This window comes from Tenrec ecaudatus, chromosome 3, assembly GCF_050624435.1.
Source record: "Tenrec ecaudatus isolate mTenEca1 chromosome 3, mTenEca1.hap1, whole genome shotgun sequence".
NCBI lineage: Eukaryota > Metazoa > Chordata > Mammalia > Afrosoricida > Tenrecidae > Tenrec > Tenrec ecaudatus.
Window position 1 is genome coordinate 220001903 of NC_134532.1, and position 140293 is coordinate 220142195.

Below are 140293 nucleotides of genomic sequence, written 5' to 3' on the forward strand. Positions count from 1 at the left end.
GTAGCCCATCCTGGACGTCGCAGTGGGCACCTCCAGCCCCCCTACCCACCTGCCACTCAGGGCCCAGATGCAGCAGCAGGACTGTCCAGAGGCCTCCACCTGTACCTGGGGAGGAGCAGGCGGTCTGGGCTCTCGGGGACCCCCCTGGCCTCTGAGCGTTCACACACCAAGGCCAGGTCCCCACACCGTCCTGGGCAAGTGGTGGGCAGCCAGGCATGGGCTGCGTGTATTCCTCTGAACCGTTCTGATCCAATCACACCCCGGCAAGGTGGAGAGACAGTGGGCAGCTCTGGGTCAGGCAAGCCAGGACTCCAATCCAGGTCTAGGGCCTTGGGCCAAAGGGCTGAACCACCTGTGCCTCAGTTTCCCCCACAACTCTGAGCCAGCAGTTTGTGGTGAGGCCCAGTGGGAGATGTGGGATATGGTGGGGTCAGATGGACCAGGCTGTGCCAGCAAAGGGCAGCCACTGGGAAGCCTTTCACTTCCCACTCTGTCTCCTAGGGTTCTGGGCCCCTCAGTGACCCCACGTTCTGAGCCTGGCGCTCTGCCCTCACTTTGGGACTTGTGAGGATTAGGGGCTTGGGTCAGACGGGGGTCCTGGGTTAGGAGGGGGTTCTAGGTCAGGCAGGGTGTAGAGTCAGGTGAAGGTGTTGGATCAGGTGCGGTCCTGGGTCAGATGGGGGTCCTGGGTCAGATGGGGGTCCTGGGTCAGGTCGGTGTCCTGGGTCAGGTGGGGGTCATGGGTCAGGTGGGGGTCGTGGGTCAGATTGGGGTCCTGGGTCAGGTGGGTGTCCTGGGTCAGATGGGTGTCCTGGGTCAGGTGGGGGTAGTGGATCAGGTGGAGGTCCTGGGTCAGGCAGGGGTCATGGGAGAGATGGGTGTCCTGGGTCAGTGGGGGTCCTGGGTCAGGTGGGGATAGTGGATCAGGTGGAGGTCCTGGGTCAGGCAGGGGTCACGAGACAGATGGAGGTCCTGGGTCAGGCGGGGGTCCTGGGTCAGATGGGGGTCCTGGGTCAGGTGGCGGTTGTGGGTCAGATTGGGGTCCTGGGTTAGGTGGGGGTTGTGGGTCAGGTGGGGGTCCTGGGTCAGGTGGGGGTAGTGGGTCAGGTGGAGGTCCTGGGTCAGGCAGGGGTCATGGGACAGATGGAGGTCCTAGGTCAGTGGGGGTCCTGGGTCAGGTGGGGGTCCTGGGTCGGGTGAAGTGAAAAGCTAATATTAGGGAGCTGGAATGAGTGAGACCTAGTCCACACCCACCCGCCTCCCGGGGTACTGAGGCCTGGAGCAGATAGCCAGGCCAGGAGCGGTGGAGTCAAGGTAGAACCAGCCATTTCCTGAGGTTTCTAGTGAATTGGGGTCCCAGCGTTTGGGGCAGAGACCCTGGGGGTAGGGCAGAGATGAGCCAGCATTACTGGTCGCAGAGGACAGAGACTCGTCCACACGCGCCCAGAGGCTGGGAAAGGTCTCTCTGCTCTGTGCCAGGGACTATTCAGGGGCCCGGTAGCATAGTAGATTAAGTGTCAGGCTGCTAGTCCAAAGGTTGGCCGTTCAAGCCCACCAGCTGTTCGTGGGAGAGAGATGGGCTGTGTCTCTGTGAGGATGGGCAGCCTGTGGCAATGTGGGGCGCAGGGCCTTCTGTCCTGTAGGGCGCTACAGGTCAGAATGAATGTGAGTGAGGGCAGGGGACTTGGGGGGCTGAACCAGTGACATGATACACTTCCACGTTTTGCTACTGCCCTTGGACATTGCAATGTTCATTCATTCTTTCAACGCACATCACCTCCAGCCCAGAGGTCCCTGGGTGTCTTCAGTGCCAGTGGGTCCGGTTGGGTGGGGTACGGTCCTTCTGTGACACGCGTGGGTCACCTTGAGTCAAGGTGACGTGGTAGCAGCTGGCCTGGTACTTTGTGCCCAGCTGACATCCAGAAGTGACAAGCAATGAACAAAGCTGCCTGTCCTCCCGAAGTGAATTGTCCATCCCGGTCTGCCTGCGGGGGGCCAATTTCTGTCAGGTGGGGGACATTTGGATGATGAGTCTTGCTTACGACGGGCCTGGGGAGAAAGTGACCTCCGATGTGATGGACTCACCTCCGCTAAGATGACCAGAAAGGGGATGCCCCCAGAATGTCCCCGTGGCCGCCCGGCCATGGTGGGAGGAGAGAGGAGGGCCCTCTCCTGCAGGAGACGAGACGGTCAGCAAGGGTGGGTGTGATTGGGATGCTGGGACGGTCATGGGAGGGCTGAACAGCAGGACACCTGCAATTGCTGCTGCTCAGCCACACACAAGCCATCCCATGAGCACCTGACCCAAGCCGTGGGACCTTCCCTCACCTCCTGCGAGCGTGAAGCGGGTGATGGACAAGGAGGACCGTAGAGGAGTCATGCCTTTAAGATTGGGCAAAGACCAGTGAACGTGCCCTGGACGGCCAAGGAGCAAGCCCTCCATCCTTAGAGGCAAGGGTGGTAAGCCTTGGTCTTCCATACTTTGGACATGTTGTCAGGAGAGACCAGTCATTGGAGAAGGGCACCATGCACAGTCAAGTGGAGGGGCGGGGTGAGAGAGGAAGGCCCTCAGTGAGATGGACGGACACAGTGGCTGCACCAGGGGCTCAGACCTCACAGCAGAGGACCAGACAGTGCAGGGATGGGGGAGGCTTCATCCTGCTGCAGACAGGACTTCAGTGACTCAGAATGGACTCACGCTTTCCACAGCAGCGGCTGGACCTTGAAGAGTTCAAGGGTGCGATGTCTTCTGACCTGTGTGTCTATCGTCACAGCAAGAAGGAAGGGAGCATCCTGGCCAGCCCCAAGGAGGGGTCCTGGCATGGTGGGAAGTCCAGATGGACCAGACCAGACCTGAGCCCCTGGGCCAGCCCCTTCTTTGTGACCCGGGACTCTGTCATCATGGGCATGACCCCCTCTGACCCATGTCCCCTGCCCAGACCCCCAGGTATTTCTACTCCACGGTATGCCCTCTAACACTGGGGACTCATCTCCCAGCCCTGTGCCAGGCCGTGTACTGAGCCAGACACTGCTGCTACCAGGCCTTTCTTCCTAGTCTGTCTTAGTCTGGGAGACCCGGCTGGCTGGCATTTTAAGCGTCAGTGGCAGGGTTGCCTGCCTGGTAGTCTTGCAGGGGTGTGTGGTGTGGGTAGGGGGGATGCTGACTTCTCTCTGTCTGAGTCGACGGCATCTTTGCTAGGACCCAGTGTCTGGGCTTGGCGGTCTGTCAGGAAGTCCAGTCCTACTGTCTGCAGAGAGAGTGAGACAGGCCTTTGGGGGCATCTTCTGGCCAAGGCCCTGGTGTCCCAGTGCCTGAGGATGGGGCGGGGAGAGCCTGGAGAGGAGGTGGCATTCCAGGGAGGAAGGGGCCCCAAGGAAGAACTGTCCTGTCTTTGGCTTTTCAAATGGGGGCCTTCTGGACCCAGTGCCAGGCCCACTGTTGCTGACACCAGCAGCTGCTCTGGCCATGGCTGGGGCTGCTGGCTGAATGGCCAGCCTGGAGCCTGCATTCCTTGGCCCCTTGCTGCCCCCCACCCCCACCCCGGGGCCTGCCTTGCTCAAATCCCAGCTCCACCAGGTCAGCAGGGCGACTCAGGACCCTTCGGCCATGTGGGTGTGGGTTCTGAGCCCCCCGGGAAGGCACCCCCAGTGATTGTCCTGAGCAGGGTGCTTTCCAAGCCTTTCCCCAAGGATGGGCTAAAGATTCACGGAGATGAGCATCTTCTTACATGGAGCAGTCTGGATACTTGTAGGACCAGCCCCCTGATTACAGTCCCCTCCTGTTATGTCCTTCCTCGCTATGCTGACCTTTGGCCTCAGAGGGCAGGTGGCTCTCAGGAGGGGCCCTCCCCGGTGCTGCTGCTGTGGCCCTCACCGGCCTGCCTCAGGCCAGGTTGGCTGTAGACTTGCGTGTGTGCAGTGTTTCCTGGGGCTCCCTCACGAACCCCGACAGCAGCAGGTGGCCAGGCCTTTCCCCATGACACCCAGGGACAGGTTCCTACCTCCTAGCTTTTGGTCAGCAAACCCAGAGAACCCAAACGGAGGGCCACTGAGTGGGTCCTTTCTGACTCAGTGACCCTGCAGGACAGGACAGAGAGGCCCCTGTGGGTTTCCAAGGTGCTCACTCTGTGGGAGCAGAGAACCCCATCTTTCTCCAGTGGAGTGGCCTGTGGTTTAGAACTGCAGACCTTGGGGCAAGCGACCCATCACTAGGGCACCTCTTTGAGCCCCTGGGGACCAGCGGGGGGTGGAGGCTTGCAGAAGGAGGGTGACAGAGCCCGTGTGGAGGTGGCAGGGACTGGTCCTGGAGGAGGGCAGGTGCGTGTCCAGGCTGGGTCTCTGGGCAACCTGAGCCGCGCACTCTTGTTTATGCGGGGAGTTTTCCGTCCCTGGCTGCTGGTGTCTAGGGTGTCAGGAGGCTCAGGTGTCTCGGCAGCAGGCTGAGGCACTCCCCAGGGCAGAGCAGGGACGGGAGCCTCGGGGCCCTCATTGCTCTAGGTGTCCCTCGCTGGCATGGTGGATGCTCTGCATGGAGGAAACCCTTCCTAGAGGCGGACTGAGCCCACAGTGAATGCCTGTGTGGGACATGTGCCTCAGAAGAGAAGCCGGGCAATCTGCTCTGGAAGCATCCTGTGGTCCCTGGAGAGCAGGGCCCCTCAGCATACAAGGCCACCAGTGTCACGGGCTCCCTGGCCTCTGGCTGCTGTGCCTGTCCCCTCCACCCCAGTCACTGCAGCCAGCTCCCTGCACAGTGCGGTCCGTGGTCAGGAGGAGGAGGGCAGCTCTGTGATCCATGGTATCTGCCTGTTTTCTCACCCTTGCTGGGACTGTCTCCTGCCTCAGGCCCAGCTCTGTCTGGCTCCAGGGTGCAGCCATGCATCCTGCTGCCCCATGGGGGTTCCCCAATGGGTCACAGAAAGACAGTTGCATGCCATCCCGAGGGGGCCCTGATGGCATGGATGGTTAAGCACCCCACAATAACCAGAAAAGTGGTAGCTTGCACCCACCCAGAGCCCCTCAGGAGAATCTGTCTCCAGAAGGTCACAGCCCTGGAGTCCTCAGGCCTACCTGCACCTTGGGGTTGCCACGGGCCCACTCCTCCCCACCTGAGGCTGCCCTGGGCCCTGGCCCTGGCCCACCTCCTCTCGGTGCCTTGGGGACAAAAGAGCCAGCTGAGTTGGTGACCCAGGGTGGCCCTGAGGGTGGCGGTGAGACCCAGGAGGGCTTCAGGGCGGGTGGTCACTCAGAGTCCACCAGGTCTTTCTCTGGGCCGTCTGTGGGTGGACACGAGCCACGAGCCTTTCTGTCAGCTACCGTGAGATGCCTGTGCCTCCAGGTGCCCCTCCTGGAGACACCACCACGGACCCATCTCCAGGGCTCCCAGGTTCTCACTGGGCCCTGAACTTTCCCCCACTTCTGGGATGCAACAGCCATGCCTACGGTCCCTAGTGTGGTGGTTAGGGGCCGTGTGTCCCCCCACCCAACCCACTCGCTCATGATTCTCAGCAGGCCGTTATGTAATGATGTGATCATTTTCCAAGACTCGGCCTGATCCCGTCTCAGACCAGAGCCCAGCGATTGAAAGGCCTTTCTTTGGGGGTGTGGCCTACTGTGAAGGGGCAATGCTGAGGCTCTTTGGGTCTTTGCTCCACCTGAATCCACTCGGTCTTTCATCACCTGGCCTCTGGTTCTTGAGACAGGAGCCAATGGCTTGCCCTGCTGCCTGCCTGCTGTCTGACCTGCTGGTCTTGGTCTATCAGCTCCTGCAGCTATGTCCATCGGGAGAAGCCTCTAGCCCAGTGGTTCTCAACCTTCCTCATGCCACGACCCTTTAGTACAGTTCATCATGTTGTGGTGATCCCCCAACCATAAAATTGTTTTCACTGCTACTTCATAACTGTTGTTTTGCTACTGTTATGAATCGGGCAACCTCCCTGAAAGGGTCATTCGATTCCCCTGAAGGTGTTGCGACCCACAGGTTGAGAACTGCCACTCTAGCCTGATGCCTGCCCGCAGACTTGCTACGTGCCACCCTCTGCCACTGTGTGGTCATAAGAGTCAGCTGAGAGACCACGCACTGCCTTAGGGAAGCACCGCACCAGTTCTATTCACAGAGCTGAAGAATGGAAACGTTTCTTTGAGGACCAAGGTGTCCCTGACCCAAGCCAGGGTGTTCTCTGCTGTGTCCTGTGCACATCAAAGGTAGACACTGAATGAGGCAGACCGAGGGAGGAGTGACGCCTTTGAACCGTGGGGCCGGAGCAAACAGTGGTAGGGGCGACGGAGCTGAAGGGCAAATTGACCTGTCCTGGAGGCTGTGTGGCCAGAGCACTCCTTAGAGGCCAGGTGATGAGTATGTCTCAGATTCTGGCTGTGGTGCTGGGAGAGACCAGTCTCTGGAGAAGGACATCACATTTGACCAAGGGGAGGGGCAGCGAGGGAGAGGAAGGTCCGCGATGAGACGGGCGGACACATTGGCTGCAGCAATGGACGCAGGTACAGGGACAGCTGTGAGGGTGGTGCAGGACCAGGCGGGGTTCTGTTCCTTTGTGCACGGGAGTCATCATGAGTTGGAACTGACCATGGCAGCGGCAGCAACTGTGTGTGTGGCCATTCCCTCAGGCTGGGTCTCTCTCTGCCTACACGACGCAGCAGCACCTCCTGCCACACTTCTCTGGAGAACCCAACCTAGCAGGTTTGGTCCAAAGGTGCTCCGCTTGTTAAGGGGTTAACTGCAGGCTAGATCCCAGAGGAAAGAGAATGCACCAGGGCCCTGCGCCTGGCATCACCCTGCTGGGGACACCGGGGCTGGGACATCAACATGCGGTGCACTCGGGGACCTAATATGACCCTTCTCGCACAGCCCCTCCTGTGAGGGAGCCCTCTGTGCCTGGGGTTGTCAGCTGGTGGTGGGTGGAGCTTCCTGCTATGCTAATGGACATGATTGAGGTGAGATTACTAAAGTTTCTACCTTACCGAGGGTGTACGCGAAGTCGCCACCCTTTGCTTCTCAGGGGGTGGGGTGGGGAGTGGGGGCTGCTGAAAGACAAAGCCCACACTTCCATCAGAGCGGTGCCTCTGTGCGTAGGAGCCTGCTCAGACACAGGAATCCAGAGGGGGTATCCCGGGAGCACGTTGGGGGGTTTCCATCTGAAGCAGCAGCAGCTGAGAGCACAGACACCAGAGGCTGCAGCACAGAGACCATGAGACAAAGCAGAGGACACCCCCCACCCCACCCCGCCGCGCACAAGACTGGGATGTGAGGTCGAGCCACAGATGGGCGTCCAGGTTTGTGGAGGCCAGAGACCAAGGGAGCACGTGGCTGAGAGACTGAGTCTGAGGGGGCACTGCCTTGGATCAATGACTTGTTCAGTCCGCGCCGAGCGATTCCATGAAGACGAGTGTGGCGTCGTGATTGGAGGAAGACTTGTTAACAACCTGCGCTAGGCAGGTGACGCAGCCTTGCTCACTGACAATGAGGAGGACTTGAAGCACCTGCTGATGAAGATCAAGGATGCAGCCCCAGTGTGGATGACGACTCAAGGCCGAGAAGAATCCAGTCCTCCCCACTGGACCAGTAGGTCGCATCGTGATCAGTGGAGAAAAGGTTGAAATTGTCAAGGATGTTGTCTTGCTCAGATCTACAACCAATGTTCGTGATACAGCCGTCAGGCAATCACAAGAAGAGTCGTGCTGGGTCAGTTTGCTGCATGAGACCTCTTGAGAGTATTGAAGAACAAGGCTGTGACTTTGAAGACTGAGGGGCCCCGGACCAAGGGACCCCAGCCTTGGTGTTCTCAGTCCCCCTATGTGTGTGTGAAAGTTGGATGTTGAACACGGGAGGGGGAAGAAGAATGGACGCATGTGAACTTAGCAGCGTGGCCAGTGAGGCATCCGCTTGCTTACTGTGGATGTGCCGGCAGGAAAGGCCAGGCACTGGGGAAGGACATGGGGTCAGTGCAAGAGGGAGCCCCTCCTCAGAGTGGATTGAGACAGCAGCCTGGACAATGGGCTTACACATCCCCATGTTCAGGGGGAGAATGGAGGGTGGGGGCTGGGCAAGAGCACTGTGAGTCAGAGGCCACAGTTAACTGCAACACTGCATCAGAAATGAGAATACAGGCATAAAGAATGTATCAGTTCAATGGAGGGTAATACACTACCCACATGTGCTCACACACAGAGCCCTGTGGCATTTAGGATTGGGATGCAGGGTAGCTAACCACCAGGTTGACAGTTCAGATCCACCAGCTGCTCCTTGAGAGAAAGATGAGGCTGTCTGCTCCCGTAAAGACTGACAGTGGGGAAGTCCTATCCAGGGGTGCAGTGAGTTGGAATCGACTCATTGGCAGTGGGTTTGACTTGGGGTCTGTGTCCACATAGCAGGGCTCTTAAGGGACAGGGTGGCATTGATTTACATCTCACAGGGCCATTCTGGTGAACTCTGGCCCACCCTCTGTGGGGTTCATGCCATGTACTCCCAAAGCACACTGCTGCCTGCACCTGGAGACACTGGGACGGGGAGTCACATTCAGGTCTGTGGTGAACATAATTTAGACTCTATCAGCCCTAGCTATGGTCTCAGGGACCCCAGACCACACTTGGAGAACTTCCAGGGTGGGATGTGAAGCAGCCGCTGACTGGCTCTGAAGGATTTGGGGGAGGGGTGGGGGATGGCACCAGGTTTGCACACAGGTGAAAATACAGCAGAGGGTGTGTGTGACTATTTTTGCTTTCCCCTTAATCCTTTTGGCTGTAGTAAAAGATAGAGACGTGGGTGGGGGGGCTTCAAAACATTGTGGGGAAATGGAATTAAAAACAGTGGAATTTTCCCATGAACCTTTGAAGCCCCCTGGTGGGTGGGTGTGACTGTGTGTGTGGAAGTGTATGCGTGTCTGTGTGTGCACGAGAATGTAAGTGTGTGAGAGTGTTTGTGTATGTGTGTGTGCGTGCACACACGTACAAGGTGTGAGTGTGTGTGTGTGTATGTGTGTATGTGAGTGAGTGTGGGCACCATGGTGATCTGCACCCTCTGGCTCCCGTGAGCAGTGTGGCTGTGGACACTGGGCGCCAGGTCTCTGTAGCCTCTCAACGAGTCTCCCTTGGAGCCTGCGCGCTTCCCTTGTCTGCTCGAAGGCGTGGCTGTGGCCAATGGTGTGCGTGCTCCCTGGGGTGCGGGCTTCCGCCTTGGGAGGGGCTAGGGTGCCCTCGCATGGTCACCGGGGCCGTGGGCAGCTCTGCCCAGGAGCAGATGGAGCGGTCCGAAGCTCGTTCGGGGCAGGCTGCCCTCAGCAGGGTTCTCCAGCAGGGGCTCAGTGTAGCTCTGGGACCTCCCCTGGACCCGAGCGCAGACCTGGCTCTTGGGTGGCGGTGTGTGTGTGTGTGTGTGTGTGTGTGTGTGTGTGTGTGTGTGTGTGTAATAATGTGCAAAGGCTGGTACGCGGGGCGGCTCCCGACTGTGGGGCACTAGTGAGGCGCCGGGCTGCCCCCCAGGACCACTCAGACACAGGCAGGCTGCAGAGGACGACCCGGGCTTCCAGTCCCAGGTGGGCGTAACTGCGGCTTCTGTGCCTGTACCAGAGTCCTGGTCATGGGTGGGGGCGGTCTTGGGGTGCGAATTGAGGTGCTGCATGGGAAGAAAGATCTGGCGGTCTGATGACCAGGTTGGGAGCTACCTGGAGTAAGCTCCGGGTCGGTGAGTGGGTGGGGCGGCAGGCAGCTCTGTCCCCCCTCCCCCCAGTCAGGCCACCCCCAGCCCTTCCAGCGGTGAACACCTCCCCCAGCAGATGATGGGCCAGGAGATAGTGGTCACCTCATGTGAGACTTTGATCTGTTTTGGCAAATTTGGGGGTTCTGGGATGGGGAGGGTGCCCCTAGAGGTGGGCAGGGATGTGTTCCCTCTGCCCCCTTGGAGGCCCAGGGGCCCCTCCACACAGCTGGCTGAGGGTCACTCCATCGGCCCGGAGTGGGACCCTGCGGGGCAAGGCAGGTATAGGGTCAGACAGGGACCACACAGGGCACTGGGCTGGTACAGGAACCCCGGAGCAGCCTGGCTCCCTTCTGCCCTAGTTCTGGAAGAAGGCTTTTCCGGAATAGAACCTGTCCTTCCCCAGGGCCAGTGGAGCTCTCAGCTCCGAGAGGCACAGGAATCCGGAGCGGGGCGGGGCGGGCACCCAGGACCATAGTACTCCTGCCGTGCCACCACGCCCCTGCGCTCTGACCTGCCTGCTCAGAGCCAAGGCCCTTGGTGATAGTGAGTGAGGAGGACAGGCAGACCGAGAAGGATGGACAGATGGCAGCTGCAGCAGTGGGTGCCTAAGGCCGGGTGGTGTCTCCCGGGTGCTATGTGTCTCAACCACCGCACCCAGCAGAGGAAAATCCTGGCCTCTGCTTCCACGAAGACCAGAAGACCACAGCCCAGCAAGTCCCAGAGCCGCTCCAGTCTTTCCTGGTGGGGGGCATCCCATGAGGGATGCCTGGAGGTCAGGGGAGTGTCCCCAATGTGTCCTCGGGACAATCCTGGCCGGTCAAGAGTGGGTGGGGGAAGCCAAGGTCCCAGCCAGGGACAAAGGCAAGACCGAGATTGAGGCCCAAGGCTGCCTGCCCCTCACCCCCAGGCTCTCTTCCACACCTAGATGGTGCATGACTGGGCGGTGCATGCAGATGGGGCTGGGGGGAGGGGGGAGGGCTGCAGAGCTGACCACAGGGGGCATGTCTCTATCTCTGGCTGGGGGTGTCACAGAATGTCACACACGGGTCCTGTTTCTCAAGGTTAGGAGGCTCGAAGTTAGGCTGGCATCCACAAGGTCGGTTCAAACCCACCAGCTGCTCCTCGGGTGAAACTGGAAGCCAACTGCTATCAGAAAGAGCCGCCGTCTGCCGTCTCAGAAACCCATGGGAGGAGCTCAACCCTGCCCACGGGGTCTTGGTGCGTGGAAGTTGGCTTAATGGCTGTGGTTTGGAAAGTCACAATGCGGGGCGTGGCTTTCAGGGTGACCCATGCTGGTCTGCCTTGTGCTAGGGCAGTCCTTGCTGTAGCTGCCCCAGTCCCCAGCTGGGCTCTGTCCCTGTGCCAGGAGGGTGCTCAGACATGCGTGTGCATGGGTGTGGCAGGGGTGTGTGTGTGTGCCCAGGTGGACTAGATGTGCATTGATATGCATGTACATATATGTGGATGTACACATACATGTGTGTGAGCATGTGTCTTGATATGCATGTACTTGTGTGTTGATATGCACATACATATGTCTGTGTGCATGTGGGTTTCTGTATACTGATGTGTGTGTCCTGTATGTACATGCATGTGTTTTTGCGTGTGTGGGCACAGGTGTGTCTCTGTGTGTGCATGGTTCTGGATGTGTGTATGTGGGGGAACCAGCATGGTGCTCCAGAGAGACCGAGGCTGCAGATCAACACCGTCAGACTCTGTCCTATTCTTAGCCGCTCTGCACGGGGTTTCTGAGGCTGGAAATCCTCAGTGGGGAGGCAGACAGGCTTGTCTTTCTGCTGCTTGTGGGTCTTGAACTGCTGACCTTGTGGTTAGCAGCCCCACATACCCCCTTCCCCCTTCTCACTCGCGAGCACACATACCAGAATGAAGGAATGGATTCATGTGATTATGGGGCTTGAGACACAGTCAAGAAATGTCCTGCTGGAACCTTCTGCTAGAGGTGTGTCCGTCAAGAAGCAGAATTCCTCTCCTGGGAAACTTCACTGTGTGTTCTTAAAGCTGCCACCTGATTGGGTGCTGTCACTCTTCAGCTTCTGTGTGGGTCCCTCTGAGAGTGCTACCCGCACCTGGGCCTGCTGTCAGGGCCTCAGGTGGTTCTGATTCACAGCGCCGCCGCCCTGTCCTGCGCCCGCCTGTGATGTCTGAGCTCAGGGTTGTAGCCCCGGTATCGACCCATCCTGCTATCCCTCGACCTCACCAAGCATTATGATCCCCCTCTCGGGCTGGTCTTTCCTGCTGTCCACGGAACATGAGACTGAGTCTTGCCAACCTGGCCTCTGGGGAGTGCTCTGGCCTTGCTACTTCCAAGGCAGATCTGTCTGGCCTTTGGGTGTTCTTCCCCAGCCCATAGTTCAAACGCATCCACTCTTCCTCTGGCTTCCTTACCCAGTGTCCACCTTCCACGTGTGTAGAAAGCAGAGGAGCACTCCATGAGATGTGTACTGGGGTCTCACTGCAGGGGTCAGACACCCCTCAGTCCTCAAAGTGAGATCCTCGCTCCTCAGCACCCTGAAGAGGTGGTCTTGTGCAGCAGGGCTGCCCATTGCAATTTGGCGGCCTTTAACTTCACCCAGACAAGGGGGATTTTGTCAGTCCATTAGCCTGGCACCTGGCATGTGTGGGGTGTGTGTGTGTGTGCATGCGCTGGTGGTGGCAGTGAGTGGTGCCCCCATGCTGTGCCCTGAGTCCCCTTCCTGGAAAACAGGTGGCCTGGGGAGTCTATTTTGGAGTGCCGGGAAGGGGCCAGCCCTGCATGAAGTGCCAGCAGTCATGTGACCATCTTGCCGTTTGGACCTGCAGCTGCACCAGCCTGTGCTGCCCGGGGTCCGGGGCCAGCCCGAGGGTCCTACACCATGGGGGTGCCTGGGGAGACAGGTAGTCTGCTTGACTCTGAGCTCAGATCTGGCTTGTGGGGCTGGAGTCCTGGGTGGTTGCCAACCTTGGGTGAGGACAGGCAGCCTTGGGAGTGGCCATACCATCGTGAGCCCACTGTGGGCACAGCTTCAGGGGCTGCCTCTTGGGGACTGTGCCACAGTTCTGTGGGCGAGAATGGGGACAGGCTGGCATCTCTGGAACCTAGCACTGGAAGGTGACTGTCATTCAGCAGGGGTGGGGGTGGGTGTGCGGGGGCTGCTCCTCTGAGTCTGCAGGTCTCAGTCTGGGGTGGATTTGTCCCCCGGGGACCTCCTGTCTGGATCTGGATGCTTGCTGGGTTGTCACAGTGGGGTGGACACTCCCAACATCAGGTGGGTGTCATGGAGCGATATCACTTCCTGCTGAGTGAGGGCGCTGTGGGAAGCCTGGCCTGAGCAGCAAAGGGCAGGGGACTTGAGAGAGGGGCCCCGAGGAGCTGTCTGGTAGGTGGGGCCTGCTCAATGCTATGTTGGGGGTTCACACCCACCAGTCATTCTGAGGTGGGGTGAGAGACAGGCCATTACTGTGAAAGCTGACAGTCTGGGAGACCCTCTGCAAGGTGACGGCCGTGGGCTTGCGGGTCTGTCGTGGTGTTTCTTTTGGGGGGGGGGGCTCTCTCTGGGGTGCAGTCCTGCTCTGTCTGGCGGGATCACTATGAGGCATTGGAACCTGTACAGTGTTTTACCTTTCACTGTGCTATGGGAGCCTGGGGAGGGTGATGTGTGGATGATTTATGTGCTGGATGGCTCACCCAAATGTGGGGGTGGTTCAAGCCACCCAGGGTGCCTTAGAAGAAAGGCCTGGCATAGAGGGGTCCCAGGGGTGGCTTTAACTTGAAATCACCTGACTCTGTGCTACAGAGAGCAGGAGGCAGGTGCATGGGGAATCTCACTACAGGGTGTGCTCTGGGGGTTCTCATGCAGGGGTGAGTGTGCACCGGGGGTCCCCCTGTAGGGGTGAGTGTATGCAGGGGTCTCCCTTTGGGGGTGAGTGTATGCAGGGGTCCCCCTGCAGGGGCGAGTGTGCTCTGTGCTGTCTGTTGCTCTGCTCCTCCCTGTGCTGCTTTCTGCATCCGTCGGCGTGGGTGATTCTGGGTCCCTTTTCTCCAGATGAGTCTTATCTACATTCCTCCGCCATCCCCTTCGGCCCTGGCTTCTCCGTAGCCCTCAGGGTCCGCTTCCTCTGGGGTGGAGCTGGAAGTCGTTCTTTCTGGACCTTTGATTTGGCAGCCGTGGTCTCAGGCAGTGACTGACTCTATGGGATGCACGAATGTGGCTCCGTGGGATCCTCCCAGGCCCGTCCGCCTCAGGAGGGGTTTGGAGCTCGCCCTTGTTCTTCAGGGGCCCAGGTCCTGGTGACAGTGGGGCCAAATCTCATGCTCCCATTCCTCTGCTGATGGGCATGTAGGGGGTTCATCCCTAATCCCAGGCATCTGGGGGGCACCGGGTCCCTCCCTCGGGGGTACACATTCTTCCAGACCTGCTGCGGGCAGCGTGTGGGCTCTGTCTCTCTATGTTCTCGCTGGCCTCTGTTACTGTCTTTCTTCTTACCTGGGCCGTCGGTGCCGAGGGAGGGCCAGGCGGTATCTCAGGTCTCTGATTTGCACCTTTCAAATGACCAGCCACCTCCCTGTGGTCGGGCACACAGATGCCATTTGGAGAATCATCTATTCATGCCTCCGCCCATTCGTGGACTGGGTTGTCCGTCCTTCTCTTGCCGAGGTCTTTGGTTTTCTAGAGGCTTGTTTTGGATTGCCCTTTACCCGATAGACCATTCGACACCCCCCACCCCCAGTCTGAGGGTATGGGCTTCTGTTTACTATTGGATGAGGCCCTTTGGCATACTGAAACCTCATCTCCTTGAGGCCCCAGCCCTTCACACGGTCTCTCCCTGTGTGGGACTCTTTCAGGGTGTTTGGTGATGGTGTGCGCCTTGTCTGAGGGCCCTTGCTTCTGTCATGGTGCTTCTCATGGGGTTGGCGTTTAGGGCTTCCGTCCATCGGGAGTTCGTTTGGAAGGTGGTGCCAGGCCTGGGTCTTGTTCCGCTCTCCTGCTGTCATCAATCCAATTGTGTCAGCACCAGAGACGGCGGTCTCCTGCCCATGGAATGTGCTTGTCAAAATCCAGGTGCCTGTAGGTGTGTGGTGGTGTTTCTGGCCCTACCAGCCTACCCTGGTTCTGTACCGGGCTGTGTTGACCATGGAGGCTGTGAGAGAGGGTTTGAGGGGGGGACGTGGCTGGCCTCCTACTTGGTTCTTCTGTTTAGAGGGCATGGGTTACACTTTCCACGTGACGTCAGTGGTTCTATTTGTGGGTATCTGGGCAGTATTGATGTGCTCACCACATTAAGTCTTCCTATCCATGAGCATGGACCATTCAACATTGGACTCGAGTTTCCTGTGCTGCAGGGGGAAGACGGGGCTTTCTATGCCCCTAAAGACACACACACACACACACACACACACCACACCACCCCACCCCACCCCATCCCCCGGGGCAGTTCTGCCTTGTCCTGTAGGCTTGCAGCAAGTCAGAATTGACTCGTGGCAGTGAACCAAGCCTTTGTTCTGGTGGTCATGACCTGTGTGTGGTCTTCTTGGCACAAGGCTTCTGTTTCTGGATGCCCAGGAGTTTTCATTGGCTGGTTTTCTGAAGATGGGCACTAGGCCTTTCTTCTCAGTCCATATCCACAGGACACTCACTTCTATGGACAGGTGGGGGCGCCAGCTGGGAACCAGCCTGAACAGAGTCGGAGAGTTGCCTGTGGGTTTCTGAGGCTGCAAGTCCCCACAGAACCAGAAGGCCTCGTCTTTCTCCCTCGGAGTGGCTGGTGGGTTTGAGCCACTCACCTGGGGTTGGTAGCGAGTGACTAACCACTGAGCCAACAGGGCTTCTTTGGCCCATGGCTGACCACCCCTCCCTGTCTGTCTTTTGAGGCATTTCTTTGGTACATCCTGGGGTACAATGATCTCTGGTTTATTCTGCTTTGCAAGAAGTTCTTGAGCCTTTGGATGGAGAAGGTGGAGGTAAGGGGACCCGTTTCCTCAGGTGTGGTCTCAGGGACTGTCCGTGTCTTATCTGGGCCCCTTTCCATGGATGGTGTGGTCATCTGGTAGGCCTTGGAGCGGACTCCCAGGGTCCTGTCAGACAGAGGGCAGCCACGGTGTCTGCAGCTGGCTGCTCTTGGGCAGCAGGCGGCCTCCTCTTTCTCCTGCAGGTGCCTGGTGGGCTGGAACCACTGGTCTTGGTTAGCAGGCAAGTGCTTTAACCACTGTGCCACCAGGGGTCCCAACCAGGGCGACCTCATGCCCCACAGACTAAAGCCCTGCCCTGCCCTGTGCCCTTGCTGCTGCCACTGGGCCCATCCGTTTCACTTAAGGCCACCCTCTCTTTCGACCCCCACTCCATGTGATCCAGCACCATGCTAGGGGAGGTCCGGGTAAGGGGCAGGCCTCTCCTGCCCCACTGGGTCTGAGTAGTGTGTGGGGGGAGGCTCTGTCAGGGGGTGGTGGGAGTGCCAGCAGTGTGTGCCCACTCTGCCTGTCCCCCCTCCTCGCCGCCTGCTCATCTTGGGGTGGGGGAGATGGACACCTGGCCCCACTCTCTCCGGGGATGGATGATACCCCTGCTGCCAGCAGGGTCACTAATTGCCCCTCCCCCGCACACATGGCTCCGAGGGACTCAGCCGCTTCCTGTTTTCCACTGGACTGAGGGACACACAGGCCGATCAGACGAGGTCACTTGTGGGGCAGGCGGGTCCACCCTGGCCAGAGGCAGTGTCACATTGGCATCGCCTGGGAGCCAGGGAGCCTGGCTACAGACCCACTACCCAGGAACTGCAGCTTCCTGTGGAGGGGGGGGGGGATGTGGATGCCACCACTGAGTGTCCCTGGATGCCCCTATTAGCAAGGGCTGGTGATAGGGGTCCCCAGAGCTAGTGCTGATGTGGGGCAAGCGGCGGGGAGCAGGCCCTGCTGTGGGTGGGGGTGGGGCACCCGGACAGTGCTGACTGGCATTGTGCCACAGGGTGGTGGGGAGCATGGGACCCTGCCTCTTGGTGCCCAGCAGGGGCATTCACTATGGCCTCCTGGTGGCCTGTGAGCTTGGCCCCTCAGGGGAGGTGGAAGGTTCAAATTTCCAACAGGCACTTCAGCCGGAAGGCCAGCCATCAAGCCCCTCTGGGTCCAGAGGGCCATCAGACTTTTGGCCCGAGTGAGCATGGGAGTCTTTGGGTCGTGTGTGTGTGTGTGTGTGTGTGTGTGTGTGTGTGTGTGTGTGTTAGTGAATGGGGGGTACTCTGTGGGCAGCCTGCGTCTGAGGGAAGGAGTCTCAGCTCGGCCCCTCCTGGCCTGAGGACACTGCCCCCCCAGACCTGGAAGGGTACAGGCATTGCCCAGCCTGTCAGGGTACCAGGAGTCCTTTCTGGGAGAAGTCCCTCCCCACCCTGTCCATGCCGAGTGAGAGGGACAGAAGGGAGGTCCTGCGGGGAACCTGATTCCAGAATTAGACTGGGATCCGTGATGGACTTAGTATTTCTCCTAGTTCTAGGGGCTCAGAGCCCCATCCGGGGGGCAGTGATCACTGTGGGTCCCAGGGAGCCCCATTTCCACCCCCTTTCCAAGGTCCAGAATATAGGCAGACTCCCCAGAGGATGTCAGGGTGTTTATGTGCATCAGGACGATTCAGCAATGCACCAGCCCCTGGCTCAGGGGTCCAGACCCCCAGAGACCCCGGGTGGCAGGACAGATGCTTCCAGGCCTGGAGGGCTATTGGAAGCAGCCTGCCTCACTCTCTTCCCCCAGAGGCAGTGCTGGATTTGAACCACTGACCTTCTGGGAGCAGCTGAGCACGTAACCCACTACGCCCCCTGCTCCTGGGTGCCCCTCATACCAGCAGGTGGATGTCCTATTTAGACCACCCTCGGGCACCACAGATGAAGGCAGAGCCACAGTCTCAGATCACATAGATGCTTGCAGGTGCTCCCCAGTGCCTTTCTGTCTCAGACTCCCCGGGGACAGAGACATGCCCAGGGGGGACAGAGATGTGCCCGGGGGGGGGGACAGAGATGTGCCCATGGGGCACAGAGGAGCCCACCCACAGGCTCTGGAGGCTGCAGTCTTCATGGGAGCAGACACCTTTGGGTGGGCATCCAAGTACTCAACCCCAGCACCACCACACCAGGCCGATGCTGGCTCACGGCCACCCAGCAGGGCTGGGTAGAGCTGCCGCATTGTTCCCCACACTGCCAAGTTCTGTGGGTGCAGACGGGCATACCTTTCTCCTGGAGACCACTGGGCTTTGAACCAGTGTGGGCAGATTCTCTGGACCTTAGTGGGCAGTGAATTTGCAGGCTCTGTTTAGGAACCCAGAGGCCCTGGAGGCATTGTGGTCACCCGTGGGCTGCTAACAGCCAGGTCAGCAGTTTGAGGCCCCTGACTGCTCCTCAGGAGAAAGAGAAGGCTTTTCTGCTCCTATACAGAGTCCCAGTCTCAGAACCCCAGGGGCCATCCACTTTAGGGACTCAGCCCCCCAGTGGAGGTGGGGCCACTGGATGGGGTCACTTGAGTCCTCATGAAACCCAGTGGGGCAGCAGAGGTGGGGCTGTGGTAGGAGCAGCAGGAGAGGAAGGGGTGGGCTTCTGTAGGAGGGTCCAGGAGCCCAGGGAGGTGGATGCACAGAACATGCAAAGTGGTCTTCAGGTGACAGCCAGGGTCCTCAGGGTGGCCTTCCAGACTTCCCTGGCTGGGTGACCAGCCACCCAGGGCTTCCTGGTACCAAACGGCAGTGCTTCTCAGCTCAGGGTCTCTGCGGGTCCACAGGTCAGAGAGGTCATAGCGGGGAAGGCTGGTCTCTGCCCCATAGTGTCTTCAGGGCCACATCAGGGTGATATGGAGCTGGGCTGGGGTCACCAGAGCTGGCCTGAGTCTGTTTGGCCATCAGTCATCAGAGGTGTCCTGGGTCTGTCTGGTCATCAGAACTGTCCTGGGTCTGTGTCTGGTCATGAGCCATGCATGCTCAGAGGCCGTGAGTCAGAGCTGACGGCACAGCTGCTGATCACAACATGAAGTGCCTGGTGCAGGCTGGGGGCTGGGTCTTGTGGGTCACTAGTGGGGGGGGGCACACTCTTGTGAGCCATTCCCTCTCCCCTCTGGCCAGTGGGCCTCGGGGGCTCAAGGAGGGGTGACTATCCCTGGAGGTTGTCTGAGGGGGTACATGTACCCACTCCTGCCCTACAGTCCTTGGGGGCTGTCCAGTCTGCTCACAGGCTGGGGACAGGATGCAGAGACCCCCAGCTGGGATGGACAGAGGGTCCCTACAGGTCCAAGCGTGCGGTTGTTGGGGCGGGGATGGGGCAGAGCTGACCTGTGGGTGCTGGTATCCACATCTGTCCCCCGCCCTGACCTCAGCCAAGAGGTCTTTGGCACTGCACCAGCCTCATGCTGGCCGGAGCTAGCCCAGCACCCAGCACACAGCACGCCCACTGTCCTCGGGCTGAATGGTGGGCACAGCGTTCAGGACATCCAGGTCTGGAGTGAGGGGACAGCCAGGCCACAGAGTCCACTCTGCCTGTGACTGAGGCCAGCCCGGCCCCTCTGAGAGCAGCAGCTGGGGCTCTGGGCTATAATTAGCTGGAAGCCCTTAAGTAGGTTAGGGCGGAAGCAGGCCTGCCCACGGAATTTTCTCTGTCTCTCCTACAAGTGACACTGGGGTGGGGTGGGGTGGGGTGGGTGCAGGGCTCTGAAGCCCAGATTCATCTAGAAACAGGGTGTCCCTGGACAGGGGCCATGCCTGGTGGGCAGGGTACAAGGGGGCACATCCCATGAGACTAGGTGGATGCCCAGGGCTTCTGGCATGGCAGCAGGACTGGGGTACTTTTGAAGGGTGGCAGTAAGTTAAGAAGACAAAAGCCCCCTGGCCCAGGGGCTGACTTTTATCACAGAAACAGATACACATTTCCACGACATGCTGTGTGCTCCCCCCACCCCACTCCCCGTGTGTGCGGTGGACGCAGGCCCCGAACAGCCCCCCTGGAATTGGGGTCTGCATTGGCCAGCAGAAATATGAGCAGCACGGAGCCCATTTTAAGACACCCCCCCAAAATATAAGGGAGCTTCATGGAGATTGGAACAAGATAATGGTCTATTCCTACAGACTTTCTGAAGACACCCCTCCTCCCCATCAAGGCTGAGTGGCTGAGGGTGGCCCCTCTCTGGGGCTCCGGGTGGTGTCACTGGTGAGCTCGCTCGGCTGAATGTGACCCACTTTGAAGAGAGGCTCTTTGCAGGTGTGATTAGTGAGGGTCCCGAGACAAGTTTATTGTGGGTCACTCAGGGATCTGTGTCTAGCACCTATGTCTGCTGGGTGAGGTGTTCTGACTGTGTTGAAACCTGTTTGTAACACGATGTTACAATGCTGCAATGACGTTAGAATGCTACACTGTTACACTGCTATGATGTTGGAATGCTACATTGTTACAATGGCACAGCATTACAATGCTACATTGTTAGAATGGTACCATGTTACAATGATACACTGCTGCAGGGTCAGTGTCACCTGTAGCGGGAGCATGGCTGTATCCAAGCCAGTGAGAATGAGAGAGGACACACACCTGTGGCTTCCTGCCTCCCCGGTCCCTCTGCACAGTGTGTCCTGTCCTGTCCCCGGACTTGCTGCCACCACCAGGATATTTGGGCCAGGAGATGGCACCCCTGGGCTGTGGGAACTGAATCCCACATTGGTTTGTGGGGTTGTGCCCTCTTTGGGTTAAGGGGCACAACCCTGAGCAGTGTGGACTCGCTGCTTCAGGGTCCTACAACTGCGAAGCCCAGCGTGGCACTGCCGGCTTGCAGGAGCCCCTCTGCCGGCGCTTTCTCCACACACATCCATCCACAGCTGCATCTGCAGGCCTGTCGGGGGCAGTGTGCAGAGGTCAGTCCACCTGTCCCAGGTGAGGCCTAGAGACCCTGAGACAGACAGACACACACACACACGTCTGGGTGTTAAGCCAAGTAGTGCCCTTTGCTCTGTTGGAATGACTGTGTCATTGATGGAATGGGGCTGGGGGACTTGAGGGATGAGGGGAGGAAGACTGGATTCACAAACTTGGGGTGACTCACCACCACCTGGGACACCTGCCACAGGCCTTACCTGTCTGAACCCTAGCGCTGCACCTTAGTCATGCCTGCAATTGCTGCTTCCTGCCACCAGAGGGCAGCAGCCTCATGGTTCGCAGCTGGCTTTGGCTCCCAGGGTGGGGAGGAGGGCAGGTGGGCCACGTCTCAGACTCCTGGCAGCCCCTCCTGTGTCCCAGCAAAATGGCTGCAGTCTTCAGGACAGCAGGAAGCCAGGCCTTCTTTGGCCGCATCACTGTGGTTGATGTGAGGCGTCATCAAGTCAGCTCTGTGCACAGCAGAACCAAACACGGCCCAGTCGTGCTTCGTCCTCACAGTTGTCCCTGTGCCCCAGGCCACTGATGCAGCCATGGTGTCCACCCACCTCATCCGGGGCCTCCCTCTCTCGCTGCCCCTCTGCCTTACCAAGCATGGCGTCCTCCTCCAGGGACTGGCTTCTCCTGACGACCCATCCACAGTACTCACCACCCTGGCCTCGAAGCAAGGAGCCCTCTGATCATCCTTCTTCCGGGACTCTCAATGTTCTCCAGCACCACAATCCCAAAGCATCGATTCTTCTGTGGTCCTCCTCACTGAGTGTCCACCTTCCACGTGCATCTGAGGCGATGGTGAAGACCATGGCAGGGGTCAGGGGCGCCTTGGTCCTCAGAGTTAACCCCTTGCTCTTCAGAACTCCAGGAAAGCCTCCTGCATAGCCTCAGCCACTTTGGCTGATAGCTGAGGGCTAACGGCTTGGGCCACCCAGGGAGCTCAGGACTTGCCTAAGAGCCGAACCTGGTGGTAAGCCGGTCCTCTGAGCAGAGAGAAGTGCCTAAGCCTGGAGCACACAGTGTGCACATCCTGAGCAGTTGCTGGGTAACCTGCCTGCTCATTCTCAGAGCATGGGAGCCAGGCTGTGACCCTACAGGTCACCGGAAGCTCTGGGTCTCCCCACCCTGACTCCGGGACATGGTGACTGCACCCCTGCCCCACCCTCCAGGACCCGTGGGAGGGGTGGCAGGGCCAGGGCAGCTCTGAGGAACTACCCTACCCCAGCCTGCTCAGATTCCCACCGGGTGTGGGCGGGCGCTGCCTGGGCCCTCAGTGGAAGGGCTAGCCCTCCCTTGGCAGTCTCTCCTATGAGGCCTGGCTCCAGGGGGCACCTCAGCTCGCTTCGACCAGACGGGGAACTGGCTTTCTGAGGGGTCTGTGTGCACTCTGTTGGTTTTCAGCACCAGACATCTGAGCCAGCGCATGGAGACTGTAGTCTTGGGGCATACCGCCTCTGGGACCCACGCTGTGTCCTGTAGGTCACTGGCACAGAGGCGGCGGTCCTGGGGCATGAGGCACCTGGGTCCCCCATGGAGGTGGTGGTGCTGGGTGCACAGTGCCTGGGTCCCCTATGGAGGCGGCAGTTCTGGGTGCGCAGTGTCTGGTCCCCCATGGAGACGGGGGTCCTGCGTGTGCGTACCTGGGTCTCCCATGGAGGTGGCGGTCCTGCATGCATGGTGCCTGTGTCCTGCAGCTGGAAGAGTGGGCACCAAGAGTCTGCAGTGACCGTTGTTGCGACAGGGATGCTGCTGTGGCTGAAACCACCCCGGGTGACTTGCACGGGTTCTGGAGATGGGCTGGGCCCATGGGCTATCGCTCAGGCCCCAACTTGGTCTTTCCCACAGTGTCGCAGCCTCAGGCGGCCCCCGGCGCCCTGGACAAGCCGCCCAGCACAGCCGTCCTATGCAGCACGTGCGGTAATGTGTGCAGGGGCGAGGTGCTGCGGGTGCAGAACAAGTACTTCCACCTCAAGTGCTTCGTCTGCAAGGGTGAGTGTCTTGGCAGGCTGAAGGGGTGGGAGTTGGTGGGGGGGTGGGGCTTGGACCTTTGCACTTGTCCTGTGAACCTGGCTCAATGTTGTATATCTTGGAAGGGGTTGCCAGGATCACTAATCCCAGGACTCAGAGGCTCGCTAGGCTTCCCGAGGTCACACAGAAAGGGGTGGCCCGTTAGGAAGCCAGGCCTCTCAGGTTTCCTGCTCACACTTCAGTGGGAGCTGAGCAGAGACTGCTAGTGCAGGTCACCACACTGCCCATAGCTGCCTGCCCTTCTCTGGCAGCCTGGTCAACCTCCACCACCTCACACTTTTGGACATGGCCACCTTCTGCGGACACCACTTGTGGGGGCAATTGGCTTTGGAGTGGTGTTGGTGTGGTACTGAATGCTAGTCCCTCTGCGGTCTGCCTGTAGTCACACTGTAGGCTCATCCTAGAGACCAGGTCAGCCATACTCACACTGTCCCTGTTACTTGTGGTAATGCGCATGACAGTCATGAATACTCAGAGCCACTGTGGCCCCAGGAGCAGTCACACAACCAGGACCACGTGTAGCTGCATCTTTGCCACGAGGAGGTGGCAGGTTATGGCGAGGACTCTGGGCACAGAGTTCAGGGGACCTGAAACCCAAAGGAGCTTTCCAAGACAGAGAAAGGTTGGCTGAGATTCCCCAGGGTAGGGCCTAGGGCTTGGGCTTGCCTTTGGTCAGTGCTGTAGATGTGCTGGGTGCCCGGGTGGTAGACACTTTGACTGACCGGAATTCTGCCATCTGTTTGCATAGGAACAGGGAGGGGACTAAAGGGGGTGGGGCCCAGGGGTCATTCGCACAAAGCCCCACAGACACATGCCCTCACCCTGGGCAGGCACCCTTGGGTTCAGACTAATGTGGGCCTTTTGGTGGGTTGAGTGATCTGAGCAGGAGGGCCACCTGGGAATGGGGTGAAGACTGGTAAGCAAATGTGCTGGTGTCACCCAGGCCCTGTGTGTGGGACAATAAGACAGAGCCTGTATTCTCTGTGGGGGTGGGCTGGTGAGGTCCTAGCATGTGAGGCAGGCAGGCATGGACCTGGCACTTGCAGCTCTGGTTCTTTATTATTATTATTTAATCATTTGATTAGGGGCTAATACAACTCTTATCACAATCCATACATACATCAATTATAGAAAGCACATTTGCACATTCATTGCCCTCATCATTCCCAAAACACCTGCTCTCCACTTAAGCCCCTGGCATCAGGTCCTCATTTTTTCCCTTCCTTCCCTGATCTCCCCTCCCTCATGAACCCCAGCTAATTTATAAATTATTATTTTGTCATATTTGCCCTGTCCGACATCTCCCTTTACCCACTTCTCCTCTGTCCATCCCCCAGAGAGGAGATCACATGTAGATCCTTGTAATTGGTTCCCCCTTTCCAACCCACCCTCCCTCTACCCTCCCAGTACTGCACTCACACCACTGGTCCTGAGGGGATCATCCGCCCTGGATTCCCTGTGTTTCCAGTTCCTATCTGTACCAGTGCACATCCTCTGGTCTAGCCAGATTTGCAAGGTAGAATTGGGATCATAATAGTGGGGGTGGGGTGGGGAGTAGGCATTTAGGAACTAGAGGAAAATTGTATTTTTCATCTTTGCTACATCGCACCCTGACGGACCTCATCTCCTCCCCGAGATCCTTCTGTAAGGGGATGTCCAGTGGCCTAGGCTTTGGGTCTCCACTCTGCACTCCCCCCACCCCCCTCATTCACTAGCAACTCCGGTTCTCAGTGACAGCCCTCCACTTCCTGGGACGGATTTCTCTGGGACGTGACACCGTGCTGACCCAGGGCAGGGCACGCTGGCTGAGGCGAGCCTGGTGGGGGTGCGCGTGGAGAGTCCGCACATGCTGAACCCCCACCACACACACACACAACCCCTCCCCCCTATGCTGTCCGTGGTCTGCAGTGTGCGGCCGCGACCTGGCCGAGGGCGGGTTCTTCGTGCGGCAGGGCGAGTACGTCTGCACGCAGGACTACCAGAGTCTCTACGGGACCCGCTGCTTCAGCTGCGACCGCTTCATCGAAGGCGAGGTGGTGTCCGCGCTCGGCAAGACCTACCACCCCGACTGCTTCGTGTGCGCCTCCTGCCGGTGAGTGCCCCGCCCCGCACGCACGCAACCACACTGCCTCCGGCAGCCCCGCCCCTCCCGCGGCCTCGCCCCCCATGCGACTCCTCCCCCTTCCACGGCTCCACCCTCCCTCAGCTCCTCCCCCTCCCTCAGCACCTCCCCCTCCCACACAGCTCCTCCTCTCTCTTGCCCTTTCCCCGACCTGGCCCCTCACCTTCCCCTCCCTTATCTCACCCCTCCCCTCCCATGACTGCTCCCCTCCCCAGCCCCTCCCCCTTCCACGTCCCATCTCCTTTCCTCCCCTGGCTCCTCCCCCTACCAAACACCTTCCCTGGCTTCTCCAGGTCCAATGGCTCCTACCACCACCTCCTCCAGCTCGTCCCTCTTCAAGATCATCCCATTACTTGCCCCAAGAAGATCCCTCCTTTTACCCCAACTCGTCCTCCCTCTTTCCTAGGATCTTCCCTTTCCCAAGCTCCTCCCATCTCCTCTCAGCCCCTTCCCTTCATCTCCCAGCTCCTCCCCCTCCCCAATTCCATTCCTCCTCCCCAAGCCCCTCCTACCACCCCCCAACTCCTCTCTCCTCCCCCTGATCCTCCCTCCTCCTTTCTCAGTTTCTTCCCCTTCCCCAGCTCCTCTCCACCCCAAGCTCCTCTCCTCCCCTCCCTCCTCCCCAAGCACCTCCCCCAGTTCCACCCTCCGCCCCAAACTCCATCCCCCCCCTGCTCCTCCCCCTCTCCCCCAGCTCTTCCCCCTGGGCTCCTAACCCTCAGCAGCCCCTGTGTGTGCCTGAGCAGGGACTCCTCCTCCTGACCAGGCCTGGCCCTCACTGAGCACTTAGTGCTGGGGACAGCTGGCCGTGGGGTGCACATGGACAGACTCCATGCCCCTCAGCTGTCCAGGCTACAACCAGCTCTCAGCTATCCGTCTACCCAGCCGTACCCTCTCTGGGGCCCTGCCTCCCCTCTGACTGACCACTGTGCCCCGCTGAAAGGGTTGCTCACTGGTCCACCCTCTCACACATTCACTCACCAGGCTTGACTACAGCCCTCTGTGTGCCCAGCCCAGGACTGTGCTGAGATGGGGGCAGCTCAGACTCCACGTGGCACCCTCTCCCTCCCCAGGGCCTCCCCAAACCCTCAGCCCACCTCTGTCCTGTGCACCCACAGGATGGGGAGCCCCCTGAGGGCACCTGGTACAGAGCACGCATCACCCTGCCCCTGGTGTGTGGCCAGAGCTGCCTCTCTGTGTCTTTACCTCATGGGGCTTAGCCTGGCAGCCAGCAAGAGGGTCCCCATGGACATCCTCCCTCCATGGACACTGCCCTCTGAGGGGCATATTCTATCTCAAGAGAAACAAGGGTTTGATCCAAAACACACCCTTTATGCCTGGTCTGCGCTGGTGTCCCACCACCCCCTGGCCAGGGGTACTTCCTGCTGTGTCTGCAGCAGAGCCTGTGCACAGGCATCAAGGGAGCCTTTGTGGTGCGGGGGGAGCAGCACGGCAAGCTGCAGAGACAGAGATCTCCAAGGAGGGCCTGGGTCTGTTTGCCAGTTCTTCCCAGGCTCCCACGGACACTTGATTTCCATGGGTGTGCCTTAGGGACAGGTTTGGCAGTCACAGGCCACCCCTGAGGCCACTGTTTGTACAGTGAAGAACAGACAGACAGCTACTGATCACGGACACCCACCCACCTGCGACCTGGGCAGGGTATACCAGAAATCTGCTTTCAAGGACCAAGGGCCAGTCAGCAATGGGAGGGAAGTACACAGAGTGGGCCTAGGAATCTTCCTGGGGACAGTGCCAGCCTCAGCACAGCTGGGACACGCCTGAACAGAACAAGACCTTCTCAAGGCGTTCAGGAGGCAGTGCCCGGACAGGCAGGGGTGGCTAGAATGTTGGGCTGAGAACAGGGAAAAGAGAGTGAGGCCAAGAGGGGACCGACTGGGGTGGGGCACAGAGCAGAATTGCTCTGCTACCAACAGCAAGGCTGGGGTGCAGTTCCACCCAGAGGTACCATGGAAGAAAGGCTGGGGGACAGGATCCTGCAAATGTTCTACTGTCACCCCGGGGGCCTTGTCCGGCTCTGGTGCATGCTGGTTGCCATGAGAACTCAGACACTCAAGCCTGCTGTCACGGAGTGGATTCCAGCTTACAGCCTCCCCGAAAGACAGGGTCGCACTGCCTCTGGGGGTCTACAAGGCTGTAACTCTTTGTGGGAGTGGAAAGCCTCCCCTGTAACTGCCAGTCCTGTGGTAAGCAGCCCCCCACATTACTAGGAGGCCACTAGGGCTTGTCTCGGCAGAGAAAGAGCCCCGGGAATCTGTACAGGGGGTCTCTGGCTTTTGATCGGCATGGAAGATGTAGAAGCTGTTTTCCAGGGGGAAGCCAAGGAAGGCCAGGCTGCCATGAGCTGAATGCTTCCCAAAGCTGGGGACACTGACGTTCTAAGAGTGGCAACAGGTACATCTTTCTCCTGGGGAGCGGCAGGTGGGTCAGAAACACCAACCTCCTTGTTGGCAGCCGAGTCCATAAGCAGGGCCTCAACAGGACTCTTGAGGAGAATGCATGCTGTTGGGTGGTATTGAGCCGATGCTGACTCACAGGGCCCTGCGGACAAGAGACGGGTACAGTACCCTGTCTGTGCCACCCTCACAGCTGTCTGAAGCTCCTCCCTGCCCAGGGATGTATCCATCCATCTCGATGAGGGCGTTCCTCTTTGTCACTGCCCTTCTGTCTCACAAAGCCTGACATCCTTCTCTAGGGCCGGGTCTGGCCAGACACCGTGTCCAAAGTACATGAGATGAAGTCTTTCCAGCCTTGTCTCCAAGGAGCACTCTGGCTGGACTTCTTCCAGGGAGGAGCCATGTGTTTTTTTGGCCAGCCGTGGGACTTGCGATGTTGGTCACCAGCACCACCATTCCGATGCATTGAGAAAGCAGCAGGGACCCCCAAACATCCATGCCTTACTGATAGGACTTCTCTAGCCCTAAAGTGAAAGCTACCATTCACCTCCTCCACCCGAGGGTACAGGGGCCCAGTATACCCCTCCTCTACACCAGGGTACAGGGGCCCAGTATACCCCTCCTCTACCCGAGGGTACAGGGGCCCAGTATACCCCTCCTCTACCCGAGGGTACAGGGACCCAGTATACCCCTCCTCTAACTGAGGGTACAGGGGCCCAGTATACCCCTCCTCTAACTGAGGGTACAGGAGCCCAGTATACCCCTCCTCTAACTGGGGGTACAGGGGCCCAGTATACCCCTCCTCTAACTGAGGGTACAGGGCCCCAGTGACTCAGTGGGTCAGGCATTGTGTTGCTAACCACAGGTCACAATTCAGAACCCCCAGCTGCTCCGCATGAGAAAGACAGGGCTTTCTACTCCTGTCAAGAGTTACAGTCCCCAAGGCCAAGTAGGAAGAAAATGTTTTGAAAAGGATGATGGAAGCATATGTACCAATGTGCTTGACACAACGGATGTACAGATGTTATAAGAGCTGTAAAAGCCCCTGTGTTAGTCTGGGTGGACTAGAGAAACAAATTCATAGACACTCATATGTGTATAAGAAAGAGCTTGATATACAAGAACATTTGAATATTGAGAAAACATCCCAGCCCAGTCCAGATCAAGTCCAGAAGTCCGACATTAGCCCATATGTCTGATACCAGTCTATAAAGTCCTCTTCAGACTCACAAAACACATGCAATGACACCGAATGCAGGAGGATCACAGGGCAGTGGGTGGAAGGGCTTGTGGATCCAGTGTCATTGTAAGCATCTCAGCACTGGCAGGGGTCTCCACAGGCTCCTTCAGCTCAGAGCTCTAGTGTAGCACCATGTGCCTTGTCAACAGGAATGTCTCACAGGGAGTGAGCCTGAGTCCTGCCTCCAGAGAGCTCTTTATCTCCTTAGAGCCTCCAAATGAGGTCTTCAAGCTGTGACCTGACTGACAGGCTAGACTCCACCCCTTCACTCTGAAGTCTCAAATGGACAACAGATGATGTAACAACGGATGATGTACTCCTTTCCAGAGCTACAGTCTCTGCACCCACGGGGGTTTCTGCTCTGTTCTGCTGGGTTACTGTGGGCCAGCACCAACCCACTGCAGCGCGTCAGCCCCTGGCTTGGCTGAAAGGTGTTCCCCGGGGTGGGCTGGGTTCCAGGTGTGAAAGCGGGCCAGGGGCCCACCGTCTTGGTGAGGGTCTGTGCCCTAGTCTCACTCAGAGCTATCATTCTGGTCTTTTTATTTGTGACAAAATGTACACCCCTCCCTCTCCACCCCCAGGAAAGGCAGGACCTAGGAATCTACCAAACCCAAATCCAAACTGCTGCCCTCAGGGCGAGGCCTTTGCACCACGACCCTGTAGGAGGTAGCCCTGACCCCGTGGGTCTCTGAGACGGAAGAAAAGAGCCTCCTCTTAATCCCAGGGTGGTCTTGGACTGCTTATCAGCCAGCTGCCCAGCACATCACCTACTATGTCACTGGGGGACTTTTGGGACCCACAGGGAATGCTTTTCCCAACCAGCTGCCATGGTGTGAATGCTGCTCATGGTGCTCCCTGGCCCCCACCACCCGGTCAGACCGTGCCTGTGCCCAATGAGGTCTCAAAGGCTCGTTTCCTGGAAGGACGTTTCCAGGCCTTTCTGCCTCCTCAGAGGTCCCCACTGGTACATCGAGAAACTGTGCAGCCAGATCTAGATTTGAATTTGGCTCTGCCACATAGGAACTGTGTGTCCCGCTCGAGGAGCATTCTGGACTCTTCCTGACACTGGATTTCTCTACTGTATACTCCAGCTATTAAAAACAAACAACCTCCACCCCCAAACCCATAGCCACCGAGGAATCCAATGCAGAAACCCTGTAGATCAGCAGTGCTCAACTTTTGGGTAGTGAGCCCTTTGGGGGTCAAATGACCCTTTCACAGAGGTCGCCCAATTCCTAACAGAAGCAAAATGACAGTGATGAAGTAGCAGCGAAAGTAATTGTATGGTTGGGGAGTCCCCACCACATGAGGAACTGTATGAGAGGGTCACGGCATCAAGAAGTGTGAGAACCACTGACCTAGAGGCTTTCTGTGTCTGCCGATCTCACAGGGAGCAGACAGCCTCAACTTTCTCCCAGGGGGTGGCTGGTGGGTTTGAACTGCTGGCCCTAAGGTTAGCAGCCCATAAGGCATGACCACAAGGTGTCCCACTCAGAGTCTGATACTGCCGGCACTGGTTGAGCAGAGCCACAGCATCTAGGCCTGGGCAAAGGCTTGGGAAGCCACCACTACTGTGGGGGTCATGTGATCACCAGCACCCTCTCAGAGCCAAGATGCTGCCATGCCAAGCTTCATGCCATGAGAGGAGGCGGGGCCCAGGAGGAGTCATGGGAGCAGATGGGATGATGTGGGGGTGGGGGTCCTGGCTGCAGCTGAGAAAGCTAGCTCGAGAGAGCACAGACCCAGCAGTCTCAGGGCCCCTCTTCTTCCCCCACCCCTCGCCCCCGAGAGTGGGTCCTAGCCATGCTGCTCTCTTGTTCCAGGATGCCCTTCCCGCCTGGGGACCGCGTGACCTTCAATGGGAAGACGTGCCTGTGTCAGAAATGCTCACTGCCCGCCACACTGACCAGCAGCACCGTCCAGCCCCAGGGCCTCCGGAGTAAGTGGGCACTGGGCAGCATGGCGGGTGGCCTTGGCAGGGCCTGACCACCCTGGGGCCTGAGCTGGCCTGTGGGGTGGACACTGGTGGATGCTCAGGAAGGGAGCCAGAGCAGGGATTTCTGACCTGCCCCGAATGAACCACTGCTGCTTCTGCCCGTAGCTCCCATGCCCGCCTCCTCCAAGAAACCTCCCTGACCTTTGCCTGTCCAGCCCCACCAGAGCATTGTGCACCTCACCCCACAGCTTGGGTTTCCCAGCGCTCTCTGGGGTGCCTTGGAGGGCACTGACCTGTGGGTTTCAGGGGTCAGGCACCTGGTCTTGGGTGCAGGACCCCCCCAGAACCACCTGGGTGGGCTTGCAGCAAGTGCTTCCCCCTGTTTACTGGATGCTCATTGGGGTGGGCTGTCAGGGAAGGATAGCCTCCGACTGCACCCACCAGCCAGGGGTCCCCGTGACATACCCAGACCGGGGGCCAGGAGCCAGGGCCTGAACTGGCAGCCTGTCAACTCCCAGAGGAGGCCACTTCCCATCTCCAGGTGAGGGACTCCCCAACCCACCTGCCCCCAGGGCTCCAAGGTGCCCTGAGGTGGCACTGCATCCCTGCACATGCACCTCTCCTGCCCTCCAGGCCTTCCCCTGACCCTCCTGACTGCCCCCTGGATCCCTCACCACCTGTCTGTCCCCTGGCCCTCCTGCCCTCTGGCCTTCCCAGCCCCCAGGTGTCCTCTGACTCCAAGGGGCTTCTCAGGGACAGGGTTGGGGGTAGGGTCCGGCTCTCTGGGCTCTGTCACCACAAAGGGGTATCTGAGGTGTCTGGCTGGCACAGAGAGACCAAAGGATGGAGGGCCCCGCAGGTGCATTTGGGGGTGGGGGTGGGGGCAGGAGAGATGGAGAGTAGTAGAGAGGTAGGGGAGGGGCCATACAGAGCTCTTTCTGTGTGGGGGGAGAACCGGTGGAGGGACAGGCCACTCCTACCCCCACCCCTCCTGAGGCCAGCTGGTTGCACTCAGAGCTGATGGGAAACCCTGGTGAGACAGCCCAGGCAGCCTGGCTCTTTGGGGATGAAGTCCAGTGTTGAGGTGGCTGGCTGGGGTGCAGGTCCTGGGGGTACCCTGAGCAGGTGGGATGTCTGGCTTGTGCACCAGGGGTGGGAAGCTGGATCTGGACCCGTGAGCTGCCTCTCCCAGGCGGGGGCTGTACCTGTCACTTAGAAACAGCCACACCTTCCAGTGGCTGTACAAGGCTCTGGGGGCTCTGGGAAGGATGCTCGCTATTTCCATGGTAACACTCTCCCAGCACCTTGCAGGAGACGCCCACCCGCAGCCCCAGTACAGGGAGGGGCTCGGGGTGGGCGGGTGTGAGAATCAGGTCCTTCCTGCAAGTTCTAGACTGGGCAGTTGGGAGTGGTGCCCACTGCCAGCAGATGGGCCCTCCCTCGCCCTCATCAAGGTCCGGGTGCAGGATGTGGAGACAGGCAGTCCAGTGGCACCCTTGCTGTGATGCTCAGAGCTGACCCCTTCCCCCTACCAGGTCCACCGACCATACAACCACCCAGGCCAGCCCTTTGTACGGTCTCCAAGCCCCCTCCCAGCCCTACATGAGGTCTCTGAGCCCCCTCCCAGCCCTTTGTGGGGTCTCTGAGACCCCTCCCAGCCCTACGTGGGATCTCTGCGCCCCCTCCTAGCTCCTGTGTCAGAATGCCTCATTCTCAGAATAGCGTGTCCCTTCTGCTTCTGGGAAGGGGCTGTGCTGGGCCAGGGTGCCCACCCTCCCTCTGTCCTCTCCCCTGACTACCAGCCCTTGGCCATATGTGATCCCCAAAGCTAGGGTCCTATCCTCTGCACAGTGTGGAGTGGCACCCAGCCACTGCCCCATGACACCATCACCCCTTGGTGATAACCAGATGTCCTGGGGAGGGAAGGGTGGCCCCCAGATGAGCAACCAGATGTAGAGTCTACAGAAGATGTGGGGGCAGCTATGGCTGTGGCAGGAGCAGCAGGTCACAAACCAGGCCAGACAATCACCCCTGTGAGCCAGAGCATGTGCTGTGGGGGTCTGCCATGGCCCTGGGGTGCTCTTTCCCCTTGTTCCCACTGCTCTGCCTGACGTACCCACTGAGCAAGCCCTCCCCCACAGGCTGTGGCGGCTGTGGCGCCGAGATCAGGAACGGACAGTCCCTGCTGGCTCTGGACACGCACTGGCATGTGGGCTGTTTCCAGTGCAAGGCCTGTGGGAGGCCGCTGAGCGCAGAGTACATCAGCAAGTAAGGGTCCCGCGCACGCGGAGGGTGGGGGTCCACTGTCCAGTGGGGTCAGCATCACATTCTGGGGTGTAATGTCATGTCCAGTACGTAGGGTTCCCAACATCATGCCTGGGTCCTGTGAGGGCCACTACAGACATCAGTACCCCATTGACCAGGCTGTTGGGGAACCCATCCTCCTGCTGGCCAGGACTGACCCGAATCAGAGAGGTGCCCTGGGCCCTGGAGCTTTGCCAAGTGTTCCCCAGGCCAGGTTGGCCTGCAGAAAAGAGGGAGTCTGGCAGCTCTTCTGCTCGCTCCCTGGGCTGCTGGCAGGGTGGTCCTGGGTGGTGGTCCTGGGTACCAAGGTCAGTGAATTGGAAGGTAGCCTGCCTCTCCATGAGAAACTGCTCGGTCAAGGGTCAGCGGGGGTAGGTGTGGGTGGAGCACATCACTGACGCAGGGGTCTCTGGGTCATGGGCCTTGGAGATGTGGGCAGAGCAGCATTACCTGAGGAAGGCTTGGTCACTCAGGGTGGGTTTCCTTGTTCTATCCTACCGCGGGGTGTCCTGGTCCTCCTGATACCCCACCCCCGCAGAGATGGGCTGCCCTACTGTGAGGCCGACTACCACGCCAAGTTCGGCATCCGGTGTGACGGCTGTCAGAAGTTCATCACCGGCCGGGTGCTGGAGGTGAGTGGGCCCAGGTGGGTCCAGTGGTGCCCTGCCCAGGCCCTCTGAATCAGAAACCTGAGCTGGGCACAGAGCCCACACTGCCGTGGGAGTGGGAGGGCCTGTCGGGTTGACCAGCCCTGGGCCTGTGTCCAGCACCCCGCCTCCTGGACTCCCGTAACACCAGCAGCAGCATCAGGGGCAGGTGGGCCCCAAGAGTTTGGACCCAGGTCCTACCTCCCACTACGGGAACCAGTCTGGAGCACTGGGGGCCTTGGGAAGGGTGGTGTGCCCATGGTCATGGGGCAGGTTGTGTCCTGGGGGCGGCTAGCAGGTGGAGGAAGCCGGTCAAATGGCTGCTCTGGGTGGGGTTTCCCGCCCTGCTGGCCGCCTGGTGTGTTCACCTGTGAAAAGGACATGTGTGCATGCGCGCGCGCGTGCGTGTGCGTGTGTGTGTATGTGTGTGTGAGTGCACGCAGCACCCTGGTCTCACACAGCCTCTCTCCCACCCTCCCCCTCCTTACCCATGCCTCCGCCTGGAGGGGGACTCCGTGGATACCAGGGTGGGGCTGGAACCTGAGGTCTGCAGGGCTTTGCTCTGGAAGATGCTGCTAGACTGGGGTCTGCAAAGGCAGGAGGGCCCGGGCAGAAGGACCCAGTAACCCTCCTTTCCGACCCACTGATGCATGCAGGGCCCACAGTCCAGAATGCCCGTTGGCACTGCTGCCCATCCCCCACGGCCTAGGGCAGAGGGACAGCATTAGCCTTCTGCGGGGCCACCGTGAATCAGGCCCATCACCTCCTGGTTGTGGTCCAGACAGACCTGTGTTCAGTCCACCTTAGGCCCCCCGGGGCGCTGGGCCTCCCTGGCCACCTGCCTGGCCCTACCCCACGTTGCCGCCCCGAGCAGCTGCTGCCAAGGCCCAGTTGGAGCCCTAGGGATGGAGCGCCCCTCTGGCTGCCCGCATGCGTCCCTGCGCTGCCACTGCGTGGCCCTCCCAGGGCGCTTCATGGTCCAGGGAGACACGATGCTGGGCCCGCCGGGCGCCTGAGACAGAGCCCGCAGCACTTCAACGCTAGCATCCCTGGCGCGGGCGGGAGGCGCGGGCGGAGCAGCGGGAGGCGCTCGGCTCTGGTGGCTGCGCGCTCGCTGCGCAAACCGCACCCCCCACCCCCAGCCAGGTGCTGGGCCCGCGGGGCTGGAGGAGACTCAGGGTGGCGGAGGGAGGGTGGGGGGTTCGTTATCCTCCGCCCGTCCTCGGCTCTGATCCCAACAAACTGCAGGTAGGGGACACAGCTGCGTGGGGGCACGAGGGGGCGCAGTTTGCTGCGCGGGGGACCCCTGGAGCGCTGTCAGCCCGCTGGAGCGACACCCCAGCAATGACGTGTACATCTGCTGCACGCTGGGTCTCTGGACAGGGCCTCCTGGTGCCCGTGCTGGCCTGCTGGGGGGCGGGGGGTGGGGGCGTGTGTGTCCTTGCCCAGGGGCCAGGGCGTGAGGAGGGTCTTGGGGGTAGGGGCCACCTGAGGGCGGCCTGCGCTGAGCTTCTTTCCTGCCCGGAGCCAGAGAAGTTTGGGAGGGGGCGTCAGGAGGTGCTGAGCCCTGAATCCGGCCAGCGTCCCTCTGCAAGATCCACTTTCTCTGCAGTGCCAGGCATCCACCGCCAAGGTGGGCGTGGGCGGGGCTGCTTCTCGGCCCCGCCCTCCACGATGACCCCGTTGGCGCAGCCTCCGTTGCCATGGTACCCGGAAGCCCTAAAACTACTCCTTAATTCAGCTGGTTCACCCCCATCCCCACTTCCTTATCTCTCCTCCCCCAGGTCTTGAGGGTTTGGGGTCTCCTGGGGAGACGAAACGGGGGAGGGCCCGGCCAAGCATTTCTCCGTTCTAGATAAGCTGAGCCTGCTTCCTTTCCTCTCTTGGGAGGATCCCTGGGGTGCTATGGGGGAGAGAGCATTGGGCTGCTAATTTCCACATCGATGGTTCAGACCCACCAATTGTGCCTCGGGAGATGAGGCTGCAGTGGTTAAGCACGGGGTTGCTCCCCGCAGGGTCGGCAGTTCGAAACCACCAGCTGCTCTGGAGGAGGAAAAGGAGGCTTTCCTCCCCTGTAACAATCACAGTCTCCGAAACCGACAGAGGCGTGTTTGCCCTGCAGACGGGCTCACTATGGCTTGGTATCCACTTATTGGCAGTGAGTCGACTAGGTTTGGTGACAGCCTGGGACACCCATGGGTCCCGCTCCCCTTCACTCTGAGCATGGGGCTCACAACCAAAAGACTGGAGGCCGGAGCCCTCACCCCTCCAAGGTCCCTAGGCAAAAATGCCTGGGGGTCTCTGGCCCACACCCCCAGCAACAGCCCTGCATGGCACAGCTCTCCTGGGTCACTCCTGGGGCTCCAGGGCAGGTGGGGGTTCCCCCTTTCCCTCACAGTGGGGACTCTCACTGGGGGGACCGTGCCCTGTGTGACAGGGCTGGGGCGGCAGCTCTCTCAGTGGGTGTTCATTTTCACAAGCCAGAGCAAACCCACTGCCATCAAGTGGATCCAAGCCACAGGGGTCCTGTCCAGGGTTCCCCAGACGACCGTAGTAGGGACAGACGGCCTCCTTGGGGAGTCAGAGCACCCACCCTTTGGGAGCTACCTGGCACCTGACCCTCACCACCACCAGGGATGTGTAAAGATGGCAGCTATGAAGTTGCAGCAGATAGCAGACACACGTGGTTGACCGGTTCACAGTGGGGGGACCCAGGAGATTCAGCCTTGACCCTGGGCACTCCCCCCCACACACACAGGCACCCCCATCTGTGAGGCTCAAGGGTTGCTGAACGGATTTCAATAGAATTTTGGGGTTTTTTTAAATTAAGAGTAGGAGAAAGACCTGACTGTCTGCTTCTGAAAATGAGCCATTGGAAGTTCTCTGGGTGCCAGCAAGTCAGATCCCACCAACACACGGGTATGCGCAGGACTGGGCTGAGGTGCCCCCTGCTGCGTGTACGCCGGACAGGGGAGTGGACCTAAGGGCAGCACACAGGACAGACAGGCAGATCTGGAGGGATGCGTATGTAGGCTCCGGTGAGGTGTGACACAAGAAGGGACAGCAGTAGGAACAGAGGTGAGAAGAAGGTTCTGGATCAGCTCAGAGCCAGAGTCCTGTTGCATCCTGACAGCAAGGTCTAGGACCTTAGGGGGTTTGTGCTCTTTTACAGTGTGCGGAAGACCCTGGGGCCACAGAGGGGCAGCAGGTAGTTGGCAGGGTGCACCTGAAGGTCCCACGGCCCCTGCTATGTCCCCATTTTCTCCATGAACACTAGTGACACAAAAGAAAAGTACCATGAGAACCTGGTTACAGTTTAGCTGGTCCCAGTGGTAAGCTTGTTACAGTGTAACCAGTCCTGGTGATAGACTTGTTAGAGTGTAGCTGGACCCAGTGGTAAGCTTGTTACAGTGTAACTGGTCTCAGTGGTAAGTTTGTTACAGGATAGGTGGCCTGGGGCAAGCTTGTTATAGTGTAGCCAGTTCTGCTGCAGTGCAGAAGCGCTCCTAGGGCTCCTGCCAGGGATCTTTCCCGCAGTGACCCCCAGGCTTTTCTTCTGTTGCCCCACCCAGGGACTGGCTGTGGTGGCCTACCCCTCTCCCCCAGGCCTGTCCCAAGTCCAGGAACTTGAGATTGGCTGAAGCCAGGAAGCCCCTCCTGACAGGAGCAGCCCTGGCCTGGCCACTCAGCATCCAGAGGGCTCCTGAGCGTGGAGGGCTCCTTCTTGGACAGGAGGAAGCAGCCAAGTCATGCACCCATGTGCTAGCCAGTGGACACAGGCCAGTTACACACACACACACACACACACACACACACACACCATCCAATGCTCCCCCCACGATATCCGGTTAACCAGCTTCTGCCCAGCTGGCCCGGTGCTACAGAGAAGGACTGTCCCCGAGGGCTGTCTGGTGGTTGTCTTTACTGAGGCAGATTGTTGGCAGAACTTTCTTCCGTGACATTGCTGGGTGGGTTTGAACTGCCCACCATTCGGGTGGTGGTCAAGGAGAAGCTGCTTGCAGGCCCAGGAGTCGTGAGAACTCTGGTGTGTTCCATTGGGTGCGATGTCCCAGGGCTGCTGAATCTGGCACTGCCACACCGCAGGCCTCCTGCTCTGGGCAGCCTGGCTCAGCGGAGACAGCGTGGGTACCACTGGAGCTTCTGAGCTCCACAGAGCAGACAAGGGTGTAACGCCCCTCCTGTGAATGCCCTCTGCTGGGAATAGTGTCTGTCTTGTGGGAGTGGGGTGCTCTGTGCAGACAATCCCAAGAGCAGGAATTTGGGGTACATATCCATTTGTTTGTTCCACATGCCTTCCACCACTGGGGCTCTCCAGGGTTATCTACAAGGGTGCCCACAGGCCAACCCCACTGGCTCACCTGCAGCTGCTGTGTCCATCGTGAAGGATGGTTCTGCGGCCAGCTTTGGGAGGGGGGGGCTCTTTGCTGACAGCAGCACCCACACTGAAGCTCAGGGACTCATGCTGTCAAGGTCCTGGTCCTGCCCTTTAGGGTGGTAGGACGTTCACTGTCCCTCTTCTGTGCTCTGGGGGCCGACAGTGTGTGTGATGGTCTTGGTGGTGGTATTGACTCTATCACTATGGGCCAAAACCCACTCTACCCCCCACGTCCCCACCCCCACCACAGGCTGAGACCCCCTTCCCCAGAGAGACCCCACAGGACATCTGCTTCCTGCTTTGACCTGAGGCACTGCCCAGCTGCTGGGAACTCTCAAAGCCCCCCCTTTGCCCACCCCATGTACCTGGCTCTACGCAAGGTTCAGGGTCCACAGAGAGCTTCCTGTCTGTAGCCCATCCTCCAAGGGTCTGGCTGCCCGTGCGATGGCTGTGCAGGCTGGTCACTGGGTGGTTGTATCTCACCCCCCTGCGTGTGTGCCAGGTGTTGGTGGACTGTGCGTGGGGGTCTAGGCAGCATGGGTGGACTGTGCGCCAGTCTCTGAGTGCCCATCTGTCCCTGCAGGCCGGGGAGAAGCACTTCCACCCTGCGTGTGCGCTGTGTGTCCAGTGTGGACAGATGTTTGCGGAGAGCGAGGAGATGTACCTCCAGGGTAAGGCCCGGCTGCCAGTCAGCACATGGTGGGAGAGCGGCAGGCTGGCTGGCACCAGGGGTTTCTCCACAGGGCAGAGCACCCATCAGATCCCAGGCAGGGGCACCTGAGGCTGAGCCCAAGCCCTCTGACCTTGGCATGGTCTTTAGCTCTCAGGCCCCTGGCATCCTGGAATGAGGGTCTGTGTGGGCTGCAGAGGGGCGGGTCTGGGGTGTGAGCATCCAGCCTGCACCACCCCCACCCCTTTGTCCACTGTGCTCTGATGTCTTTCTCCAGGAATTATGACAGCGTATTTGCTCTGCCTCTGCAGAGCTGCCGCCCCCCACATGGCCCCCCTGCCCTATTGTCAGCACAGAACTGTCCTCCATGTGCCCCCCACATGCCCCATGTGCCCCCTGCTGAGCCAGCACAAGACTGCTCCCATATGCTCCCCATGTGTCCCCACATGCCCATATGCCCTCATGTGCACCCCTTTCCCCCCACCCCCCCACGGAGTCAGCACAGAGCTGACGTCTGGAGCTTGTGTGTGCAGGGCATACCTGCAGATACGTCTCCCGTGCACCTCTGGGTTGGCCCATCCCCCAGTCTCTCAGCCAGGAGCTGAGTGGTTGCCCTAGCAGGGAGGGGCACATTGAGAGTCACAGTCAATCTGTCCCACACTTACAGTTCTGCTCCCCCTGCTTGCCTGCACCCCACCCATATCCACATCCAGGACAGGCCTTGGGGAGCCCTGGGTGTGAGCCCATGAAGCAGGCTGAGAGCACAGTGACAGGCCAGGAAGGCTTCCTGGAGGAGTGGTCCCGCACAGAGGTGGGAGTGTGGGGCTCAGAAGGGACAGAGCATTGATGGCCCTGCTCCCACCCCAAATGGTGGGTGGGGGGGCTCAGCCAGGGGGAAGAGCTGATAGAGCAGAGATCTCCACCCCCACCCCTTCCCCAGGGCTGGGCTGTAGTGGCCTCTCTGCCACAAGCTCCTTCCCTGCTGTGTCGGGGTCCTGAGGCTGTCTGAGGGCCGGGAAGAGGGGTGGGCCCTGCACCCAGCTCAGCACCCACCCTGCCTGCAGGGACCAGGCACCAGGACAGCCGGGTAGACAGGCTCCCTTTCTGAGGCTGAGCCAGGCGGTGATGACAGCCCCATCCCCCGTGGCATGGGTTGTCTCAGGTCTCCTCTGTGGTCCCATGAAGGGACCCTTGTCCCCAGGAAGCCCAGAGCATCCCCACATGCTCACACACAGAGCCCTCTGAGCTCCCGAAGGAGCATGGCCCTGGAACCTCAGGGCCCTGGCTTGGGCCAGGGCCAGGAAGCTAGTGACATGATGAGTCCTGTGCCAGGGCTCGTGTCCACCCACACACCATACTGGTCTACTCCCATGGCCTAAGGGACAGCCCCCTCCCATCCAGACGCTTCCCAAGGCTGCTCTCCTCCCCAGCCCCCACCGTCTGCCCATTCACATGCACAGAGAGCAGGGGGCTCACACAGTGGGCAGAACCCACCCAGGCCCACTTTCTCCTCTGCCCAGGAGCCCAAAGCACCTCAAATGCCCCCTTCTCTAAGGGCCCTGCCCTGGGCGCCAGGGCTACAAGAACCACCTCTGGCCACAAGGCCCTGTGCAGACCCCTGTCTGAGTCCTGGGCTCACCAACCCAAACCACTGCCAGTCAGTCCCTCCCGCTCAGAGCTGCCCCGTATGGGGCTTCCCAGGCTTCAAAGGTTCTGGGAGCAGACATCCTCTTCTGTCTCCTGAGGAGCAGCTAATGGATTAGAACCACTGCCCTCATGGTGACCAATCCAACCCCTAGCCATGGACACCAGGGCTCCTCACTCAGTGCCCCCTAACTCACTGCCACTGACTTGGTCCCGCTCATAGTGAGTTGACATTTTAGAGACTAAATCTATGGGGCATCAGACAGCCTCATCTTTCCACCCTAAGCACTCCCTTCCTGGTCTGTGCAGGTTCCTCCATCTGGCACCCAGCATGCCGGCAAGTGGCCAGGACCGAGGACAGAGCCAAGGTGGGTGACCTCATGCACTTTCTCCAGGAGCCCCTGTGTTTGGGGCAGTCTTGGCCCCATCAGGGGACTCTTGGTGGTCCCTGTGGCCTGGTTCAGCCTCCGAAGCTTCCCTGGCCTGGCTGTGGCAGGGGGCTGGGGGTGTTTATCTGTTTATCTTAGGCTGAGATCGCTAGAGTCACAACATCAGCAAAGCAAATATGTAAGTATACAAAGTATTCATCTGTGTGGTGTCATATATATACAGAGAGAGAGAGAGATTTGTTTCAAACAAATGCCTCAGCCAATTGTGGAGACTGGCAAACTTCCATCGACAGGTCAGGCTTCAGGCCACAGACGTCTTCTAACTCCTGCAGAGCCTAATGAACCCCAAAGAAGCACCTTAGATGGCAACTGTGGGCTCATGGAGTTATGGGAAACTGCCATAGCTTCAGGTCAGATGGCAGCCTGCTGACTCACATCCCGACTCAGGGGCCAGAGATGGACACGTTGTGCGCACAGCAGAGAGAGAACTTCTGCCTGGGGCGTAGACCATTCCCACGAAGCACTCCTGTGTCAGATCACGAGTGGGGCATGCTTGTGCAGTTCCAGGCAGGGTGACCTGGACAAGCTGAGGCATAGCTTTGACCATCACACAGGTGACAGTGTAGGTAACAGATTGGGCGGTTATCATAACCAGCTCAGCCAATTGCTGATATGAGGTGTAGCAGGGGCTCCCAGGGGCTCTGGAGACCAGCCCTGCTGACCTTCACCCATCCTTAAATCTGTCTGTCCATCTGCCCATCTATCCATCTGTCCATCCAACCACCACCTATCCATCATCCCTTCACCCATCCCCACTCATCCAACCAGCCATCCTTCTACCCTCTATCCACGCCCCCCACCTATTTGTCCATCAATCCCCTACTCATTCATCTTGACATCCTCATGGTCATCTGTCTATCCACCCATCTATCAATCTATCCATTTGTACATCCATCCATCCATCAGTTCATCCATCTGTCCATCCTCCATCAGTGCATTCGTCTGTCCATCCATCCAGCATTCATCATCCAGCTGTCCATCCTCCCATCCAATCATCCAACCATCCATCCGTCCATCCAACCATCAATCTATCCATCCACCCATCTATCTCCTACTCATTCATCCTGATGTTCTGATGGTCATCCGTCCATCTGTCCATCCATCTATCCATCCACCTATCTAACCATCCATCCATCCATTCATCCACCTACCTAACCATTCATCCATCCCCCTACCTAACCAACCATCTGTCCATCTATCTTCCTACCTAACCATCCATCCATCAATCCATCCACCCACCTTACCATCCATCTGTCCATCCATACATCCTCCTACCTAACCACCCATCTGTCCATCCACCTACCTAACCATCCATCCATCCAACCTCCATCTGTCCACTCACCCATCCACCCACCCAACAATATATCTATCTCCTGCTCATTCATCCTGACATTCTTATGGTCATCTGTCCATCCATCCATCCACCCACCCACCTACCCACCCACCCAATCTTTTCTTCTGCTCACAGTAATCTCTTTATCAATCCAGCCAGCAGACCTATCCTGAGGACCAGCTCTGGGTGTGGACATGGGATGGAACCCCCAGTAAGACATGGACAGACCCCTCTTGGGTCTGATGGCCACAGGGGTGTGACTTCCCAGTTCTCCATGGGACACGAGAAAGTGCATCTGGGTGGGGTCTCCCTGGAGGGTCCTCCTCCCTCCCATGCCCCTGCATCCATCTCAAAGCCTGCAGCTTCCTATCCTCTCCCACAGACCCCCCCATCCCCCAGGCCAGGGGAAGAGTTCCCAAGAACCTTGACCCTTGCTATGCCACTGCAGGCTTCCAGTCATGCCTGGTCTGTTGTTGGCTTTTACGGGCTCTTGGAGTCCTGCTGTGCAGTGGTTTCTCATTGGGCTGCTAACCACAGAGTCAGCTGGTTGAAACCACCAGCCATTCCTTGGGAGAAAGATGAGGCTGTCTGTTCCTATGAAGAGTTATAACCTTGGTACTGTGGTTAAGGGAAGTCCTGGCTGTCACTTCAGTGGTCAGGGACTTGGTGATGGCAGCTGCCTCAGGGTGTTTGTCACCTCACCTGCTGCCTGCTCTGAGTAGTTACTATGCCTGGACACTAGCTGCCCTGCTCCTGTGAGAAGGATGCAAGACAGCAGTCCTTGCCCACACCTGTCTCCAGGACAGCGGGTGGCCTTCACTGGCTGCAGTCTGCCTCATGGGAGGCTGTGGGTTGTGGTTGGCAGAGAACGGGAGTCCTTGTGGGGCCTGCAGTCCACCCAGGGGCAGGTCTGTGGGGGGGGGGGCTCTGAGTCAGTGTGGTGCGAGGTCTCCTTGCGGGCCGAGCTTCGCTGGACAGGGAACTGTTCTGTTTAAAAGAGTGCGTGTCTGCTTGGGGCCTGGCCCGAGCCCCAGAAGCAGGGCTGAGACCCCTGGGGGTGTGAGGATGAGCCCCACCTTGGGTACTTGGGCATGGGGGCATGGAAGGCAAGGTGGGCTGCTTGCCCCTGGAAGTGATTCTCCCGCACCTTGTGTGCCGGCAGGGTCAGCTGTGAAGAGCCTGGGTCCTGGGGAGGGTGGGGAGTGATGCTATGTTCTTACCAGTCCATTGTACTGCCAGCCTGTGGGCACACGAGGACTCACATCTGGGAAGTGACCTCAGGAGTCACTGAGCCAGGCCCTTCAGCCAGCTAGGTTCCTGCCTGGCCAGCTTTGGTGCCGAGGACACGCACACAGACAGGACATGCTCAGGCCTGCTGGTAGGTCTGCAGATTAGGGGCTCTCCGTACTGCCAGCCTCAGACTCCAAACCCCACACAGACCAGGGTTCTGTGTGTCCAATACGCACACACTTTGTCCGAGGCTCCTGCGGTAACATGCACCACAAAGGGGCACCTGGCCCACGCTGTATTCTCACAGCCCTTAGTGGGGCTCCCAACTGGGGTGGTAGCATGTGGGGGGGGGTTCCTGAGGCTCTGGGGAGGACCCTGCCCCTCTCTCCAGCTCCTGGGGGTCCCAGGTCAGGGTAGTGGGGGTGAGGATTCCCTGAGGCTCTGGGAAGGATCCTGCCCTTCTCTCTGACTCCTGGGTGCTGGACGCAGCATCACATGGCGTCCTCCCTCTGTCCCCATGTCTCTGTGTCTCGTCTCCTCTTTTACAAGGATGCCACTCAGAGGGAATGGGAACCCACCTGCCCCTGGTGACTTCATGTAGGAGAACCCACCTGCCCCAGATGACCTCATGGGAGCCTGGCTGACAGCACCTGCAATGACCCCAAGTGCAAGCAGGTGCCCGTCTGGGTTCTCAGGGCCACTATAACCAAAACACGACAAGGGGTCTGTAACAGATGGAAGCTTGTTCTCTGACAGTTTAGGAGTCTGGACGTCACATTCAGGGAGCTAGTCCTAAGGGGCCCCCGGGTCTGTCTGTGGGCTGTACTGCAGTGTCTTGTATGTGGCTGTGAGGCTGGACGCAGAGCCACTGTGACTTCACATGCCGGCAGGGCCACCCAACGTGCACAGGTTTCAGCAGAACAGACAAGGAAGACCTCAACTCCCCACTTCAGAGGAAGGAGCCTCAGGAAACCTGGTGCGCAGCCTGAACACACGGCAGACACCAGTGTCCTCAGACTGGAAGCAGGACCACATGTGGGTAATGGCCCCGGGGACTCTCACGATGTGACTGAGGAGGAGCTCCTGTCTCGGAGGGGGTCACCATGTGATGTGAATGGGGTGAAGCCTTGGGGATGGGAGCCTTCGGGGTCTGCATCTGCTGAGGGGACTGGACTCGAGGCAAGGAGAAATAACTGAAAAAAATCTACTGAGGACCAAAACTTGGGATGAGCAAAGTATGAGTGTAAGAAAATTGGAAGTCATCAGAAGTGCAGTGGAGCACCTGGAGATTGATGTCCTAGGCATTCATGGGCCGACATGGGCTGGCATTGGCCATTCTGACTCAGAAAACCATACAATTTACCCTGTCGGTGTAACATGGTCAAGAGGGACAGTGTGTCAAAAAGTAAATTTCAAGATCTTTCTTGAAGAGTCTTGCTGTCTGTGATTAGATTAGATCTATCTGCCTTCAAGGCGATCTGATCAATACAGCCATCATTCACATGTATACACCGACCACGGGAGAAATTGAAGAATTCTACCAGCGTCTTCAGTCTGAAATTGATCAAACATGCCATCAAGATGCATCAGTAGTTACTGGCGATTGGAATGCAAACATTGGAGACGAAGGAGCAGCAGTTGCAAAGTACGGACTTGGTGGGAGAAATGAAGCTGGAGGTCACGTAATGGAAATCTATAAGACAAATGACCTCATCACAAACACCTTTTCTACAACAACACACAGCGACTGTACACATGGGTTCCCCAGGTGGGATCCACAGACATACAATTGATTGCCCCTGTGGGCAGAGAGGATGGGGACGCTCACTATCAGCAGCTGACTCCAGGTCAGGGGCCACCTGTGGCTCAGACCATCCGTTGCTCATGCATCAGGTTGAGTTGAGGCTGAAGAAAAAGAAAACAGGTCTACTGGGGCCAAAAGATGACCTTGAGTCTAACCCAACTTGACTTTGAGAACATCTAAAAGCTAGATCTGCTGCATTGAGCACTGATGACAGCAAACTTGAGGAGCTGTGGGTGCACTGCACATCAAGACCTTCATTCATGAAGAAGACAAAAAGGAAGGAAGGAAGGGAGGGAGGGAGGAAGGAAGGAAGGAAGGAAAGAGTCCACATGGATGTCAGAAGAGATTCTGGAAATTGCTCTTAATTGTAGAGTAGCTAAGGCACATGGGAGAAATAGTGACATTAAAAAGCTGAATAGCAAAATTTAAAGGACAGCTTGAGAAGACAAGGCTTCATGATATAATAAAGTTTGCAAAGACCTAGAATTCCCAAACCAAAGAATGACACGCTGTGTCAGACCAGGTAGACTAGAGAAACACATCCATTGATACTCGTATATGTCTATGAAAGAGCTTTATATCGAAGAAACAGCCCAGGCCAGATCAAGTCCGCAAGTCCCATATTAGCCCATATGTCCGAGACCAGTCCATAAATTCCTCTTTAGATGCATGCAGCACATGTGATGATGCTGAGTACAGGAAGATCACAGGCCAGTGGGTGGGGAGTCTTGTGGATCCAGTGCTGGTGGTGGCCGTGTCTCCAGGGCTCTGGCTGTTATCAACATAGTTCCATGTGGCTCCTCAACATGAATGTGTAGCAGAGAAAGAGTGTGTCCCATCTCCAGGGCGGAAGAGAGGAAGTCCCAGAATCCTCAGGAAAAGACCACGCCCACTAGACGGCATCATCCTCAGGCTGTGACCTGGTTGATGGGCTAGACTCCACCCCTTCATTCTTTTATCAAGTTGACATGAGCTTGTGTGACCACCACAGACCACCCCTGTCAACTTGACATCTTCACACAACTATGTAGCCATACAGAACGTTAAATAAAACAATAATAAAATAACATCTGTGCCTAACAGGATAAAACTAAAATGCATACAACTCAATATGTGCCAACCTCATTGTAACATAATATTCTATAAGTAAACAAAACAACTATTTTCTATGCCTAACAATTGCAGTTATGTGAACACCTACCCCCAAATCCTATGTATCTATTCCCCCACCCATGAAAGTTTGTAAGCCAGCCACTTCATGCCTTTATCCACCCAATCTTAGATATCCAATTTCTATTTTGCCCACTTACATCAACCCAGTGCTTTGAGGAGACAATCATGTTCTTTGATATGAAGAATCTTCATTCCTGTTGGAACCTTGTGAGGCTGCATCCATAAGCAAAGTCAATCAGGACAGGCCGTCCATAGAGTCTGCAGCCATATGCACCAGTCACAGGCTCAAAAATCTTTTCATCTGGTCGGCTTCTGGTCAACTCAATGTGTGCTGCCTCACTTAGCTGCACCAGGGTGCTCATTGGTCACCTTGCCTTTAGACGATGGGCACTGTCACAAATTTTCAACAATCCTAGCCCCCCTCTGCTAGGTCATGAACTTCAGACCAGACAACCTGCTTTCGTCTCTCCTCCAGTCCCTGTGAACCAAACCCATGGTGTCAGTGTCCAGACTCAGCCCATCTCTTTATTGCTGCATCTCTCCCACTTTCACTCAACAAGTGGACCCAGGTGGTTACCTAGCAAGCATTTCAGCCTGCCCACAGGCTCCCTTTAATGTTCAGTTCTAGAGAGGAGAGTTCCTTCCATGTTCCAAATCTTTCCATCTTCTGACCCAAACCACTAGTTCAGAATTCAAAAAGCCAAAGGGCATTTTCCTCTTCAGTTGCCAACAGCCCCCAGGAAAGTCTCTTAGATGCGTGCCAACGCCCTGGGTGGGGCTTGTCTTGGCAGAGCCTTCTTTTCAGGCTTGTCCTAACCTGTTTAAAGACCCAGTGGATGGTTGAAAGCAAGTGGGCTTACAAACTGTTTATACTTCATTTATCTCAATCATTATATCAATAACAACAGGTGGGAGAAAACAGGATAAACCTAGGAGAGCCAGGTCCTAAACTCAATTCTTAAAACAGTCAAGTTCAATCCTTATCTATCTTTTCTCACTCCTTATCTAAACTATTCCATTGACATGAAACATGGCCTTGGGCCTCTGACTGCATCAAGCCAGGGCCATAGCCTCCTGTCAGCCATTGTGACCCTCTGTCGGCCATTTTCACAAAGCAGCCTGGTTTCTGAGAAATTCAAGGGGTGATTTTTGCCCCCTAAGCTCAAAATATACATTAATCACATTCATTTTCACCATTTCAAACAGGAATAACAAAAAACAACAACCAAACAAAATAACCAGAACTTTAACTTCCCATATTCTTTCCAGAAAACCCAGTAAACTGCATGGCATATCTGACCTCTGGCTAGCCAAAGAAGAAAAGCCACCATGAGGCAGAGGTCCAACAAACACCCACTCTCCATCTCTGTGGTTTGTTTCTCCAGTGCCCCGTTCCTGGTACCAAATGTGTTAGTCCAGGTTGACTAGAGAAACAAATCCAGAGACACTCATGTGTCAAGATGGCAGGACTTCCTCTTGTGTGTGTTGAACGTCTTCTCAGAGTGATCTGTCCCTGGAGAAGGACATCATGCTTGGGAGGGTGGTGAATAAGAGGAAGGCCCTCTGGGAGGTGGACGGGCACAGTGGTTGCAGTGATGGGCATGGGTACAGGAACCACTGAGAGGACAGGGCAGGACCGGGAAGTGTGTCCTTCTGCTGGGCACAGGTTGCAACCAATTCCATGGCTCCTAACAATACTGACAGCTCCCGGGGAAGGTTTTCTGTCTGTCTGCACTGGGAGAAGGTCTTTGTCTCCTTCCCGCACCTGGAGGCCTGGCATTGTTGTAGATCCCCTGGATCTGGGAGGAAGGAGCCCCAGGAACACAGTGGCCACGTGTTGGACTGCTGACCACAGTGTCGGTGGTCAGAAACCACCAGCTTCTCTGGGAGAAAGACAAGGCTTCCTGCTCTTGGGAAGGGGTCGTGCCTCAGAAACTCACAAGGACCATTCTGCCCTGTCCTATAGGATTGCTATGAATCAGAACGAACTTGAGGGCAGTGAGTTTGGGGCAGTTACATCGTCTATTGGCAATTTGAGAGGATTCAGAGTGAAGGGGTGGAGCTTAGCCTGTGTGGTAGTTAGATTATTGTGCCAACTAGGCCAATAAACACATGTGGGGTTAATTGAAAGGTGGAGGGATAAATGGCTCAGTGAGCCTCACCTTTCTAGTTCTCGGGTCTCTTGCTCTCTGATGGTTGGACCAGGGTGCAGCTGCCTTAGTAGTTCCCTGCTTCAACTGGCAAGGCTCACTTCCTGAAGGACATCCCTGAGGAGAAGCCACATGGACCTACCCCGATGCAGCCCTGGGTGCTGGGGCACTGATGTGGAGACCCCTGCCAGCGCTGAGATATTTACACATTCACTGACTCAGCTTTCCTCCTGAAGTTGGCATCATTGCATGTGTTCTGTGAGATGGAGGAGGACTTTGTGGATTGGTGTTGGACATATGGGTTAACGTTGGACTTGTGGGTTTGGGCAGCACTGGGTTGGGATGTTTTCTTGATGTGCACTTAATCTTTATTTTAAAACTCTCTCTTATACATGTGTTTTTTGTGGATTTGTTTCTCTAAAGTATCCAGACTAATACAGCCTGTCAATCAGGTTGCAGCTTGATAGCCTCATTTGGAGGCACTAAGGAGATAAATAGCTCACTAGAGGCAGGACACAGGCTCAGTCCTTGGGAGCTTTTGCAGCTGACAAGACACATGGTGTTGTGCTAATGCCCTGAGCTGGAGGAGCCATGTGGAAACCCCCTGCCAGCGCTGAGGTGTTTCCACTGCCACTGGATCCACAAGGCTTCCCACCCACTGGCCTGTGATCTTCCTGCATTCAACATCATTGCATGTGTTTCGTGAGTCTGAAGAGGACTTTATAGATTGGTATCTGACATATGAGCTAATATTGGACTTATGCACTCGATCTGGACTGGTCTGGGATGTTTCTTAATGTACAATCACTCTTTATATAAAGCTCTTATCCACATAGGAGTCTCCCAGGATTTGTTTCTCTGGTCTACCTGGACTAATACAGATCCCATGTTCATGCGTCCCCAAAGAGGAGGCCTCCTCTTGCCCGTGGGGTTTAATGGACAGTGAGAACCTCCCCCTTGTTGAGGGTCACCCCATTTCCTGGAGAGATCCACCCCGTGCCTTGGTACCTCTCCCTCTTTCCAGCCCAGTCCATAAGTCTGATATTAGCCCATATGTCTGATACCAGTCCATAAATTCCTCTTCAGACTCACGCAACACATGCAGTGGTGCCGAATGCAGGAACATCACAGGCCAGTGGGTGGGGAGCCTTGTGGATCCAGTGGCAGTGGAAGCATCTCAGCGCTTCCATGGGTCTCCACGTGGCTCCTCCAGCTCCACGGCTCTGGTTCCATCAGTGTAGCTCCATGTGGTTTGTCAGCAGGAAAATGAAGCAGAGACAATGTGTCTAGCCTCCAGTGTGCTTCTTATCTCCTTAGCACTTCCAAATGAGGTCATCCAGCTGCAGCCCGATTGACAGGCTAGCTCCACCCCTTCCCTCTTGATAGTGTCAATTTGACACCGATTGTGTAACGACCCCAGCAGACACCATTCCTTACTGGCTTACGTTAAATGATCATGTGGCTTTAAAAAGACCACGGGGAAAAACTTTTTTTTAATGTAAGGTTTAAAGCTTATCTCAGGGCAAGAGTCTCGGGGGTGCATCCAGCCTCCCTGGCCCCAGAAAATCTGGCTTTTGTGAGAGATAGACATTCTGCTTCACATCTTCCCCCTTTTGATCAGGAGTCTCTGATGGAATTTTTGGTCAACCCGTTGAGTTATGGTCACCAGTTGATGTCCAGGGCTAGTAAAATAAGGCAACCATCCCCCCACCCCCCAACACACACAGAAGGTGCTTGGCACAACACCTCCAGGCCACTGTGACAGGATGGGCATCCAGAGTAGGCGCCCATAGGCCTTGAACTGCTAACCACAGGCCAGTGGTTCAAACCTACTCACTGCCCCATGTGAGAAAGGTGAGACTGTTTGTTCCCATAAAGACTGACAGCCTGGGGAAACTATATAAGGTTGTTGTGAGCCAGAATTGGCTCAATGGTGGTTCGTCTGGATTTGGGGGGATTCCAGGAATGGGTCCTGGCCAGAGGTTTCTGAGGAGAGGCCATGCTTTTAGGTCAGTGCACTGGGTGCTGGAGGTGCGCAGGTGTGTACAGGAGGGAGGAGTTGGCCGGAACCACCACCTGCAGGTGTGCTGGGTGATGTCCACCCTGTCCATTCTCAGCCTCCCTACTTGAGGCCCTCCAGCTGCTGACCTCACTGTCCTTCCTCTGGGTCCTTGGGCAGTGAGACCGCAGCAGGAAGTGGCTTCCTTCTGGAAGGTTCCCCGAGAGATTGTAGCACCAGCTTGCAGGTTGTCCCTGGCCCAGCGAGCCTGGTGCCCTGTGTTGGATGATGGGCCCCGGTCTTTGCTGTGGTCAGCCTGTGCCAGCTGTGGCTGGACCCCCCCAGGGCATTGGCTGGTAGCTTTTATCCGAGAGGCTAGCGCGGGTGTAACTTTTCTAAAGCCCCCCTGACACCCCTCCCCAGCTGTCCTTGCTTCCTGGTCTTTGCACCCCTGGGGGCAGGAGCTGCCCAGGCTGGCTCTGATCCCATCCACAGAGAGACAGGGCAGTGCAGGACGGTGCCAAACTGACTGGCGGTGGGGTCCCCTCTGCTTCCCTTCCAGCTGCAGAAGCAGACCTGGGGCCCGGCGTGCCCAGGCACCATGCCCTGTGCCTTACAGGTGTGTCTCTGTGCCACCTAGGTGTCCGTGTCTGTTCTGAGTCCCCGTCCCCACCCTGTCCTGCTGACCCTGTGGCTGTGTGTCACTGCCTGGCCCACATGGGAGGGTCTCTGCTCATGACTTCCCCGGCTGTGCACTTGTGAATGACCATTCGGTCATGACAGGACAGGGGAGGGGGAGGGCTCAGGGGATCAGGATGTGGGGACTGGGGGGTATCAATGTCAGGCTGAGTGGTGGGGGTGCTTGGTGCCAGTGGGGTGGGGATGGGAGAAGAAGGAGGGCTTCCACAGGGACAGAACAGCCCCGAGGGCAAGGTGGATGTGACAGGCTTTTGGAGTCTCCATGGCTTTCCCCCAAGGTACCTTTGGGTGGGGCTGAACCCTACCTTTGAGGGTGTCCACTGTTTCAATTCCAGGACTCCAGAGAGACAGAAAGGTGGGTGGACGGACAGGTAGATAGGGACTAGATGGCTCGACAGCTGATAGAAAGGTGGATGGATAGACATGGATGCATGAGACAGGAGAGAGAGAGATGGTAGATAGGCAGAGAAGATGGGTGGGTGGATGAACAGATTGAAGATGTAGACAGATGATGGATACATGGTGTGTGTGTATGTGTGCATGTGTGTTGCGTAGTTGACAGACTGAAGGACATGGATGGTAGAAAGAGCAATACCCACAGCGCAGACTGGTGGCTGATTGTGGTGTGTGCTCTGCACGCAGCAGATTCGTGGATAGATTCTTGATAGAAAAGGTGCCTGCATAGACAGATGGAGATGGGTGGACAGACAGACCATAGGAAGGAGGATGGATGGACCATCTAGATATGCGGATTATGGAGACATAGTTGTGTAAATGATACATCTGTGCACACAGAGACGACATGGACAGATGGAGACTGGTGGACAGACAGACGATAGGAAGGTGGATGGGTGGATGGCTGACATACACAGATAGATGCATAGATGGAACATGTGTACAAACACGTATGCACACGTAGGCATACACACATGCTCACACATGCTTACATACATGTGTGTGCACAGGCAGTGTGGATGGCAGAGGAGGGGGTGGCTGCGGCATAGACTGGCTGGCACACCAATTGATGTGGGGCAGCCTGGCTCTGGGTCCCGAGCCCCATGTCAGAGCAGCTCTGGGCCCCATGGGGCATCCATGATTGATAGTTCGGAAGTGGGGTGCCAGGGCCTCTCTTCCAAGGCCCCCTGGTGGACGCTGCCCTCCGGCTACTCTGTTGGCAGCCAAGTGTGTGAACTGTTTAGGTCATCAGGACACTGTGTGGAGGAAGGTGCACCCCAGTCCTCCCTTCCCATTCCCACATCCCCCCAGCCTTCCCCCCCCCCCCGGGTCAGCAGGGCCTTCAGAGCTCATGGAGCCAGCCGGATGCCCAGCGCCGGCTCCAGGGCCCCTCTACCGAAGCTGAGTGCATGGTGATCTCCTTGTAGCCGTGTCCCCACTGTGTCGTCTGCCGGTCAGGCCATTGTCACCCATTACCCCTGTGTTTCGCCATTCTCTCTGTCTGCAGGCAGCATTCTTTTTGGGGGCTGCTCCCTGGGAGGCTGAGGACGCAGCCCCTCAACATCTACCTCCCCGCCCCCCACTCTCCCTGCAGGAGACCAGGACGTCTTCAGAGAGCATTGTCTCAGCACCCGCATCCAGCACGTCCGGCTCTCCCAGCCGGGTCATCTACGTGAGTGGGGGCAGCTGGGTAAAGGTGGCAGAGTGGGACGGGCCCCTATTTCCCTGGTGCCTGATGGGGGGAGGGCGGTCAGGGGGTGAACCATGCGAGCTGGGCTAAGGCCTCCACCGTGGGCAGATGTCCAGCCAGATATCGCCCTGTGTGGTCTAACACTAGCACATAAACAACACGCAGCACATGCACACGCACTCAGTGCATGCACACACGTGAACACATGCACTCACAGGCATGCACATATGCACGCACACATAGGTGCACACACATGCACACAGGCACACGCACGTGCATGCACAAATGTACACACAGGTGCATCCACATGCGTGCACACACACAGGCATGCACACACAGGTGCACACATGCACGCACACCTGAACACACTTGCACACAGTTGTGTACATATACACACACAAACGCACACATGCATGCACACACGAACACACATGTGCATGCACACAGGCACACACAGAAATACACTCATGCACGCACACATGTACACACAGAAACACACATGCACACGCGTGTGCGCACACTCGAAAACATGTGCACACACGAACACAGGTGCACACACGTGTGAGAACACACGTGTGTACATGTGCACACGAATGTACATGTGTGTGCATGTGTTGGGTATGTACGTGCATGCTCCCATGTGTACGCACAGTGCACATGCATGTGCGCACAGCATTAACGCGTGGGCACACACACTGCACATAGCAGTGCAGATCAGTGCAGGAGGGATGGCAGTGAATGTACGTCTCACGGGCACAAGACAGGTCTGTGCAGCTGCTCCCTGGGCACATGGGAGTTCCAACTCATCTGCAGAAATGGAAGGAACAGATAATGAGATTCCCCACAGGTGTTTGGAACCCCATCCCCTCAGCTCTTCCAAGTCTTCGGCAAGGTGGTATTGGTGTGGGGTGAAGCCCGGCAGCCCAGAACCCTGACATGGGGTGGTGACTGCGTGTCAGGGGCTGCAATGGTGTGTCCATGGCCTGAATGTCATCATACGGTCCCACTGCCCAAGCTTGACCCTCTCCAAGGAAGCCCACTGCTCAGGGCAAGGCCAGGAATGCTGAGGGGCATGAGGGGACCGAGTGAGGTGGGCAGACTGGGCAGACACGGAGCACGCAGTCCCTGATCCAGCCTCACTACCTGCCCACTTGGAGCTGTCTCTGTCCCTCATCAGCTCCCACCTTGCAGACCCCATGGCCGGGTGTTGGGCCACAGACCAGGCCTGCCTGACCCCACCCTCCCCTGGCCTCCCTCCTGCTCAGGCCAAGCTGGGTGATGAGATCCTGGACTACAGGGAGCTGGCTGCACTGCCCAAGAGCAAGGCCATCTACAACATCGACCGCCCGGACATGATCTCCTACTCTCCCTACATCCGGCCTGCCGCGGGCGACCAACACAGCTACTGTGAGGTGCGCACTCGGGGCCCACAGCTGGGCATCTCGTGTGGACACCCAGGGGTCCCCTCCTGGTACCCCTTCTAGCTCACACCCTGTGAGGCACCTGCTAAGGTCCCGGGTCTGACCGATGGTCTATGTGGAAAGCCCAGGTGGGCTGTCAGAGCCGGCCTGTGGGAACTCGGACAGAGCCGGCTGCCAGTGCCACGTGCCGCACCACGAAGCCCGACCTGCTCTGAGCCCAGCAGCAGGCCCTGCCCCAGATCCCCTCACCCCTCACATTCACTGGGTCCCACATTGTGGGGCGGGGTTGGTGAGCTTCACAAGCACTTGGTGAAATCCACTTCTCATTCCAACAAACTGGCAGTTGTCTTGAAGCCTAGAGTCTACCGGTTTGTAATCCAGAACATTCCAGGCCAGCACCTCCCACCCCCACCACCCTGAGAGCCAGGGTACTTTGAGCCAGCTGCCCCTGTGGCACGTCCTTGACCCCCTGGGTGCTGACCGCTTAGCCCTTGTGGGTCTGCGGTGGGTCAGAGGGATGAGTCCTCTCCCCAGAGACACCTCAGAAGACAAGGCTGGCCGCTTGCTTCTCAGAAGCCAGCCCCAGGCACCCCACGAGGGAGGCTGCTGTTTTGACACACGGGGGTCGGGGTTCCTGGAGGCAGGGTATGTGTTGTGTGTGCATCTGTGGCAATACAAGGCATCAGGGTCTGTGTCCGGTGCTGCTGGCTGGGGGCGGCCACCACCCGGCCCGCCCAGCATCTCCGTTAGCAGCAGTAGCACTAACGGCCTGTGTTGTGTCTGCAGCCCCCTCAGCTGCTCTCGCCAACGCCTATGGAGGTAACAACCCCCCATCCCGGCATCTGCAGGCACCCCCCCACACACACACACGGGCAGCCCTGGCCCTCCAAGCTGGCTGCTTTTATACCCACCTCACTGCATGCTGCCAGTCAGTGCTACCAGTGCAGGGACCCCACGCTTGCCAAGTCGGGACCCTAGGTTTTGTAGAGAGGAGATTTGGGGGCTCCCCTGGGGTCTCCCCACACGGGGCTTGTGAAAGTGTGAACATCCCTGGACTGTCTGTGTGTCAGAGGCTGTCTGTTGTCGGCAGCCACTGGACTGCCAACCGCAAGGTCAGCCGTTTGAAAGCAGCAGCTGCCCCGCAGGAGAAAGATGGGCTTTCTCCTCGAGTACAGTTACTGCCTCGGACGCCCACGGGAGTCCTGCCCATTGCTGTAGGGCCACCTGGCTGCAGCACAGGGCGAGTTCTCAAAGCAAGTCCAAGACACCCGAGCGGCCGCTCACCCTGAGTGTGCCTGGTGGGTCAGGGTCATAGGTCAGGGCAGGAGCAACAGCGGTCACCCAGGCACCAACACAGCCCTTGCACTCTGTGCCTCTGGCGTGCCCAGTGCCACTCGCCCGCTGGCCCCTCCACCCAGCAGTCACTCTGTGCCTCGTCCACTCTAGTCTGCCAAGAGCCGGGCTCAGGACACCCCCCTCCCTTCCCATCCACATTCCCTGTGAGCTACCCCCGGGTGTGGAGTCAGGGTTCACTGCATGCACCTGGGACACAAGTCAACCCATGCAGAGCCCAAGAGCCTCGTTCTGGGCTTTCTCCATGCCGACCAAAGGGGAAATTGAGGCAATGGAAGGCAGGCACTTACCTAGACTGGCCCCACTCAGTCCAGAGGGGAGCTGGCAGCCTGAATGTACACCCTGCTGCTACCCAGCATCTCCATGGAGTCACTCCCTGCTGTCCACAGCCCCTGGGGCTGGGCCTGGAGGATCCCTCTGGTCCCCTCCTTGGGAAACCTTGTCCCACGGTGGTCCCCTGCACTGGGGCCCTGTCCCCTGGTCCCCTGCATGGCAGGCCACATGGTTGAGATGAGGGCACGTGGCCATCTGAAGGTTGGACACTGGGGGAGCAGGAAACAGGCTGAAGGGGCCAAGCCGTGGGCAGCAGATCAGGGTCTCAGGCTTCTCACCAGCATGAGCGGAGGGTGGGGTGGGGTGGGGTGAGGTGGGGTGGGAGGATGCAGAGTGATGTGGACAGGCCGCCTCCTGCCTGCCTGTGGACTGAGAGGGCTGGCAGCTCTACCCCCAGGCCCCGGCTCCGCCATCACACGCCACCCACCTGCCCCCATCATTGGCCTGCAGCGGCCTTCCTACTCTGCCCCAGGGGGGCCTGCTCACACATGGGGAGCCCTCCTCTCCCCGATCTCAAACCTCAAACCGTATCCAAGAGGCCCTGTCAGATGGAGCTAGGGTGAGGGGCAGCACAGAGGTTGCCCATGCCTGGCTGCGCACTTGGGGTCCTGGGCATAGCACAGTGTGGGCGGCACTCCTCATGGGGTGCTTTGGGGGTCACTCTTGGAGTCCCAGGCATGGCATGGGGTAGGCAGTGCTCTGCATGGGGTGCTTTGGGGGTCGCTCTTGGGGTCCTGGGCATGGTGCTGGGTGGACAGTGCTCTGTTGGGTGTTCACGGCCTCTCTGCCCTGCAGGGAGACCAGGATGACAGGTCCTACAGGCAATGCCGGACATCCAGCCCCAGCTCTGCGGGGTCAGTCAGCCTGGGTCGCTACACGCCACCCTCCCGGTCCCCACAGCACTACAGCCGGCCAGGTAAGCCCCCTCCCCTTTTTTGTGCCCCCACCAGGCTCCAGTTCCTGGGAGAGTGGGGGTGGTGGTAGACTAGTGGGTGGGGTGGGGAGGGGCCATGGGCAAAGCCACATTTGAGACCTACCTGGTGTGCAGGGCGGGACGTGGGGGAGGGCAGGGGTTCCAGTCCGTGCAGGCCTGAGTCAGCAGGCAATTGGGCTAGCTAGCGGGAACCCCGAGGTTGTCACCAGGACAGCGATCCCAGGGGAGGGCCTGGTGCTAATGCGCCTGCAACCTCATTGCCTATCTCATTGCTCCCCCCGCTGGCACTGCTGTGTCTCGCTGCCCAAGGCTCCCCCACCCCCACCCCGCAGCCCCCCAGCCAGCCTGGCAAAGCCTTTTTGAGGGGTCTCCACCTGCCCTGGGGGTCCCACTGCAGCCTCTGCAGGAGCCCCTTGATGCCCAGGACAAACTCCTGCTGTGCTGCCTGCCTGGGGCCAGCCCCCAAGGGTACAGAGGTCTTCCCCTCAACTACCTGCCACCTGTACTCTGTCACATGCGCCTCCCCTTACCTGCTGTATGTGCCTGGCACTGATGCTCAGTGGGGTGAGGGAGCAGATGGTGGGAGAAGGAGCCTGTGGGCAAAGGAATGAGCGGGTGATGGGATGATGAGTAACGATGAGTGGGTGAGTGGGTGGGTTGGTGGGTGAGTGAGTGAGTGGGTGAGTGGGTGGGTAAGTGGGTGAGTGGGTGGGTGAGTTAGTGAGTGAGTGGGTGGGTGAGTGGGTGAGCGTGTGGGTGGGTGAGTGGGTGTGCTTGTGGGTGAGTGAGTCTGTGAGTGAGTGGGTGGGTGGGTGGGTGAGTTGAGTGAGTGTGTGGGAAGTAGGAGAGTGGGTGATTGAGTGAGTGGGTGAGTGGGTGAGTAGGTGGGTGGGTAAGTGGGCAAGTGGGTAGGTGAGTTAGTGGGTGAGTGGATGAATAAGTGAGTGAGTGGGTGGGTGAGTAAGTAGGTGAGTGGGTGAGTGAGTGAGTGAGTGAGTGAGTGAGTGAGTGAGTGAGTGAGTGGGTGAGTGAGCAGGGCTTGGGTGGTTGAGCATCAGCTGACTCCATTGGGATCCTCTGGCATCTCCCTTCTGCCCAAGGGCTCCCTGTGGACATGATGTCCTAGGCCCTTTGAGCTGCTCTACCTGACTCGAGAGCCACCACAGAGCCAGGGCTTGAATCTGGGCACCAGACTGATCCCTTTGACCCCAGAGACCCTTGTGAGACCCTGGCCGGGACTACCCTGGTTCTGGAACTCTCTGGGGTTGCCCTCAAGGGCCTGGAGCCACCGCTCCCCCTCCCCTCCTGTGGCCCACCGGTGACCCCCAGGTGCCTCAAAAAGGCGTGTCTTCTGGAGAGGACTCAGAAATGTTCCTAGTGATGCGGGGACTAGGAATATTTTGTGGCTTTGTGGGCTGCCAGCCCGAGGCTCTGACTTGCTCTCCGTTGCCCCCTAGCTGGTACTGTGAGTGTTGGTACCAGCAGCTGCCTCTCCCTGTCCCAACACCCAAGCCCCACCTCCGTGTTCCGACACCATTACATCCCTTACTTCAGAGGTAAGGCTGCGGGCGGGCGTCTGGCGTCTCATCCTGTGTGCTCACTGCCCGTCACCGCATGGCTTTGGAACCTGTTGTCTCGTGCCTGTCCCTACTGTGTCCTGTACGTCTGGCTCTGTGCCCTTGGTGTCTTGGGGATCTAGGTGTGTGTGGGGGTGTGGGGGGCGCTCACTGAGATGCCAGGGAGAAGACCCAGCCTGGGCAGCTTCAGGAGGAGGCCCAGGCAGCTGTGGACCTGCCAACCGTGCCATTGCCCACGTCAAGGACACACGCGTGGCCTTGGGTTCAGGAGGAAGCAGGCGGGTGTGAGGGGGTGTGACTTGCTCTACCACAGAGTCCGTGGAGGTGGGAGTGGGGCCTTGGGGCCCGCGTGGCACCAGGTCCTGGTTCCTCCAGGTGCAGACGGCCCGCCCTTCTCCGCCTGAGTCTGCGTGCTTGCGTGGGCGCGGAGCGTGAGGAGGCAGGGTGATGCCCTGGCCGTCTCTGGGGGCTGTGAAGCCCCTGTCCCAGTCGCTGTGTGAGGGGCAGCAGCCTGCTCTTGCTGCCCCCATTCCTCGGTGTGCACCGCAGTCTCTCCTCTGGCGGGCACCCAGCATCCCAGCACGTGGGGCAGAGATGCCACAGCCGCGGGTCTGGGTTTACTTGGACCCACGGCTGAGGGAGCGACAGACAGGACGCCAAACGGCGTCTGGTCGCACCATGCAGATCTGCACATGAGAGACCTCCATAGGGGTCAAAGAGCCAAGAGGGCACCATGAGGGCTGAGGTGCCTGGCCGCCCACACCGGGTCTTCCCAATCCCCGGGGTCCTGCGAGAGGTGTGCGGTGGGCAATGAAGAGCCCAGAAGGGTGGCTGCTCAGATGGCATCTGTGGATGCCTGGTCAGAGGTACGCAGAGGCCCCTCAGGTGCGTGATGAGCCAGAAAAATGACCCCATCTTCCCTGAAGAAACACCCCAGAAAGCGACTTAGAAGCGAGGACAGAGGCTTCATGACACGCACGCTGGATATGTTCCCAGGAGAAGGATGTCCGGGTGTGCCCTGGGCACTGACATGGGACTCATTGGGCTGGGCCTCACTCCACTCCTCTCCCCTCGGGGGCCGGAGACAAGCCCCCACCCTGTCCCCACCCAGTTCCTTGGTGGTTCGGGGTCCTCCGCATGCCAGCCCCACTCAGACGGACTGGCCCCCAGCCCCATGAGCTCCCATCCAGCCTGTGCACCTCAGACTGGACCCCGGGCCAGGTGCCCCCCCCACCACCACCGGCAGGCCCCATGGACTCTGGCCTGTGTTTGGGCACTGCCCCCCAGGGCCACCTGCTCTACAGCGGGACACAGGTCCAGCTTCCTGGCCACACATCTGTGTGGCAGTTCTGGTGTGGGAGAGGTATGGGTGGCGTGGACCGGCCAGTGTCCCTCCTCCTCACAGGTGTGGGGTCAGTGTCTCCACCCTGTGGGTCTTTGGGGGTAGTGCTCAGGAGCAGGGAGGGGTGAGTGGGTTTGGGCTTGGGTGCAGGTGGTGGGAGAGGAGGGTCCAGGCACACAGCCTGGGGCCCTAGGCCTGCACCCCACCCGCTGGTCCTGCAGGGCACAACCAGCTTCTCGGCCCAGGCTCCAGGACAGGGTCCTGGGTTGGGAGGTAACATTTGCTTCCAGGAGAAGCTCGCCCAGTGGAGGGGCTGCTGGGTGGCATCGCCAGTGTCGTGGGCCTCTGCAGAGGCCCCCACTCAGGAAACCTCCACTTCCCCTCCGATTGGGCCACCCCTGATTGGGTCAGGCCCACCACAAAGTGGGGGTGAGCTGCTCCACTCTCGGTTGGCTTGCCCCTGCCCCGGCCGGGCCACGGGTGTGTCCAGTGGTCCCATGACAGCTGGACACTGAACGGGGAAGACAGAAGAAGTATTGGCACACTTGAACCATGCGTGGGCTGGACTGCTACCAGGGCAAACAGACCTGTCCCGGAAGAAGTATGGCTGAGAGCTCCTTCCAGACCTGGAGGGTGGGACTCGGCCAGGAGAGACCAGTCCTTGGAGAAGGACACCATGCTTGGTCAAGTGGAGGGACAGCCAAGAAGAGGAAGACCCTCGAGGAGACGGACGGACGCTGCGGCTGCCTGGATGGGCTCAGACATGGGACGGTTGTGGGGACGGTGCAGCTCCTGTCAGCATCTCGTCAGTTGTGTGTGTGGTTGCTGTGAGTCTAACCGACTCAATGGCACCGAACAATGACACACCCACTCTGAGGTGGCATGTGGATGCGGTCCCCCAGCCACCGAGGGGCCACACTCAGCGCAGTGGGCACTGAGCTCTGACCTCAACAGGGCCGAGTCCCGCTGTCTGAGTGGTGACCCTCCCCCGAAGCAGAGTGTGACCCCAGCGAGGGAACCACTAGAGCCATGAAGTGCGTCAGGTGGGAGCGGATCGCACCAGCGTGTTCGGGGAGCAATAACCGGGGAGCAAAGGGGTGCGGGGGCAGTGGCCAGCAGCCTGAAGGGTCTATCGGCCTCAGGGACACAAACATGAGTGCACACGGGACCTGGCCTTAGAAGAGATGACTCAGGGGTGCCAGCCAAGTGTCTGACTCTGTACTGTGAGGATGCTCCAGCTCCGCTCCCCCTCCAGGCCCCGGCCCTGGGCACACTGCACCCCAGCTGCATCTGCACACTTCCCAGGACCCAGGGCCAGCCCGCCCAGCCACGCACCTGTTCCCAAGGACTGGCTGGGGGCTTTCTGGGAAGGAGGGCAGAAGGGAGCCCCTGGGAGCAGCACTCAGTGAGGCCCAGCTGCTGACTGAGAGGCGGGGTCAAGTCCACCCAGACTGGGCTCGGAAGAAAGGCCTGAGGACTGGCCTCCGAAGATCAGCTGCCAGATGCCGTGCAGAGTGCAGTCCACCCTAATGCCCACAGGGCTGTGGGCAGGGGCCGTGAGTCACGGTGGATTCATAGGAACTGGGGGCTAGGAAGGGAAGCCGGAGTCTGGGTGAATGTGCTACCTGCCGGATCCAAACACCACCTATGGGGGGCAGGCCTGGTGTGTGCCCCGAGGCAGGGACCACTGTCAGGGAGGCCACAGCGGGTATGGGAGCAGGTGGGTGTATGCCCCGGGGTAGGGTCTCACCGCCAGGGAGCCGGGGCCACCTGTGTGCTGACCAGGACCCCAGCCAACCCTCTGTGCCCTGGGGCAAGGGTTGGATTAGCAATCGGGGTCAGGGTGGGGGGGGCCCTGCCTGACATACTCCCCCCCCCACCTGCCAACCCTCTTCCCACCCCCGCACCCTGCTCCTGACCGTCTGCAGGCAGCGAGAGCGGCCGCAGCACCCCCAGCTTCTCTGGGCCGTCCGACAGCCGGCCGCCCCCGTCCACCTACCAGCAGGCTCCTCGCCACTTCCATGTCCCAGGTAGGGCCCCATGCCCCCTGCCCTGCACCTGCCTTGCCTCGAGCCTCCCGAAACCTCTGGCTGCTCCCCCCAAACCCCGATACTCGAAGCTTATCCCAGTGGACTTGCGCCCACTCCAATCCCCCACCCCAAGCTCCTATTGGGACTCTGACCCTTGTGTATCTGTCCTCAGAGCAGCGGGATCGACCCTCATTCTGGAGTCCCGAGGCCCCTCTGGCCTGCTCTCCTCTTCCTCGGTGGTTGGGCACCTGGGGAGGGTCCTGGCCTGTGTAGGGCAGAGACCAGTGGCCGGCTGTGATGAGGGAGACTGGCTCACCTTGTTCTCCACTCTCTCTCCTTCTCCTCCCCAGACACCGGCGTCAAAGACAACCTCTACCGGAAGCCCCCCATCTATCGGCAGTCTGGTACGGGGGGTGGGGCAGAGGAATTGGCCTCGAGGGGGGGCGCTCCCATTTCTCCTCAATACCCCTGGCCCTTGAGGGGACTGCACCCCCACGCCTGGGGAGCCTGCAGATGATGTACCCCTAGCAGGGGGTTTCCAGGGGGCCTGGCAGCGGCAGCCACCCCCACTCCTGCTCTGGGGGGCTGTCTGGGGCTCCCTGAGGTGGGGAAAAGGGAGCCCAGAACACTGCACCCAGCGAGGCTTGGCTGCTGCGGGGGTCCAGTCCATCAAGGACCTCGGAGGAAAAGCCTGGGAAGGCCCGGAGGAGGGGTCTCTGAGGAGACCCCAGGTCTGCTCTGACACATGGGGCCTTTCCAGGGTGACTGGATTTGGGGAAGGGATGCCCTTCTGAGTGAGGCCAGCTGTGAGCCAGGGTTGCGTGCCTTGGCGCAGGCCCAATGCCAGGACCCAGGGGCTCCCCAGCAGGGAGGACTGGACCTGAGAGGAGCAGCCGGGCAGCATCACCCAGGGCATCAGGCTGGGTATCTGTGGTCCCATCTGCCGCAGGCATGGCCCTTGAGGAATGGAGGGGCTCGTTGCTTGGGGTGGCTCTGCACACACCAGTGGCCTGGTCCTCAGTGAGAAGGGCGCCTTGCACCAGGGCCTGGGGCTGGTCCTCAGCATGGGCATCTCTGGCCCTCTGACTTCCTTCACCGAGGTGACCACCAACCTGGGCAGGTGCACAGGTGCAGAAGGGGTGTAGGTCTCCACCCCTTCTCGGGCTCCTGGCATTTGAGGCTGCAGCAGGTCCTGAGCCTCTGTTTCCTGATCTGTAGCACGGGTGGGAGGAGATCCCCCGGCAGCCCTGATTAGGGTTTCACATCTGACAGAAGAGCTGGGGCTTGACCTGCCCCAAGGTGTGCGGGGGAAAGGTCTGGTGGCCTGTGGGCTGAAGGTGGGTCAGAACTGGTGGTTTTACAGTGGCAGCATGCGCCTCAAGCACCCACTCATAGGGAGCCTTGTGGGGCAGAGGGCTCGTAGTCAGGCTGCTCACAAGGTTGGCAGTTCAAACCCCCCAGCCACTCTGGGAGAAAGAGCAGGCCCTTGGATTCTGTAAAGACAGACAGTTTTGGAGTCCTCACCAGACCCAGGAGTTCTGCCCACCTCTGGGCACTGTGCAGAGGGTGCCTCAGGGCCCACCGGGGATTGGCTGGGCCTGGGATATGGACTGCCTTGAGGGCCGGCCAGGTACCAGTGGAGACCTGCCAGGAGAATTGACCAGCGGTGCGCACAAGGGACGGACCTTCTGGGGTCACTGGAGAGGCAACCACGGGGTGTCCTCACCCCCAACTCTGGCCCAGCAAGAAAGACACCAGCCCCCCAGCAGCCAGCTGGGCAGGGGCCCTGCAGTAGTTTAGGCTCGGTGACCACCTTTCTGGTGTGGCTGTCTAGCCACACCTCCTCCCTGAGACCACACCCCCACGGCCACACCCCCAGCCTTAGGGAGGGAGGTGACAACAGGAAAAGTGGGGAGAGAAGGCATAGAACCCCCCCCACACACACACACACACATCAACAGATAAGAAGTAGTCAGGACTGCAGGGCAGGGGGAGCAGAGGGGGCGGAGCTGCTCTGACCAGATGCTGGGCTGCTGGGCAGTTGAGAGAAAATGGCTACACTTGGGGTGTTTTCTCCCAGAGGGATGGGGCTCCATCAGGGTGCAGAGCTGAGTCTGCTCCGGGGGCAGTGGGGACAGCTAAGGGATGAGGCCGGGCTCCTGGGCTCCTTCCTGGCCCCTGCATGTGCCTGTCGGGAGTGGCCAGTTCCCAGCCCGTAGATGGAGCAGGGGTGAGTGCACCTCCCATGCGGGACCGAGGCCTCAGGAGGGACAGTGACGAGCTGACCACTGGCCTTGAGCTAGCCAGCACTCCCCAGCCCTGGAGACTAGTGGAGTTCCCAGGAGCCTTTGGGGATCCTTAGGGGATGTGGGCTTCCCACCGTCCTCTGCCCCTGTGTGTGCAGGCCCCTCTCAGCACCTCCAGAGCAGGTCCCGGCCCAGGAGGCATTTGCAGTCTGCAGATGAGGTTCAAGCCACAGGCCAAGCCATGGTGTGGAACTGGCCACAATGGGCCCCAGCTCTGGCCATCTGTACCTGCAGCTCTGGGCCTCTGTTCGTGGGGCCTAGCTCGGCCAGTGACAGCTCAAGTCAGGATGTAGGGGTGTCCCCACGGGTTGTGTTCATCCACACCTCTCTGAGACTCTGCTCCCCCACGGGAGCCCTGCTGTGATGCTGACTCCACCCATCTGCCACCCCCCTTCTCCCCCCACCAGCCTAAAGCATGACTGCACACCAGGCCCTTGGGAAGGGTGGATTAGGGGATGACAGTGGCTGAGGATGGAGCAGGGGGATAAAAAGCTGCATGGACACAGATTTGGCAAAAGGCAAAGGGAAGGAGTGAAGGGTGGATGGATGGATGGATGGATAAAGGGAGTGATGGGGGATGGATAGGTGGATGAATGGATAGAAGGAAGGAGGAAGAAATGGGTAGATGGATGATGATGGATAGGTGGAAGGGTGGGTGGATAGATAGGTGGATAGGTGGGTGTGTGAGTGGATAGATGGATGGATGAGTAGGTTGATGGTTGCCTGGATAGGTGGGTGAGTGGATGGATGGGTAGGTGGGTGGATGGATCAGTGAATGGATGGGTGGGTGGCTGGATAGGTGGGTGGATGGATGTATGGATGGATGGATGGATGGATGGATAGATGGATGAATAGGTGGGTGAGTAATAGATGTGTGGGTGGGTGGGTGAATGGGTGGATGGATGGGTGGGTGAAAGTGGATGGGTGGGTGGGTGAATGGATTGGTGAGTGGATAGATGGATAGATGGGTGAAAGGTAGACAGGTGGGTGGATAGATAGGTGGATGGATGGGTGGGTGGGTGGGTTGGTGGGTGGGTGGATGGATGGGTGGATAGGTGGGTGAGTAAATGGATAGGTGGGTGGGTGGGTGGGTAGATGGATGGGTGGCTGGACAGGTGGATGAGTGGGTGGGTGAATGGATGGATGGGTGGATGGATGGGTGAGTGGGTGGGTGGGTGGATGGATGGATAGGTGGGTGAGTGGATGGATGGGTGAGTGGGTGGGTGGGTGGATAGGTGCATGGGTGGATGGATGGATGGGTGGGTGGGTGGGTGGGTGGGTGGATAGGTCAATGGGTGGGTGGATGAATGGATCAGTTCATGGATGGGTGCTGGATAGGTGGGTGGATGGATGGATGGATCGGTGGGTGGATAAGTGAATGGATGGGTGGGTACATAGTTGTATGGGCAGGTGGGTGAATGGATGCATGGGTGAGTAGATGGATGGGTGGATGGATAGATAGATAGTGGATGTATAGATAGTGAATAAGAGGGTAGATGGATGGATTGATAGGTAGATGGGTGGATGGATAGATTGGATGGATGGATGGATGGATGGATGGATGGATGGATGGATGGATAGGTGGGTAGATGGATGGATCAGTGAATAGATGGGTGTGTGTGAGTGGGTGGATGGATGGATGAATGGGTGGTGATGGATGGGTGGGTGGGTGGGTGGATGAGTGAATGGATAGGTGGATGGATGGATGGGTTGATGGATGGGTGGGTGGATATGTGGGTTGGTGGATGGATGGGTTGTTGGACAGGTGTATGGATGAGTAGGTGGGTGGATGGATGGGTGGGTGGAGGGGTGAGTGGGCAGGTGGATGCATAGGTGGGTGGCTGGATTGGTGGGTGGGGGAATGGATAGGTGGGCTGGTGGATGGATGGATGGATGGATGGATGGATGGATGGATGGATGGATGGATATGATAGGTAAATGTGTGGTTGGGTGGATGGTCACTTGAGTGGGTGGTGAATGAGGGTCTGAAATGTGTGCCTGGCAGATAGCGGGTCCTGTTTGAGGTGGGTGTCCAGATAGGAGGGGACTGGCAGGTGGAGTTGGGGATGGGGGAGAGGTAGACAGCTCAGAGGCCCTCACTTTATCTGGATGCTTCTAATGGAGGGTCCCCATGGGACATACATCCTAGGGCTCAGAGAAGCGGCGGTCTTCTCTGGTCACCTAGACTCAGTAGTCTTCACCTCAGATCAGCAAGCCTCAGACTGGCCTCAGTGTCTGCCTGATTTGTCCCCCTGGTCCCTAAACCCACCACAGAGCCCTTTGCCTCATTACCTTATTCACAGGTGTCCTCCTGTGTGATGCTCACAGCGGGGGAAGGGGATCCCTTCACCGGTTCACAGTTAGGGATCTGTGGCTCCGCCCTGTTGAGGAAACCAGTCTGGGGAGTCATGGTTCAGGCTGGGAACCGGAGCCTGTGTGCCCTGCAGCTGCCGGTGCTCTTGGTTTGAGATTGAACTCTGGGCTTGGTGGGCCTGGTAGCTTCTGCCGAGGAAAAGTAGTCAGACTTCAGCTGAGGGCCCCGGGGCCCACCACCAGACTGTGTGCCCTGACCCTGGACTCCAAGGGCTGGGACCCCAGGTCCCCAGTGCCTACCCCATAGTGCTGTGTTCGCAATGTCTGAGGCTGACCCCTGCTCCAGCCCTGGGGCTTCCTCAGGACAGCCATTCTAGAAGCTCCCAGAAGACTGGGTCCTCAGAGCCACGCTTGGGGTGTGATGGGGTGGAGTGGGGCAGTGGTCCTGGCATTCCACATAGCTGCTGACCTCACTGCCACAGAGACACAGCCACATTGACCCTCATGGGCTTTGCTGGCAATCGCTGGCCAGTGTCTGGGCAGCGGACAGCACAGGTCATGCCCCAGAGCCCCCATGGGGCATGGAGAGAGCAGAAGAAGCCATCCTGGGGGGGGGGGTGGAGGTGGAGGTAGCCCCTGAGTGTCTGTCCCCGAGAGCCCCTGCTCAGTCTTCCTTCTGGCTCCACATCAAGGTCTGGTAGCCCAGTCCCCCATATCCAAGCTCTCAGGCCTGGTGTCCATCCTGTCCCTGGTGGCTCAGGAGGCAGGGTGCTCGAGAGGGCTGCGAGGTCTCAGCACCCCACCCACTGCAGGTAAGAGTCCCCACTCTGTGTGTGCAGAGACCCCGTGGGCTTCTGCATCCTCACTGGGTGCATGCAATCAGGTCCGAGCCCTGGGGGCACCAGGCAGGCTGCACTGACCTGAGATGACTGAGAAAGGCCAGTCTTTCCCTCCTGGTCACTCTTGGTTGGTCTTCACGTCCCCTGCCCTGTGAGGAGTCTCCTGGGGTCACACACTGGGCCTGGCAGGCTGAGGCTGGCCAGTTCCATTGGAGTGTGTTCTTCACCTGCTCTGCTCCTGGTCAGTGCCCAGCAGCAAGGCTCATCCACAGCTTGACGGGCTCTGTGTCCTGCAAGTGGCAGGAAGCGGGGTGCAGCACAGAAAGGAAGGGCCTCAAGGTGAGATGGCCCAGGTTTAGTGACCACCTCTGCCTCCCCTCTCCATGGGCAGGGCCCTTCCCCTTCCTGATCCTCCACCTGGCCGGGCGGAGCCTGCTGTCCTGCACCTGAGGTCCCAGCCCGGCGTCATGTGGGTGGGGGCCTCTATGATGTCTGACCAGACGGTGGGATGTGTGTTTGTGAACAGGGTCCATTGACTGCATTGGAAAATGTTTCTCAGCAGCGGGGGTAGGGTGGATGGGGTCTACTTTGCTGGGGGTCTATGTGGTGGCCCTGTGTATGATTTTAGGAAGGGTTTAAGGTACAAGAGCCCCTCCCAGGTGTGTTGCCCAGGGAACTCACTCTTCTGCCTGGTCCCCCCACTCCTGTCTTGGGAAGAGGAGGCTGGGGGGTCTGAAAGCCTCGGGCAGGTGGCCCTGCTATAGTCAGGCTTTCCCTTTCAGGGACCAGGCGACTGGACGGGGAAGATGAAAGTCTCGACCAGGACCTCCGGAAGGTAGTGATGATGGGCAGATCTCACTGGGGTGGTGGGTGCCTCTGGGTGACTCTTCAGGCTCTATTCTCTTGAGTCTGCTCCTCCTGGCTCCATCCATCCTACACCACCCATGAGCCAGCAACCACCCATCCATCCATCTGTCCACTCACCCATCCACTCCACCCATCCATTCATCCATCCAGTATTCATCCACCCATCCATCTATCCATCCACCCATCAGCCAGCATCCACCCATCCATCCATCCATCCACTCATCCACCCATCAGCCAGCATCCACCCATTCATCCATCCACTCATCCATCCATCCATCCACTCATCCATCCATCCACTCATCCATCCATCCATCCACTCATCCATCCATCCATCCACTCATCCATCCATCCATCCATCCATCCATCCACTCATCCATCCACCCATCCATCTACTCCTCTACCCATCAGCCAGCATTCATCCACCCACCCATCCATCCACCCACCCACCCACTCATCCATCCATCCACCCATCCAATCATCCATCCATTCATCCATCCACTCATCCATCCATCTACTGATTCACCCATCCATCCACTCACTCATCCAAGCATGCATGCATCCATCCATCTATCCATTCATCCATCCACCCACCCATCCATCCATTTATCCATCCACCCATCCAATACCCATCCACCTATCCATCCATCATCCATCCATCCAGTATCCATCCACCCACCTATCCATCATCCTTCCATCCACCCATCATACATATATATTCATCCACCCACTCATCCATCCACTCATCCATCCATCCACCCACCCATCCATCCATTCATCCATGAACTCGTCCATCCATCCTTCCACCCATCCAGGATCCATCCACCTATCCATCTATCATCCACCCATCCATCCAGTATCCATCCATCCACCCAGCCATCCTTCCATCCACCCACCCACCTTCCACCTGTTATTCCTCTGCTCACTGCCCATTCATCCATTGATCACCCATCTCTCCATCCATCTATCATCAGCCCAACCTCCAGCCATCGGCCTTTTGACTTGACTATGGCCACAGCCACCATCACCTGCAGCATCTGCTCCATGTGCTGACACCCAGGGCTTATGACACCTGTTCTAGGAACAGTGACAGTCAGTCACCTTTAATCAGACATACAGTGACTCCGAGTGTCCGAGGAGAGCTGTGCCCCTCATCCACCACACTGTCCCCCATGCTTTGCCCCACTGAGACCTCTTCACAGCCACATGGACACCCACAGGCTGTCAGTGGCTGTACGTGAAGAACCCTGGCTGGGCGCAGACCAGGTCTCTCTGCCGCATGGAAGACAGGGATTCTCCCCAGAGTCACCCTGCCCCGACTGAACAGCTGCAGACTCACGAAGCCCCCTACCTACTCCGGGGGACCAGAGCAGAACTCCACCCTGTAGATTCTCAATGGCTGATGGTTCAGAACTGGACAGCCAAACTTGTCTTCTGAAGTGCCTGCAGGCAGATTTGAACTTGCAGCATTCCAGAGAGGGCTGGAAGGCTTGCCTGCAGCTCCAGGACACCCCTGTTCTGGAAGCTACCTTGGACGTGACCCCTGTCCAGTAACCGGTGCAAGCTTGCATCTGTGTGAATGCACTGCATCCAGGGCTGCTTCCCGGCAGAGCTATGAGGGACTGGGGAGGTGGGGGGTCTGTCATCTGGTCTCGCCTGGGATCCTGGCTTGAAGCTGCCACCTGTCTGCCCATGCAATGCTAAGGAGGCCCAGTAGAACTTCAGGACCAGAGGGACTAGGAAGAAAGGCCTGGAGACCCACCCTGAAAACCAGCCACCGTAGAGAGCCTTGTGACCACAGGCCATCACGAGGGTCACAACATCTCAAGTGGGGGGCTGGGAGGGGCAGCGAAACAGATCTGGGCTCCCTAGGGCTTGCTCACATTGGGCTGCTCACCACAACGCCAGCAGTTCAAAACCACCAGCGGCTCTTTGGGAGAAAGATGGGGCTTTCTACTCCCATAAAGACCGACAGTCCTGGAACCCCCTGGGGCAGTTCTGCCCTGTCCCACGGGGTCACTATGGGTCAGCATTAGCCGGGAGGCACTGAGGGAGGGAGCAAGCGGATTCTCTGGTCTCTGAGGGGAACAGGAAGTGGGGCAGCATCCTGGCCGGTCCTGCTGACCTCACTTTGACTACCCCATTGGGCCTCTATCAAGCAGGGTGGCACCCCCGCACCCTCGGATGCCAGGGACACCCCCTCGCTCAATGCACAGTGGGCTCTCCATCTCGGGCCAGCTTGTGGTCTAGCAGGCCTGGGTGGTGTCCCCAGTAGGACCTCTGACCCACTGGGCACATGTGTCTCCTCTGCAGAAGCCCAGCTGGCTGATCCTCAGGGGGGACATGGACACCAGGACGAACTCCCCTGACTTGGACAGCTGCTCCCTGTCCCTCAGCAGTGGGCCAGACAGAGACCTGCCCCAGAATGCACCGAGCCTCAGCCTCTGCTCACGTGAGTGGTTCTTATGAACACGGAGCCCAGGTCCGGTCCAAATGGCCCCACCACCCCAGCGAGCGAGCGAGGGGATGGGCGACCCAGTGACAACATACCCAACTGGATCCTGGGCCCACCTCAGCCCATAGGGGCTCCTTGCTACTCTCCTCCGGCCCACCAGCTGGTCCCCTGGAGCCTAGCTAGACCTAGAGCCCCCGGCTCCCTCACTCCAGTGGGCGGGTGGGGATCATAGGGGAGAAAGCCAGTTTCTTGGTCGCCTCCCTTCCGGAGCACTGTGAAGACTGAGGATGTCGTTGTCAAACAGCATACGGCGGACGGTCAGGTACCCTGTGTGTTTCCAGCAGCGATAAAGGGTTGGTGCCGTTACCGCCCAGGACTTGGTAACACAGCTTCTCCTGCAAGCAGGCTTGCACATCTCGGTGGCGCATGGGGCCCATCTATGGGCAAAACTGGAGGCTTAGCTGGGGGTCGGGGGGCCGGAGGGTTGGACACAGGGGACAGACCAACGGTGTTATTGCTGGCCGGCCAGTGAGGGGGCCTGGGGGCCTGGTTGGGGCATTTGTTGTCTCAGAGGGGGGAGCTCAGCTCCACACCCTGCTGCCCGGCCTGGCCAGTAGCGGATACTCAGTAAACAGCGCCCCCTCACCCTCGCCTGCCCTTCCCTCCATGGTGGTCCGTGACTCGCGGACTGGCAGAAGCTGACCCTCTCCCCCATGGGAGGGCCGGTTGTGGAAGCTCTCGGAGTGTGACATGTCCAACACTGCTGAGAAACAGAGCAGGTGGCGGTGGCCCCACTCACTGCACCTGGTGATGTCATCCCGTCACCACAGCACAAGGGTACGACATGACCCTTGGCCCCGTGGGCACTCAGGAAAGGTGCATCTGGTGGGGACACATTGGATTTAAGGTGTATTTGCTGAGCATCCACTCTGTGGCAGGTGCTGGGCTTGGTGCCGTGGGGACACAGAGATGACTAGAGGACCCCGGGGGCCACAGGCAGAGGTGCTGGGAGTGGTGAGCTAGGGGTGTCCTCTGCCATCTCCCTGCCCATCCACGCCCTCCCCTGGACCTGCAGCAAGGCAGAGCTTCTGGACCCTGCTGGGTCTCACCAAGGGTCCTGTCACAGCACCATTCGGGTGCCCACCCCCACCCCCCGCCGTGGCACCAGCCTTACCTTGCTCATGACACCATCAGTACATCTCACCAAGTCTGAGTGCCTCGCTTGATCATCCATCCGTTCTTCCGCCTTATCTATTGAGTATTGGCTGGTGCTGGGCAGGGCACTAAGTGGGTGATGGGCCCTGATAGGTGGGGTTCAGTCTCTAGCTCCCAGCAGGGGAGCCAGACAACTCAAGCAGTGTGGCCTCTCTACCCATGTCTTGGCAGTTCTCAGCCGGGCAGGGCCTCCCGGAGAGAAATATTCTCAGACCAGCAGTGTTTGCTGCATTCTACACTGCCCTTTTCTGTCCCCACCTGGTGTCCGTGGGGTGTGATTTGCACGGTATGCGTACCAGGTGGTAGAAGTGATTCCCCTCTCCACTCGGGTGGGGTTGATAATTTCTGTGATAAGAAGAGGCAGGACCTGGGCTCACTGCTGCCCCCAGGGACGTGTGCCAGGTGGTCTGTCCTGCCTGGACCTGGAGAGAGGCCAGTGGCTCTGCGCCTCATGTTTCAGGCCCTCCCAGTTCTGTCCGCTTTCTTGGTGACCCTTCCTGGACTGTCAGAGGTATACTAGCCTAATAAACCCCCTTGGTGGCCTGGGGCATGGCCAGAGGATCCTGCGGCTTCTGGAAAGGACGCAGATCTCCCTGAAGACACAGGCCCTTCCCAGGGCCCAGTACATGTGCTGCTGTGGAGGTGGGGAGGTACTTTGAGGACTAAGGTGCGCCGGACCCAGCCCCGGCGTTCTTACTGCGTCCTTTACAGGGGACACTTGGACACTGAATAAGGAGATCACAGAAGAACTGATGTGTCTGAACTGCAGCACTGGAGAAGCTCATCGAAGCTCCATGGACAGCCCCAAGAACAGACCAAACTATAGGAAGAAGTCCAGCCAGAGGGCTCCCTAAGGGCAAGGACAGCAAGACTTGGTCTCCTGTGGTCAGGAGAGACCAGTCACTGGAGAAGGACACCAGACTTGGTCAAGTGGAGGGACAGTGCAGGAGAGGGAGGCCCCAGATGAGATGGGTGGACTCACGAAGTGGCTGCCACCAGGGCTCAAAAAGAAGAACAACCAGAAGGATGGCTGGTGTTTAGCCGTATTGTACACATGATCCCTCTGGTCAGCACCGACGGGGGGCGGGGCCAAGATCGGCTGTGGTCATCTGGAAACCACTCCAGGGCCACCATGTGATGAACAAGAAGGTGTGAGCCCACACTGGGCAGGAAGGGGGCTCTGAAGGGCTTGCTCTCTGGAAGGGCACTCAGACTTGATGGCCCCACATCTTTGTGGCCAGCCTACCATGCCCCCCCGCCCCGGTCCCCACTCTGGCCGCACTCTCTCCCTCTGCTTAGCCCAGGAACCGGCTGCCACGGCAGACTGTGGCTCCTGAGGCAAAGCCTCTCAGCCACTGCAGCCCTGGAGCATGATGTAGTAGGACTCAGGACACCCCTTAACTCCATGGGGATGCACACCCTCCCCCAGGACAGGTTCTGTCCTGCATGAGGGTTCTCGGAGTCTCTGTGCTTGGGGTCCCTGTCCCTGCATCGTGGCCAGTCACCAGGTGGGTCCCCAGGCCATTCTCAGTGCAGACCCTCGGGTGGTCCATGTAACCCAGCCATTCTCAGGACAGTGCCAGGGGCAGTGGACCCCCATCACAGGGTCAAGCTCCTGGGTCCACCTCACCACACTGAAGCCCAGGGTGGCCCTCGGCCTGCCCCAGGCCTTCTCCAGCCTGCCTGCTGTGAGGGGGGAGGGGGGATCACACTTGAACACTGTCTGAGTCCATGTGCCATGTCGACTCCTCAAAGGCCACCAGCCCAAGGAAGCGTGCTCTGGGGCTGTGGAGGGTGGGGGGAGGGGGGTCACACTTGAACACTGTCTGAGTCCATGTGCCATGTTGACTCCTCGGAGGCCACCAGCCTGAGGAAGCGTGCTCTGGGGCTCAACTGTTGGAATCTGGTGGGGTCAGTCCCTCTGGGTTGTAATCATTGGACCCTGACCCTCAGCTTCCCTGTCTGTAAAATGGGCTAATGCTTTCTACTGGCTTGTGAAGGTCATGTGCAGAGACCTTACAGCCAGTGGTTCTCAGCCCCAAGTATACATGGAGACTACTTGGGAACTTGAGAACCCACTGCTCGCTGACCTTTCCTCAAGAGGACGTCCTTGTGATTGGTTTGGATGGGAGCCTGGGGGCCTGCTCTCCTGTCGCTTTAAAAACGACCCTTTAAAAACCCAACCGCCATCCTGAGAACCAAGAGAATAGCTTAACTGAGGACCGACCACCACACCAGCCTGGATATGAGCCTGCTGTTGGGGTTGCTGGACAGGGTGTTTAAAGAGCCCTTAGCAGAGTGCTCCAGCAAAGACTCGCAAATATCCTGGAGCAAGTGGGAAAATATCTACATAAAATCTCACCGAAGAAATAGAAGGCACATGCGCACACACACGCACACGCACAGGAATCGAATGTGAATGAGTCTACGAGTCAACGTACAGTCACCAAACAATGTTCAAGATATCAACGTCTGAAAAACACCATCATCGAGGTTTTAAAGTCACCACACAGGTTCCAGAGCAGCACAGCTGGGGGACTATGATCAGTGAGTTTGACGCTAGAGCCGTAGAAATGATTCGATCTTAACAAAAGAGAGAAGATGGGGAGAGGAGGGCCGGGGGCAGGGGGACCGTCAGGGACCCATGGGGCAGCGTCTGTGGAGATCAAAGAGTCGTTTGTGAAATACTGCCTGAACGTCTGGTGGAAACACAAGAACCTACCATCTCAGTGAGCTGAAGAAGCCCCCAATTGGGTGAACCCAAAGAAATCCCTGCTGGGACACCTCATGATGAAGGTCAGGCACTAACGACAAAGAGGACATCCTGAGACAGCCAGACAGGAGGGACGCAGGACCAATAGGTGGATTCCACAATGAGCGACAGCATATTTATCCCCAGGAACAGTGGAAGTCAGAGGGAAGTGGGATGAAGGGACCACGTGCTGTAGGGAGACCCAGGAGGGACGGAGGGGGGGCAGCAATCACATCCTCAGACAAATCAACGAGAGACCACCTGGCCACTGGCAGGCCCAGCCTTAGAGAACAGGCGGAGGAAGAGCCCCAAATGGAGAGGAAGTGCTCTTAGAGGAAGGCTTGGGTAGGAGCCCACCCACTCAGCTGCCCTGCCCTTCAGGGCAGACCTGACGGGGCAATGGGAACACGCAGGGCTGCTTCCCACAAGGCCAGCAGTTCGAGGCACCAGCTGCTCCAAAGGGGAAAGCGAGGCCTCCTGCTCCTGTGAAGGCTGGCGGCCCTGGAGGCCCTGGGCCACTCTGCTGTCCCATGGGGTGCTGCCAGTCAGCGTGGACGGGAGGCAGTGAGAAGGGTCTGAGGTCGACGAGTGTGTAAAGCCCTCTGGTGTGACCATGGAGGAGGAAGTGGGGAAGATCCTCCTGCCGTGGCAGAACCTTGCTTGGTTCTAGTAGGTGATGGCTGTGTGGCACGGTTTCCAGAAGCTTCCCCATTGGTTGCAAGGGCAGGGGTGAGGCGGGACATCTGCTGGTTTCAGACTCGAGCAGGTGGGAGTGTCTGCAGTGTGCACTCAGAGTGGCCTGCAGCCCACTGGCTCCCAGACTGGAATCTGTTGTCTGGGCCGGAGTCAGAACCTCTCATTACCAGCATGAAACTGCCACTTCCCCCCCCCCCCAACTCTGGGCCTGTCCAGAAAAGGGTGGAGGCTTGGCCTGGATATAGATGATGCCATGGCCCTCAGTGTGTCCCTGAACACAAGGACCTGAGGGTGTGTGTGTGTGGGGGGGGAAATTCTGAACAATGGGCTAGGTTGAGGCAGTCACCCCTCCGCCCCCAGGGGACGTTGTCCACAGGCAGCACCAGGGGCCACAGCTGAGGAGGGAACACACTCTTCCATTGCTCCAGTGTCACCTGCCCCAGGCCCCACCTGCCTCGGTTGCAGTCACCCGCCTGTCCTTGGCCCCCTCCTGTGTGCCACCTGCCTTGGCGTGACCATCTGTACTGTGTCTGTTTCAGGGTCCCTCTATTCCCAGTCTGACTCCCTCCCTCGGCATGGGAAGAATGGCCTGGACCACCAGGTAGGTACTGCCCCTGGAACGTGCTAACACTCCTCGGGAGGTGGGGGTGGGTGGGAGCTCTTCAGCTTCCTGACCACACAGCCAGGAGCAGGGGCATGCCACCAACCATCACCAAGGTCTGTGCACTAGAGCCCAGGTCTTCCTGACCATGTAGCCAGAGCAGCAGGCATGGGACCCCCACTGCCCACCCACCCAGGGCTGTCACCACCTCTGCTCTGTGCAGGCAGAGGTAAGCAGAGCCAGGGGCACTGCTCTCTACATCACCAGGGTGCCTCTCCCCTGACAGCCTGTCCGAGCACATGAGACCATCTCCCCACCCCTGCTTCTAGAAGCACTTCAGCTGCCATTTTGTGACGGTCACTGGGCAGTCCACGGGCCTTCAATGTGCTCTTCTTAGGTCTCCCTCACCCAGCGCCAGCTCCCATGGGCACAGAAGGAGGGTGGAGAGACCTCCCAGAGCACAGTGCATGTCCAGGGGACCAGGCAGGCCAGAGAGGCTGCCCCTGGGGCCTGGGCACACACAGGCCCTCCCCTGGCTTGCCTCGGCCCAGTCTGGTTTGGCGGTCCACCCCACCCACCCCCTGAGTTTCTGAATTTTGGGGTGCTGTGTCTGAGCCCCAAGAGCTGATTCCTGACAAATCCCTCCCTGCAGACATGGCTCTGGAAGTGGGACCAGAGCTCCCCAGAGAGTGGGGTTCTTGTCCGTCATCCCAGGGCTCAGCTGGCTCCCCAGAGAGGGCCCCTGCCTCATCTTACCCCCTTGGGGCAGCTGTTGGGTTCAAACCCTCTGCTGAATCAGCTGACCACTGCACCACCGTCAGGGAGACCGCTGTGACCTATAATGAGCCCGTGCAGGATTCCCGTGCTGTCAGTCTTTACAGGGGCCGACAGCCTCATCTCTCTCCCCTGGACCAGCTCGTGGGTTTGAACGGCCGACTTTGTGCTTAGAACCTGGGTCCTAAACCCAAGGGTTTGAAAAGCCAAGTGTTTTCCATTGCTGACACGAGCAATGAAGACCCTTGGGCGTGCTGTGGGCTGAGCCCCCAGATTGGAGGATCAACGCCCCCAGGGACTGCTCAGGAGGACAGGCTGTCTGCTCAGCATGGGCTTCCTGCCCTGGGTAAGGCCTGTGGGGCAGCAGGTGCTGTGTGTTGGTCAGATGAGGTGGGGCCAATGGGGCAGGTTTTAGTTTGTGGGTGCTTGGAAAAGCACTTTGACCCCTGTTTGGGGGTGTTCTTTTGTCTCTGCTGACCCACCCTCTGGTTTCTCTAAGATGTGGGTGTGCCTGGATCCTCCTCCTGCCTCAGGGCAGGGGTGGGTCGGGGGGTGGACAAACACCAGTCCCAGTGCCACCCAGACCTTGAGGCCTTGTCCTTCACTGTGGGACCTTCCAGGGAGTGCCTGTGGACAGAGCACTGCCCCATCCCATGCACCCCCCACACGCCGGGGGAGGGTTGGGGACTGTCTACCTGCATGTGGACCACAGCCCAATGCGTAACCACTACTGTGGATACAACCCAAGTGTGGCAGGTAAGCTCTATTAGGTGCCTCTTCTAGCACCAGACAGGGGACCTAGTGAGAGATGGTGGCCACAGCGACACAGCAAGAACCGAGGTTGTAATCATGACCATAAACAAGACAACAGTTACAGTGGCGGTGGCAAGTACATGAGGCCTCTGACTAGCAGAGGCGGCAAACGCGGTGAAATAGGCACATGAGGGGAACTGTGAGGGCAGGCTTCCCAGAACCACCTGTGAAAACGGTCTTGCTAACAGGAGACGAAGCTGGGGCTTCCAGACTTCTGATTGGGAGCCTCGCTGCTCCCGCCTCAGGCTCCGCCCAGCCCTGCATGTCCTATCCCAGCTCTGCCTGGACTCGCTGGCTCTTTGGGAAGGTTACCCAGTGTCTCCGTCTCTGGGCTCTTAAATGGCTGGGCTTTTAGAGGCAGGCCTGCAGGCCTCTCCTGTGCCTCATCTGCAGGTGGGCCTGGCCTTGTCCACCTGCCACTCCGAGACAGCCAAGTATTTTACCGTTCACATCACCTCTTTACTTGGAGACGAGAATGGGCCCCAGGGCCCCCCTAGTTGGTTCCTCTGACCCAGGCCACCACCCCAGAGACAGGGCCAGGACCTAGGCTTGCAGCCAGGGAGTGTGGCTCCCCGCCATGCCGGAAACTGGGCACTAGGGGGCAGCGTGTCCCCACTGAGAGGTGCCCAGGCCATAGGAGAGCCAACCTGGCCTTACCGAAGCCTGAAGCTCGAAGCCCAAGCACATCCCCTTGCTCGCAGGTACACTGGGGCAGGAAGAATGCGGGGGAAGAAACACGTTTGGGAACCCCAAGGTGGTTGGGGAGCAGAGTGATGCCGTGAAGCAGGGGCAGTCCAGGAGAGCTCTTGGGGGAACAGGGGCACCTGAGTCTGGGTCAGTGGTTCTCAACCTACCTAATGCCACGACCCTTTCATACAGATCCTCCCTCATGTTGTGGTGAACCCCCCCCCCCAACCATAAAATTATTTTCGTTGCTACTTCATAGCTGTCATTTTGCTACTGTTATGAATCGGGCGACCCCTGTGAAAGGGTCTTTCGACCCCCAAAGGGGTCGCAACCCACAGGTTGAGAACTGCTGGCCTGGGTCCTTGGCCGAGATCTTGGGCCAGGCAGCAAGACACTTGCCCTGGGCATGGAATTTCAGGGGGCACCTGAGAGCTCAGCTATCAAGATAAACCCCAATTGAATGCAAATTTTTCAAAGCTGAATTAAGCCAAAAGGCCTGATAAACCTACTAGCCAGCCTTAACATAGAGCCAGGCTCCAGCTGCTCCCTCAGGCAGTCCCCCTGCACCGTCCCGCCCTCCTCCTGGCTCTGCCCACTGCCCCCACCTCATTTCTCCACTTGATGGCAAAGGCTTTGGAAGGGAGCTTCTGAGACCATCCCTGCTCCGTGCTCAGCTCCGAACGCCCTCACCCCCCGCCCAGACCCCAATCCTCCATCACAGTCTGTGCCCAGCCTGCAGACAGCAGGACAGTAGCTCAGGCTGCAAACACCACCTCTAGTCACTGCAGCTCCCCCTGAAATGTAATACCACCACCCCCCATGGGACAGAGCCCAGCTCTGAGCGGTGGGCCAGGTGCCCAGACGCGGGTGAAAGAGGTGTCTTCAAGGCACTGGGGCCACTGGGGTGGCAGGCGCACCAAGCAAAGCTGAAAGGGGGACCGGCCTGTCAGGTCTGCTAATGACCTGACCTGAAGTCAGGTGTGGGGACCCTGGGGTGTCCCTGGGGGGATGGGGACCTCAAAGGAGGCAGAGAGGGGTTTGGGGTAGTGCTAACAGGGCAGCAACTGCACTGGCAGAGTTTGTGCAAATGGGTGTCAGGACAGCCATGGGGTGAGGGGACAGGTTCACGTCCCCAATGTCCCTGTGGGGTCCCATGGGGGGCTCTCGAAGGTACTTCCCCAGGTAGGGGGTGAGACCAGCTGGAGGGACGGATGCGGAGGCAGCTGCATGCCGGGGGCTGGGAGGGACTGCAGCACCCATGCTGACCCTGCTGTCCCAGCTGGCTGAGTGGCGCCTGACTCAGGAAGGACTCACCTGGATGACCTGATGCCTGCTCACCTGCCTGCTACCATCTCTCTCTCTCTTCCAGAATGCCAATGTGGCCCCTCTCAGAGAGGACCCGGACTCTAGCTGGGGCACACGAGGTACGGGGGTGAAGTGCTGCTAGCAGAGGGTCCCCATGGTGTGACCGGTCCATTCCCCGGCCCCAGGGTTACCAGCCTGCAGGGCCCTCTCTCCCTGAGTGGCCTCCAGGGATAGAGAGCTGTCTGCACAATGGCCCTGCAGGGCAGCGGTGACCCCAATGGCCTATCTCCAGGATCAGCTCAGCTTCTAGTCCTCCGAGCCCTCCAGGAGGCAGGGCGCCCTCCTGGGCACAGGTCCTGAGGATGACGGGGAGCTCTGGGGGGCTGGGGGAGGAACCCTGGTGTCAGCCGGCTGATTCCCACAGGAGTGGCTGAGCACGGGACAGGAGAGCCTGCCCTCTGAGTGGGCCATCCACACCCCCTGCTCAGAGCCAGCATGTCTAGAGCTTCTCCTGCACATGGGAAACTAAGGGTTGGCTGCTCTGGGCAGTCCTCCCACACTCAGGGGCTCCCAGCCCCAGGCATCCTCTTCAAGCCTGGAGCCTGCACTTCCCAGGGGACCTGGGGGGGGGGGGAGACTCACTGCCCAGTCTCTCTGCCCTTCTGCTGGGGCCAAGGAGCTCCCTCTAGTCCGTAGCCAGGCAGGCTCGAGAGGAGGCACCGTACAGGCTCATAAACCAGCAACAGTGCGAGCTGGGGGGGGGGGTCAGTCTCCCCAACATCCCAACAGGCCTGCCTGTACTGCCCACTCTGCACCTGGGTAAACTGAGGCAGGCAGCATTCTCAGGGGGCCCTGTGCTCTTCAAGGCCCATCCTCAGTGTGGGGGCCAGGTCTGGGGAGGGGGCGACGCATAATGGGTGCCTGGGCTGAGCTGACTGCATGTCCAAGCTAGGGTCCCCAGGGAGGACAGGAATATGCCCACCCAGCTGTGCTCTCCAAAGGCTCTCATGCTTTCTCCCCCCCCCCCCTTCTCTCTTTCAGAATACAAGGTAAAGGGCTACCCGCCCACCTGGCCTTCACCTGCCGCCCACCCAGGTCACAAGTTCCTTTGTTGTGTGTCCCTGCCCCACCTGTCTCTCCCCAGGCTCAGTGCCTCGGTCTGGGGGTGACCTTGGTTTCTCCCAACAGATCTACCCATATGACGCCCTTATTGTCACAAACCGGATTCGGGTGAAACTGCCCAAAGATGTAGACCGGACACGACTGGAGGTGAGGAGAACCCCAGGGAGGGAGGGTGACTGCTCTGTCCTCAGCAGGTACTTGCTCTGTGTGTGTGTGTGTGGGGGGAGGGGTAGATGCCCTGAAGGAAGGCGGAAGCCCACGGCTGTGTGTGGATCAGGGTGGGAGGGGCCATGCTCAACACCGCCTCCTAAAGAACCCAGGGCTTCTTTGAGTGACCCTGTCTCTGGCCACCTTCACACTGCCCCAGAAGGATGGCATGCCCCTCAGGAAGGAAGCTCGGGTGTAGACAGCTCGGGTGTGTCAGGCCGCACGGGTGACGTGGAAGAGCCAGGCTTGCTGAGCCCTCCTGTGAGCCGAGTGCCTGCCTGCTCACACTGCCTGAGACTTTCTCAGGAATCTTTTGCTCGTTGATAATTATTTCTCTAGAATTGGGTACCATGGGCAGGGGGCCTCCTGAAGGGACCATGCTGCCTGATCTGTGCCCCGGAGCTGGGTGCACAGGAGGTGCTGTGGGTGTGTAGGACCAGCCCCTGGACACTGGGAGAGTGGGGGGTACCTACCAAGACCTGAGGACTTGGGTGGAGTGGACTCCAGGAGAGACCTGAGACCGGGCTAGCAGAGGCCGGGCAGGGAGACCTGAGAGGGCCTGTCGACACAGAGAGGGGGTACCTGGATGACCTCACGCTGACCGTCCTCCACTGGGCAACCGTGTGTGGATTGGTGTTCCAGGAGAGGGGTCCTTGTGGATGTGTCCCTGAACTAGAAGGGGGCTCTGAGTGGACACAGATGTCAGGGACCATGCCCAAGGACCAGGACCAGGTCCATTTCCCTAGTGTGAGACCACTGGTCTGGAGTCGACAGCCACCCCCCACCCCCACCCCAGGCTGTTGTGGCAAAGGCCTGCAGGGGCAGTGAGGAGCGGCAGCTGGGCCTTCTCCCCAGATCTGGGGTCCAGGGGCTGGTGGCTGCCTGAGGCTACAAGGAGCACCTCCCTTCCACCTGAGGTTCTGGGGGTTCCCAAGGTTGTTGGCTCAGAAACATCACCCCCTTCTCTGCCTCACCATCATCACATCGTGCCCCCCCCCCCACGCCGTGTCTGTGTTTCTGTCTGTCTGTGACATCTCACGTCAGGGGCACTGTGATGATGTCATTACGTGTTGGGCTGCGATCCACAAGGTCTGCACTGTGAAACCAGCAGCTGCTCCATTGGAGGGAGACAGAGCTTTCGACTCCCATAAGCAGTTACAGGGGTGCTGTGCGTTGACCCCGACTCGGTGGCAGTGAGTTTATGAGGTGGTGGGGTGGGTTGATGTGCTAATTTCATGGTCAGTGGTTCAACACTCCCCCCTCCCCCCAGCTGCTCAGAGGGAGGAAGATGAGGCCATCTGCTCCCGTGGAGTCACAGCCATGGGAGCCCCCCAGAGGGTGGGCTGATGTGATTGCACATGTTCAATCTGTGTGTTAGCGTGTATCAGTGTGTGTGTGTGTGTCAGCATGGGCGTGTCTGTGTGTCCACCAAGCAAATAATCGTGAAGAAGAGTGTGGCATCATGATTGAAGGAAGGCTCATGAACAACCTGCGGTATGCAGATGACACGGCCTTGCTCAGTGACAGTGAGGGGACTTGAAGCCCTCGCTGATGAAGATCAAGGATGACAGCTCAGTGCCAGGAAGGCCGACATCCTCATACCTGGACCAACAGGTGACAGACACTGTGACCACAGGGAAGGTTGAGGCCATCCGGACATCTACTTGCTTGGGTGTCGCTGTCAGAACAAACCACGAGCTGCCTTGGGCAAATCTGCTGCACAGACTTCATCGTGTTGGCAAGCCAGGCTGTGACTTTGAGGACTAAGGGCAGCTGAGCCAAGCCGTGGCATTTGCACGCGCCCATGAGAGTCGGGCTGTGGCTCAGGGCCCAACACTCAGAAGCTTTCCAGGGGGCTTGGGCAGAGGGGGTGGTCTCAGCTGGTGGTTTGGGGAACCACCTACACAGGCACCCAAGGCTGGGCACATACCTACTTCTGAGGAGCTGGGGTCCCAGCGGAGCATTCTGGAACCTGCCCACCTCTGTCCAAGTCGTTCGCGTCCACCCGGGTCCAGAACCAGCGCTCCCTGCTGAGCCCAAGGCCAGGGGACATGCGGGGTACTGCTGCCCAGCACAGGTAGCAGGCTTGAACCAGCCATGCAGGGACCCAATTGGGCCACTGTGGGTCAGCAAAGCCAGGACTCACCCACGCAGTGGGGCCTCACCGACACCTTCTGAGGAAGACCCCGTGTCCAACCAGGGCACAGTCAGGCAGCTCGGACCTCAGGACATGCGTTCAGGGAAGGATCAGTTTCTGTTGATTCCCAAGGAACCCTTGTGTCAGAGTGTGTGTTAGTGTATGTGTGTGTCAGAACATCTGTGTGTCAATGTGTGTGTTACTGTGTATTGTGTCAGTGTGTGGGCATGTCTGTGTGTCAGTGTGTCAGGGTATGGGCGTGTCTGTGTGTGTCAGTGTCAGAGTGTGGATGTGTCCATGTGTGTCTGTGTGTCAGAGTGTTGATGTGTCAGTAGGTGTGTCTGTGTGTGTCAGAGTGTGGTGTGTCTCTGTGTCAGTGTCAGAGTATGAGTATGTCTGTGTGTGTCAGTGTCTGTGTGTATCTGTGTGTGTCAGAGTGTGGCCATGTTGTGGGTGTATCTGTGTGTCAGTGTCTGTGTGTGTCTGCGTGTGTCAGAGTGTGGGCGTATTGTGGGTGTGTCCATGTGTGTCTGAGTGTGGGCATATCATGGGTGCGTCCCTGTGCAGTGGTACCCACAGGCCTCTCAGGGACTGGTTTTCAGGAGTGGGCTGCCCGGTGCTTATGGGACAGCACCCAAAGTGCCAGCCGAGCATGTTAACCATTTGTGCCCAAGGGCCCCCATGGAGCTGACCCTCCCTCCTCCCTCCCTCTCTTAACCCTACAGCCACGGCCTCCTCGCTTGCCCTGGGAGGCTGGTGCTCATCTCCCAGCTCTGTGGGCTGTCCCAGGCCCTGAGGGTGCTGCCCCAGGCTGTGGGGTGCTCCTAATCAGTGTCTGCTGAAGCTGCCCCTCTGGCCAAGAGCAGTTGGTTAGCTTTTTGGGGAGCCCGTGAGCTCCTCGTTAAGCCCAGTCCTTCCTGAATGTGAAACCACAGACTCACAGTGAAATCAATTGCATTTCACACCAAGGCCTTCTGCACACTCAGAATGTGCCCAGTCCTCCCTGTTCACTGCCTTAGACTGTCTTCCAGGGCTCTAGTCCATGGGCACCATTTGTAGCTGAACATTGGAAACATGTTATCCTGTGAGCTTTCTGTATCTGAGCGTGACACATTGTATCACTGTGCCCTTTGTGTCTGGGCATTTGATACATTCTATCATGGCAGCTATTGTTGCAGCTAGGTGCCTGCTACATTGTACCCTAGTGAGCTGGGTCCTCTCTTCTTAGCCTGGCCTACAAGCGGGCAGTGAGGAAGCAGCCTCATGGGAGCATTGGCGAGGGGGAATTGGGGAGTGCTGTGAACCAGGGAAATTCCCCCAGAGAAGCTGTGCCAGGTGCTTTCCAGCACATGGCTGGTTCTGACCCTAGGCGGCCTGAGGGCGCCAGGAAGCTAGGAGCGGCTTCCCCAGGGACCTGGCTGAGGCATCCTCTGAGCAGGTAGGGGGCCTTTCTAAGCAGAGCGCACATGAGGGCACACGTCAGGGCAAATCGCCCCATCTCCCAGACAGACTCTGAAGGGTGGAGGTTGGGCATTGCTGGCGGGCTAGGGTCCATACCTGATTCCTGGGCCCCGGGTCTCTGTGGCTCAGCAGACAGACTGCCCTCATCCTACCCGGGGGCAGGGACTTCTCCGATGGACACCGCCAGGAAGGCAGCCTCACCCTCGACTTCCTTCCTGTCTCTCTGGAAGAGCCCACGTGGCCCTGGCAGTCACTAGCCCTGGGCTCCTCAGGAACGTGACCAGTGCCCCGCTAGCAGGGTGTTGAGAATAGCCCCCGGGACAGGCCCCTGACTGCCACGTGTCCTGGAGGAAGGAGCTGGTGTGTGTGTGTGTGTGTGTGTGTGTGTGTGTGTGTGTGTGTGTGTGTGTGTGTGTGAGACAAGAGACAGGAGAGGACAGGAGGCACAGACAGTGACTGCAAGGGGCACTGCCATCCTGGCTCCCTTTTCTAGAACACCCCCCACCAGCTCAGCTCAGCCCTACCCCGTGCTGCCCACACATCACTGTCCACTCAGTCCTGACTGCAAACAGCACAGGTTCAGTGCCGTTGACCTGATGCCGGCTCCGAGCGGAACTGCCTCCTCGGGTTTCCAAGACAGCAACTCTTCACAGGAGCAGGCGCCTTGTCTCCCCCCCACAAAGAGCAGCTGGTTTAGAACTCCTGGCCTTCTGGACTGCAGCTGGCCCATGACCCTCCACTCCACTGGGGCCACCCCCGACTCCTAGTGACTCTGCCCAGGGTTCCAAGCTGGAATTCTTTGTGGGAGCAGACAGCCTCGTCTTTCTCCTGCGCAGCAGCTGGTGGGGTTGAACCCACAACTCTCCCCTGAGCAGTCTGGGGCCTAACATGTACCCTTGGTAGCCACGGATGGTCTCTGGTTCCTACACCCCTGCCCAGTCAGTGTGGTCAGCCAGCGTCTGTCCTCCTGTCGCTGGCTGTGGGGTCACTCCACGTGATGCTGGAGTCACTCAGGGTGCATGACCTGCAGGTGGACACGGGGGCTGTTTCTGTGAAAGGGAGTGGTGACCTGGTTGGTCAGGTGCGAGCAAGCCAGCCAGAGTCTCAGGGCCAGCTCCTCCACGTGTCCAGCAGGCAGTCCCCTGAGGGCATGAGGGGGGACGGATTCCCAGGGATGGTCATGAGGCAGGGCGGCAGGGACAGACTGGCCAGAAACCTCGATTCTCAAGGTGACCACGTAGGCCTGGTCCCATCTTGCCTGCAGTTTTGTCCCCTGTCTGAGGCCCTCTTGTCCCAGCCTCTCCTGCTAGCATTGACTGCCCTCTCTGGTCTAGTCTTAACTGATACTTACTCTCTGAGGTGGGGGAGGGGGTGCTTCCCTGTGAGGGAGGACACTTGGTCTGTGTCCACCTCTGGGATGGCCGTGAGCACCCATCACCCTGCACCCGCGGCGGCCGTCCTGAGGCCAGGCCCTGTGTCCCAGCCATGGGCCAGCACTGCTTCCCAACCACCCCTCACCAGCCCCCAGCCATGGGCCAGGCCACATGTGCAGCCTCCAGCCCCTCCATGCCCCAGCTACTGGTCACTTTTCTCCTGACACACGTGCATCCACCTGTCTAGACGTCGGTCCCCAGGTCACCAACCACTGTCCCTCTGTGTCCTCATCTGCAGCCCTGCTGTGTCCTCTGCATCCCCAACCTCTCCATGGCCCCCACCACCAGTCACTGCATGTCCCCAACCTCGGTCATGCTGTCCCTGGTCAGTTCCTGTGGTGTTTGTTTCTGTGGGTGTGGCCCTTGCTGCCCCACAGGGAAGACTGTGCTGTCAGGCTCCTGCCCCCACTGCTCACTAACCCTCCACCCGTGTCCCAGCCCCCACTGCTCACTGCTTCCAACCTGTGTCCCAGCCCCCACTGCTCACTGCCTCCGCTGCCCATGTCCAAGCCCCCATTGCTCACTGCCTCCGCTGCCCATGTCCAAGCCCCCACTGCTCACTGCCCCCTGCTCATTTTCCAGCCCCCACTGACCACCCTGCCCATGTCCCAGCCCCCACTGCTCACTGACACTCCACCTATGTCCCAGCACCCACTGCTCACTGACCCCACTGCCCACATCCCAGCCCCCACTGCTGACTGACCCTCTGCCCATGTTTCAGCCCCCACTGCTCACTGCCCCCCACCTGTGTACCAGACCCCACTGGTCACTGCCCCCTGCCCATGTCCCAGCCCCCACTGCTCACTGCCCCCCTGCCCATGTCCCAGCCCCCACTGCTCACTGACCCCCCTCCCATGTCCCAGCCCCACTGCTCACTGAGCCCCTGCCTGTGTCCCAGCCCCCACTGCTCACTGACCCCCCCCCGTCTATGTCCCAGCCCCCACTGCTCACTGACCCCCAACCTGTGTCCCAGACCCCACTGCTCACTGACATTCCACCTATGTCCCAGCACCCACTGCTCACTCCCCCCCACCTGTGTCCCATCCCCCACTGCTCACTGACCACCCTGCCCATGTCCCAGACCCCACTGCTCACTGCCCCCGCCCATGTCCCAGCCCCCACTGCTCACTGACCCCCAACCTGTGTCCCAGCCCCCACTGCTCACTGCTCCCGCCCATGTCCCAGCCCCCACTGCTCACTGCCCCCTGCCCATGTCCAATCCCCCACTGCTCACTGACCACCCTACCCATGTCCCAGACCCCACTGCTCACTGCCCGCCTGCCCATGTCCCAGCCCTCACTGCTCACTCGCCCCCCACCTGTGTCCCATCCCCCACTGCTCACTGCCCATGTCTCTTTCTGTGCAGAGACACCTGTCACCTGAGGACTTTTGCAGGGTGTTTGGGATGAGCGTGGCGGAGTTTGAGCGGCTGGCACTCTGGAAAAGGAACGACCTCAAGAAGAAGGCCTTGCTCTTCTGATGCCCCACCCCACCCGGCACGACCCCAGGGACAGGGGGCACCCACCACAGCTGCACCAACCCCACCCACCGCACTCCCCTTGGCCCCATGTTCCCGGAGGCAGGCAGCCAGGAGTGCCTCAGTCTGGGCTGGGGGCTGCAGGGTGGTCAGCCCCCAAGGGATCCGGGTACCTCAGATGCTGTCGGTACAGCTGCCCCCACAGATGGACAGTCTGTCTTGTGTGCCAGCCTCCAGGAGATGCCCTGTCATGGGCAGGTAGGTACACAGCACCCGGGCAACCCCCACCCCCACACTTGCCTCAGTGCCTACAGTCGGCACACGAGCTGCGGTGTCCTAGAGAGCCCATGGGCACCAGGCAGCCCAACTTGGGCTCTTGGTTTAGGGAGGAGGGCCTGTGGATGTCATCCACCTTCACATGCCTTCGAGGGCCCCGCAACTGCCCCCCCCAGAACCCCCAGCTGCCTTCACAGGATCCCTGGGCACCCACACAGTGTTTGTTTTGTCTCAAAGTGGAGTCCAGCAGACGCAGGATGCCCCAGGGATGAGGGGCCCTGTCCTGAGTGCCTCTGGCCCCAGCTGTGCCCCTGGCACCACCCTGGGGAGGGCGAGTCTGTCCCGCCAACGTTCCTGTACCCTGTGGGTCACCTCCTGGAAGGCCCCTTCTGGGTGGGGCTGCGTGAGCACCTGTGGGCTGGGGAGGGGATCTGGGGTGCTTCCACATGCTTATTTCTCAAGCCCTGTCCTCAGGGCTGGGGTGGGGACCTTGGCCCAAGCTCACCCCGGTGCCCCTGCTTGTGATGCCCCCTCTATCCCCAGGTGGATACATCCTGTGCCCCTGCGGGGCAGGAGGGAGGGGGTCCCTGGCACTGGCCTAACCCCGCCCTCAGGATGTCTGGCACCCAGGGCCAGCGAGAGTGTCTGTCTGTCTGTGTTTGCGGTCACTCATTGCTGACCCTGATCTCGGACCCACTGTTACCACAGAGCCCTCTCTGGCTGGGGTGGGGGTACGTGGGGGCAGTCACCAGGCCTGCTGCTCAGTCTGCCTCTGTGCACACCACCCCCGCCCCCCACGTCTGCCTGTGTGAACACACATGCGTGGTGTTGCATGTGGGGAGCTGGCTGAGCCCGGCCCCCAGCGAGGAGGGCAGGAACTCCCATGCCGGCCTGTGTGCCTGTGGAGGTGGGGGCGACAGCATGGGGTCCCGCACAGGGAGCTCCCAGGGAGCCCTCCTGACGCCATCGTCATCCACGTATCTGTCTGTCTGTCCGCCCCCCCTCTCCCCCCAGTCAGCGCCTCCACACACTTTCAGTCCGCCCGCAGCCTCTCTGACTGGCCTGCAGGGGCCACCGCTCACTTCTTCCTGCTTCTGGGCGGATGCCCTGGGTCCCAGCCACTGACCCCTGACTCCCCTGCACTGCGAGGCCTGCCCTCGGGTCTCACAAATGCCTGCCCGAGAAATAAAACACTGGTGACGTACAGAGCATCTGGTGAACTTTGTGTCATTTCTGGGTGCCTGGCCCCCATCCTGTCCAGAGCAGAGGGGAGGCCTTCTGTGTGAGGTGCCCCTGCAGCTCGAAGGTGACACCTGACAGCTGCCCCTGCCCCGCAGGCAGGGGCGAAGGCTGGGCCCCAGTGCCTCCAACCCTGTCTGCACCCCATGTGGCCAGCTCACCCTGGCGGGGCTCCCAGCTCCATCACTAAGTCCATTCACCCCCCACTTCCTGCTCCACCTGTCTCAGCTGCCATTCAGTCCCTGGGAACCCTCTGGCCCCTGCAGCCACCTTGGAAGCACATCTCTACCTGCTCCTGAAGGGCAGCACCCCAGAGGGCCAGACACCCTATTCTTCACCAGCCCCCATAGGATGATGGGCAGGGCTCACCGAGGGCCATAAAATGCCAAGGAGAAGAGGGTGATGGGCAGGCCACTCACTGGGCAGGACAGGCCTGGGTGGTGGCTGTGGCTTTGCTGACAATCCATCCTGTGGGCCGGGACCCCCTGGAGCTCAGGCCCAAAGTGCACTTTCAGGAGATGCTCTGTCCTCCATGCGTGATTGAGGAAGCCCTCCCCCTGCACTGGCCTCAGAGGACACAGCTCTGTCCTCAGGTGTCTTCTGTACATGTCCTGATGTCTGGGGACTGAGCCCAGCCCCCCCCCCCCGAAGCCACACTCACAGCTGCTGGCCTTCATGACCCACATCAACACCCAGACTCAAACCCCTGCTGCAGGGTCAGCTCTGGTGAGCCCAGCCTGGGGCACCTGCAGTGTGTGCCCAGCTTCGACCTGTGGCAGCAACCTCAGTGCCTGACCTTTCTGGGAGGTCCCTCAGGACCACGGAGGATGGGCAGGAAATGACCGCTCTCTTATAGGATGACAGGGCTGTCCTTCTGCTGGTGGCTGCGACCCACCCTGCTGCAAGCCTATCTCTGGTCAGCCACCATCCAGTCCATCCCTGATGCGGGGACCTTAGGCCCCGACCATGCAGTGTCCATCCCGTAAATGCAGGCCCACAGCAGTGGGGCAGTCATTCGTTTACACGCCACCCCGCTCTGGAGGACCACTACCTGCTGTCACATGACAGTACAATGTGGACGGTGAGCACAGGAGGTCACGGGGTGATTGTGTTACAATACAGAAGATGATTACATCATGTTACACTTAATTAGAGAAGGCCATCACAGGATATGACAGTACAGCCCTTTAAGGAGTGTGATCACAGTTCATTACAGAATGTTATTATATTGTAGAGCAGTGGTTCTCAACCTGTGGGTCAAGACCCCTTTGGGGATCGAATGACCCTTTCACAGGGGTCGCCTAATGTACCCTGCATATCAGATATTTACATGATGATTCATAACAGCAGCAAACTGACAGTGATGAAGTAGCAACAAAAATGAGTTTAAGGAAAATAATGAGGTCAGCATGTGTACAAACATGCAATTCCATTGAAGGATGGATTGTGATAAGAGTTGTACGAGCCCCCAGTAAAATGATTTTAAAAATAAAAAAATTTTAAAAATGAGTTTAAGGTTGGGGGTCACCACAACATGAGGGATTGTATGAAAGGGTCGGGGCATCAGGAAGATTGAGAGCCACTGTCTTGGGCTCAGGACACTGCATTACGTCACAGAGACGGGTTACCTTACATTACAGACAAGGTGATCACGTACATGATAGCAGGGGATTCTATTACACTGCCTTATGGAGGGGCTACATTGTATTGCAGGATGGATGTAACAAGAACGGAATGGCAAGTATGGAGAACTCTCATGTGTTTTGTACCAGCTGTCGGGAGAGACTGGTCCCTGGAGAAGGACGTTGTGCTTAGTGAAGTTCTAGTTGGTGGTCCCACAGATTCAGTTCGTAGGAACAGGGACCCCGCCCCCTTCATTCCCCCACCCCTGCTGCCCCCAAATATACAGAACAAAACACGCCGGGTCCTGCCCATGCTGTTCCTATACCTGGGTCTGCCCATTGCTGCAGCCGCAGTGTCCATCCGTCTCGTCAAGAGCCTTTCTCCCTCTCACCGCCAGCAGGGCGCCGCCCTCCAGAGTCTGGTCTCTCCTGACAACGTGCCCCACATGCATGTGACCAAGTCTTGCCACCCTTGCTTCCATATGCACTCTGGCCATATGGCCAATGTCAGGGAGATCATAATGCTCACCACTGGCCCCACAGTTAGCACCACGAGACGCGGAGGGAAGGTCGAAGTGGCGGAGGATTTGGTCGAGCTGGGATCCACCTGACATGAATCCAGTGTATTATCATGACAAAAAGAATCCAGTCCCAACAGGGATGGTCATCACAGGCGTAAGGTTCAGGATTGATAGCATGTGAGTGTGTGTGTGGGGGGGGGAGGCATACTTTAACCCATAACATCCCACCCACCTTTTGTCCCACAAAAGCTCCATCCTGGGCATACTTGAAATACACGACCATTCGCGTCAACCCAGTCCGAAGTCAACCCCAGGTTTGTCTTCTCCGAGCCATGACATCAGAGACCAGGAGGCCTTGGGCACCCGAGAGTGCCAGGTAATCAGAGACCTGCTTTCAAAGTACAGAAGGCAGTTTTCCCACCCCAAATAAGATGCCACAGGAACAGGGCACAGCAGGCCCACATAAGTCCCATACCCACAGGGCCGTCCCCACTTGCTCTCCAGGCTGGAAGTGACTGTCCCTTCTCCAGGCCTGGGTGGGATGGGGGCGAGGCTGGGAGGTCAGTGTCATCAGACAAACATGTTAAGAGTGTCAAATGGGAAACTCATTGGTCAGTAACTTCCCCCCAAATCAATCGCTAAAACCAGCTGAACAGCAGTGGGCTGGTGCCTGGGTCAGGATGGGGAGGAATCCTGCTCTCAGTTCTGGAGGTGTCCTGGATTCATAATTCTTAATCATGTTCCATGTTTATGCTCCATATTCAGACTTCATTCTGGTTCTCAATGCTGATGTGCATTTGTTTCTTCTCTTCTTGGTTTGACACATCGGTAAAAGATGGACCCCAAAGCTCTCAGGCTCTCGGGCTCTCCTGAAGCGGTGGCTCCCCCCCAGCTCTGCGCTGAGGGCCTCCCCGGGGTTCACCTTCTGGCCTGAACTGGACCATGGCCTGCTGCTGCTTACAAGGTGTTGACCGACTGGTTCTTAAAGAGCTGCATGCTAAGTGCTTCCTCCCAGCCTGTCTGTGCCTGCATACTCCGCCGGAGTCACCACAGCTAACCTGCTGGTGTATGAGGTGCTGATGGCATGGGGCCCAGCACAGTAGCCAGCATGATGGCCAGTGCGGTCACCATTCACTCTGTGATCTGTCCGTCTCTGATGATGACTGCAGCTCAAGCTGCCCGGTCTGCTGGTGGGCAGGGTGTCCATGTTCACTGGACACCAGTCCTCCAGTGGGGCATGCAAGTGTGTGCCTGTGTGTGTGGACGTGCATTAGTGGGAGAGGGTGTGAAAGTGTGTGACTGTGTGTCTGTGACTGTGTGTGCAGAGAACATGTTTGTGTAGAAGTATATGTACAAGTGTGTGCCTGTGAGTTGTGGTAGGGAAGACTTGTGGGTATGTATGTTTGCGAGGGTGTGTGTGTGTCTATGAATGTGTGTGCATTAGTGTGGCATTGCTTGTGTGTGTGTAGGGGGCAAATGTGTGAGTGTGTGCACATCCCTGAGGGGAGGTCATCAGGATCCACTCTTAGGAACACATCGCCCCCTCCCCACTCCCCCCAGCCATGCAGGGTGCCCTGGATGGTCCGTGTCTCGGTGACAGCCCAGAGTGCAGCCCCCTCATTCCCCAGCAACACCCGCCCCCCTACGCCCACTCGTGGTGAGGCTCATCCTCATTGATAGAACATCATGGCCCCCGTCTCACTGAGGTCCAGGAGGGGGAGGGCAGTGCAGATGAGGACTACTAGGGCCAGGCAGTGGCCCTGTAGGACGGACAGACAGACAGATAGCTGGGCATGGGGGTGCACGCAGAATGGGGCACTCAGACTGAGGCACACAGGCGGGGACTTAGAATGAAGCACTCTGAGCTGGCAGCTGGGGCTGGAGACCAACCCTCTCCAAGGTGGAGCTGGCCTTGAACACCACTGCCACCCTGGCCCAGGCACTGTCAGAAGCAGGGGGGTGCCCCCAGCAGGAGAAAAGGGAGTGGGCTGTGAATCTGGGAGGGCCCTGAGAGCAGCTGCCCCTGGCCAGGGGCTGTGCACAGAGTGGAACTGACCTAGGGCAAGGGGCACCATGCCCTCGGCCTCAGTTTCTCCTTCTGCCAAGCCTGGGCGTCCCTCAAGTCTTCTTACCCCTCTTGGATCCGAACCCCAGGCCTGGGTTAGAGGTGCTAGGCCGCAAACCAGCCCCCTGGGCACGTGGGTGTAGCCAAGAAGCCAGAACCTCAGCCCCAGGCCGCAGTCCTTGCCGCTCACAGCCCCTGACTGCAGCCCCTTCCATCCGCCTCGCAGTCCCCCACCCAACCCGCGCAGCAGCCCGCCCTGCTCCCACCCCCGCAACCCCTGCTTCTTGCCCTGCGGCCCGGACCCAACAAGCCCACTCCCCGCGGATGCACTGCCCCTAGATCCCCGGCCCCAGCCCCTCTCTCTCTAACCCCACTCCCCGCCTCCTCCGGGACCCCGCCCCAGCCCCGCCCCGCCTCCCTTTGTCTCACGGGCCCCGCCCCCTCCGCGCAGCCGCCTCCCCATTGGCAGTGGGGCGGGGCCCTGACTCCGGGCCCCGGGGGCGGGGTGAGGCGGCGCGCCTGCGCAGTGGCGCCGGGCTGCTCCCAGCGCGGCTGATCCTGGAGGCGGCGGAGCTCGGCTCGGCGCTGCGGCCCGGCCCGAGCGAAACCCCGGAGACCCTCGTTGCGGCCCCGCCGCCCCAGACCCGGCCCGTCGGCGCTGCGAGCGCGTGGCCCGCCGCGAGCTGCCAGGCGAGGTGAGGCGCGGGCGCCGCGGGAGTGGGGCGGCGGGGACCCCGGCGGGGGCGCCCAAAGAGACGGCGACATCGGGGACCCACCCGACCAGGGCGTCCGTCATTGTCTCCCCTCGGCGACCGGGGACGCGCGGATGCGCGCTCGCGTGGGCCCTCCCGGCCACCGCGAGCGAGCGGGGGGCTGTCCCACGCCCCGCGTGCCCGGCCTGCGCCTGTCACCCCGGAGACCCTGCGGGTGGGCATCTGCCCGGACCCGCCTCCCCCTGGCCTCTACCTGTCATCCCGGCGACAGTGAGGACACGCGCGGGGGGCGTTCGGCCGGCCTGCGGGAGGCGCGATCCCCTCGCTCAGGTCGGAGCCCCCACCTCTTTGTGCGCTTGGAGAGGGGTTGTGGGTTGAGAGGGTCTCCCAGTGTCTTGGCTCTGGACTGGGGTCCTGTATCAGGGATCTGTGTGTGAGGGTCCCCACTGTTGGGGTCCTGGATTACTGGGTCTCCCTGTGTCCAGACTCTGGGCTGGGGGCCATGTGTTGGGGCCCTGGGCAGGAGGGGTTCCCATGTACTGGGGGTCTGGTTTAGGGGGAATCGCCGCTTTTTGGAGGTCCTGGCTTGGGCGCCTGTCCAGCCGCCCGAGGCGGGGGGGGCACGGGAGGTGTGGGGGGCGAGGCAGAGATTCCCCCTTTGACTTACTCTGTTGCCGCCGCTGGTCGCGCGCGGAGTTGGGGGCATTGGCCTGGGGCCGCGGGCTGTCACCGCTGTCCGCAGTGTTTCGGCCTTCCCGCCCGGGGGCCGGGGATTGGAGGGGTCGCGCGCTGCTGGATCTCCGCTCTCCGTGCGGCGCAGGCCCGGAGGGCGGAGGCAGCCGCCCAGGATTTGGCGGGCTGGACACGCGTCCGAAGGAGCGCCCACACCCGGGGCCCGGCCTTCCAGGGAGCGGCCTGATCTCAGGGCCAGAGGGTGGGCGGTGGGTGGGGCAGTGACCCAGGCCTCTCAGGCCTGAGCTTGTCAGCCACCAGGGGCACTGGGGCGTCGCTGCCCACCCGCCAACCTTTCAGCAGACTTTAAACCCACCCAATGGCCTAGGGATTGCCCAGTCTTCAGAGGGCTAAGTCCCACCAGATAGTCTCCCCACCGGCAGGGCAACCACCAGCCTAATTGTTACCCCTGCATTAGGGCCACCCTGGGGGGCAGAGCAGCACTGTCCCACCGGGCCCTCTCTGGAGAGGAGTCCTCATTACAGAGGCACACACCTTCACCTTCTCCCCAGGAAGTGGCTGGTGGATTCGAACTGCAGCCCAGTGTAACCGCCAGGCCCCTTGACTGTGGTAGACAGCCTGTGTATCTCGCAGGTTATGCTCCTCCAGGTCTTATTTTTCATTCCTCCAAGAACCACGCCCTCCCCTGTGGCTGGTGCTTCCTCCAGAGGCACAGCCACCCCTGTGGAACAGGGTGGGGCTGCCCCTGCTACGAAGAGTTTCTGAGGTTGTAAATCTTTAGGGAAGACAGCTGCCTCATCTTTCTCCCCCATTCCTGGTCGGTTAGACAGATGCTTAACTGTGGTGTCACTGGGCTCAGCTCCCCTAAAGAGGTCCATGCTGGAAACCCTAAAGCCACAGCCACCGAGTCGGGGGCGACTCATGGTGACCCTACAGGACAGGGTGGAACTGCCCCTGCCAGTTTCCGAGACAGTCACTCTTGCTGGGAGCAGATGGCCCTGTCTTTCTTCCACAGAGCAGCTGGTGGGTTTGATAATGAGCAGCCTGACACCGCCTCCCCCCCCCCCCCCCCCCGTGTCCCATCAGACTCTGATTCTCACTCAGAGCGGCCTGTGGGACAGACTAGCACTGACTGCCCCTGTGAGCTTTAGGAGACTGTAACTCCTAGGCTGAGTAGAATCTCCCTTTCACAGAGCCAGCAGTTGCTGTGAATTCCTGATGTCTGACTCACAGAGACCCTCCAGGGCCACGAAGCTGCCCCTGCGGGTTCAGAGGCCGCAACTCTTTATAGGAGTAGGAAAATCTCCTGGAGAATTAGCTGGTGGTTTCAAACTGCCGGCCTTCTGGCTGGCAGCCTGGGCAGGGTCACCCAGGGCTCCTCAGGGGAGTGTGCTGTCCGGGAATGGATCAGGTCCAGTCTGGCTGTGGCACGAATGTCCAGTATGTTCCTGAAGAGCTGGATTTGCTGATGGTGGAAGGCCACAAACCAGGTAGTTTCTAAGAACCTGCCTGGCCCCACACTGACCTCTGTCCACTGAATCTAGTCGGGGGCCACCCTGCTGGTGGAGCCCAGAGCTCTGGAAGGTGCAGGGACACGCTGCTTCTAAAGGAGATGGGCTTGTTCTCTGCAGAGTGAGCACTGTCCCATGATGCCCTGGGGCACTTGGCTGGAATGTGCGGCCTTTCCTTCACACTCAGGCCTTCCTGGCTGCGTCCCCCCCCCTTCACCACCACCCCCATCCCCCCTCTGAGGCCACTTTCCCCTTCATCCTCTGTGCCGCCTGGCCTGGCCTGTTTCCTCCATTGTGGGATTACAGGGGGTCTGAGGCCCATGGAAGCCTAGACTGCCTGGAGTCTGGAGACTAGGCTAGCTGGCAGCTTTGCACAGGGAGTTAAAAAGACTGCTTGCAATCTCTGTCTGTCATCTCCCATTCACTGGTCTGGTGACATTGGTCAGGACCTAGGGACAGTGACTGACACTGCCTGCCCTGGCTGCTCTGCCACGCTGGGAACATGCCGTGTTTGTTGGATGGCTCATCTCCTCGGTCATTCTTAGCTATTGGGGGATGACAGGGCTTAAACACAGAGAGGCAACCCTCCCTTGGCGGGTCTCCGGGGCTCTGAATGGTGGCCAGCATGTGCCAGCCTCCCACCCAGCTCCGAGGGGGCCATCTGAGCAGGTGGGCTTTTGTGAGGGTGATAAACTGCAGGGTCCGGAGACAGTAGGGCCGTTCTGTCTGCCTGTCTGTCGGCCCAGCACACATACCCAGGGCCTAACTCCCTGCCTTTCTGCCGCGTGTCAGCTACCGGGTACTGGGAGTGAACGGAGTCTGTGCTCAGAGAGGGGAGAGTCTTCCCTGGTTTTTGCCTTGCTGGACACTGGAGGCCTGGGCCGGGCTGCGTGGGAGGGCTGCAGAGAGGGCTACAGACCTGGAAGTTTTGAATTTTAAAGTCAGTTTCATGGCGGTAAATATATGCGCAGATCCCTCCCTCTGCTTGTGAAGTTTTGTGTTGATTACGTTGGTCACCTCTGGTGCTCTAGCCTTCACACACACACACACACACACACACACACCCTTTGTTTTGAATGGTGTTTGGGGTGAATGTTGACATCGCACGTTCAGTTCCCGATTTGACAGTTTCCCCCCAATGGCACCAGTCATAGTTCCTTACATGGGGCAAGCGCCTCTGTCTGTCTCTCACTTGCTTCCTTTTTCAAATTGTCACTTATGTGGGGTTTGCAGTTCAGGCATCAACTTTGTTTCCCACAGTCTAAACTACTAATCATGGCCCCACCCCCAGCTTACCGCCTCCCTCCAGGCCCCTGTCCACAGGCTCTTTCATGCCTCTCGCTGGCCCCCTCCCAGAGTTCTGGTCCTCTTCCAGGGCTTCCAGGGTCCTAGCCCCCTCCCCGGACTCTGGTCCTCTCCCTGGGCTCTGAACCCCTCCCCAGACTCTGGTCCCCTCCCAGGGCTCTGTCCCCCTCCCTGGACTCCGGCCCACTTCCCCTGGGCCCTCTGCTTACAGGAGCAGCTGGCCAGCTCTCAGCCAGGGTGGGGGCTTTAAGTGGAGCTTGGACCCTCCGGGCACCATTCTTGTTTGCCTGCCCCTCTGCTGGCTTTCGGGAAGGCGGCATTCCTCGGGAGAGTTCTGGTTCCAGGTTTAAGGGTATCTCCGTGCGACACGCTCAGGGCAGCCCCTGGAATTCTAGTTTTGCTCCCTGTTTAAATGCCCCTGCTCTCCAGAACCATCTGCTGTGACCCTGGTCCTCGTGGTCACAGCCCTCACCCCTCTTTCTGAAGTCTCCACCCCCAGCAAGGGAGACTTGGTGCATGGTCCTCTGGCAGTGTGTCTGCTCTGAGTCCAGAGAAGCTTCATTGAAAGGGGGGAGGGAAAGGGCCTGCAGAGTCACAGGGGTGTGGGGAAGGACCATCCATCAGCACAGCTCCTGCCCTAGTGTGTCGGTGTGACCTATTCGCTGAAAGTGATGTGGCCGTAAAGATCTTGCTGCTGGCGGCTGAGGATTGCAGCCTTCAGCAGGAGTGTAACTCAATGCAAAACAGCTCCCCAGGCCCCTCCCCCTGGAGCGCCCCCCCCCCCCCCCCCGCCGCCGGCAGACAACACCATGGTCTGGGAGAGAAGGTGTACCTAGCGGGGGATTCCGTCTTGTTAGGGTCCACAGCCTGCACTCATGGAAGCAGCAGCAGAGAAGTCAAAAGACCCATTGCTCCCCAAGAATTTTCTAAGGTGCTGATGTGCAAGGGGATCACGCTGGGGACGTGGTCCACCTGACCCACCTTTCTCGTGTGCACCTGACAGATGGATATTGAATAAGGGAAGGTGCGAAGACTGCATTTAAGTTGTGGTGCCAGAGAAATCATATTGGAAGTGCCAGGGCCTGCTGAAGAGACAAACCCACCTGCCTGGGAAGAAGGCCCAGCAGAGGGCTCCTCAGAGGCCCGAATGGCGACACTTAATTGCACATACCTTGAACGTGTTGTCAGGAGAGACCAGTCCCTGGAGAAGGACATGCTGGGTAAAGTGGAGGGGACGGACACCGTGACCACAGCCATCGGCTTGTGCACAGGGAGAGTCGTGAGGTAGGGCAGGACTGAGCAGTGTGTCCTTCTGTGCGTGGGGTCCAGATGGGTCAGAACCAACCCAATGGCACCTAACAACGTTATTCAGGTCCTGGTGCTTCCACCCATCTGTGAAAACAGACCTGTGACCCTCGGGGCGTGTGCACGTTGTTAGAGGGCTCTTCCTCCTCAAAAGTTTGTTGAGGTGGACAGACACCAATGGGAGGAGGCGCAGGACACACCGCATGTCCTGTTGGTTGTGGGTTGATGTGGAATGGGACCAACTTGAAGGCACCGGATGACCCGTAGCAGGGTCCATCTTGATCTTCTGCAGTGCAGCACCTGGAGGCAGGAGCCACGCTTACCCAGCTGTACAGCCATCACCCCTCACCCCCTCACCCCCTCACCCCCTCACCCAACCTCCAGGGTCCTCTCGTAGTAGCTCCTGCTGCCTGCTCCCCTCCACCCTGCACTCTGCGTTTGCCTGCTCCAAGTCTGGACGAATTGGACTCCGAGTTACGGTTGCTCGTGGGTCTCACTGAGTGGGATCCTGGGGCAGGATGTGCGGTCGCGTTTCTCCGTGTGGCAGAGCGGTTCTCCACTGTGTGCGGACTGCTTCTGTGGGTGGACACATGGATGGTGTCATTTTCCTGGCTGAGTAGTACTCCACTGTGCAGAGGACCACGCTGCTCTCATTCATTGTCTGTGGGATAGACACCTGGGTTTTACCGCCATCCTCTGGACACAGACACTTGGCTGCTTCTCTTGAAGGCTGAGTGAGCACCCCTGTGCGAGTGCGCCACGTGGTGCTGGTCCACACTTGCACTAGCTGCTCACTGCAAGTCAGCAGTTCAGAACCACCTGCTGCTCCACTTGAGAAATGTGGGACTTTCCACTCCTGTGAAGTGTGACAGGAGATGTCTCCAGAATCCTGGAAAACTGCTGGGGATGTGCTCACAAAGATGATCGAAGACACGCCTTCACACTCTGTGATGTCTACCACAAGGCCAGGGCCTGCCCACCACGATGGAGACCCCGAGAACAGGGCCCCAGCTGGGACCACAACCTCTGGGACTGAGACCTCACCAGGGGGGGCATAGCAAAGCCAGTCCCTAGCCAGTGTGCCACCCGCTGGAGGGGTCCCACGCCAGCCACAGGAGGGAGCATGGTTGGGGACATCATCCAATCCAATGACTTCTGCTGGTGCAACGTTAACTGGAAGGCGGGGTCTGGCCCCAGTGGCTTGTGGGGGGAAGGCTGCATACCTGTCCCTGAGGGCCCATGGGCACTTTCACGTTTACATCTGTCGCTGTGTGTCCAAAGCCACCGACTGCACACTCAACGCAGTCCAGTCCACGCACAGTGGGCACGCTCGAACTTGGTATCTGTGTCCACAGATCCTAGCATATGATGGTCCAGCTCCTGGGCCATGAGCACTGGCTGCCCAGTCCAGTTTTTCCTGCCCTGGACCACAGGGGCGCTGAAGGGCTTAGCCAGTCAGGGAGGAGTTAGAGATCTTGTGTCCACCCCTCATCCACCCACCCACTCACCCATATACTCCCCACCCACCCACTCACCCACTTACCCACCCACTCACCCACTCAGTCACTCTTTCACTCATATTTGCCTTTTCATCCACCCATCCCCACACTCACTCATATGCTCACCCACTCCATCATACACACACGCACGTAATCATTCACTCACTCACACACTCACTCACCCAGCCATCCACCCACGTGCACTCACACACTCCTCATGCGCTCATGCAGTCAGTCACCATGCACTCACCTCTCCACTCCACCGCCCACTGGTGCCATCACTCAGTCATCAGCTCACCCACCCGACAGTCATCCACCTGCCCGCTGGTTCACGTGACATACCAGGACACGTTGTGGCATGGGGCATGGCTGTGCAGTGTGTGTCTGGGTTGTATGTTCACCCCTGGGCAAAGGTTGGGGGGAGCCTCTGTCCACACTGAGCTTGGGCAGGAGCACCCTGGCCCTGCGTGCACTGGGTTGGGCAGGCTGGGTCCTGTCCATCTTCCCCCTCTGCCTCCTGGAGGCAGGCAGGACAGTCGGGGAGCAGGTCAGGGACATCCTGGGTGGCTTCTGCAGCCTGGAGGCTGTGACAGTCACAGGGGAAGGGAGACGGATGGGCTGAGTGCTGAGAAGGGCCAGGCTGCGTCCAGCCTCCTGGCCAGCGGCCAGGCCTCCAGATTCCCTGACTGGGCGTAGCTGATGCCCTGTGCAGGTCCTGGTGATGCTGTCATTTACCCTTACCGCCTGACTGGCGGTTCAAACCCACCAACCTCTTGGGGGAGCAAGACGAGGCTGACTGCTCCGGTAGACATGGCAGGCCCTGGACACCTGGGGTCGCTGGGGGGAAGAAGTGACCAGTGGTGGCCTATGGCCTAGCTGCTCTGGTCCTCGCACCTCCTGGGGTTTGCTCCAGGACAGGGGCTCCAGGGTGTGGTCAGGACCATGCCCTGCCATCGTCTGTATAGGCCCCCTCCTCTCTTGTCACCTTTTTATTGGGATCGAGTGAGAACAACAGCCCGAGCTGCCCTCCCTCCTGAAGGAGGGCCCTTTAGTCTGGGGACATGGCCTGCCATCCTTACAGTGCCCCAGCCCTCTCCCCATCCCTCCTGGGTCCCCCACGGGCCCTACTCCTCACTCCCCACTCCCCCACCAGACTTCCCACTGTTCCCGTGCTCCGAAGCTCCTGGACCAGCCCTGCTCTTAGTGGGTCATTCCTCCTCTTGACGTCCTTTCCCAGGGGCCGGTCTCCCCTGACCACAGTCCAAAGGACAAGAGACAAGGTCTCCCGCCCTTGCCTGAGGGGTTCCCTGCTGAGCTTCCTCCCAGACAGCTTGGTTGGTTGGTGATTATCTTTGCTGACACTGGGAAGGCAGCTGCGGCCCCTGCCCCCTCACAGCAGCAGATGGTGAAGTGGGCACGCGCTGGGAATGCACGATGTCCGTTGCTGCAGGCAGCCTGGGCCCCAGAGACTGCTATTGTCCACCCCGCCAGCTGGGCCGGCTGTGCGCCAGGCTGGGGACTGGAGGACTGCTCTGCTCACCGCCAGTAAACACCGGCTGTTCCCTGCTTGGCGGGCCGGAAGTCAGTCTGCCCGCCCCCCTGCGTTTACAAGCAGAGCTCTCTGGGGGCGCCCTCCCCGCTGCCCTCACCTTTGGGTGCTCTTCCTGCCCAAGCCCCTGATGGGCTTACGTGGCTAAAGGCACCCTGGGGTGCAGGAGGTCAGGTGTGGTGCTGCCAGCCTCAAGGCAGGCCGTTCAAACCCACTGGCTGCTCACTGGGTGGGTGGACCGTGAGGCCGTCTCCTCCCACAGAGATCTGGGGTCCCTGCAGCCCTGTGGAGGGTCTCCATGAGTTAAGTCGGAGTGGATGGGACACTGGCAGCCTGACTCACCCTGGTGGTGGGGGGCATGGGCCAGGCGGCCATCCATCCAAGGGCTTGGGACCCATTCTGAGGGGCTGGGGTAGTCACAGAGCTCCAGGGGGTCCCCTGGACAGATGAGGTGGCAGGGGGACCATCATGCAGGATACCTGGTGGTACCGGGGGCTGAGTGCTGGGCAGCTAACTGTGGGGATGGCGGTTCAGCCCCCCCCCCCCCCGCCCGGTCCCCTGGTCCCGTCGAGATGTGCAGTGTGGGAATCCCTGTAGGTCAGGTCTACGTGGTCCTGTGAGGGGGTGGACCAATGACTGGCAGAGAGGTGGCTGAAGACAGACAGACATGTCTAGGCCAGGCGAGTCTGCGTCAGGGCCCTCGCCGAGCACGGGTTCATATCTTGCTCAGCCTCCCCCTCTGTCAGGGAGGCTGTCTGCCCCTCTGAGGCTCTGCAGGTTTCAGCTAAGCTTCCCGATCAGGAGGGGCTGGAAGAAAGGCCTGATGGTGGTGATGTTGGTGGAGGGTGGTGAGGTCGGCGGGGTGGTGGTGATGATGTCAGCAGGGGGTTGGTGATGTCAGCCAGGGGCAGTGAGGGTGGCAGCAATAGCTGACCCTGAGGACATGGCAGTTCATGAGAGAATATTGTGCTGCCCGTTGGCCAGGTCTGACTCACTGTGTCCAGGTGTCTACCACAAGGTCGAACTGTCTGCAGGTTCTCCATCCTCACTGACGGCCTTGGGGTGTTCACGTTGGTTCAGGGCCCCCATGTCACTGACTGCCCATCCCCAGCTGTGCCATGAGGTGGACGGTCAGCAGCTAGTCTCTCCTGGTGGTCTCGCTGGGCTTTGGAGGAGCGTCTGGGCTGAACTTGGCCCAACATGCATGGGTCCTGCTCTCCTGGTGCCTGCCCATGAGGCCAGTGTGCCCTCCACCCCTGCCCCCCAGCATGGCCTTATCTGTGGTCCCGCCTCATGGAGACCCGGAGGGGCAGGTGGGACATGCTGAGGACATGTTACTATACTCCCTCAAGTCGGAGATGACCCACAGAGCCCCTGCAGCACAGGGTGGAGCTGCCCCCATGGATTTCTGAGATAGCAGCTCTTTATAGGAATGGGAAGCCTCATCTTGCTCACTAGGAGCCGCTGGTGGTTTTGAACAGCCAACCCTGTGGTTTGCAGCCGTGCACTGGCAGAGCCCCTCCCACAGAGGGCAGTAGACCAAGGCTCACTGTCATTGAGTCTCCTGACTCGCAGTGGCCCCACAGCACAGGAGAGAACCCCGCCTGTGGGTTTCCAAGGGGGAAACTGCGGGAGCAGAAATCCTCGCCTTTCTCCTGTGGAGCGGCTGGTGGTTTTGAACTGCGGACCTTGGGCTGAGCAGGCCAGTTTGACCCTGCAGACTTGGCTGGTGTGCTGATTCCGTAGGAAGCCCTGGCCCTGCGAGTGGGTTAGATGCTCCCCTGCTAATGAGGTCAGAGGGTCTTGTCCGCCCAGGAAAGGCCTGGCAGGGGCCTTTCAGGAGAGCCTGCCGTGGGAACTGGAGTGAGGGGGCTACGCTGATACAGGGTTCTCCGTGGGTGACAGTCAACCTGACAGCACCTCCTCTCCTGCTGAGCAAAGCCAAGCCACGTGGCTCCGTGGCTGCGTGGGTCAGCAATGGCAGGCCCCGGGCCACCGCCGCCATCATACCTGCAGCTGGAGCCCTGCAGCACCTGTACCCATGTGGGGCACTCCCAGGCTTTCCTTGTGCCGCACACGGACCGTCTAGCTCCAGGGTCAGGCTTACCACCTGGGAGACCGGCACTCCCTGTGCTTGCCTGACCCAGAGATGTGCCCTGCCTCGGGGTCTGGACATGGCCACCTTCCCTCTGCAGGCAGGTGGTGACTGGCTGGGAGACAAAGCCTGAGCGCCATGGGTCCTCTGACCTGTCTGGAGGGCCAGGAGACACCCTGAAGCTCTGTGACTGCCCTGAGCCCCTCAGAGCATGTCCTGGTCCAAAGGATGGCCACTGCCTGGCCCAAGCCCCCCCACCCCCCACCCCCATCCACCAGGGTGACTCAGGCTGCCAGCATTCCAGGCAGGCAGGCAGGCAGGGAGGTTAGCTATCAAGGGCCTGGCTCCCCACAGCAGGAGTCCTGAGCAGGGGTGTGGGCTGAGGGGCGGGGCTCTCTGATGGTATTTGAGGTCCCAGCAGGATGAAGTCACTGGGGAGGGGAGAGTGGGGAGCGCCCTGGCGGGGGTGGGGGGGGCGGGGGGGGAAGGCAAGGAAGTCTGCTGCCCACACTTTGCCCTACAGCCTTCCAAATTGGGGACAGAGGAGGCGGCAGGAGGAACCAGGTGACCTCTCCACCTCTCCTGGTGCCCTGCAGGAATCAGAATCCAGCCCCAGCTATGTCTGGGGAAGTCTGTCTGTCTGTCTGTCTGTCTCTCTTTCTCTCAATCTCTCTCTCTCTCTCTCTCTCTCCTCTAAGAGAAAGTTTTCTTACTCTCTTCATGCACCACCACCCCCTCCCTCCACCCACCCCCAGCTCTCTGTCTCTATCTCTGTCTTGTTTCTTTCTCTCTCTGGGCTCTGAGGGAAGTCTCTCTCATTTTCTCTCATGTTCTCTCCCTTTCTCCCCCACCTTCCTGGACACTCTGAGGGAAGGCTTTCTGTCTGTCTCAGTCTCCTTTTCTCTTTCTGTTCTCTCTCCCCCCCCCCCCCTCCTTCTGGGGGAAGGCTCTATCACTCCCTCTCAGTTCTGCAGGAGACATCTGTCCATCCATCTCTCTGGGCTCCGGGCTCTGTGCTGCCCAGGGCTCCAGGGCCCCATATGGCCTCTTGATTACCCCTTTGTCTGGGGCTGGACCTCACCTGTTTCTCTCCTAGGAGGGAGTACGCCTAAGACTCACCTTTTAACATAGCAACTAAAAGCCCTCTTTCCAGAGGCCCAAGTCTCTCCCGATGCACAGTGACCCTAGAGGAAAGAGTACCTTGCCGGCTTCCAAGGCCACCACTCTCCATGGATGCAGACAGCCTGGGGGCTGCAGGCCTCCTCACACCCCCGAGGCCGGCAGTGGAGAACTGCCATCTGCTCTGCCAGCCTCCTTTCTGCAGGCATGGGCTCGGGGTTCCAGCAGCCCCTGCACGACAGGACAGGACATTATGGGACCATGGCAGAGCAGTAGCAAGTGTTGGTGACAGTTGAGGGGGGCCTCTGAGTGGGCAGCTCACAGAGGACCTGGTCTTGGCTGTCACTTGGCCATGGGGACATCCTTAGGTCCCTCTCTCTCGCTGCCCCTCCACTTGCACGGGCTGAGTTGGGGAAGCTGACCAACAGCCCTTTCCTCCTGGTCTCACTCTATCAGCTCCACCAATCTCTGCTCAGCATCATGGCAGCACCAGTCCCCACAGACAGATGGGTGGACGGACGGACGGACAGGTGGGCGGGCCGTGGCTGCGCACGAGGTCCCCAGCTCAAGTCAAACCCAGTTCTCGTGGAATGCAGGGATTCTGTCACTGAGCCACCCCGCCCTACTGGACATGAACAGGCCTGTGTGCCTGCCGACTGTCCTTTATAACAGTGGGGAAGAGCTCAATTGCTAACCAGAAAATCAGTGGTTCAAATCCTCCAGCCACTCCGCAGGGGATGGGTGGGCAGCCTTGGAAGCCCTGTAGGGCAGTTCCACCTGCCCTCATGGCCGCTGTGGGTCAGAATAGACTCCTGCTAATGCCTGGGCTTTGGTTTGGGTGGGACGCTGGCTATGTGCCGAGCGGCTAGCTGGGAGGTCAGCCGTGGGAACCTGCCAGCCACTCACTAGAGGGAGGCTGTCTGCTCCATCCTGTACGCATGACCATGTGGAGACCCATCCGCTAGGCTCTCTGTGAGTCATGATGGGCTTGGTCAGCAGGCTCGGTTTGGTTCGGGCCCCACTCAGGACCCACTGCCCCCATTACCCTGCTGTCATGTGGTCACGTTGTCACGACATCCAGGTCTCCTCCAATACTTGGCAGCCCCCAGGCCAGCGGAGAAAGGAGGCCTGGCTGTCTACTCCCCCAAAATTGACGGGTTGTCCATCAGGTCTCAGAACCCCCAGGGCACCAGCCAACAGCAGGCGGAAGCAGGCAGTGGGGAGACTCCCTATTGTCACTATCATGTGACTTCCAGGTCACACATGCTCAGTGTCACAGCTCTCTGTCTGCCCTGGGGGCCCTGGGCCCTGCAGTCCATCAGCCATCCTGAGCTCCTCCTCAGGACCGCGGGAAGCCCCTCCTGGTGACATCAGGGGTGGTGGGCGGGGCTGGGAGAGGAGGTGGGCGGCTGTGCTGGGGCAGGAGTGGGTGGCCTGTGGGGGCAGCTGGTGGGGTGGGGCTTGCCTGGGCAAAGACCAGGCTGTGCCCCAGGTTTCCCAGATGCAGGCCCTGCAGCTTCAACAGGACAGCCTGGTGCACCAGGCAGCCTCCCCTTGGGGTTCCAGCTCCCCCACCCCCACCTCGCTGCCTGGGAGCTGCCCCAGACCTTCTGCACTGTGGGCTGGCTTGCTGCTGTGAGGGAGGGGCCAGGGGAGAGCGTTTCCCATCTTTTCCTTTTAAAACGTTTTCTAGAGCTGAGGGCACCCGCATGCCGCCCAGGCAGGCAAGGCCAACTCAGCAGTTTCCACGGGAGCTCCCTGGGGACAGCTGCCGGCTTCCTGTGGGGTGGCCCCCCTCCCCCTCCTCCCTCCCCTCCCTTCCCCACCTCTTCTTCCTCCCCCTCCTTCCCTTCTCTTTCCTCCTCCCCTCCCCCTTTCTTCTCTTTTCCTCCCCCACCTCCCCCAGTGCTCCATCTCCTCCCCCTCCCTTCCCCCTTCTCCCTCGTCCCCTCCCCCTTCCTTCCCCTCCTCAGCCATGCTCTCTGCCCCACCCCCAGTACCAGAAAACCACGCCCCTGCCTTGGGTGCTCCCACTCTGACTCTGACTCAGTGCGGGCCCTGCAGGACAGGGTGTACCTGTCCCATAGATGTCTGCGACATCACTCCCTGCAGGACCAGTAACGGCTCTCTCTCCAGATGCTCCCCTGAGTGGACAAGAGGCCCCACTGTGCTGGTCCATTATCTGCTGTGTCCCCCCACCCCCTGCTCCTGTGACCAGTACCCACAGCAAGTGCCCAGCCCCTCGGCGCATCTGGAGCTTCAGCTGGGTGCTCACAGAGCACAGTACAAACTGCCCAGACAAGGCCCTGGGCATGTCCCCGGCAGCCTGCTCCCACCCTGTCTCGGGGTCTCACAGCAGTTTGAAGGGCTTCATCAGGTGCCCTGGGAGTGGCCTGGTGGAGCATTGGTTATGAGTTGGACTACCAGCCTCAAGGTCAGTGGTTCGAAACCCCTAGCTTCTCCATGGGAGGAAGATGAGGCTCTGTACTCCTGTAAGGAGGTGCAGGCTCAGAAACCCACAACAACCCCAAGCTCACTGCTATTGCGTCGATAGCTATTGCGGCCCCTGTGCGCTTGCCTGACTTTCACTGCCGACAGGAGTGGAGAGCCCGGCCTTTCTCCCTCCGAGCTACTACTGGTGGTTTTGAACTGCCAGCCACGCAGTTCATCTTTGCCCTACAAGGTCGCTGCTGTGAGTCGGAATCCACTTGGCAGCAGTGAGTGAGGCCTGGGCAGCTACCTGCAATGTCGGCAGTTTGAAGCCACCTCAGGAGAAAGAGGAGCTGTCTGTCCCCAGAAGAGTCACAGCCTCTGAGCCCCACAGGGCAGGTCTGCCCATCCCGGAGGGTCCCTGGGGCGACTGACTACACAGCAAGGAGTTCTTTTTGTTCAAGATCCTGGTGGGCCCCACCTGTGTTCCCAGGGGAGGTCTTGGTCTGCACATGGTTTGGGCAGCTGCTGGTCCTCTCCCCTATGCCATCTTCCAGGGCAGCGGAGAATCCATGAAAACTGTCAGGATTACCACCTGTCCTGCACAAAGCCTCTGTCCTGGGGAGTGGGATGGGTCCCAGGCCATCTGTCCCGCGGGCTGTTTGGCTGAGCAGCTGATGACTGCGGGGCAGTCGGCAGTCAAATGTCCACAGCCTGAGGGGCTGGTGAGCACTTGGTGCCACAGCCTGGCATGGGCCTTCGCCCGCTCCTTGCCCTGTCTGTGCTCCCCTGGGCTGGGCCTTGGCCCACTTCTTGTCCTGTCTGTCTGTCTGCTCCCCTGGACTGTTGTCCTGAGCGCTCTCAGGTTGCTCCCCAGCACAGCAACCCCCTGGGACAGCAGAGCCCCCACAGGCTCCCACAGTGGTGCTTTTCCCAGGAACCTCTGTGCCCCCTGCCATCCCACAAGGCTGCGGGGTGTTTGGAGCTTGACCAGGCGGTGAGCAGTGGGTAGATACCAAATAAAGTACCACCAAGGGCAGTGGACACCTGCCTGGAAGTCACAGAGCAGCCACTGGGCCATGGTGGGGGTAAGGGCATCTGTGCCTCGGCCAGGAGAGAGACCTGTCTGCAAGACTAACTGCTGCCTCTGAGCTCAGCCTCAGTGTGTGTGTGTGTGTGTGTGTGGATGTGTGGATGTGTGGATGTGCTCCACCTGGGCTTTGGAACCTGCTCTCCGCCTCCAGCCTCCAGTTGCCACGGGTCCAGCCACTAGCACCTGCAGCTGGGTTGGTATGAGGATCAGCATCAGGGGTGGGGGTCAGGGACAGTTATGCCCCCTGGCCTCCCTCTGCTCATCCCCCTCCCCTTGCTCAGCTACATCTGCATCTTGAGCTCTGTTGAGCACAGCTGTCCCCGCCCCCCCTGGCTCCTGTGGGGGCACAGCAGTGTCCTCTCAACCACAGGTGCAGGCACCCCGGGCCATCCCCTCCTTGGCCTGGAGAGAGACAAGGGACCAGAGACACCTTCTCCACTACCCTCGGTCACTGGGGACCCCAAGGGGCACCTCCTCTGTGTGGGGGCACGTGTGTCACCGTCTCTTTCACTTGTTGTATCTTAATCTGTATTCATGTCTGTGTCTGAGTTTCCCCGTCTGGCTGCAGATCGGGGATGTGTGTCTACCCAGTGCTGGGTCCCTAAAACATGCAGGCAGGTGGGCAGCCCTTAGTCTCAGGTCTCTCCTGCTGTACTGGCAGGAACTACAAAGGGGGGACCCTAACTTGCAGAAAGGGATTTTCACACCGGAGGTGGTTGTCGGTCCTGCCAGTCGCCTCTGATGCATAGTGCAGAGCAGAAGGAAGCACCACCCTGCCCTGCACCGTCCTCACGATGGTTCCCATGTGAGGACCTCCTCTCCTTTACTGCTGTGTTCATCTGGGTGGACGAGAGAAACACTCGTGTGTGTGTCTTTATCTCAAAGGGCAATTGTACATTAAGAAAACAGCCCAGTCCAGATCGAGTCCACAAGTCTGATATTAGCCCTTAGGTCTGATACCACTCTATAAAGTCCTCTTCAGACTCACACAACACATGCAATGATGCTGAATGTAAGAAGATCACAGGCCAGGGGATGGAAAGTCTTGTATATCCAGTGGCTGTGGAAGCATCTCCGCGCTGGTGTGGGTTTCCTCATGGCTTCTCCCACTCTAAGGCTCTGGCTCTATCCTTAGCTTCATGTGGCTTGTCAACAGGAATGTCTCTCAGGCAGACAGTGTGCCCCGCCTCCAGGGAGGAAGACAGGAGTTCCCAGAATCCTTAGGAGAAGGTCATGCCCACAGAGGCCTCATTGGATATGGCCTGATTGACAGCCTGAACTCCACCCCTTCGCTCAGGTTAACAGAAGATGACATAACTGCCACCTTCCTCTCTACCAAGCACAATACCCTTCTCCAGGGACTGTCCTATCCTGACTGTGCATCCAAAGCACGAGACGAAGCCTCGCCCCTGGGAGTGCTCAGGCCCCGCTTCCTCCCAGGGAAACCTGGTCCTCCTCCCATGGACCTCAGCCCTCAGACATTCTCCACCAGCCCCTCCTGTTTCCGATGCCCCGTGCCTCTCCAGTCGTCCTGACTCCCCACAAGCCCTCCAGCAGGCAGCAGCTCCAGGGAAGGCTCTCCCAGCTGGCTTTGGGGGACAGTTCTTGGCACTGGTCCTCTAGGTGCAGAAGGTTCCCGGCACAGGGGCCCTGGGTTGGCACTCTGTCCCCAGCTCTTGTTTCTTGGTCTCGGGTGTCCTCTGATTGGATCCCTTTCATGTCTCAAAAGAGATTGGTGTGTGATACGGCCTCTGCCCACAGCTCCATCCACCTGTAATCCCGCCTCATTAGCATAACTCCTTCACATCCCCACCTGCCTCTAATGGTGACTCTTTCCCATGCCTGCCGCCTATCTACTGCACAGACTCATGGCCGCCGATTCACCGTGGGCACACAGTCACCCTGTGGGACAGAGTCGTGCTGCCCCTGGTGGGTTTCTGAGATAGTCTCTCTGTGTGGGAGTCAAAAGCCCCCTCGTCTCTTCTCTCATGGGGCACCTGCTGGTCTCCCACTGCCCACCCTGCCGTGAGCAGCCCAGTGTGTGACCCCTGCCCATCACGGCTTCTAGTCTGCGGCCTCTGTCAGTGCTGAAGAGCAAGGTGGGACTGAGCACGGAGTCGCTCCTGAGCTCCCACGTGGTGATGTGGACGTTGTCTGACGTGCCTCGGCTGTGTGATTGGGAGCGCTGAGTCCCTGGTAAAATAGAGGGGCAGCAAAAAGAAAAAAAGAGGTAGACCCCCCAATCAGCTGGATGGACACCGCCACCATCACAATGGTTCGGCCCTGACTGCGATTGGGAAGACAGCACAGGCCCGGCAGCGTGTCCCTCTGCTGCGTACTGGGTCCCTGGGAGCCAGAGCCCACCCCTGGCCTCTCGCAGTCACGGCTACCTCTGCTCCTGCCGCGCGCACACCGAGAGGGGCGGTGCTCAGCACACAGCACTGTGACACCAGACTACAGTGGGGTGCCCGTGCACTCTATTTGGTGGGGCACACCTTGTGACATGCGCACATGGCAGACGCAGTGTCTACTGCCTCCCTGTGCTGAGCGGTGCCTAGAAGGGGAACTCAGTGTGCGGCCCTGTCTCCTGCTCCTACAGACGGGGCCTCTCTCCCGTTTGCCCCCTCGTGTAGTGCCTGGCGTGGAACTCGCGGGCGCAGAGTGGACACGTCCCCTTGCTTGTTGTGATGTGTGCTTGGCCACTGGTGGCCTTGGCTGGCTTTTCCCCTCACTTGTGGACAGAGACGGCTTTTCGTTTTCCTCTTTCTGGTTTTACATTTTGCATGGTTTTCTGTTGTTGAATCCCATGGCTCAGACTGTCCCCCAAAACCTAAAACCAAACCCCCACGGCCATCGAGCCCGTTCTGAGACCGCCCTAAGATTTTAACATTGGCAAAGCGGGACACCATTGATAAAACTCATATCCTGGCAAAATAGCCACATGGCAGCCGAAAACCATACACCCTAGCTTGTCCTGCATTCTTGTTAAAAATCGGGACTTTTTAAAAACGCCGCAGGACGTGGGAAAAATTGTTAAAAGTCGGGACTGTCCCACCAAAAGTGGGACGTCTGGTCACCTTACCTAAGAGGCATGGGGGTGGCGGTCTCCCCACTGCCAAGGAGGTGATTCTGACTCCCGCAGGGTTTCCAGAGCCCTGGATCTTCGTGAGAACTGAGGCCGCCTCGCTCCCATGCGGAGCTGCTGCTGGGTTAGACACCAAACTTGTGGTTGGCAGCCCAGCACCCAAACCCCTGCACCCTGGGGGCTGCTTTGAAGGTCGTGCTTGTGACCATCGGATCGTGGTGAGGAAGATTCCGTACCTCCACTTCCCAAAGGATGTCAGGAGTGGGGAGGGCCTCGGTCAGTGCTTTTGGAGCGTCATCGGATCCCGTCACAGGCTGCGGAGACAGTGGATGGCATGCATCGGAGCGGGCCTGCTGCTGAGCCGTCCCTGCGTCCGGGGTCACCCCTGGCTGTGCCGGCCTCTCCTTTTGGGGTTTCGCTCGGGTGTTTGCAGGGTCTTGGACTTCTTTCTCCAGATTCATGTAGCACTTTCAGGTCTGCCTCAGAAAGAAAGAAGGGATTTGGAAATGCACTGTCAGAATCTCTGGGACCATTTGTATCAGTGGTTCCCAACTTTCCTGAGGCTGTGACCCTTTCACACAGTTCCTCGTGGGGTGCTGACCCCCAACCATAAAATTACTTACGTTGCTACTTCATCACTGTCATTTTGCTACTGTTATGAACCGGGTGGCCCCTGTGACAGGGTCTTCAAAACCCCCAAGGGGTCGCGACCCACAGGTTGAGAACCGAGGGTGTACATCATCCTGGTCTCTAACATGGGCCATAGAAGCCCCCATGAAACCAACTGGCCTGGTGCTTTTTTGTGTGAGGGTCATTCTCTAGCACCTTATTCTGAGTCTGTGGTAGTGGGCACGCAGTAGGTGGTAGGTGGTTCGGCAGAGAATTCCCGCCTTCTGTGCAGGAGATGGAGCTCCAGTCCCCGGCAGGGCACTGCAGTTGTGCATGGCCGCATACGTCTGTGGTGGAGGCTTGCGTGCTGTTGCGTGTTTCCGCTGAGTTTGCAGACTGAGATGGACTGGAGAGAAAGGCAGGCCTAGTGCGCTCCTTTCCAAGATGAGCCGGGCACGCGTGAGCCTGGGCTGATGCAGGGCCAGGCGCCGTGCGGTTCCGTGAGTTGGGGCCTAGTGCGCTCCTTTCCAAGATGAGCCGGGGCACGCATGAGCCTGGGCTGATGCAGGGCCAGGCGCCGTGCGGTTCCGTGAGTTGGGGCCTAGTGCGCTCCTTTCCAAGATGAGCTGGGTACACGTGAGCCTGGGCTGATGCAGGGCCAGGCGCCGTGCGGTTCCGTGAGTTGGGCCCAGACTTGGTGGCAGCAGACAGTGCCCCTAACATGGGGGTGCCATGTTGACCTTGTGGTTTTCAGAAGTCAGTCTCCAGGCCTTGTTCCTGGTCTGCCTTGGCCTGGGTCCGCAGACCTCACACTGAGCACCACACAGGTCCCCTCAGAGGCACTGGCTGTGAGAGAACCAGGGTCTGCGGTGTGCGGGTCATGGCTTCTCCCCCTCAGCTACCACAGCCGTGGGCCTCCATGGTGGGGTTCTGAGTCCTGCAGTCACGCTACTGAGGAACTGCTTGGGGCGGGGGCGGGGGCTGGGGGCAGACATTGGTTGGCTCTTCCTGGTCAGTGGGCCAATGCTTACCCTCCCTCCTGTTTCCACAGCCATGGAGGAGTTAATTGTGGAGCTCCGCCTCTTTCTGGACCTGCTGGACCACGAGCACCTGACCTCCACTGTCCGGGAGAAGAAGGCCGTCCTTGCCAACATCCTGCTCAGGATCCCAGCCCCTAAAGGTCTGTTCCCCATGGCCCACTTCCTCCCCGCCACCTTCAACCACCGAGGGTGCTTCTTGGGAACCGGCAGGCTCACAGGGCTATGGTCAGCTTTCCATTCGACCCCTGTTGCTTCTCATGCATCCTGTCCCCTCAGCATCCACCCTTCATCCCCTGCCTCCTTGGACTACCCCCACCCCAGCCTCCTCGTTCCCACCCCTGCGAGTTCTGTCCTGGGGCCAGTGTTGCCCTTCTGATAGCTAATGACTGGTGACACCAAAGCACATCACCTGCCCATCCTCCCCGAGCCTGAGCTTGTCCTGAAATGCAAATGATTGGAGGGTCCAGGCGGGAGGAACAACTAGGGCCAAGTGCTCCTTGGGGGCCTGTCCTGTTTGGCTGAGACTGAGTCACAGGTGCGTTCATTTGCAGACATGAAGGGGGACCGGGGGCCCGTCGGGGGCTCCACCTGCCTTTCTCTGACCAGCCAACCTGGCCCTCACTGCTCAGACAAACACAGTTGCTCATTGGGTGTAGACGAACAGTTATTTGTCAAACTTCCAGGCTGGACTGTGTTTGTGCCAGTCCCTGGGCTGTGGGCAGGCTTGAAGAGAAAGGTGGAGGCGTGGGGACCCCAAGTCCTCCCTGCCATTTGGAGATTCATCAGGAGGCCCGACTCAATGCCCTGCTGGGGCTCTGGCCACGTCCCAGTCTAGGCCTTAGGGAAATGACCCAGTGGGGGTCCCAGGCCTGCGGGCGGCTCCGGGACAGGACTTCCAGTGGCCTTCATTATTGTCACTGTGGTCTGTGTGAGAGTGGACGTGCCTGTGTCTTCCGTCCCGTGCTGCCCGTCTTGTCCACTGACCCTGGGCGGTTCGGTCCTTCCTTCCGCCCTGCTCTCCCACTTTGGGCCTGCTGGTTGCCTATGGTCCCTGGTTCCCAGGAATGCATCGTCCCCGTCCCCCCCACTCACCCACCCCCTGTCGATGTCCGGCTCATGCTGCTGTCAGCCATGAGTCCCGTTGACCCGACACACAATGGAAGAAACACCGTCTGGTCCTTGAGAGGTGTTGCCCCAGCCCACAGTTGCGGCCAGGATGTGGACCCCTCTCGTTGAGGGCCTTCCTCTCCCTTGCTGCCCCTCCACAGGATGCCCTCCCTGTTGATTGGCTGAAGGGTGATCTCTGGAGTGTGGGATCAGGTCCAGGTGTGAGAGGTGCCTGAGGGCTGTGACATCACCACCAAGGAGGTCCTGCAGGACCTGCTGTTGTGACTGAGGACAGTGAGTGGACGCAGGCCCACCCCCTGGAGTTACTGAGCAACCACCTTACAGGAGAGATGGCCGCAGCTCCTCCATCTTCATAGGACAGTGATGGGGGTCCTCTGCAGGACAGTGATCTGCTGGGTGAGCTCCCGGGATGGGCAAGACCCATGGACCATTCCCCCCTCTTTCAGACCATTCTACCACCATGAAGATACCCTCCCTGCCCTGCCCATGGTAGCCTCTCATCATTTCTGGGAGCCCCATTGTTTCCATGGGCTAGCTCATGGGCCAGCTCTAAGGTTGGCGGTTCCAGCCCATCAGCCCCTCCTCTGGAGGAAGGTGAGGCTGTCTGCCCCTGGAAAGGTTACTGCCTGGCAAGCCCTGCCTGGGACTGCATTGAGAGGCCTGGGCCGGGTGTCAGGGGGCAGCGGCTGTGCATCTGCTGTAGCTGCCCTGGTGGCCTGTGGCTTTGTGGAGGAAGCCTGGTGGTCTACTCCCTGGATGGTCGTTGTGGGGGCCATGGTCATGCAGCCGCAGTCCTCACTGTCACCGCCGTGGTTTGATGTCACTGTCACTGCTGTGGTTGGTCTCTTCGACGTCACTCTGGTGCTGTGACTGCCACGGTCCTTGCGGCCATCATGGTCATTCTCATGGTTGTCACTGTGGTCGTTTTGGTAGTGGCTGTTGTCAGCGTTGTCACTGCTGTCACTGTCATCATTGCGGCCATTTTCTTCTCATCGTTGTCTCCATGGTCATGGTGGTCGTCGCTGTCACGGTCACCATGGTCGTGTTGCCGTTGTTTGTCGTGTTTGTCATGGTTGATGTTGGCTGGCCGTCGCCATTGTCGTTGCAGTCTTTGTCCTGGGTGTCCTCTGTCATGGCATTGTGGACAACATCGTCATGAGGGCTGTAACCCGTGGTCATTGTTGATGTTGGTTCCGTGGGTTTCTTGGTGGTCGTCGTGGTTGCTGTGGTCACAGCTGCGGTCAGGATGGCTGTTGTCGCCGTCGCTGTGTCACCGTCACTTTGGAGGGGGGTGCCGCTGAGCCTGCCTCGACTCACGGAGACCGTGCACAACCGAAGGGAGTGCTGCCCGGCCCTGCACCAGTCTCACGATGGTGGACCTGCTTACATAAGCCCCCATCGCAGCCCCATGTCTGCCTGTACCCCGGAGGGCATCCTCACCACCCCTAAGGGCAGTGGCCTAGGAAAGGCTGTGGGCAGGCCCAGGCACAGGAGGGGCGCCATGCATGGGGACAGGCTCAGCGGCAGTGCGCAGTGACATGGTCTGCTTTCTCTGTGAGCCGCTCCTGCTCTTCCTCCTGACGAGCAAGGGCACCTGCCTGGCGCCCTTCCTTCCTCAGGGTGTGCGCTCAGTACCCGAGCCTGGTCTCACACACCGGCCTGCTGCATGGACACAGAGACCCAGCTCACTGAGGCTCTGGTCCAGGAGCAGGGGGTCTGCCCCCATCCCCCTCACTCTGTGGTCCTTCCCTCACTACAGGTTTTGAAGGCCGAGATCATGGGCAGACACCAGAGATCACCAACACCCTGCCGGCCCCACCTCAGCTGCCGCTGCCAGAGATCCCTCAGCCCTGGCTGGTGAGTCCCCAGGTGCTCGCAGGAGCAGCCGGCCCGGCTGATGGGGCCTGATGACCATGCAGGGCAGGGAGCTGAAGGTGGACCTTGACCGGGGCACCCTGGTGGGTGTCTTTTTAGGGACCTATGAGCTTCTAGTGGAAGCCCTGGGTGGCACAGGGGGTGAGCGCTCAGCTGCAGATGTAAAGGATGGGGCTCCGGTCCACCCAGAGGCTCTTCCAAAAAACAGGCCTGGCTGTGTCTGATGCTCAGCCAGGTCATCGGGTCAGAACCGACCCTGGGGCACATGGTTCCACATTGCCACCCTGGCCTTGTACAGGAGACATGCCCACACCTGGAAGTTTCTTTTTCACCAGACTGAAGACAAGGCTATTAAATAGATAGGTAGATGGATTGGTTTTTGGTTTTTTGGTAGATGGATGGACAGGTAGATAGGTAGATGGATAAATAAATGGATGGATAATAGATAGGAGGGTTAAGTGGATGGATGGATACCTCATAAGTATGGAGAGATAGAAAGATAGGGTATAGGTGGATGGATGGATGGATGGATGGATGGATGGATGGATGGATGGATGGATGGGTGGGTGGATGGGTAGGTGGGTGGATGGGTGGATGGATAGGTTGGCATGCAGGTAGGTTGTATGGTGCCACGCTGTGGACTGAGAGGTTTGTACTGGCTACTCTTTTGGAGTTGGTGTGCCAGGTCCCTCTTCCTAGGCTCAAAGCTTGTCTGGCAACCCTCTCTGAAGCCTCTCAGAGGCCCCCTCTTGATGGGAACATCAGTGACATCAGTGAGCTTGGTGACAGCCCACGGATGAAGGGGATGTGTGACACGGATCAGGGTCACTGGGGTCCCTGCTGCTCTGACAGTGTGGCTCAGGGCCGGGTGCCCGCCTAGGGGTTCTATTCACACCTGTCCTGTTTCTCTTTCCTCCCATCCTCCCCAGCCTCCAGACAGCCGGCCACCACCTCTACCCACCGCCTCCCTGCCCGAAGGCTACTACGAGGAAGCTGTGCCGCTGAGCCCTGGGAAAGCTCCGGAATACATCACATCCAGTGAGTGTCGGGTGCTGCGAGCTTGGGTAGCCTCTTTCTGGCCTAGATGTGATGGAGCAGAGGCCAGAGCAGGACAGGGTGTCCCCTTAGCCCTGTTCGGGGAAGGGCCAAGGTCAGCTGGCCCACCAGGACGAACCTGTTAGCTCCCACCTTGCTTAATTAGCTCCCTTGCTTTGTGGATGGCACACCTCACCACATCCACCTCACTCTGTGGGCCGAGAAGCCCACCAGGGTGTCTCCAGCAGGGCTCTGCTGTCCACATTCACTGCCCTGCGCTGTCCCTGTCCCCGGGTTCTCCCGCTGTGTCCTCTGGGTCTAGGAGGTTCTCAGTGTAGGGACCCTGGGTTCAAAGGATACCTGGTGGGATGCCTACCCTATCCTCATGGACATAGTGGGAGTGTGACATAATGTACCCCCCTGCCATAATGTAAGCCCCTGTTGTCATTGTCCTTGGTAGTTCTCATCAGATCAGTTCTAGCTCACGGCCATCCCTGGCTTGCTGAGCAGAGTGGCTCTGGGGGTCCTCTAGGCTGTGACCCTTTGGGAGCAGATTGCCAGCCCCTAGAGTGGGCATGACCACATGTCCGGCTGGTAGCCCAACACACAGCCCCCCTCACACCCTCAGTGGTTGCTCTGTGTTGGGGTTCCCACTGCCTCATGCACCTCTTCTTCATACATGTGGCAGTGCCCTCACCGGCCAACCGACTCTGTGTGCGTGTGCCCTGCCGTGTGCTCGACGCAGACCCCAGGGGACCCCTTAGTGCTCTCAAGGGGTGCTCACCTGCTCAGTCTCTGTGCGGGGTCTCGCCCCCGGCGCCCTGCCTCGGACAGGGCTCCCCTCTGACCCTGTTGTGTCTCCTTGTTCCTGAAGATTACGACTCGGATGTGATGAGCAGCTCATACGAGTCCTATGATGAGGAGGAGGAGGACGGCAAGGGCAAGGGTGCACGGCATCAGTGGCCGTCCGCAGAGGCCTCCATGGACCTGGTGAGAGATGCCCGCATCTGTGCCTTCCTGCTGAGGAAGAAGCGCTTCGGGCAGTGGACCAAGCTACTGTGTGTCGTCAAGGACAACAAGCTCCTGGTAATGCCCAGCGTGGCCACCCTCCGCACCACCTCTGTGTCCAGGCCCCACTGCCCTCCACAGGGGAAGGCGGAGACTGGGTGCCCACCCTCAGGCCATGACCTTGTTCCCTCAGCGTGTCCACCCCCTGCATCTCGGCCCTGGGAGTGCAGGCTCATCTGCCAGCCAGGCTGGGCTGGATGCTCCCCCTGCCCTGCCCCTGGGCCAGTGGATTCCTGAGAGCCAAGTCATGGAGGCGGGACTCCAGGGGCCAGCGGGCTGGCCAGCTGGCCAGGAAGGAAATGCTTGGGGAAGTGAGAGGCCGGAGGGGGTGGGGAAAAGATGGGAAGATGCCTCTGGTTGGTCCCCACTGTGACGAGTCAGTCACAGGAGGTGCAGGGGGGAGAAGACACACGGTCCCTCTCTCCTTTCTCCTCCATCCTCCCTCCCTGCCCCCCTCCAGCCCCAGATGCCATAGCTGATGTAGTTTATGTGCTGCACTTGAGAATATATTGGCCCAAATTAACTTTGGGATTAAACAAAAGAAAGAAAGAAGCCACTGAAACGTGTGAGGGTCACAACAGACTGTGTGAGGGCTTACGTGACTGGTCCCGGAAGCAGCTTCTGCACGGACACCCAGTGTGGTCTGCCATGGGCAAGGGGCCGAGACCCTGCATGTTGCCCGGGAACAGCTGTGTGCCTGGCGGGACAGTGTGCGGGCATGGTTTGCAACCTGGTGGCCTAAGTGATTCCCAGCTGAGACCGTCCCAGATGCTGCCCTGGGCTTATAAGGCAAGCAATCTGGGGCAAAGGCAGTCTGCTTGGCTCTCTCCTCCCTAGAAGAGTCACCGGCTTAGAGACCGGCAGGGGAAGCTCTGCCCCATCCTGTCAGGGTGCCGACTTGATGGCAGTGGGTTTGGTTTTGTTCTGAGAAAGGGCAAACGGCAGTTGGCAAGAAAGAAGGAAGGACAGACAGACAGTCTAGGATACATTCTCCAGTAAATAGGCTGCAAAGGGCTCTGGAGATCATTCCTGATCTGAGCCCCCGGAGTGGGGGCGGGGTGCAGAGTCAGCTCAGAGCTGGGGGGCAGGGCCCCTCCTCTCCAGCATGCTGGGACTTGGGAGGAGTTGAGCCTGATTGCCCTGTGCAGCACGGGTGTCCGTGCGACCAGACAGTTATGAATCGCCTCAGGTGCTGATGGCCTCCAGACTGAGGAGCAGTCGCCTCGCAGTGTCATTACTGCCACACTGATGACTTATTACCCCCGCAAGGGAGGCCAGCTAGGAGGGCAGAGAAAACCTGGACCCAGGGGGATCAGAGCCTGGTGATCAGATGGGGACCCTTAGAGAGAGGAAGAGGGGCTTGAGTAAGGAGGAGGCTCTTTTGGCATGAGCTGTTTGAAGCCCTTTGTGCGTGTGTGCATGTGCGCACGCACACACACACACTTCCATGGAGATGAAGGCTATGGGGTCCAAACCATGGACTAAACAGAAGAGGCATTCCAGGCTGCAGCTGTGAACAGAAACAAACACCAGCAACAAAGTTATAATCTTCTGATCAGAAATTACAAGATCAGGAGGTGAAAACTGGGCAGTGATTGGTTGGAGGCAGGGTATCAGCTGTTCTGATTGGTCAGCTTGAACACTGGGCTGGAAAGTTGTTACACAGACCATTATTTTTTACCAGGGCTGGGGAGCTATGTTTCTGCCAAGGCTCACTTGATATTTAGAGCATCATTCTCAGGCCACACAGAATTAACCACTGTATTAAAATGAGCCTGCTGTAGTGGTCCCACATTTAATTTACTCACCGCTAGAGTGATGACGGGAGCCATGTAGTGCAGCTGTTACTAACCTCCAGGCGGCAGTTCGATACCACCATCTACTTCAACAGAGAAAGATGAGGCTGATGCTCCTGGGTTCTGTAGGGTCACTGCGAGTCAGAAATAACCACTGGCAGAGACTATGGGCTGAGGATTATAGGGGAGCATCCTTTAACTCGAAGAGAAAACAGTTTCTTATTCACAGACTTTCAGCAATGGATCTGAGATACTGAGGGACCAGGGCACTGAGGGATCAGGGCACTGAGGGACCAGGACACTGAGGGACTGGTACACTGAGGGTCCAGGCTGCTGAGGGACCAGGCTGCTGAGGGACCAGGGAACTGAGGGATCAGAGCACTGAGGGATCAGGGCACTGAGGGACCAGGACACTGAGGGACTGGTACACTGAGGGTCCAGGCTGCTGAGGGACCAGGCTGCTGAGGGACCAGGGAACTGAGGGACCAGGACACTGAGGGACTGGTACACTGAGGGTCCAGGCTGCTGAGGGACCAGGCTGCTGAGGGACCAGGGAACTGAGGGATCAGAGCACTGAGAGATCATGGCACTGAGGCATCAGGGCACCGAAGGACCAGGGCACTGAGGGACCAGGGCACTGAGGGACCGGGACACTGAGGGACTGGTACACTGAGGGTCCAGGCTGCTGAGGGACCAGGGCTCTGAGGGACCAGGGCTCTGAGGGATTGGGACACTGAGGGACCTGGACACTGAGGGACCAGGACACAGGGTCCAGGCTGCTGAGGGACCAGGGCACTGAGGGACCGGGACACTGAGGGACTGGGGCACTGAGGGATCAGGGCACTGAAGGACCAGGGCACTGGGGGATCAGGGCACTGAGGGATCGGGACACTGAGGGACCAGGCCACTGAGGGATCAGGGCACTGAGGGACCAGGGCACTGAGGGACCAGGGCTCTGAGGGACCAGGGCTCTGAGGGATTGGGACACTGAGGGACCAGGACACTGAGGGACCGGGACACTGAGGGTCCAGGCTGCTGAGGGACCGGGGCACTGAGGGTCCAGGCTGCTGAGGGTGAAGGAGTTGGCAAGAGCTCAAGATGAGTCCAAGCTCCTCCTCAGGCCCTCCAGACCCCTTCACTTTAGAACTTCCTGCAGATCACCACCTGAGCTTGCCTCATTGCAGCAAGTTGAGGCCGGGCTGTAGCCCAGACCAGACAAAGAGAACCAGACTAGGCCTGCTGCCCTCGAGTTGGTTCTGACTGTAGCGACCCTGCAGGGCAGGGTAGCGCTCCCTTGGGGGTTTGTGCCTGATGTGCAGAAAGCCGCCCCCTTTTCCTGGAGAGCACCTGGCGGGCTTGAGACACCAGATTTGTAAACCCCAACCCAGAAGCCCCCAAGCCACCGAGGCTCGCCACCCAAAACATGCCCAGCCCCTGGTCCTGAGATTCTCCCCCAAGTCTTAGGGACAGTGCCTGGGTGGATGCCGCTCATGGAAATGCTGGGTCTGCAGGAAGTCCACTGATGTGGAGTCTGGGACTTTCCTCTCCACCAGAGAGCAAATCTCTGTGTACATCATCCGCTTAATATAATCATTCCTCCACCTTCCAGAAAGCGGACAAACGTGGTGTAAACAGGGAGCAGCAAGTGATTGGGGTTACTAATCAAGAAACATGGAGCGGGTAGCAGATGTGACACCGTGTGTCTGAGACAGATGTAGCATGTAGCAGACGTGACACTGTGTGTCTGAGACAGATGTAGCATGTAGCAGAGGTCACACTGTGTCTGAGACAGGTAGAACGGGTAGCAGACGTGACACTGTGTGTCTGAGACAGGTGGAGCGGGTAGCAGACGTGGCACCATGTGTCTGAGACACAGATGGAGCATGTAGCAGATGTGACACTGTGTGTCTGAGACACAAATAGAGCGTGTAGCAGACGTGACACCGTGCATCTGAGACAGGTGGAGCGGGTAGCAGATGTGACACCATGTGTCTGACAGATGGAGCATGTAGCAGAGGTCACACTGTTTCTGAGACAGGTAGAGCGGGTAGCAGATGTGACACTGTGTGTCTGAGACAGGTGGAGCAGGTAGCAGATGTGACACTGTGTGTCTGAGACATAGATGGAGCATGTAGCAGACATGACACCGTGTGTCTGAGACAGGTGGAGCGGGTAGCAGACATGACACTGTGTCTGAGACACAGATGGAGCATTTAGCAGACGCGACCATGTGTTTCTGACACTTAGAGGGGAGGGGAGGGGAGGGTCCCGTCCTTCTCTTGCTGAGTCAGGAACCAAAATGCCCCTACTTGCTGAGCGGCACGTCCATGTTGGACTGGTGTGCCATGTCACCACATCTTCCACACCCCCACCCCAGCCTCAGTGCTCGGTGGGGGGGGGAGGGGATGCCATGGCCGTGGCACATCCCCGAGCCCACGCACACTGTGTCCCCGCAGTGCTACAAGAACTCTAAGGACCAGCAGCCCCAGATGGAACTGGCCCTGCAGGGCTGCAGCGTCAGCTACGCGCCCCAGGACGGCAAGAAGAAGAAGCACCAGCTGAAGCTGCTGCAGCCAGGCACCGACCCCCTGGTGCTAGCCGTGCAGAGCACGGAGCAGGCCCAGCAGTGGCTCAGGGTGAGCGGCCCTGCCCCGCGCGCCGCCCCCCGCCCCTCCCCACGCTGGCCTGCAGTCTTTGTGTCTTGGTTTGTTTTCCTGGTGGGTGGGGTGTCAGGCTCCAGAGAAAAGCTCACTCCTCATTAAGAGTGGACACAGTTCTGCCCCAGGTCCCACTTCTTCCCTTCCCATCCTCTCCGGCTCCTGAGCTGTGTACCCGGGCAGCTGCTGCCCTCCCTCTCAGGTGCGTGGCCGACAGTTCCTCACACCCAGTGCCTCCCGGATGGTTGGTCAAGGCGCCCCCCAGGGCGGGCCCAGACCCCGGGTTGGAAGGTGGCTGAGGGCCGCAGTCTCCCGGGTTCCGAACGCCAGGCGGTCTGACCAGCAGGGTGGCCTCCTCCACGAGGCAGGACCTTGTTCTCCTTGCGTTTGTTCGCTCGTGGGTTTCCAAGTGTGGCCGTGCATTGGCCTGACTAGTGTGCCTTTGACAGTGGAGGGTCTTGGGGCCCTGGGGCCTTGATGCTGAGCCTGCCTTCCCAGGCAGCCACACACCCTGGGACCTGAGCTCGTCTCCCGCCCTGGGTGGCACCCGCAGGGTACTGAGAGGGGCAGGACTAGGGGCAGGGAGGCATATGGAGAAGAGTCCTTGCCCACACTCAGGGCATCTTCTCATCGCCCCCGCCACCCCCACCCCACCAGATCTGCAGGGCAGGGCTCCTGGCAGCTGGGGCTCTAGGCTCCGGGTTCTGTGGTGGGTGGTCACAGGTGCAGTTGTTGGGTGCCTCCAAGCTGACCTTTGTGACCCCATGGGACAGAGTCGAATGGCCCACGGGGCTTTTCTGTTGGTCATTAAGTGGGTGGCGATGTGGGCTTGGCATGGAGCTACTGACTGTAAGGTCAGTGGTTTGAAGCCCCCAGCCTCACTGGGAGGAAGATGACTGCCAGGCAGTCCCAGGACCCTGTCCAGTCTCACAATCCGTCAGAATGAACTCAGCGGCGGTGGAGTGACTGGGGTTCAGGTTCATTGGATGCAGGTCTCCGGGCCTTTCTTCCTCGCCGGGTCTGACAGGGCTGGAGCTGTCAGGCTTTCAGGGTGCAGTGCCACCTGGGTGACGCCTGTGTTAGAGATGTCAGTATCAATTGGTGTCCACAGCTCAAACCTGCTGTGCCATTCTGACCCATAGCAACCCTCCAGGACAGGACAGAACTGTCCCTGTGGGTTTCCTGGGGCCCGTCTTTCCCCGGCAAGGGGTGTCGCCCTGGAGCCGTGCCCTGGGAGCTCTGAGCAGCCAGGGTCCCTGGCCATCCCCAGGGGAGGGCCCAGTTTGCAGTGGAGCAGCCCTTTAGCCGACATGTGACCCCAGAGGAAGGCATGGGCTCTCGCTGCCCACCACTCCCCCTGCGTCTCCCCTTACCCAGCCATCTGGGACCCCCAGGCTGAGGCTCACCCCAACAGCCACCTCTGAGGGACTGACCACACCTTCCTGCGTGTCTCTCAGATGCCAACAGCCGGGCCATCACTGTGTGAGAGGCCCCAGCGGCCTTGTCTCTGGTTCTGCCCTCGCGGGGTGGGCAGTCTGTCGGGTCTCCTGGGTCTTGTCCAAGGAGTTGGCAGTCCTCTGTGCCTGTGTCCCACCGGCTGGGGCCCTGGGCAGCACAGCACTGAGGGGTCAGTTGTCTGCTCTTTGGGAGCCTGGAGGCAGACATGGCATCTCACTTCGTGCTCTGTGCTGGAGGCTGGAAGCAGGAGTTCCTCCTGCTCCTGTGCAGTCAGTTTGTGTGAGCTGTGGCGAAGGTCATTGTCATGTGAGCTGTGGAGAGGTCATTGTCCTCAGCTGTGGAGAGGTCATTGTCGTGAGCTATGGAAAGGTCACTGTCGTGTGAGCTGTGGAGAGGTCATTGTCCTGAGCTGTGGAGAGGTCATTGTCGTGAGCTGTGGAGAGGTCATTGTCGTGAGCTGTGGTGAGGTCACTGTCGTGTGAGCTGTGGAGAGGTCATTGTCGTGAGCTGTGGAGAGGTCACTGTCGTGTGAGCTGTGGAGAGGTCATTGTCGTGAGCCGTGGAGAGGTCATTGTTGTGTGAGCTGTGGAGGGGTCATTGTCCTGAGCTGTGGAGAGGTCATTGTCCTGAGCTGTGGAGAGGTCATTGTCGTGAGCTGTGGAGAGGTCATTGTCCTGAGCTGTGGAGAGGTCATTGTCGTGAGCTGTGGTGAGGTCACTGTCGTGTGAGCTGTGGAGAGGTCATTGTCGTGAGCTGTGGAGAGGTCACTGTCGTGTGAGCTGTGGAGAGGTCATTGTCGTGAGCCGTGGAGAGGTCATTGTCCTGTGAGCTGTGGAGAGGTCATTGTCGTGAGCCGTGGAGAGGTCATTGTTGTGTGAGCTGTGGAGGGGTCATTGTCCTGAGCTGTGGAGAGGTCATTGTTCTTTCTCCTCTCTTCAAGGTCCAACTAGGAGCTTGGGTGCCAGGGTGGGTCAGGTGCCAGGGTGGGCTAGGTGTTGGCTGGGCTGGAAGCCACCAGGTTGGTGGTTGGACCCTGCTGTTCCGCCACTGAAAAATGAGGCTGCCTGCTCCTGTCAAGGTTTACAGCCTTAGATAAGAAAATATATTAGCAACAGCATATCTGATAAAGGGCCAACTTCAAAGACCTATTGGAAAGCCAAGACTTCAACAAGAAGAAAGAAAGGGCCCTCTGAAAAGCTGGGCACCAAACATGAGCACAGTTTCCTGGAGATGAGCTGCAGACAGCCGGCACAGGAGGGACTGCTGCCCTCACTCTGCAGGAGAGAAACACTAATTAAAATAACAACGAGGCAGAGATCGCCTCACAGAACACTCTGAGCAAAAACTATTTTAAATGCAGCAGAGGATGTGGAGAAGCCGCTGGGGGCTAGACTTGCACAGCCTCTCTGAGAAGCAGCAGGGCGCGTCCTTCAACCAACCCAGACACCGCTGCATGTGGCCCTCCGTCAGCATCCCGCCACTGGCACGATGCCCAAGGACGGCAGGAACACGAGAGCAGCAGACACAGGCAAGCCAGCGTGTGGACGGCAGCTGCTCCTAACTGCACAGACATGGACGCCATCCACCCCCGACTCTAATGGACGGACAAACAGGCACACTCACACGGTGCATGTTACAGTGACCAGCCTGCGGACCCCGCCCCTGGCACCGGCAGAACAGCACTCTGCTCAGGAGGAGAGGCCAGGCTCTGGAGATGACGTCATGGTGGGTGAAGTCAGCGAAGGAGAGGACAGCCTTCAGCGGGATGGACGGACAGACATCATGGCTGCCGCTGGGGACTCGGGCATCACAAGGGTGAGGCAGGTGCAGAGCAGGCAGTGTGTCCTGCTGTGTGCCAGGTCTCTGCCAGCTGGGACTGACTCCCCCCCCCCACACACACACACATACAGCATCCAGAGGGCACATTGTGGAGACTGGGGTTCTTCCTGTCACCAAGAGGGACAGTGTGCGAGGTGAGCGCCTGACAAGTGACAAGCCAGGCCTGTCAGAGAGGAAACCCTGGTGACACCCGCTGAGGTTGAGGGGGCTCAGACTCTGGACCCCAGCCCCCCCACGAACTCCGTGGAGGGTCACTTCACTGAGTCACTGGCTGACACGACCCTCCCGGAAGAGCCGGCGTGTGTAATCTGAAGCACAGACTAGCACGCTCATTCTCTGACTTCAGAACATACAAGAGAGCCATGGCCGGGAAACCGCTGGTGGCTCCAGTCCACGGAGAAGCCAGACTGTCAGCCCATCCCACACCTGGCTCACAGACTCCAGGAGGATGGGGGGGCACAGGCCGGGCGGGCTTCCTCCTGCAGCCTGGGGGCTGCGGGGCGCTGCTGCAGCACCCGATGGCAGCGATACCGCTGAGAGAACAGAGGCTCCTTGATGCCAGCAGGGCCCCCTTGGGTGAGTGCTCAGAGCATCTTCTGGGAGCCCTGCTCTGCTCCTCAGATAAGGATTTGAGGCTCCAGGCCTGCGTGGCGTCTCCGGGGCATGGGGCACACACTCCCCGGCAGGCCAGCTGGTAAGGGCCCGAGCCTGAGCCCGAGCGTCCAGCTGGTTGGAGGTGGATCTCTTCCCACCCCAAGGCTGTGGCCACCCTGTGCCCTGCCAGCCCATGGCTCACATGGGGCCTCTGCCAGCATGGGAGGTGACCATCCTGCAGACTTAGAACTGCCAGTCCACAGGGACATGAGAACCCACAGCTCACCCAACTTCACACAGTTCTCTTAGCTGCCATCGTCGGGAACAAGCCTGGCCTGCAGTCACCCTGTAAAGAACTCTGTGACCCCCTGCCATCCCCACCCTGAGACCAGGGGCAGACAAGGGTGGGATCCCCAACCCAACTCCCACCCCCACCCCCAGTCAGGTCGCTAAGGACCTGTGGCTTTAAAACAATGGATTTGTGTTGTTGTGAGTCCTCTCCAAGTTGGCTCTGACTCCTGGGACCCGTCGGACGTTTCCCACCCCCCACCGTCGCGATGTTGGAGCCCTTGTTGTAGATGCTGTCACCCATCCAGCTCGCCCGAGGCCTCCTGTGGTTGGTGACGTGCAGGGGCAGATGAAGCAGAAAGCCCTCAAGGAGATGGAGGGACACAGGGGCTACCACAGGGGGTTCAGACACAGGGACAAGGGTGAGGGCGGGCAGAATGGGTCACAGCTCGCTGTGGGTCAGAGCTGACTCAATAGAAACGAGCCACAAAGCCCTTTACCAAGCCTGATGTCCTTCTCCAGGGACTGGCCTCTCCTGACAACATGTCCCAAAGCATGGAAGACCAAGATTCCCCATCCGGGCCTCTAAGGAGCCCTCTGGCCGTTCTTCTCATGATACAGATCTGTTCGTCCTTTTGACAGTCCATGGTCCTGTCCGTAGTCTTCTCCAGCACCACAGTTGAAGTGCATCGACTCTTCTGCGGTCCTCCTTATTCAGTGTCCAGCGTCCCTGTGCACACAAAACGGCTGAAAGCACCAGAACTCAAGTCAAGCACTCCTCAGTCCTCGGAGTGCCCCCTGGCTCTCAGCACTGCGGACAGGTCCTGAGCAGCCGCCTGGCCCCGTGCAATGTGTCCCCTGATTTCCTGAGGGCTGCTGCTTCCCTAAGCACAGCTCATGGGCCCAGAGCTCCGTGAAATCTTTGGCCACTCTAATGTTTTCTCCACATCTCATGATGCTGCCTGCGGGCCCTGGGTGGGTGGGTGGGGGGGTTATTTCCTTTCCGTGGTGCTGAATCCGTGTTGACGGCTGCAGGCTCCCATCAGCCAGCACTTCAAGTCCTTCCAGCTCTCAGCAAGCAACTCTGCCATCTGCATGTTGCAGATTGCTAACGAGTCTTCCTCCGACCCTGATGCCACCTTCTTCTCTGTGGACTGTAGACTGTGTGTGTGAGAGAGCAGTTGTAGGGTCCCAAGGCCTTGGGCAGGCAGCACAGAAAGCCCCTCTGCCCACCCCACTCCCATCTCCTGAGATACATCGTGATACATTGTTGCCAGTGTCGAGCTGGAATAGTGATACGTTGTTAACTAACTGGTGTCCAGGTTCACAGAAGCACTCCCTTGGGGTGCACAGCCCGGTGGGTTTCGACAACTGCATCATTTCTCCTTTGTCCCTTGATGAGACCTGACAGACTAGTTTCTCTGCCCTGAAATTTCCCTGGGCTCCCCTTTGGACCCTCCCTGTCACCTGTCTGTCAGTCTTCTCATGTCTTTTCCGATGCTCCCTTTCCAGAATGCTTGACAGCTGGAGCCACACGTTGCCTAGCCTGCTCCCTGGCCTTCTCTTTGGCAGTATGTACTTCAGGCCTTGCTGCCTCTCCCTGCCGCCAGGTGCTGAATCCCCCGTAGTACTGCTGGGCCACGGTCCATCCTGGCACCTGTCTCGGTGGCTTCCTGGTTGAGATGTTAAGCATGAAGTTGCGTAATCATTGGTGTGACTCTTTGGGAGAGCACCCAGGTCACCCACCGGGTTGAGTCCCTTCAGGGGTGGCTTCGGATACAGGGCCCACCCCAGCCACCTCGGTCATAGCACCTCCTGTAGCAGGCGGAGATGCGGCCACCGTGGGAGGCAGGTGTCCGTTCCAGCTGCCCACATCCCCGGCAGCTCTCGATAGAGCCAGAGGTTTGGATTCTGGCTGCTCTGCGGCGTGGGCAGAGGTCTCCCCTTGTGATCTGGACACACCCCTAGTTCTGGCATCTGTACAATGTCTATTCAGGGCACAGGCAGAAGGACGCCAGCCCATGGGGTCATTGCAGCTCTCTCTGCCCCTGTGCATGGGGGAGCCCCAGGGTGCCTGGAGCATGGAGTCCCCCAGGGGCACTGTGGAAGGCAGGCCTGACAGTTTGTGTACCAAGGCCAGCCATTGGAGACCCCGAGGCAGCCCCACGTGGACCTGTGGACCCACCATGAGTCAGAATGGACACAGCAAAATGGCTCATTTTGACTATTAGGTCTGGTGGCACGTGACTAAGCACTCACCTGCCACCCCAAAGGTGAAGGGTTCAAACCCACTCACTTACTCCAGAGGGGTAAGGCCTGGTGGGCTTGTCCAGAAAGACAGCTACCCGGGCTGCCCAGGGGTCAGTTCTGCTCTATCCTGCAGTCACTGGGAGCAGTGAGGGAATGGCTGCCACCTGGGACTGGGCTCTGCCTCCTGGGCCTACTCCCCTGCCTGTGCCACCGCTACTGCTAACTGGGGGCGGGACCCACGGCTCCCGGGTCTCACACCTGTCTCCCTTCCCACAGGTGATCAAGGACGTGTGCAGCAGCTGCAATGCGCCCTTGGACTCTGAGTGCCCTCCCCTGTCCAGCTCCCCCGTGCACAAGGCTGAGTTGGAGAAGGTGGGTCTCCCCTGGGGGTGGGCAGAGCCTGAGAGAGCTCTCTCTAAACACACAGAGAGAGGTACAGGGGTGGTGGGTGGGGTGGCACAGGGGTAACGGCTTCTCACCACCAGGGGCTGCTTTGCTGCTGGTCAGGCTTAGCCCGCTGGAGCTGCAAGTCCTACCCATGCAGGCTATGATGCCCCACATTGCTCGCAGGTGGGGGAGGGGGGTGTGGCATAGAGAGAGACAGACACAGAGCGAGTGATAGAGACAGAGAGAGACTGAGAAACAAACACACAGCGTGTGAGCACATGTGTATGTAGTCTGGGGGCTACACCCTGTCTCATCGTGTGAGCTCACCACACTGAGGAAGGGAGGGCACGTTACCTGACAGAGAGCCATGACATGACATCCCATGAGCTGCGTTACCATGTCGAGTGTGGAGGGCAGAGATGCTGCACAACATACGTGTGGACAATTTCACTGATTCACATCGCGGACGCTGGTGACGTCATCCTGAACTCTAGGATGTGAGCATGTGGCACTGGGAGGGGGGTTCCATAACCCGGCACCGTATTGCATCCAGGGAGGGCCGTCACACGCTGTGACATGGCAGTGCCTTATGGGAGATGGTTACAGTGCATGATGAGGGTGATTACATTGTATCACATGTAGAGGGTCCTCACATGCTGTCACGTGGTTACCTTATGGAGATAATTACATAACTCCTGACACTGCAGCATGCACTGTATTATAGGACGTGATGTGACTTCATGGAGGGCGGTCCATTTTGTCCAGTGACTGCATGACCTTGCATTATTATTTTATTCACCATTTTATCGAGGGCTTGTACAGCTCTTATCACAATCCACACATCCATCCACTATGTCAAGCACATTTGCACAGTTGTTGCCATCATCATTTTCAAAACATTTTCTTTCTCCTTGAGCCCTTGGTATCAGCTCCTCCCTCACGAACACTTGATAATTTATTATTTTTTCATGTCGTATACTGACCAATGTCTCCCTTTACCCACTTTACTGTTGCCCATCCCTCAGGGCGGGGGTTATATGTGGATCATTGTGATTGGTTTCCCCTTTCTCCTCCACCTTCCCCTTCCCCTCCTGGTATCGCTACTCTCGTTATTGGTCCTGAGGGGTTTATCTGTCCTTGATTCCCTGTGTTTCCAGCTTTTATCTGTACCCATGTACATGCTCTGGTCTAGCCAGATTTGTAAGGTAGAATTGGGGTCATGATAGTGGGGGGAGCATTAAAGGACTAGAGGGAAAAGTATATGTTTCCTCGGTGCTTCCCTGCACCCTGACTGGCTCGGCATGACCTCACATTGTATGACAGGGCTGTTAGGTGAAATCACAGTACATAGCACCTCAGGAGGGTGATCACGTTATGTCCCAGGATTGTATTACATTATGGGACAGACAGCCCCCCAGCCTGGGACCCCCTGGGCTCCAAGTCCCAGTTGTCCCCTCTCTCTGTGGGGACAACATGTGGCAGAGGTCTGTTGTGACACTGAGATGAGATGACAGGACAAAGGGCCTGACCCAGGACCTGGAATATAGCAGATGCCCAATAAATGCCCCTCGTCTAAGTCTTCTCCCCGCTGGTCAGGATGCGTCCCGTCCCAGAGCACTGCTCTCTCTGGGGCATGAAGATAGGGGGCACAGCCACAGGCAGAGGCCAGGAGTGGCACATGCCTGCCCAACCTGTCCGTCCATCCATCACCTGCAGCTCATGGTACTTCCAGGATTCTTCTCCAGCACTGTAATTCCAATGCTCCCTTTCTTCTTCAATTTCCTTAATCAGTGTCCGACTCTCACGTGCTTGGGTCAGGCTCACCAGTCTTCTAAGTAACCTCCCTGCTCTTCAGTCTTTTAAAGGGGTCTTGGGCAGCAGATTCACCTAATGCAGATCCTCTTATGAGCTCCTGATGGCTGCTTCCACGAGGAGTGGTTGTGGATCTGAGAAAGACGAAATCCTTAACAACTTCAGCCTGTTCTCCATTTAGCGAGACCTGACCTCTTGGTCCAATGGGAGGATTGGGTTTATAGAAAATGTCATATTGTGAATGACAGGCCGCATTTCCCTGAGTGCCCCCTACCAGACGCTGCCCCTGGCTGAGCCCCCAGCTGCCCTGCCGGAGATGGAGGGTCAGCCTGGTTTTTAAAAAGATTTGATGCTCATGGCAAAGCGAAGCAAGTAGTTGCCAGCAGGCTGCCCCTGGCTGATGGCCCCTTGTCCCCATCCTCACCTGGCTGGCCGCTAGTGACCCTTCTCCCTCCATGCCACTGCTCTTGTAGCCTTTGCCACCAGTGACACTCAAGTCACCTGGGCGCCTGATACGTGTCCCCTGCCTGTCCACCGGGGAGCCACGGTGGGGATGGCCTGGCTCCCTCCGTGCATAGTGCCATCCCCAGGGCCGGGCCCACTGCCTCGTGTCCGCAGCTGCTGCTGTGGCTTCCGGAGCCTGGCGCCGCTGGGGCGCCCGCTTTAACGCTGTCCCCGAGGAGCTGCGACCCAGACCCAGCTGTCTCCCTCGTTGGCAGAGGCCCTGCTTAGCTGGCCTAGTGGCCATGGACCCATGGACTGAGCAGTCTCACACTTGCCCCCCTACAGAAGTTGTCCTCGGAGAGGCCAAGCTCGGATGGGGAGGGCGCTGCTGAGAATGGAGTGGCCGCCTCGAACGGGAAGGAGCCTGGTGAGTGCTGGGCAGTCAGGGGGATGCTTGGTAACCCCGGGTCTTTGCTGGGTGGAGACCTTTCTCCAGTGGTCCCTGACAGGGACCAGTGAATCCCCACCCCCTGGGGGAGCGTATGCCTGCATGGCTGCCTGCTCCTTCAGGCAGGCCCTCAGCTCGAGGTCATCTGTGCCCTTGGTGCTCGATGCTGGCCGGCCCTGCGTCATGCTCACAGTGGTTCCCGTGTCTGAGCCCGTGGTTGTAGCCATGGTGTCCGTCCGTCTCATCGGGGGCCTTCCTCTCCTTCGCTGCCCCTCTACCAAACATGCTGTCCATCTCCAGGGACTGGTCTCTCCTGACAACATGTCCCAAGTACGTGAGACGCAGTCTTAGCGCCCGGGCCTCTAGGCAGCCTCCTGACCGTAGTTCTGCCAGCACAGGTCTGTTGGCTCTTTTGGCCAGCTCCCGGATTCAAATGCACCCATTCTTCTTTGGTCTTCTGTCCTCCCCATCCGCCCTTCACGTGCACGAGAGGCCATTGGTCGGGGTCATCTCATGGCTGTGCAGCCCTGGCCCCTGGGACATGGAGGGCTTGTGCTCAGCTCACACCACGGGGCAGACCCTAGGAAGCAAGGCCTGGTAACCCACATCTGTGGGGATCGCCGTCTTGGGGACCCTGTGGGCCCAGCTCTGCTCTGTCTTGTGGGGTCCCTCTGACTTGGGGAGGGGGTGGGACCCGCCGGGGGGTCGCAGTTACGAATTAGTGCCTCTCAGGAGCCCTGGCGGTGCAGTGGTTAAGCAGTGGCTGCTGACCAGAGCATGGCCATTTCAGGCGCCCTGTGGGAGAAGCATGAGGGCGTCTGCTCCTAGGAAGTGACCACCTCGGGAGCCCAGGGGCAGCTCCACCCTATCCTGTGGGGTCGCTGTGAGTCAGAATCCACTCCCTGGCCATCAGTTGAATCGATTTTTTTTTTAATTTTGCAAATATTCCCTCCCTGTCTGTGACTGGACTTTCAATTTCCTGGGCAGGAAGGGCCAGTTGGGGGCAGGTAGAGGGGTTTCTCTGCCCACAAGGGCAGGGTGGTCCTTGATCCTGGGACTCCGGCTTCTCAGGGGCTTCCCCATGGAAGCCCGGCCCCACAGCCCTTCCTCTTGGGAGCAGAACCTGCATGCCACCTCTCATGCCGCCCCTATCCCCTGGCACCAGACAGTCACACCGGGCTCCAGATGCTCCAGGCTCAGGCTTCCCTGCCACCGCTCTGTACCTGTCATGCATTTGACAGCATGGGTAGACACGGCGTCTTTCACACACAGAGGCCACCCCGGGCCTGGGCTCTCAGCGCCCCATACTGGCGGCAGCCCCCCAAGCCTCCCCGCACCCAGTGTTGCTGCCGTGTTGTCCATGTGACTCCACAAGCACTGGGGACCCCCAAGCTGGTGGGATGGGCTTTACTGTGGTGTCAGGACTCGAACCCAGCACCATGAGGCTGGCTGGGTCTGGAATTTTCTCCTTCCATCACTCCTCTCCTCTGGAGCCATGGTGCCTATGTCCTCTCCTGTCCCTACTGACCATACACTGACTCAGTCACCCACACAGATGTTGAAGTGCTGCAGGCCTATCCTCCCTGTGTCCAGGTGCCCAGGGCACTGGCCGTGGTGCATGGAAGCTGCCCAGTCTCTTCAGGGCTGCCTTTGTAGAAACATCATCATTGGTTTCTTTCTACTTGCTTCAGCCTCTCTAGCCCCCTGAGGGTGAGAAGCCAGCACCTGCTTGTCACATTCCCCTTGTGGGCTTTCTGAGCACCTCCTATCTCCCAGACACCACTGGGGTGACTGCCTGTGTCTCGCCATGGGGAGACACAAGTCCAGAACTGGGCCTTAGATGGGGGGGTTTCCTCCATGCCAGCAGCCCAGGCATCTGGCGGAGCTGGCCCTGCCCACAGCGCTGCATGGTATGTCCTACCTGTGTGCTTGCCTCTCTGTCTGCATGGTCATCAGGTGGGTTCTGACTCACAGAGGCCCCATGGACAATAGGGGAGGACACTGCCCAGCCGGGGCCAGCCTCACAACTCCTGTTATGTCTGAGCCCCTGGTCGCTGCCACTGTGTCCACCCCTCTCCTTGAGGGCCTTCCTCTTTCATGAGCCCCTTCACACAGCTGGCTCCTCTCTGTGTTTGCACAAGCGTGTGTAAATGTGTGCACGCATGTGCTCCCAGCAGCCTGTCCCCTTGGGACTCACTGTCCTATAGCTTATGTGTATATTTACATGTCCGTGTGTGTGTGCCTGAGTGTGTGTGTGCTCTTGTGTTTGCATGCATGTACATGCGTCTGTGCTCCCAGAAGCCCATTTTCCTGAGACCCCTCCCCTATTGTCTGTGTGTATTTGTGTGCATGTATACACGTGTGTGTTCCAGCTGCTGGCTCTTGAGACCCTCTTCCCTATTGTCTGTGTGTGCATGTTCCTGTGTATATGAACCTGTGTGCCTGTGTGCATGTGCGTGTGTTCGCGTGCACCCCCCCATGCCCCCAGCAGCCTGGTTTGGGGCTTCCCCTCCCCTAGCTGGCACCGGCAGCCTTGCCTTCTCTGTGCTGACTGTGGGCACCACTGTCCGCAGTGAAGGGGAAGAAAAGCTGCAAAGGGGAGGCCAAGGGTCCGGTGTCCAAGGTCACAGGCAAGAAGATCACCAAGATCATCGGGCTGGGCAAGAAGAAGCCGTCCACCGACGAGCAGACCTCATCCGCCGATGAGGATGTCCCTGCCTGCGGTAAGGTCCCTGGGAAGGTGGCATGGGCGGGGCTAGTGCAGGCTCCACAGGGCCTTGACCTTTCCAGGAAAGACCTATTCCTGTGACAACTCATGGTCAGTGCTGGCCATCCCTGAGCTGCTTGACCCTCAGAGGTCGAGTGGAAGCGGCCCAGAAGAGCCCCGGCTGCAGCCTCACGGGAGTAGGGAGTCTGGTGCCTGGGTGAGCTTCCAGCCTGCAGGTTCATGATGCTGAGTGATGTGGGGTCCATTCCAGCTCACAGAGACTACAGGGGACAGAAAGAGCTACCCCTAGGGGTCACCCGGGCTGTCCACCTGGCCGGCCTGCCTCTGAGCTGCCCACCTATCTGTTAGCATTTGAGTGTGGCCCAGGGGCACCTTAAGCTCCGTGAGGTGTGGCTAAACTGGGCGCACACCTAGCTCCCCCCCAGGGGGAAAGCATGCAGCCTGCGTTTGGCAAGTTGTCTGTGGAGAGGCTGGCCCTCCCTCTGCTCCAGCCCCAGTGCCATACTTCCCAGAACCTTCCATCACTCCAGGTTGAGCGAGTGTCTCCTTCGCTGGCTGCCTGTCTGTTCCCAGGAGAGTGTGCCCATGAAAGTGGCTGCTGAGACCCCGGAGGCGGCACTGGCTGGTCCCTGGGTTCCCCACGCCTAGGTCTGCCCAGAGGGCGACACCTTTGTCCTTTCTCCCGGCGGCAGGCTATCTGAATGTGCTGACCAACAGCCGCTGGCGGGAGCGCTGGTGCCGCCTGAGGGACAGCAAGCTGGTGCTGCACAAGGACCGCACGGACCTCAAGGCCCACATGGTGTCCATTCCCCTCCGCGGCTGCGAGGTCGCCCCGGGCCTGGACCCCAAACACCCGCTCGCCTTCCGGCTGCTCCGCAATGGGCAGGAGGTCGCTGTGCTGGAGGTACAGACTGTGCGCCCTCCTGACACCCTCGGCTTTGCCTCTGCCCCCTGCCCCTCCCTGTGCATGGGCCCCGCCCCTCCCTGTGCATAGAACAGCTCACACTGAGGGAGGACCCTGCTTCTGTGTGAGTGAAGCCCATCCTCCTTGTGGGAGGTGCCCGCCCCTCCATGTGGCTGGAGCCTGCCCCTCCATATGCATAGAACTGCCCACCCTGTGAGAGAGCCAGCTCTGCTGCGTGGGTGGCTCAGACACCCTGAGGCTCCCAGTCCCAGCCCTGTTTGCATGTGTGGGTGGCGGGGGGTGTAAGGCCACCACAGCCTCAGTACAGCAGGAGGAGGTGATCATCCCAGTGCTGGGGTCTGTCTCACTAGGGTCTCCTTGCTTCTCACTGCCCCTGCTCTACCAACCGTGATGTCAATTCCTAGAGGGCGGGTCTGGGGGGGTGTCAGGGACACAGTGTCACTTTGGGGAGCCAGTGGCTTCTCTGGGCTATTATTTTTCTCCACCCTAGGTTGAGGAAGTTCCCGGGTAAAGGGCCCCACTGGGCTCCTTGCTCTTCTTTCCTGGAGCTCTGAGGCCCCTGTCCCTCCACTGGCTTTTCTGTCTGTGATGAACTGAGAGAGAAGTAGGCACACAGCCACAGCCCAGCGGACACAGCTTCAGCCGTGGCCGTTCCTTTTCCTGGTGACATGATCAAATGCAGGAGCCACAGCTGCCCGCCCTGACTTGGAGGTGGGGGTGGCGGGTTCTGGTCACATCCCTTCCACACCTGGCATCTGCCATGTCTTCAGCATTCCCCAGCAGCTACCCAAGGGCTTCCTTCCCCTGCCTGCCTTTTTCATTGTCGGACTTTTGTTAAAAAACAAACACACAAACAAACAGACTCCGGCACTCCTGCTTAGTCCCAACCACTCTGTCCCCTGAGCTCTGTACCACTCTGGGTGGACCAGAGAAACAAATTCATGGACACGCATATGTGTATAAGATAGAGTTTTATGTACAAGAGCAACTGAATATCGAGAAAACATCCCAGCCCAGTCCAGATCAAATCCATAAGTCTGATATTAGCCCATATGTCTGATACCAGTCTATAAAGTCCTCTTCAGACTCATGAAACACATGCAGTGACGCTGAGAGCAGGAAGATCACAGGCCAGTGGGTGGGAAGCCTTGTGGATCCAGTGGTGGTGGAAGCATCTCAGCACTGACATGGGTCTCCTCATGGCTTCTCCAGCTCCAGGGCTCTGGTTCCATCAGTGTAGTTGTTCCGTTCATCTTGTCAGCAGGAAGATGAAGCAGAGAATGAGTGTGTATCTGTGCTCCAGTAAGCTATTTATCTCCATAGCTCCTCCAAATGAGGTCACCATGCTGTGGACCTGACTGACAGGCTAGACTCCACCCCTCATGCATAATAGTCTCAAGCTGACACCAGATGATCTCACGACCACAGGACTTCTGTTGGCACACAGTGGCTCCCAGCCCCCCCCCACCCCCCAGGGCAAGACTTTTATGGCATATGGCCAGACCTACCAAACAATTAGATTATGGTTGGGGCGCCACTCCACGTCTGTGATATATGAAGCATTGGTGGAAAGACCCAGGTCCACCACAGATAGGACCCATCCACCCTGGGCAGCTGGAGTAAGACTTTCAACAGCTGTGACTGGCTGTGTGAGACCAAACGTCATCTGCCTTCAGATTGCCTGCTGGCTCTGTTTCCACTGCCACCCTTCTTGCTTGATTGTCTCATAGAGTTTACAGAGGACATTCCATTCGATGTTGACAAACCACCTTGGGAAGCGATCACCGTGGATCAACTTGTTGGCGGTGGGTTGTGAGTTTCTCTTGCTCGGGAAGATGAACAGATGTGGACTTGGTGGTCTGAAGCTGGGGCTCTGGACTTTACTGGAGAAGAGTGAGCTTTGCTGGATGTACCTCAGAGGACACCTTACAGAGATGTGATGGTAGAAACCTTCCGAAACTGGACTCGGGGTAGGAATGGACACAGTCTTCCAGGGCACAGATAATGGGATTTATGAAGAATGAATTCTGCCCATTCCACATTGGAGAACTCTGTGTGTTCAATGGCAGGAAAAATCACCCCACAACCAGGGAAGGCCTCTGAGAGGATCCATGGTAGAAACCCACCCCACGACTGAAGAACAGCATGGTGAGAACTGCAAAGAGGTGATCCGGGTGGAAGCTTTCTCAGCCTGACTGAAGATCAGATTATGCTCAGAGGAACTGCCCGTGGTATTCCTGCCGAATGTCATGAGCGTGGCGATCACACACTCAGTCGTCCAGTCAGACGGTGAGGTTCCCAGATTGGGGTGCCTTGGTTCTTGCTTTGCAGCATGGAAAGAATTCTCCCGGCAGAAACACATTTGCAATCCAAGTGACTTTTATGAGGGAAAGGGAAGTTTCAGGTTTTACAGTCTCAGAATGCACACACTGTTTAGGAAAGCATACGAGGCCTCACGGAAACCATGTGGGGTCCACAGCTGAAAATCCACATACAAAGTATACAGGAACAGGGTGTGAACCCACGCTTGGGGCTCTAGGAGATCCCAGAGGCCCAGAGAGAGGGTGCCGGGCTGTGTACCCACTCTTATTCCTGCCCACCCCACTGGCTGGGGGAGGAATGATTGAGAGCATTGGTTGATCCTACTGGCAGAGTTTAGGCCCACCTATGTGATGCCATGTGGCTGGGCCCAGTCTGTGTGCCAGGTGGACCTCCCACAAGGGCCTAGGGGGCTTGTGTCTGAGCATGCTCAGTTTGGATCTTCCCATAGGTGTCTAATGGGTGCCTGATTTCTTTCCAGCCCTGCTGTTGTGGCCCTATGCAGGTATTGGGGAGACAACCCCACCCCTCTTATTCCTATTTAGGCTACCTAGCAAGATCACACAATGGATACCAACATTACCAGGATAATGAATGTGTGGACCCTTGCGGTTGTCCCTCTTATCTGAAACCTCACATGCCAACACGAGGAAGAGAAAAGTCTTTTAAACAAAATGATTGTGGGAAGCCTGTGGTGTTCCTTTACTCCACTCTAAACATATGAGAAGACACCACAATGTAGAGAGGCCTTGCGCATGCGTGCTGTGTTCCAACACTGAACAGCCACAGAATTCACAGCAGAGGCATTATGAAGGTAAGGAATGCGGGCAAACCTTTTGTTGGCCTCCAGCACAATTGCAGCATGAGAGAAATCACACTGGAGAGAGGCCTTCCTTATGAACGTCAAAGAATTTGAGAGAGACATTTAGAATCTCTCAACACTATACATACTTAGAAGGCTTCACAGTGGGGAGAAGATTTAGGAATGTACAGAATGTGGGAAAGCCTTTAAAGATCGCTCAGCACTGGCTCAACACATCAAAACACACAATGGGGAGAGGCCTTGCGGATGTGAAGAATGTGGAAGAGGCTTCATTCGGTCGTCAGCATTATCACAACATAAAAGAAAACACAGAGGAGAAAATGGAGAGAATGGAAAGATTGCAGGAAAGCCTTTTATGGTCCTTTTGCCCTGAATGGACATAGCAGAATCCGCAGTGGGTAGAGGCCTCAGGAATGTAAAGAATGTGGGAAATCCTTCAGTAAGCCATCAGCATGATTATGACAAAAGAGAACATACAGTGGGTGTAAAGAATGTAGGGCAGCCTTTAAATATCATTCAGGACTGGCCCAACATACCAGAACACACAGTGGGGAGAGGCCGTATGAATGTAAAGAGTGTGGGAAAAGCTTCAGGTGGTGATCAGCATTATGCCAACGTGAGAACACACGCATAGAGAGAGGCCTTATGACTGTGACGAATGTGGGGAAGCCTTTAAACACTGTTCAGAATGTCTTGCCATCTGAGAACACACAGTGGAGAGAGACCTTCTGAATGTGAGAGATGTGGGAAAGCCTTTAGTCAGTCCTCCGCTCTAAAAAAACAGACGTATTTATGGGAGAGAAGCTGTTTAAATAAAAAGGTGGGAAATAATTTTATTGGTAGAGAACCCTGACTCAACACAACACAGTCTGCATTTTGGAGACGTCTTTAGTGTAAAAATTCTAAGAGACCCTTTGCTTCCTTCAAGGGACCCATGATTCATCCTGAAGAAATAAAAGTGTGAGGACCATGATAAGGTCTGCATTCCTCCCTCATTTCTCACTAGACCTAAGGAGTGTCAGGGGTGAGCAGAACTTGCCTTATGTCTGTGAGGAACGAGGAACTTCAATTCTCCCTAAACCTTGAAAAGCCAAATGAGGAGATTTACCATGGAAAAAAAGAATACGTATGCACTCATGTGGGAAACCCTTCAAGCATGCCTCATCTTCTTGAACACCGAAATCAAGCAAGTGCAGAGTCCAGGGCAAGTTCTGCTTCCACCCAGTGAGGATTCCTGTGGATGGGATCATCTTAATTAAGTTAATTCACATCTTTGTTAACCTCCAATTAACTACCTCCAGTGACATTTTAAATCATTCGTGCTCAAAGAACGGAAACATCTCAGTCTTTTGGAATTCGTTCAGTATGGACTGATCCTGTGACTGTAAATGGTGAATGTATTTCCCTATCGGCCCTCAAACAAACACTAGGATTGGAAGCAAAGGACCCTCCCAATTATAGCACGTGGCTTTGGAGAAGTATCAGAGCATCACTTTCTTTCCTGATGTGCTTATGTCTTCACCAAAAGCCCCCTCAAACTGTGATGTTGTGAAATGTGCTTTCTCTGAATGTTTCCAATTTTTGAAAATCCATTTTTAACTTTTTAATCTAATTAAACCTCCACGTAGCTTCAAGCCACCAGAACACTGCCCTCCCCTGCCCACACACACACCCTTAATCGTCTCCTCAGTTCTTCCGCTGAAGAATTTGGCCTTCACAATGACAGGTTGCTTTGG

At 58.6% G+C, this 140293-nt stretch overlaps 2 protein-coding genes and 1 pseudogene across 2 annotated transcripts in view; 2 read left to right on the top strand and 1 right to left on the bottom strand.

Moving 5' to 3' along the window:
• The first annotated feature begins 24589 nt into the window (after positions 1 to 24589).
• On the top strand, positions 24590 to 88386 carry ABLIM2 (actin binding LIM protein family member 2). Its single transcript, XM_075544652.1, has 20 exons — positions 24590 to 24704; positions 30212 to 30327; positions 32466 to 32592; positions 33167 to 33260; positions 38255 to 38342; positions 40295 to 40353; positions 52372 to 52449; positions 53733 to 53879; positions 54675 to 54707; positions 56370 to 56490; positions 57966 to 58064; positions 61356 to 61457; positions 61808 to 61861; positions 67698 to 67750; positions 70093 to 70231; positions 75437 to 75498; positions 79142 to 79196; positions 80119 to 80126; positions 80266 to 80346; positions 86804 to 88386. Exons 2-20 carry the CDS (start codon positions 30213 to 30215, stop codon positions 86915 to 86917), a joined length of 1629 nt encoding a protein of 542 aa, XP_075400767.1. The 5' UTR covers positions 24590 to 24704; position 30212; the 3' UTR covers positions 86918 to 88386.
• A 4775-nt stretch (positions 88387 to 93161) lies between these two features.
• AFAP1 (actin filament associated protein 1) overlaps positions 93162 to 140293 on the top strand; it is a 68852-nt gene continuing 21720 nt past the window's right edge. Inside the window, exons 1-10 of the mRNA XM_075544653.1 lie at positions 93162 to 93332; positions 112695 to 112823; positions 115571 to 115668; positions 116616 to 116724; positions 117596 to 117807; positions 122042 to 122221; positions 128948 to 129043; positions 131660 to 131741; positions 134336 to 134485; positions 135183 to 135394. Of these exons, the coding sequence (XP_075400768.1) occupies positions 112697 to 112823; positions 115571 to 115668; positions 116616 to 116724; positions 117596 to 117807; positions 122042 to 122221; positions 128948 to 129043; positions 131660 to 131741; positions 134336 to 134485; positions 135183 to 135394 (1266 nt within the window). The 5' untranslated portion in view covers positions 93162 to 93332; positions 112695 to 112696. The remainder of the gene's footprint in view (positions 93333 to 112694; positions 112824 to 115570; positions 115669 to 116615; positions 116725 to 117595; positions 117808 to 122041; positions 122222 to 128947; positions 129044 to 131659; positions 131742 to 134335; positions 134486 to 135182; positions 135395 to 140293) is intronic.
• The window catches only part of LOC142443111 (large ribosomal subunit protein uL15 pseudogene), a 1148-nt pseudogene continuing 351 nt past the window's right edge, over positions 139497 to 140293 (bottom strand).

Bases quoted from the DNA above. Each gene is read 5' to 3' on its own strand.
- ABLIM2 (XM_075544652.1), top strand. From the start codon at position 30,213: ATGCCCTTCCCGCCTGGGGACCGCGTGACCTTCAATGGGAAGACGTGC. The intron at 61,458-61,807 runs GTAGGGCCCCAT...TCTCCTCCCCAG, and splicing joins TCGCCACTTCCATGTCCCAG to ACACCGGCGTCAAAGACAAC. The intron at 70,232-75,436 runs GTGAGTGGTTCT...TGTCTGTTTCAG, and splicing joins GAGCCTCAGCCTCTGCTCAC to GGTCCCTCTATTCCCAGTCT.